The 104,944-nt window shown below is 32.6% G+C and overlaps 5 protein-coding genes and 2 pseudogenes across 9 annotated transcripts; 1 reads left to right on the top strand and 6 right to left on the bottom strand.

Annotated features, from left to right (window-relative positions):
* Window positions 1-2,717: 2,717 nt before the first annotated feature.
* Window positions 2,718-37,683, top strand: LOC128187796 (trichohyalin-like). Its single transcript, XM_052858395.1, has 24 exons — window positions 2,718-2,952; window positions 3,374-3,583; window positions 8,191-8,301; window positions 9,441-9,555; window positions 10,587-10,702; window positions 13,311-13,386; window positions 17,649-17,753; window positions 18,693-18,749; window positions 18,937-19,035; window positions 19,524-19,585; window positions 21,791-21,813; window positions 23,497-23,528; window positions 23,836-23,856; window positions 26,948-27,009; window positions 28,115-28,449; window positions 29,432-29,489; window positions 30,539-30,650; window positions 31,407-31,437; window positions 31,661-31,752; window positions 32,627-32,687; window positions 32,792-32,942; window positions 33,367-33,649; window positions 34,463-34,642; window positions 37,431-37,683. Exons 1-24 carry the CDS (start codon window positions 2,873-2,875, stop codon window positions 37,596-37,598), a joined length of 2,640 nt encoding a protein of 879 aa, XP_052714355.1. The 5' UTR covers window positions 2,718-2,872; the 3' UTR covers window positions 37,599-37,683.
* Window positions 21,259-26,372, bottom strand: LOC128187795 (probable tRNA N6-adenosine threonylcarbamoyltransferase). Its single transcript, XM_052858394.1, has 12 exons — window positions 26,122-26,372; window positions 25,298-25,417; window positions 25,013-25,114; window positions 24,744-24,817; window positions 24,512-24,607; window positions 24,342-24,391; window positions 23,883-23,961; window positions 23,095-23,194; window positions 22,613-22,669; window positions 22,186-22,261; window positions 21,892-21,990; window positions 21,259-21,664 (listed from the first exon to the last, which is right to left on the bottom strand). The coding sequence occupies exons 1-12, from the start codon at window positions 26,234-26,236 to the stop codon at window positions 21,625-21,627; spliced, it is 1,008 nt and encodes a 335-aa protein (XP_052714354.1). The 5' UTR covers window positions 26,237-26,372; the 3' UTR covers window positions 21,259-21,624.
* Window positions 37,684-37,802: 119 nt separating the features above from the next.
* On the bottom strand, window positions 37,803-43,003 carry LOC128187794 (heat shock 70 kDa protein 12B-like). 4 transcript variants are annotated; one of them, XM_052858389.1, is made up of 6 exons: window positions 42,975-43,003; window positions 42,734-42,786; window positions 40,451-40,775; window positions 39,839-40,057; window positions 39,599-39,749; window positions 37,803-39,354 (listed from the first exon to the last, which is right to left on the bottom strand). In XM_052858389.1, the coding sequence occupies exons 3-6, from the start codon at window positions 40,751-40,753 to the stop codon at window positions 38,297-38,299; spliced, it is 1,731 nt and encodes a 576-aa protein (XP_052714349.1). In that variant the 5' UTR covers window positions 40,754-40,775; window positions 42,734-42,786; window positions 42,975-43,003; the 3' UTR covers window positions 37,803-38,296. The 4 variants fall into 4 exon arrangements, with proteins under 4 accessions (XP_052714349.1, XP_052714350.1, XP_052714351.1 ...); XM_052858390.1 differs by lacking the exon at window positions 42,975-43,003 and adding an exon at window positions 42,086-42,445 and having other exon boundaries at window positions 42,734-42,965; XM_052858391.1 differs by lacking the exon at window positions 42,734-42,786 and having other exon boundaries at window positions 42,975-42,993.
* A 3,426-nt stretch (window positions 43,004-46,429) lies between these two features.
* On the bottom strand, window positions 46,430-55,501 carry LOC128189616 (uncharacterized). 2 transcript variants are annotated; one of them, XM_052861286.1, is made up of 3 exons: window positions 55,402-55,501; window positions 55,253-55,289; window positions 46,430-48,450 (listed from the first exon to the last, which is right to left on the bottom strand). In XM_052861286.1, the coding sequence occupies exon 3, from the start codon at window positions 48,275-48,277 to the stop codon at window positions 47,183-47,185; it is 1,095 nt and encodes a 364-aa protein (XP_052717246.1). In that variant the 5' UTR covers window positions 48,278-48,450; window positions 55,253-55,289; window positions 55,402-55,501; the 3' UTR covers window positions 46,430-47,182. The 2 variants fall into 2 exon arrangements, with proteins under 2 accessions (XP_052717246.1, XP_052717247.1); XM_052861287.1 differs by lacking the exons at window positions 55,253-55,289; window positions 55,402-55,501 and adding an exon at window positions 49,703-50,168.
* A 7,745-nt stretch (window positions 55,502-63,246) lies between these two features.
* Window positions 63,247-65,781, bottom strand: LOC128186692 (phosphatidylinositol transfer protein 3-like; annotated as a pseudogene).
* Window positions 65,782-73,090: 7,309 nt separating this feature from the next.
* On the bottom strand, window positions 73,091-77,616 carry LOC128189595 (uncharacterized). Its single transcript, XM_052861255.1, has 3 exons — window positions 77,526-77,616; window positions 77,285-77,321; window positions 73,091-75,100 (listed from the first exon to the last, which is right to left on the bottom strand). Exon 3 carries the CDS (start codon window positions 74,891-74,893, stop codon window positions 73,799-73,801), a length of 1,095 nt encoding a protein of 364 aa, XP_052717215.1. The 5' UTR covers window positions 74,894-75,100; window positions 77,285-77,321; window positions 77,526-77,616; the 3' UTR covers window positions 73,091-73,798.
* Window positions 77,617-90,701: 13,085 nt separating this feature from the next.
* On the bottom strand, window positions 90,702-102,266 carry LOC128187546 (uncharacterized; annotated as a pseudogene).
* Window positions 102,267-104,944: the final 2,678 nt, after the last annotated feature.

Genomic DNA, 104,944 nt, shown 5'->3' with positions numbered 1-104,944 from the left:
AATGTGTTAGTTTTTATTTCTAATAACACTTGTTTCATTGTTCGAAAAAATAATATGGTACACAAGAAACTCCTTATTGCAAAAATGTGTCATAAATAGTATGATAAGATTTTTATTTAAGTGAATCTTATATCTTGTTTTATATGGCATCCTTTTTTAAAATTGTATATTATTTATAAATCACGTTGCAAAATAAAAAGCGGAAAAATAAGCACGCAGTGAATGATATTATATACAAAAGGCTAGTTCAGACTCTATTTCACATTTTCCAAAGTAACCAGCAAAGATACCTACTTTGTTCTGGTTGTGAAGCCATTTCATTTTTTGTTTTTAATTTTTACATCATAAAACCTCGCGTTTCGTTAAAATGTATATACATAGATGATAATAATGGGAAAGTTAGAGTTCCAAACCGGCGTATTTTTACTCAAATGTTTTCTGATGTGTTCTGTAAAAAATGTCAATGTCATAACGCCGAAGTCAAAGCTGTAGATAAGCATCGATTATAGACGAGAAAGATTCGAGGTATTCCGAAATCCGTGTAAAAGGTGTTCCAAAAAGGTGAAAAAAATGGTGATGACACAGGAATGTTTTGAAGGCGCTTGCCTTTGTTCATATCAGGGGTTAAAAAAAACCATGTAATTCATTCTATGTATTAATAAATGCCATAATTATCTTTTATCAATAGAAATTCATATCATATCAGTTATAATTGCAAATTATTGCCGCAAATGGTCAGCCATAAACATGACCGGAATCTAAAAAAAAAAGGGAAAATCTACTATATATAGTAGGTTTTCCGTGGTTTTCTGTGGGGGTGATCTGGCTATATAAAGGGGGAAAACCCACTATATAGCCAGATTTCCGTGGGGGAAAACTGCTATGTAGCTATTTTTACGGGGGGAAAACTGCTATAAAGCCATTTTTCCGGGGGGAAACATGGCTAGGGGGAAAAGGCACTATATAACACCGATATGAAAGTAACGACATTACAGAATACACACATAACCAGCATTTTGTAAATCTTGATCCTTTGCATGATTAACAGTTGTCATATAATCCAATTTGTGTTATTTAAAAAATAAAATGCTTTCTTTGGAGATTCATGGGGGATATGAGGGTGGCGACATTGCAAAAAATAAATAAATAAATAAATAATAATTTAAAACAAAATACTTAAACTGCGTTAGCGGATAACGCGGATTATGTATTTTTTCCCGCAATGATCGCTACCTGCATATTTAACCGGCATGAATCATTAAAAAAAATGCATTTTATTATTGATATTTACATCTTCCTTTTAACAAATTAATAAATGGATCGTAAAATGTCAGAAAATTAACTTAATTATTGTACGTTATACTGTACATCAGTACCTTAGCAAAAAGTATTCTAAACAGTCAAATATCGTCTCCTATGGGAATCTGAGTCTGACATTATCTTGATTATTTCACCCAGTCTGTCATTTTTCTGAGGTTGCTGAAGGTTTCAACCAATCGATAAACGGGGCGTATATATTGCAGATTGTCATTTTCTACAGAGCTATGAATAACGATATATTTCCGTAAGAAATAGAGGAATGCTACTTTCTGAGTATAATAGAATGATTCGTGGTCATACCATACAGTAAAGGCAGCGCAGATTACGTATTTCCCGTGCACCCCCACGGTCAAAATTACAAAGCGGTTTAAGACAGGTGTCTCAGGTAAAACCGCGTACTCCCGCGGTACCCAGAGTCGTCCAGCAAGTCAACAACGCGGTCTTGAAAAGGTGAACAAGGTATCGGACTGAAACGCGAGTTACCTCTCTCGACCAATAAATTGACAGCTACACGTAACTACATGTATATATCATTTTATTTAATGGAACTATCTAAAATAACATACGATATATTTTTAAAATGTGAAATTCATAGCGTGTGTTTAAATTCGTTCATCATTGCTATTTTATTTAGTTTTCTACAATCCATTCATATTGACGTAGCCTTTTCAAAAATTGGTTAAAGTACATGTATATTTAAAAGGCCGCACTTGTCTAAAGTGTGTTTTTAAAAAAAGAGTTATAGCCATGGATTTAGTACTTTTTCTTTATCAAAAAGTATGCGTACATTCATATATAACAATGTTCACGCTAATTAAATTTAGACCTTCGAACACTGGCAAAGAGCACGATGATAGGTATATTAGATTGGACAGTATTGTAATCTTACCCAGCGCTTAATTGTTTTCGTCGTTAGTAATAATTACATTGGTCCAAAGTGAAAACGTCCTATGAGTGAAAAATATACAAAGGAAACCGTCCAGTTTCATCCTACTCCAATGAATTAGGAGGGCTGGGTCGAGACCATTTTAAGGCTATATTTATTTCCTCCTAAAGAAGAACTCAATTAATGCTCAAATTTTAAAGGTAAAATGTTTGGATTTTCAGTTTGTTGGACAAAAACATAACAACAAAGTATAGTATACAGATCGTTAATTTGTTAACCACCGTATTTCTCTAACAGTGTACGGTGAAAATGTACAGTCACACCGTCACGGATCGGATTATTTACGGGATATATACATTGTCTAAGGTGTAGGCATGCGTAATGTAGTTTCGCTGGTGCTCACCAGTTGTGGGTTGGATTTTAAACTTTATCAGACCACTTTATTTTAAGCAATTGCAACCTACATTTTATATAGCTGATATACCTGAGACCACGTCACTATGTCTTATCTAATCAGTGTGACCAATGCAATATAATCGCGCCATATAACTGTTTAAACGAACAGGAAAATTACGAATTAAAAAAAATTTGCGCATATATTTTCCGGATAAAAGCACTCCAAAGTACTTCATTTTGTTCTTTATAGACTACTTTCATTTTTTGGCAATGTCCACAAATTACGGACATAAAAATGTTGTTGATGAGTCTGCGAGGAAACTGGTCGCAGTGATCACTGGTGGTAACTCGTAAGTATTAAAAAAAACCTTAAATTATGTTCCTTTAACATGGGGGAAAGTTTTGAATGTTATATCTGTGAACATCTGACCAAAGCGTATCAATGTAAACAATAACATGACACGAGCCATGATTTTCATGTTTACAAGAATATCTCGCTAATTATTTGACATGTTCTGGCATTCAAATTTTAATTGAGCATTAATGATTGCAAAAAAAAGTTATCAACAATATTAGCTGCAGGTCTGTAGCTCCCGGTCTGAAAAAAATTGGATGGACGATTCAAATTTTTTTCAGACCGGGAGGTACAAACCTGCAGCTACAACAGTAGAAGATTTTTATTTAAAGAAGATGTTAATTTTATTTATAATTATGTTATAGACATTGTTTATTTTCATGTGGAATTACAATGTAAAGCATCTTTATTTACAGGGGCGTTGGGCTAACGGCAGCAGAGAGGCTTCTAAGCTTGAACAATGGTGAAGGAATAGAAATCTGTTTGGTCTGTAGAAATAAGCAACGGGCAGAGGTTGCTAGATCTTCTCTTCTGAAATCTCATCCTAATGCTACAGTGGACATTGTCTTAATAGACACAAGTAGCATTGCATCTGTGATAAAAGGAGCCAAAGAACTTCGCATAAAGTAAGCACTTAACAGGTATCAAACAATTCTAATTTATACTATGCATTATATATACCTTTTGAATCAATGTTAATAGTGAGTGCATGTACATGCAGTCTTTGGATTTATTTGTTTAAGTTTTGGAAATTAAGATATGAAGTGGAGTTAGGAAGATAGATGAGGACTATATGTATATTTTTTGTCCCGCTATTTATAAATTTTCAAATTAAAAATGATATTCCCCCAAACCCCTTCTCCACACCTTATTTTCAGAATTTGATTAGCAAAGAAAAATATGGATCTTTATGAAACAAAAAACATTTTACAGTACTTATTTAACCCACTTTGGGACTCACAGAGAAATACAAATATAACACCCCCCCCCCCCCCCCAAAAAAACCCCTCATCACCCCCCCCCCCCCCCCCCCAAAAAAAAAAGACAACAACAAAAAAACAAAAAAACCCAGAAAAACAAAACAAAAACAACAACAACAAAAACCCCAAGAACCTGTTCTTCAATTTCTATAAATAATTTGAAAAAGAACTTGTATTGGATTCTTTAATACCAAAATCGTAGATTCCTATCCAGGAAAAGAGCATGTTAGGCAATCTCACAGCTTATAAAACCAGAAATCTTAATCAAGAGAAAGCTCTTGGATCGTGAGAGGGCCTTTTGAAAGCAATGCATATATTGATTGAATTTTCTTGGTTGCTTAGCTTCTCAGGTATTTGTTTGACACTAAGATCAAGGTCATGCCCACTCAGTCTGGCCTAGTGTATGGTTGACAAATTTATTATTTATTTGTTTTAAAAAAGAATTTGCAAAATACATGCAACACAATCTTATCACATAGATTCAAGGTACAACAACACTACACTTTTAAGATATTAAGGATATGAAAAAAGTATTTATTCACGTCTTAATTGTAGTAAAGAATTGATAAGCAATTTAACTGCTTTGACAGCATTTAATTAGGAGGCTTGTCATAAAATGGGAAAGACAGCAAGGGAAGACATTGAGAACAGAATATGTGAATGCAAGTTTTTTTTCAGAAATACCTGAATTCATACCAATATACATGTACACATATATAATACTGGTACAATTATAAAAGTATTTTTTAGTGTTGTACATGTATACATAAGAATTTGAAGTTCACAATTATTGATTTCAAAGGGTGCAGATTATCATCAATCATGTATAAATACCAGCATTATTTTGCTTCTAATTTGCCGTATATAATTCATTTGTAAATATAAAGGATGACAGTCAAAATTTCCACAATAGAGATTTTTGATGAATATAATGAATTAGTTTTGTTAATGTAACAAAAACCAATTACCCCGGTACATGCATAGGAAAGAAGAATCAAGATAAGACCTTTTTTTTTTTAAAGTTAACTATTCTTATGTGTACATTTTCTGTAGAATGGAATTAAATTCTTTTTATTCATATACACGTGGTTCTAAAATCTAAACAGAGGGACCGTACAAAAAATTTCACAGTAATTTGACTTTCAAATAGCAGTGACTAGAATTTCGTTAAAAAGTTATCAAGAATGGAGAGAAAAATTATGTAAATGCTTGCCATGGCTTCCTTAACTGAAAATAATCTAAAGATGAGAAATAAGAAATTAATGAAAAAAATGTTTTCAGTCTGTTCATTTGCAAGGTGTTAAAAATATAGGAGTAATAAGATGCATCTAATTGACGATAGTTTTGTGCTTGCTCAAGGTCATTGGACGTAGGCAGTACCCTAGGCGATTTGACAGATTACCAGGAATGATCTTGTGAAGTCTTAGACTAGAAAATTTATTCTGGAATACTTTTTTGTGAAATTCCAAGGGTTTATCTATTATTCCAAGGGAATAAGAATAAATAAATAAATGATTAATTTCTGAACAATCCTTGTACATATACATGCAGTTACAATGCACTTTATTTAGCGGAAACTGTTTTCTATAATGAAAAAAAAACTTGCTAAATGAAACACAGCCAATTTATGTCATACGTTCACAATAATTCACTACTGTATGCAGAGTAATTTTCGCCTAATGTAATTTTTGCCCTTCTACACTTGCAAACAGTTTCGCCCAGTTTTGAATTTGCCTAGACACAGACTTTATATATATGATATTTTAGATCCATGTTCATCTCAGACAAACTTTACCGTACAGTAAATGTTGGGTGCTGTAGAATGAATACATGTATCTTTCAATGTGTTTATAAATATCAAACTTTTGGGATCTGTATATAAGGAAAATAATCACTCTCATTTTACCTTCGCCCCTGATGTAAGAGGACAAATTAAAGACGGTGAAATTATTAATTTTCATGCCCCTCCATAAAATGGCTGGGGCATAACGGATCATTCCATCCTTTCATCCATCATTCCATCATGATTAAATTTTCTTTCATTATCTTGACAACAGACGAGCACATTCATCTCAAATTAGATTGATGGATATGTCATAGAATTACGCAGTTCAAGTTTAATCTTGTTTCAGGTATGATGATTTTGGACAGAGTTATGCTTCTTTGAATAAGAAAAAAAAAAGAAATTTTTAGTTTTTGATACTTAAATTTTTGAAGGAATGTATGCATTATATAAAGTTAAGATTGCATGTATAGTTATTTCACCAGAAAATACAGGTAAAGTTCAAATTTGGTCCAGGTTTGATGATTTTAAACAGAGTTGTAACCTTGGAATTTAGAAAAAAATAAGAAAATTTTAGTTTCTGCTCTCTAACTTTTGAAGGGATGTAAACAGTATATATTAAGTTAAAATTGTATATACAAATATTTATCAGAAAATACAGGTCAAGTTTGAATTTGGTCCAGGTCCAATTTTTGACTGAGTTATGCCCCTTAAAAAAAGAAATTAAAAAAAATTCCGTTTCCACTCTCTTACTTTGAAGGAATGTGTATACATGTAAAGTTGATATTGTTTATACAAACATTTAACAAGAAATTGGAAGTCAATTTCAAAATGGTCAAGGTCCAAACTAAGCTGTACGTGTCTGGCAATATTCAAGATGGGAAGAAAATGCAAAGTGTATAGAAGAGCAAAAAACATGGGGGGAAAATAACCATGTATACATTATATTGGAGAAAGTGCCCTGTTTACTACATTAATTACAATATATAAATTCAGTAAGTTTATTCACATGTTTACATGTACTTTAATATTTGCCTGACAAATGTATAACTCAATGTGTGGGTGTTGAAAGTGAATGTCGTAATTGTGTTCGAGTTCATCACCTTTAAAACCACAATGGTTGCATGTAGATTGCACATAGAAAACAGAAATGTAGGCGGCTCGGTCTGTTTGTTGGTCATAGTAATTCAGTTCATGTCGGTGCTTGGCTTGAATTAATTGGCGTAACTTCAGAATCCGCCAGTGTAATCATTATGTAATTATTGTAATGAAGTTAAATGACATAAAACCACAGATAGGACTCTGCTTTATGGGTTTGTCGTGTTCATTAGCATCAGTTCTGATGTTTCTTCAGGGTTCATTATTTTATTTTTAATCCACAAAGAAATCAATGCATGACTCTCTATGTCTCTCTCTCTATCTTGCTTCAGTAAGCATAACTTGTTTACCGCAAGTCTGTTGTGTGTTGTATTTAGTACATGTTCTCGTTAGTTCAGTGAACTACTCGCTTGGCAAAAATGTTATTGGTTAGAAATTAATTAAATGGATTCAAAATTTTATATTGATCTTAAAATGATTTTTTAAAAATAAATTTAAAGGTTAAAGTTGCTACTGTATCTAAAGTTGATCTTTACTGTGAATGTATTTTATGTATGTAGAACTTCAAGTACTCATCAGAGGTTTGGTTTTGTATGTTATTGAAATGATAATATTTTCAAATATACATATGTTTAAGGCCACCCAAAGTTAATTCTACATTTATAATGTCACTTCTAAATACCAAACCTATGAGGGAGGGCAATAAAAATAAAACAAAACAAAATTTTCAAACAAATGATTTCTTTTCTCTTACATGAATACAAATACAGTAAGTATTCAAACCACATGTTGGTTGCTTCTTTAGTAATGGCCTTTCTTTTAAGAGATTTTTTTCTGATAATACCATTGAGTATCAGATTTATACCCCATAATGTACTCTAAACATTTCAAATATCTATAGATTTCAGTATTTTAATAAAATCAAATTGGAATTAAAATAAAGGTTTGTTTGGTTGTTTTAAAACTCAATTTCTCCTCATCGATAACCTGCATGCACTGGGTATGTTAAACATAAAATTAACTTTGGACAGCCTTATGTAGAAAATAATTGTAAGTGTAGTCAATTAAATGAAAATTAAATGAAACATTTAACAAAATCATGCAGACACAATTTTTATTGAGTACAGAGTATTGAAAAGAGAAAGTCGTTTTTACTTCTTACATGAACCACAGTAGCAAAATTTTGACAGGTAAATTTCTAGTGGTAGGTGGCAACCTACATTTCTAAAGATTGCCAATACGCAAACATTAATTTCACTTGTACATGTATGGTGTACGTTTTTCACTAAGGATCCTTGAAATGCTAAGTTTATTTTACTTTGCCTAAGTTATGCAGATGTACTGGTACATGAAATCTAAATTCAATTTTCAGATATCAGCATGTGGACTTTCTCTACCTCAATGCTGGCGCCTTTTTGGTCAGACGCGGCATCAACTGGTCACACATGATGAAGGAAATCTTTGACAGTGATAGTCCAGGACAGTATGTATCATAAAAGAAAAATATGTTAAGTGACATTTAGTGACATTCAGCACTGAAAGATTGAGATGAAGGCAAAACTCATTAAGAAAGCACCACCTATCAAACATTTCTTCTTTGTATAGGATTTGAACTTTGAAAACCATTTCTTGTATATATTTGAATTTTGATAACATAAACACAAGTATTTGGTATTCTGTGGATATGTTGAAATGCGATTAGATGAGGCCACTTGTTTGGCTTTCTTTTTTCTAACCCTTAGTTACATCTCAAAACCCCAGATATCTGAGTTTTCACGTACTCTGTCCATGGGAGTTGCTAACTTATTGAAACAAGCATTCTGAGAGCATTGCATAAGCAATACACGTTCCCTACCAGTTTTTTTTATTCTATGAAAGCTTCGAAGCATACATCTATTTCAAAAGTATTATAAACAAGATGTTGTGCTTTAATCAGAGATAAAAGAACAGAGGAAATTCAAGCTACATAGTTGGTATAGAAATTAAATTAAAAATGGATAAAATAATACTCTTCATTATATCTCCAGTAATTTCGCCAAGTCCATTAAGTATTTGCTGGAAGAAATTTGTAAAAACATTGCACGATTATAACAAATCCGATTGTAACAATACAAAAAACCCTGTTGATTAAATTAACAACACAATGCTTGACACTATTTTACAGAACTTATTTGTTTGTTAGAAACAAGAAAAGGAATGGTACAAGTAATGCACGATATTACTACTGACTATACATATCCTCGTTTTCTCAATACACTCAGAACCCGATAATGAACCCAAACATTAAAAAAATGGAATATAAAAAATTGATTTTCTCACAAATATGTCAACCAGATGCTACAAAAGTGTAAACTTGATCTGTAGTTTGACATGTTCAGCAAGTTTCATATTATTCCTCAAACGCATAAAGAAAAAAAGTGTGGGAAACTGAAGTGGGACGGACAGACAGATGGACAGACAGACTGACGGATGCAGAAGAAAGCTACATATATTGTCCCCTCCGGTGAAACATGGGGGGGGACTAATAATGAGGTTCAAATGTTAATTGGCTGGTAAAGTAATGACTACATGCACTTTTTTTTGCATTTTGTGCTTGTGTTCAATGCTGGTTCTTGCTTACAGGAAGATTTTACACATGTTCAGCACTGGTGATGGTTTGCTACTGCAGAGGGATAGCTTAACCAATGAAGGACTCCAACAGGTGTTTGCCACCAATTTATTCGGCCATTATGTTTTAGTAAGCATCACATTGTCTGCTGTGGTTTCATCAATTATGGACATTGATTTTTTGAATCAAGTTAAATTTTCAGTTTTGAAGATATGTGATTTTGAAACAAAAGTCTCATCAATAAAATCATTTTGTGTATAGACTCGGCTAAGATATCCATGAAAATTGATGTACAATGAACCTTGATGAAACCACAGTATCTGAATTTGGAAAAATTGTTTCAAATTTTATACAGTAAAACACGGTTATAGCGAATACGATTATAATGAATTGACGCTTACAGCGAAGTGACTTTCATTCCCTGTAACTAAATAACATGTTGTAAACTTGACTGATATAACGAATTACGCTTATTACGAAGCAAAATCGCCCGTCCCTGGCACTTCGTTATAACCGTGTTTTACTGTACTTATATACATACCTAATTAGTATGTCTGAATATACACAAGGTTCATCACACTGGATGACAATAAGTTATTATATAAATTATTTAATGGCACAACTATAATTAGAATTTTTTATGCCTGACATTCCTTGTCTGGAGCTAAAGTTCACTCCCCTTGGCACAATCTGGCTCATATTTCACCCACAGTGTGCTTAGGGGTGAAGGATGTGAAGTGACATTGAACCATATATCTATACAAAGGTAAAGGTAAAATAACAAGAAGAACTAAGTGTTAAATGCTTGTCCAGACCAAATATTATTTTAGAGTACCATTTGGTAAAGGATTTGTCAAGACCTTTTTGACCATATACTGTAGATTCCTTATTTTTTGGTGAATTTTTATCCTTATCTCTTATAGCTAGTTTTCAACTCTCAGAAAATGAAAGAAAGATTCTAAAAGATTTTATCCTTATCTCTTATAGCTAGTTTTAAACTCTCAGAAAATGAAAGAAAGATTCGAAAATCTGCAAGGGGTGCTTCTCTGGATTTTGTGCATATATTAATACCTCACGTTAAATTTGAAATCTATAGTATTACATACGTCACCCTAGACCAATCTTGTTTTTTATGTACCAGAACCTAATTTTTCTTTTAGGTGAGAGAGCTAGAGCCTCTTCTTGGGAAGGAATCCCCATCCCAAGTTATATGGACATCATCGAGGGCCAGCATAAAGTCTTCCTTTAATGTAAATGATATTCAGCACAAGAATGGGTAAGTTTATGGTTAACACAGGTATATACCAATGTGCTGTGGGTAAGAACAACATTGTAATTATTTTTAGAGTTCTTGACCAAGCAGAAGTTATACCCATGCAAACAGAAAATCCGAAAAATCTTATCACATTCAAATTCATTCACATCAACAGTATTAAGAAAGTAAAACAGAATCTCCAAATTAATTAGCTAATTTCAGTAAACTTACTTTCTTACTCAGGAAAATTGATTGATTTTCGTTTATAATTAACTGAAATTCATTTATGACATTTAATTTTCTTTCTGTCTGAAAAAAAAAACTTGATCAAAGCAGAGTCTTCAGGAAATTCTGTTTCTACTCTGTATGTGGTTTCAGCCCCTAAGCTTATCAATTGTTTAGTTTTAATTAATGTATTTGTATAACCACAACATTTTTAGCTCTTCTGAGCCAAAGACTCAAGTGAGCTTTTCTGATTAAAATCTGTCTGTTGTTGCTGCTGTCTTCATTGTTGTCAACATCATAACTTATCACTTTTTCATCTTCTTCTCCGGAACCACTTTGCCAATATCAACCAAACTTGACACAAAGCACCCAAAGCATTCTTTTCAAAGGGGAGATAATTTAAAAAAGAGTGAAGATTTTAAAATCTTCTCCAGAACCAAATTGCCTATAATAATCAAACTTTACATTAGCTTCATGATATATAGTTGATTTAAATTTGCTCAAATCATGACCCCAACTTTTTTTCCTATTGAATCTTTCAAAAAGTTTAAATTCAGAATTTGATCTCTTCTTCTTATCAATTTTGTATGAATAAAAATGTACGTCAAACTCCTGTTTCGTCGCTGAAGAGTAGATGAATTGCTGCTCACATTATTGCCTGGCTTAATGCTCAGAGTTTTTAGCTATTCATCTGAACATTCAAACCCAAGCAAAACTGTGAACAAAATGATCATATGAGCAGCTACAAGAAAAATAGACATATCAGTGTGAAAAGGAAAAAAAAAGGAAAATCTTTTTATTCGTTTTTGTGAAGTACCTTGTATTAATTTGTTAAAGTACAACATGCATCTTACCTACCAGGTAAGTGTAATGTCAGATATTATCAATTTGAAAAGAAGTGAAAAATTGGATAGTTTTATTATCCATTTTTAGTTTTTATGATACAAACTTAAATTCCTATTTAGTAAAGCTTATTCATATTTTTGAGGTCTAATTTCCTAATTAATTCATTTTTAGGCAATAAAAGTTATACGTAGAAACCGTCCCCTCCACTTTTTTGGGAAAGACTTTTAATTGAATTAATTTCAATGATCTTGAAAGTGTGTATTGTAAACATCTAACTGTTGATTATTAAAGGTTTGATTATTCTGAAATTGTTTTTCCTCTGAAAAATACTGAAACTCATAAGTAGTTAATAGAATTATAATAGCTGAGATCTCAATACCAACTTAGCACCAATGTTTAGGTGTCCCAGAGATAAAAAAAAAAGCTAGAAAACGGTATTGTATGAATCAAGGAAAAATATGTTGACTGGGAGTATTTCTTAAAATAAAAGTTATTACTTGTCTTATCTTCACCAAACTTGCATGGATGATGCATCTAGACCTACTTATGGACTTAAAAGACTTGGATGCTGAATCTGGGCCATGAATTTATGATGCTGGAGGAGGTTAAGGTTTTTGGAGCAGCCCGAGGTTAAGGTTTTTGGTGCAGGTGCCCTTTGATAGCAATATCTAAGTTACTACTGGTCCTAACTTCACCAAACTTGCATGGATGATGCATCTTATACTTATGCACTTGAGAGGCTTGAATGCTGAATCTGAGCCATAGGTTTCGGATGGTGGATGAGGATAAGAATTTTGAAGCTTGCTAAAGTTTTTTGGAGCAGGTGCCCTTTGACGACTACCGGGTATATCTTTCTTACTATTTGTCTTTACTTCGCCAAACTTGCATTGCTGATGCGTCTTATGATACACCATCATGATGAGCAGAAGTAAGTTTTTTAAGTTGTTTGACTTTTGGGAAAAAAACTCTCCTCTATTACTTTCATGGATCAGATAACATGTTTGTTGTTAAATGATATAACATTATACCTATGATATAGTACTATATGATATGATACATTATTGTGTCATTTGACACAAAATTTTATCATAAATATTATATTGAAAAATATTATATAATATGATATGAAATTGTTTCAATGTTTTGTATATCATATGATATTATATCATAAGATATAATAATATATGATATTGTATCTTATATGATATTGTATAATGTGATTTACAATTGGTTTTATTATCGTTTCAACATAATTCCTTTTTAATGTTACGATACATTTCCTGAAAACTATGGAATGGAATGCAGGTAATGACATCAAAGTTGATTTTGATTTCATATCGTATGAAGTTCAGAGAAGTGACTTTCTTTGCATCACTGTGAAATCATTCGGGAAGACTAAACATGCTCGCATAAGTCAATTTTAGATTGCCCCTATTCAACCAATCCAATCTTACCTCAACTCTAAAAACAGGTTGATTTTCTTCGTGATCTAACCAACTCTTATCTGTAGAATTTTTTATGTATACAACATGATGATTGTAGAATTCTTGTTTTCTAGGCAAGATCCATATGGTTCTTCAAAGTTTGGGATTGATGTTATGAGTGTGGCTTTAAATGAAAGATTGAACAAACAGGTATAGTATGCCAATGAATCATGTCAGACAAAGAAATCTCTCTCTCTCTCTCTCTCTCTCTCCCCCCCCCCCAAAAAAAAAAACAACAAAACTCACAGTCACATAGTTCTTCACAAGTTCTTAGAATGTTGTTTACTTAGGGTTTAAGTTGTCAAATTTGGATTGTTATAAAGTAAAATCATGAGTAAAAATTGTTCTAAACACAAAAAATACTTTAAAAATTTATTATTATTGACATAGCTAGAATTCGATGTTTTAACTTTATAATGGAATTTAGATCAAATGAAAATATGAACTTATAGCAAAACAGATGATTTTTGGTCATTGACCTACTTTTCTGAAAGTGAAAAATCACACTACAATCAAAGGTCTATAACATACAATTGAGGATTTTTTTTTCATTATTGTCAGTGGAATTTTTTTTCATTCTGAGTAAACATCATCCTTAAGGTTGGTCGCAGGTTAAAATTTTGCAACCTCTGCGCAGGGTATTGCGCATTACTGTTGTAAAGCGCATATGCAAACTTAAGTAAATGTTCACATATACAGTTTATCATGTAAATTTTTATTTAAACTAAATACCTATCATAAAAATTATTTTTAGTGAAATAAATCGTAAGAACAATGTTCAGAAGTATTTTAATCATTTTGCTGCTACTTCAAAATCAATGTTATTATTAATAAAGTCGGTATCAATACCTTACGATGATGTCAGTTAAGACTTTGACGCAACAATTGATAATAATAAACGTTGTGCATTTTTTATTGCAGCGTCAATAATTAATAAAAATATAATTTGCAAAATGAAAACATATGCGCGATACTCTCATGTTCTGTGTGAGTGGAAATTAGGTATTTTTTTTGTCTATTACATATTAAATTTTTGATTCGTAAACATCCTTTTATTCCATACAATTCTATAGGTACATTTGTAAAATGGCTGGCACGACACGTTTATAGGACCAAACTATGAGGGCGGATAGCATAAAAACTATTTGGTCAAATTTGTTTCAATTTGGCATAAAGATAACTTATATGTTATCCTTCCATTGCTGAAAATTAAAAGAAAATCATATGTTTTTAATTTTTTACATACGAAATTGAAAATGAAAACCCCCTTTTTCCTATTTAATCCTAGATAAAATGTCAGGAATGATTTGGACATTAGACCAAAATTGGAGGGCAGCTAACAGATAAACTATCCGGTCAATTTACCTTATATTTTGCAGATAGTTTACTCAGAAGCTGATCTTTCACTGTAAAAAAAATTAAAGGGAATGTGTGAAAAAATCTCCCCCGAGACTCCTTAAACAAGAGTATGTGAAGATTTTAAAATTCACGCAATATAAAAATACTGGTTTTAATTAGAGATACTCCTTATAAATTTTTTTTCAAAGTATTGCATTGAATGAAAGAACTTGCTTTATGTACTTTTGTAAAAAAAATATGTGGAAGTCTAATTAATCATACTCACAAAAAAATGTCCATGCTAAGACAGACCCAGGGAACAATGTTCTGGGCTTGTTTTTTGAATGAGATTCTTTATTTTTTCAATTCAAAAATAGATTTCAGAAAATTTAATCAATTTTGTGTCTTGGAAGATTACTGGTATTAACTGTTGATTATCATGCAAACACACCATGAATAGACCAAAGGAGCACAAAATTAAAACCATCGTTTGTTATGTTCGGAGAAAATCTAGGAATAGTTTTCTGGAAGATTATGATTATGGTAATCTCAATGACGCAGTAGCCTAGTTAGTTTTAATAGGGCATGTTTAATACAGGTTAAACGTTTTTGTGACATCACTGATATGGAGGAATTTTTTATTCCTGAAGTGATTTTGCAAACTACACTGTAGTTATTTTTTTATCAGCATACAATTTTATGAAGTACCATATCTTAAAACACTGTATGGATATGCAATCATTAAATGGTAAAAATATTAACAGAATAATGAAATCAATAATTTAGTCTTCTGAGCTTCTGATTTTTGATATTCTACATAGTCATAGCTAAATCTGTTTTAAAGTAAATAAATGTAAACAAATCGTATTATTTTGTATTATGAGGAATGTCTAAGAAATGCTGAAGGAGCAAAATTTTTCATTTTTTCTGATACTAAAGGGTTCTCTGGGGATTTGATGTTGTTTTTCAGAATTATGTGAATCATACAGCTAGGTTAAAATTTAATTTTATTTGAATTCAATTTTATTGATCAATAATAGCAATAAAGAACAAGATAAAGTATATCACATAAGACAGTAGAAATATTCAGATCATTACATGCTTTTAACATTGACACAAATTTCTTATGACCAAAAAAAAGGAGAAACTTTATCACATGTACATATATATTAAATGAAGTTGTAAAAACAATGAAATCTTGAATACAATGGATATGTTGAAGTGATTTGTAAGTCCCAACCACTTATTTTGTCTAGTATTTTATCTTGGATATCTCGAATACTCGGATATCTAGAAGATTATAAACAGTCCCATTAAGTTTGAGTTAAGGAAGTTTGACTATATTAGACTACTACGCTTTTTTATCATCGAGTCCAAATTCTTTGAAATAAACAATTATAGGTACCATATTTAAGAAGTTACCTGACCTTGCTTAAAAGTGGATTTTATGAAGAGAGAATAATACAAGCTGATGTAGGAGTAAAATTATACTGCCTTCATCAACATCCAGGTTAAAACAAACCCCAACACAATTAATTCCAAATTACATGCTTTCAAATACTGCCATGATTTGGACTCCAATTTAAAACATAAGTTAACAGTTGCAACACATTCAAATTCTTTTTATCTATTTGTATTGAAAATGTTGAACAAATTTCTAACTACTTCAAAATACATGTACATTACATTAAAAGGAAATATGAAAAATCTTACCACAGTGAAATTCTCTCTCGATCATCTCTGAATATCTAAGCCGCAAAATTGAATTGAACAATTTTTTCCCCTGAAATTCATGATATACCTTGAAATTTTTTTTTTTTACCATTTTCCTTCCAATTTTTTTTATTATTATTATTATTTGGAACTGGTATAAATTAGCACAGGAAAATCTGCCGAGGATAGTTAACAAAGACGTAATGACAAGCCTCCCCACTCATTACACCTGCATGGTTGAAATTAATCACGCAGCCGGGAGCCCAATTTGTTGGTCGGATTCCATGATTGTTGAGTAACTCTGATTTATTTTGTCTTGTTAGGAACAAAATCATGCAGCCTCTCCAATCAGCAAAGATGCCTAGCTGTCCTTGTGTTTTTGTTATTTTTTGTTTAGTTTGGAATTACATTGTTTTTTTTTTAATTAAAATGTTGTCAACTGTATTTTTTGTGTGTATGTGGTTAGACAATCAAAGTCTGTAGCAATGTTCTTTTTATGGTTCTGTTAAACCTATTAATAAAGTTTTTTTACTTATACATATACAAATGATTTGACTTCTCATTAGCCAAAAAAATATAGCTTTTAACAAGTGTCTGTATGAATTAATAGTTGTCAATCATGAATAAGATTACATGTAATGATGTTCATTAATTTCCGTGAAGTTCATGTACTGCAGTAATTACACTGTCATATCTTAGATAATTTTTTTCAGTGCAATAATATTTTTACTAATGAATCGTCATTATATGTTAATCAATTTTAACGTGATAGGGTTTTCATTTTAATCAGGACCAGTATAATTAAAATGAAGGGGAGACGCTTGAATCTTACTTGCATGAATATTGATTTGATAGAGAGCATTACTCCTGCAAATATGTCCATACAAGTTTAAAATCTTCAACAATAAAATTATGATTAAAAGTAAGGGAGCTAGGAAAGATTTCAACAGTCAAACATATTAGCATCAATTTCATTGAATGAACATAGTTAGAATTGTTTGAGAAAAAAAGATTAATTTCATAAAATTATTGCAATACTGGTACAAGAACTCATGAATTCATGTTTACGAAGGACCCTTCTTTCACATGGAGTGAAAGTGTTAAATGATCGTTGTATCGCTGTATGTTTACAGCATTTAATGAGCTGTAAATGTATTATATTTGGCGTGTACGATATTTGGCAGACATTAGTTTTTGAACAAGTTGGCATGAATTTGAATTAGCGTGTTCCTCAATGTGACTATACTGATATGGCATTTAGCGATGAACTTGATTTAGTGGAAGCCGCATTCCGCCAAAAGCGCTAAATAGATACACAGCCAAATGTAGTACGTTGACAGTAATCTATTGTTACTTTACAGAACATCTACTCCCACACATGTTGTCCAGGCCTAGTGCTCACAAACTTGACCAGTGCTATTTTCCCCATGTGGATCTGGTATATACTGCTGCCTTTCTTTCTACTTGTAAGTTATAAGCATACACCAAATCAAGAATCAATCCAATTCTTTTTAAATGCTTTTTATACATGCTTTAAATCATTTACATGTAGGTGCATGTATTTTGATCTTGTCAGCAGCCATCTTGTGAAGCTGCATATTCTTCATAGTTAAAGCAGAAACTTAATATGAAAATAATGAAAATTGATAAAATTCTTCATTATTATGAGAGTGGGATAGTGAAATTTCACCTGGGGACAACTAATTATTATGGTCTCAGATGTGACTGTGCAAGGTCCTAGATTAAGAATCTTGGCCTCGATTGTTCAAAATATATAAAACGTCAATAGGAAATAGTTTTAAAAAATTCATCTCAAGTTTTTTCATTGTTACTGTTTCTGTTGTAATTTTGATGTGTTATTTTTGACAATATTCATTTTCTTGTCAAAATTTCTGTTTTTCAATTCTCTTATTATTTACATCACAAAAATGAGGGTCAATAAACAATAAAAAACCCAAAAAAAACAACCAAAGAAAATGTGGCTGTCTATCATATATTTTTCATATAAATTAATATAACTAACAAATTCATTTATGCACCAACTTTTATTTTATTGATATGTGAAGTTTCTTTCCATTTAATGAAAAGGTATTTTTGTTACTTGATTTTAAAAACAACATGGTTTGTCACCAATGAGCACGGTAATGTTCAAAACATGACATCAAGATGATGGAAGCACAGTTCATAGTTATACCTTATCTTTATATTACGCTTAGTCTCTTGTGCCTTTCACCATACGATTTTGAAATATTGAAACAAAAAAATGTTTTTTGGTTGTTTAGTGTTGAAAATGATCTCTTTGAGTGAAAGCATAAATCTTTGAAGTATAGATATAACAGTAATACTGTGATTTGGGTGACTGTATTGGTTTTCTTGGAGTTTTCATGTGATTATTAATATTTCAGATGAGAATTCTCATTTCCAATTTCAACATGACACCTTACAATGGCTCAGAATCACTAGTAAGTTTATCACAGATTTTGATATAGTAACAGTTGTTTTTTTTTAAGTTCCTTATGAAACCATTAGCATGGTTAGTTACAACTTAATTGGCAGATTTTTTTTCATGTATTTTACAGTGTAAATGTTCACATTGAGAGCATCGGTTTACATTAAAATCATAAAAAATATGTGAAATTTTTTATGCAGGTTTGGTTATCCCAACAAAATCCGAAAAAACTAGATCCAATGGCCAGATATGAAAGCAACACTTCCTTTCTTTGGAAAAGATATGTATCATCCAGAAAGGTTTGTATACACACTTAAGAAAGATGTCTGTTTCCTTAAGGGTCTTCCACACCCTGGGACTTATGCTTTTTATAACAGTATGTCATTGATAAATTTAATTGCTTTGGGAAATTGTTTACACCAATAGATTTGTCAGACTTTGTAGTGCAGTGTAAACATCAGTAGGCTACTGTCCTTCAGATCCTGTGTTTGAATCCTGGAGGGATTTATGTTAACATGTACTAGTATGCAGCATTTTTTTGAAAATTGTGTCCTTTTCCTCCACTCCCCTCAAATAAAAAATTCTATTTGTTTCTGACCTTTCAGACTTTTTGACCTGTTAGAGTATCTTTTCTTTTAAAAAATTTCAAGTTTTTGCATGTTTAAGAAACTTTTATCAAAGGTGTGGAGGACCATTAAATGAAAACCTTTGAAGGAAAATAAAAAAAAATCCAGTGCATTAGCTAATTATGGTATATTGATAAGATGTATAAATGAATTGTTTTCAGCTTCCTGTGGACAAGGACACTTGTGATCAACTGTTCAAGGAATGTGACTCTCTGTATCAGATGTTTAAGAGAGGAGAAACTATAGATAATATAGATAAATAGCAGACCTGTACAAGAACCTCAGTCTTTCATGTTTGAATTGAACCTCAGTCAATGTGGACAAGAACCATGGTTAAACCGGTTCATTGTACATGCATATACCGTGTACATGTACAATGATTTCAGAGATCCAATGAATTTGCTCAGAATTTATTGTATTACTTTTGTTTATACTTTTTCTATATATATTTTTTTTATGTACGGGTAGTACCTACATAAGTATATGCAAACAAATCCTTTTCCAGTTAACTTAGGGCAAGGTGTATTTTTAAGTTGTACCAGTTATTTATAATTTGAATTTATTCTATCTCCGGGTAATGGTTAATTTATTTTTTAAGGTGCTGTCTGTAAATAACAACAAATATGCTGTGATTATATTGTAGACTGAGACAATATATTACTTTACATGTAACTAGTTCATGTTATGTAAATTTCAGTGTTTTTTACAATATTTTACAATATGAATAAACTATTTTTTTGACATTAGCTATCTTTTTCTTGTAAACAAATTCTATCAGTGGGTTTTCCCAGTTTAGTGCCTGAGTGCTTAAATAACTATGGTATTAATATTTAAAATGAATAAAGAGGAAAGGGCATTAAGTAAGGAGTTGACGTTCCTCTAAAATAAAATAGTTACTTTTCGAGAAATAGTGCAGCAGTGTGGTTGAAAATGTAAACATTATGTTGCTTGATAAAATCATAGCCACGTTTAATGCTTTTGACGTGCAATGCCATGCATTTAAAAAAAAGATTGGGTGTCTGTTTTGTATAAAACAGACACCCATAAAAACTTAGTATACCTATCACTATTAATGCTATTACATGTACTAGGCTGGGTGGATCAAATATTAATCCTTAGAGGGGATCGCTACTAAGCATGTTAATAATTGCAACAGCAGGAAAACCCTTATATTTTTATTGTCATATTTATTTCTAGAACTCATTTTATCTGCCAATTAATCAATATAAACTTTAAAATCAATAAACATCTAGATTTTATATTTGACTAAAAGTACATATAGATTTTAGGAAAAAAACTATAAACATGCAGCATGATTTTTACTGTGAAACTAAAAGGTTAAAATAAAACCATATGGTCAAAATGACAATAACATTCACAGGGGTGTATTTAGTGCTTCTAATGATGACTTTTCATGCATTATTGAACTTTGAACAAAAGCTATTGTGGCAGATTAGGTCCGAAGTAAAACAAAGTTCTAGGTATTCTGTATAATCAAAGTACTGATAGTACTGAAAAGTGCTAACCTAGCTTGGTTCTAAAGATAATTCACTTTGTGCAAACTTATTTGGAAAGAATCGATTTGATTTTTCTACATTTCAGCTTCTATATTAATTTCCTCATTAATGCGTTGCACCAACTGCAATGATGTACATAAGCCCTGCACATTAGATTCACAATATCCCGTGCAATTATGTGCGTAAACCCCTGAAACGGTTCCCTAACCTGTTTAAATGATGTATATTTCTGCTCATAGGGGCGGTTATTCGATGCACCGGAAGTAGAAATCTAACAACAATAAAGCGCTGAGCTATGCTTAGAGCATTAATAAAATGCTGTTCTAGGCTGGGATTCATAAAATAAAACAGAATAAAAAGAACTACACGAGTATTTACCATTGTTAGGTTTATTCAAATATTCATCTCAGAATACACAAAAAAACAAGATATATGTCTGCTTCAGACATAAACATTTGTATGACATGTCCCCCATTTTCAAGTATCCTACTTCTTGACTTTTTTTCTGTTTTTGTACACAAGTAACAGAAAGATATCAACCAGATATTGGACAATACACATGCATGCTCTTCATATCAGAATCTGGAGTGTCTTTTTCTGTGTGTCACTATTTTTGCAAGTCCAATGGATTTGGTTCCTAAATATGTTACACATATATGTATGCTGCCAGATACATGGATAATCCAATTTGGAGTGGTTCAAGAAATGATTTCTGTTAAGTTATTACCCATCACAAATTTTTTAGCTAGCTTCGCCATGTAATGTCTACTTCATCTGTACGAAATCTGGAAAGTAAATATATGTCTATATGAAACTTGAAACAAATACCCAACATATTCAATTCCATTCAGACCACATGGGTATCACTTCTGAAGATGATTTGTGATACAGGAATGAAAAACACAACACAGTATACTACCTTACAATAATGAATGTTGTTCATTGATAAAATGTTTTTAAAATCATGAAATTAAAATAGTCATTAATTTTTAACCGCGTTATCTTACATTACCTTTGTGTGCAGGTCGTATCTTTGAGCGGAGTTGTCTGCCCTGAACGGAACATTTCCCAGCCTGCTTGAGCAATCATGGCTCCGTTATCAATACAGAACCTTTTCAAAAGAAAACAGATATTACAAAACATGTTCACAGCAATGTCCTTAAAGTAAAGAGACATATTGAATTACATTTACTCAACAATGTTTTAGATGATAAATTATACAAGTGCACAGATCCTGATACATATACACAGAGTGAATGCTGGTTTCAATAAGATTGTAATCCAGATAAGTGTTAATTACATATACCTTTCATCTGTAGCATACAGCTTGGCCCCTCTCTCCTTGGCCATTGTTTCCATCATCTCCTGTAGTCGTTTATTACCTATTGAAAAATACAATGTTTTTTGAATATATACAAATTTACGTAAATAACAGGCAGGGTTGTCTATAAAATTTGAAGTAAAGGAAGAAATAAAAAAGTAGAAGGGGGTCTGTGGGTCTAGCTTATAGCTAGATTGTGTTTGAAATGCAAAACTAGCCAGGTAATAGCGTCACTTTAGGCGGGTGAATTCCCTGCCCTCGGATCATAGAGACAACCCTGAACAGGCATATACCCAATTAGAATGCACTTTAAACAAATATATTGTAAAACTGTTCAACTTAAACCTTTTGTATCTAATATTATACATGTTTAGAATAAATTAGATAAATTAACGCAAATAATCAAACTCACAGCCAACGCCTCCAACAATGAGAACTTCTTGAGATCCACAGTGAGCCATGGCACGCTCTGAAAATAACAGATTTGTCATAAAGTAAATTATCTAATACATATCTCTCTAAAGTACAGCTCATCATAATTTTTTCTTCTCGATAATGTAGAGCAGATTGTACAATACAAAAGAGCAATTATTAAAGTATATCTTTGTGTCTTTTAATCCTTAAAAGATGATGTTTGAGCTTTTGAGATAACATGCTGGACAGTGATGTACATATACTACCGGTATAGTAAATACTGTGAAATTATTTAAATTTTAGAGAGAGAGACCATTTTCTTAAGATTTCCAATTTTTAAAGGTTTATGAGGAGATTAGGCTTGTTTTTAAATAAAGACAGTGCTTCATAATTTGTTGGTAATTTGAATTCATTGGTAATAAACTCCTCACAAACTGAGCCACCACAAATCTACTATTCTACAGTGCCCACTAAATATACCTGTGATTTCTATCAACATGGCAAACACGGTCTCTTGGAGGGAGAAGCAGAGATCTTCTGGTGTGTATTCACCCTTCTGAAGAAGCTGTGGTGCTTTTTCCTATGTAATTAAATGATTTATGTACATGTAATTCCAAATGAAGTTAAGGTAAGTTTACTAAATAAGTAACCTTTTGAAATTAAGGTAATTCATTTTAAATAAGATGAAATTGTACCATACATTGATATCCTTTCTTAAAACTTTAGACAAATTCTGGATTACACTTGGTAAAACAGCACTGCTGAAAATTACCGGTATGTATTTAGGGGAAAATAACTAAATAAAATTTACAGGTATTAGTTGTCATAAAAAAGGGGTATGTTCTTAATTTTTGAACAAGCATTCTGAGAGTATTGCATAAGCAATACACGTCCCCTACCGGTTTGTGGAAATTGTGAAAACAATGCACTGTTATGCAGAATATCGAACCCGAACATTAAAAAATTGGAATATAAAAAATTAACTTTCTCTAAAATATGTCAACCAGACGCTACAAAAGTGTAAACTTGATCTGTAGTTCGACATTTTGAAGCTGTTCAGCAAATTTCATATTATTCCTCAAACGCATAAAGAAAAAAAGTGTGGAAAACTGAAGTGGGGCAGACAGACAGACGGACGGACAGACAGATGGACAGACGGACGGACAGATGGACTGACGGACGCAGAGAAAAGCTATAGTCCCCTCCGGTGAAAACCAGTAGGGGACTAAAAATAAGATGCAAGTGGTGCATGAAAATGATTGCCATACCTCTATAAATGAGAGTAAACCCGAGAAAGATACATCCATTCCCTTCACAACATAAGGTAGTTCCAAAAACTTATTACCCCTGGAAAACAATTTTCTTGGTATTACATGTAATTGAAATTTGGTCGACTTACTGTGGTTTCATTAATATTCAAAGCTATCAATTTTCGTGGATAAAGTGAAAATCACAGTTTCAAGGATACCTTTATTCGTGGCCAATGACCCTATCAATACAAAGTATTAGTAGAAGTTGCAGTTCAATGAATATTAAACTTCAAGGATAAACTTAACAACGAAATCAACAAAAATTGGTATTCAACGAATATTAATGAAACCACAGTAATACATTTTAGGTTTGCAATGACTAAACAACAGTTGTTAATGTAGAGGAGTTATGCTACATGCATTGAATACACATTTCTAGTTTTTATTGTAAATTTGAAATCACTATGTATAACATACTTTTTGGCCAGTTGTTCAATATTGTATCCAGGACTTGGATCGTTAGACAACTGAAATTAAAAAAAAAAAGTTATGTTTTGTATTCAGTCTTTATTTTATTCAACATGAATATTATTGAATTATATACATGTACATAGAGCTGAGAGTAACAGTAAGACATACTTTCTTACTTTTAAAACTCTGGCAAATCTATCAAGACAATTTCCCACTGCAATATCTATCGTCTCTCCAAATATTCGATATCTTCTCTGGGAATAGGCTATCACCTGATAAAAATAAAGTCAATAAATGACCATTTAGTATGCTATAAATGGACTATAACATGCAAAGGCATCAAACTGACCAGCCAATCTAATTAAATTGACTGACCAGCATACTAAAAAGTTCTTTTACAGTACTTGCCTGAGTATTTCCTCCACTGACATATAGTACGATAGGATTTTCAGCCCCTGTAACCAGACGCCCCATTTCTATGTCTGAACAATATCCTTAAGGATTCCACAACTTTTTAAATAATATTTGTCCATTTTAACTTGTCAACAACATACATGTAACCATAGGTGTAGCAAGAACTAGATGTTAATATGTACTAAAAAATTTCTAAAGATAAACCAAAATAGGCTTTTAAGATGTTAAAATCAGCGATATAATTGAACTGTGTTTTTGGATACGTCCAATACAATGGTTGACTGCAATCATGGGTTTACCCCACAACTGTGCGACAGTCCTAGCAACAATGGCAGTGGAAACCAATGGTGCACCCATTCCTGGACCTGGTAGAACCATATAAAAAGAACAATGATTTTGTAGTTCACTCAAATAGGTATTTTGCTTTATTTGCAAATAGATTATAGCTTTTTTAACACTCTGACATGACAGCTCAGGAGAAAAATCCTCTGATTTGAGCCCAAGTGATTATTGAACTATATTATTTGCATCTCTATATCAAATCATACCTTTTGTGTAACAAACAACATCTATATCCTTTGGAGAGATCTTCGCTTCATCTAAAGCTTTTTGCAGAACTTCAAGAGCATGCTCCCTGTGATGTTGCGCTGTGTTCTTTGGTAAAAATCCTAAGAAGGACAATAATTGGTTAAACATCAGAAATTGTCTAGAAATTTTTTCATAGAAAGCTTCATTTTTTTTCTCTGGATTTCAAGCTACAAAATCTGCTCTACAAAATACTTTATTAACAGTTTTTGTTAAGATTAATGCAATATTAAAGTGGTGAAAAGTCAAGTCTCAATCTTGACTCGAACCCAGGGCCTCTTACCACTGAGCTATTGAGATCCGATAAATTGACTGACTGTCACACACCTGTCAACCTGATGACATGCTCCCCCTCTTTCAGAAATTAGTACCCAAATTCTGAGATTACAGGAAATGCTCAGAAGCATATTACTGGGGAATGACATTTGGATTTATACATTGGGCGCCAAATGTAACAGGTGGTGAAAAGTCAAGTCTCATCTGGGACTCAAACCCAGGGCCTCTGGTGTACCATGACAGCGCTCTAACCACCGAGTTATTGAGACCCAATATATTGACTGGCAGTCACACACCAGTCAACCCGGCGACATGAGTATAATTGTTTCCCTCAAACTTTGAGATAAAAACCACCTTTGTCAGTTTCAATTTTAAAAAAGCCTGATGTGCTTTGTCTCTCATTATGTGGGCTTTGATTACTTAAGTGACTGCAATATATTGTGCTTTACTCGACGGTAACACACGTGCAATATACTAGTATATGCACTTAAAAATCTATCATATTGTTTACCTTGTCCTGGTGGGGTGATGTATGTATGACGTGGGTTAGACAACACAACCCCATCTTTCACAATTCCTACACCAAGTTTATTGGCACTGCCTTCAAATCCAATCGCGACAACCATTGTTTTTTAAGAATAGAAGAATTTAAAATAATAATAACATTATTTTGAATAATGTTTTTCTTTTAAAATAAATTTATAGCAAAATATTGCAGAAACACAAAAGAAAGAAGAAGACCATGCATGCAGTATTTTTAACCGGAAATAAGTTGATAAGTGTAAATTTAAAACCAATTTAGTTAACGATTGTTCTGCAAAGTATTCGGGGATTTGCTATAAATGTATTGTTAATATATATAGATACATTAAACATGTTTTTTTTTTTAAAATTCTAATCTCTAATATTTGAACATTCCTTGAAAAAAAATCTAGTGGAAAGAAATAAGCAATTTTAAAAAGACACAACCGAAAAACCTTTGAACGACATAATATGAAACTTATGTGTTCCGGAAAAGTTATGTACACAAACTATGTTCAGCTGAATTAACTAATTTACAGAATAACCATAATGGCAGGTTCCCAAATAAGATGGGTAAGATTTTTGTCGTAGTATACAAACGAAATTAAAATTTAAAAAATCATTGTTATGATATCAGGGTTGGAGATAAATCAAGTAAAGTGCAGCCTTTTTTAAAGGAGAAAGGGAACAGGTGCCTGGGTCTCCATATACACTGTACATACATGTAATAGGTATCATGCACATATATATCTGTATATGGAGACCCAAACATCTGTGAGATATTCATTTTATATCTTGGCATGTTTATTTTCAAGGACCATGAAGATCCAATGAGGAATTATATTGAAGAGAAGAAAAAGAAAGAGAAGAAAGAAAGGTACATGTATATTATGAAATTCAAGAACTTTTGCTTTGTAATTATGCTATTTTGTAGCTGTAGGTCTGTAACTCCCGGTCTGAAAAAAATTTGATGGACAACCTGGGAGCTACAGTGCCTCCCATTGAAAAAATTGTATTTTTATTGTGCACAAAAATGTGTTTTAGACTAAATAGCCTTACTTATACACAAATTCTGTGAAAACAATTAGTACCATTAAATTCTTCATGCAATTTACTCCTGATATTGTCTCTTTACTTGCCTCTGATAGTCTTTTAAACACCATAATTAGCCCCGTAAATTGAAGTGGTGCAGTTTGTTTACATGTAAAAATCAATCTCGATGTTAAGGTATCCGATCCATATTAGGACCAAATTTTTCCAACCTTGAATATTCATCATGTATTTAATACTTTGATATTTAAATAAAGCATTTAGGAGTAAAAAAAGATTTACCGAGAGAAATTTTCAAAAATATTATTAACTAAGCAGTAATTAATTAACAAAGATTGCATTGAGGTCTATGGAGACAAGGACATTTTTTAAAATAAAAAAGTAATTACTAGGAATATCAAAAAATGCTTTGGTGGAAAGATGTATTTTATCATTAGGAATATAAACACAAATAAAGATAAATTTTATACCATGTACATTTTTTTAGAATTAATTTTTATAGAATGAAAGCAAAGGGGGACAACTCTTGAAAAAAAAAAGGCAAAGGTCATTAATTAGCACACATTCTACTCTTACATATTAATACTTAATTAGGAAAATTATGTCAAAGTATACTGAGTATTAAGCCCATACATATCTGTTATGCACCCAGATTCAATGAATCTGAGGCTATTATGGATCGGATACCTTAAATTGACATACCGGTACTTGATTTTTGAGGTCAGTAGTGTTTTCCAGAAAAAGTCTGAGGCTAGTAAAGAGACGATATCAGTAGCTAGTCTAGCTCTTGTTGGAAAATAAAATTGGTAACTGTAATATTCTCTCTCTCTCTCTCTCTCTCTCTCTCTCTCTGTATTTGCAAAGTGAAATGATCTATCAACTGTTACATGAATAAATCTACAATATAACATAATCTTTTTGTTCTTTCTCAGAATAGAACAGTTGAAAGCTCTTGTCTTTGACTCGGACACAACATCATCATCTTCTTCAGAGGATTCTGGTTATCACAGAAAACGCAAGAGAAGAAGATCTGAAACAAGGTCAAAATCCGAGAGGAAAAAATCAAATTCAAGGTCTGACTCAAGGGAATCTAACCAGGGCAAGAGCAGCAGGAAACATAGGAAAAAGAAAAAGAGAAAGAAGAAAATAGAAGAGGGTGATTATGAAATTTCATTCAAACCAAAGAAAAAGAAAAACTCAAAAAGAAGTGATTCTCACAGAACTGATGTTGAGGATGAAAGGAGTGTTTGGTTGGAGAGAACAGTCAGTGACAGTGATGTTAATAAAAAGCAAACCGAACATGATACAAATTCAAAAACTAGAAGTCATAAGCATAAAAAGCGTAAACATAAGCTCAAGCATAAGAAAAAAAAGTAATTAAAATGCTGCAACAAATGATTGTCTCTTCTTGGTCTTTGCTATAACACACAAATATATGCATAATAATGAAATCATCATGTGCAGATCAAGAGGGTGGGTCTTTTTTTTCTAGCTTGACATTTCCTATAAGCAAAGGGTGATGATCCACTTTGTTTCTCTTTTCTGAATAAGAAAACACAAGTGGATCCTCACCCACTGGAAAATTAAAACTTGTTAATTTCTCATGAATTATTAGTAAAGTTCACGAAAATAGGTTAAATTAAGGCCTTGAGCCCCCTACACCCAAACAAAATTATCACTCGGAAAAGCCTTTCCCTACATGGTCCCTATGAAAAACTTAGATCTGCACATTCATTTAATTAGTAATCGCAGGGTTTTGACAGTCTGTGCGAAAAAAAACCAACACATTTTATTTCTAGTTGAAACGCCTCATTTGATTGGCTAATTAAATTCATATATATCATATAACATAACTTTTCTACATCACTATATGCAGAACATACATGTAATAATCCACTTGACACAATTTTTAAATAATTGTCCTTAACTTCTGATCGATTTTAGTTGTAGAAAATTATATTATAAAGAAATAAATTTTGTGGCGTAAATTTCCCCAATATGTTATATCAAATAACATGGGTAGAAATAAAATTCCTTAAATAATTAAAATAGAAAAAATGTTAAAATAAAATGAAAAAAATCGGAAGTTGCAGTCTTTTTTTTTGGGGGGGGGGGGGGGTGTCCACATTATGACATATTAAAAACCTGTGCAGAAATAAACAGCGTTTTAGTATCTGAGCCAGAATGCCTGTGGATGATCAACAGTTAAAAAAAATTATTTTACTACATTTATGTTTTTAAAGTCAAAGAACAAAAAGCAACAAATCATTCTGAAAAAGAGGATCCGTCTATTCGGTTTCGTAATTAGCGAGCGGTTTTAGTTTCCTGCAAAAATCGAGCATTACTTTCTTCATCCAAAATGGATTTAAAACACATTCAGAGGCTGGAGGAAGAGCAGAACTTCGCGTTAATAGAAACAAACAGAAAACTTGAACAGTGGTAAGGTAGTTTGTGATCATGAACGAAGCGACACTTGATCATTAACCGTGTACGTTAAATGTTAAATGTTCACATAGACTGCATGTGTATCGGGACAAGCCTGTAGGACAATAAAGGGTTCCACTTATTCAATAGCTGTACTGAATTATAAAATTTTAGCATATATGAACTAAACATTACTTGTTGGTAATTATTTAAATACTGCATGCGTAGAATTTGTCAAACTATCATAAAAGTCTGTGCGAGAGAAAATAGTTTTTTGTGTGCATTTAACCAGAGACATAAATAACATTGTTATTTATGTCTCTGATTTAACTGAAAAGTGAAAATAGAGCATTTTTGAGTTTCAAGTTTATAGACCTCCTAATAAATGGAAATGACAATGTTGAATATCTCAATTTCTAATTCAAACTCCTCTTTTTCCAACTACTTCAATTGTGGCAATTTTCCATAATCAATTTGGCAATGGGAAGGAAATATAGAAGGGAATATATTTGGATTAGCAACTACAAGACCTGTTATAAATGATCCTTTGTTTATTGAATAGACAGGTTAAGCCAATAACGAAACACCAGAAACCCAAAATTTCAGTGTTTCAAAGTTTAAACATTGCCCATTAATGCTCCCAAATGTCTTAAATTTTGACAATCAATTTTAAAAGAGCTCAGCATCAAAAATTGGTATGTAAAAATATCACAAATATGTCAAATGCTTTATTTTCTGATGATAAATTGTTAATATCCAGAGATATATGTGTTTTACATTCTGCCTTTAATATGCTATCATGCTTAATTATTATTTTTTCTGCAAAACTCTTTATGTGCCTCAATGGCAAAAATTGTATGCTTCTATTTTAAAACCATCAGTCAAAAAACATGCTACTCATATGATGCATACTGTTGCAATCTTGAAAATAGTATTAGCAAATGTGCCTGTGTAATATTTTTCAGGGAAACATTCAGGTCTGACTATGAAGCACTCAGAGAACGACTGACTACATTGCCAGATAAAACAACACATGATGTCATGGTAACGGGTTTCCATTCAAAAATTACATCTATGCTGCATATATTTTTAAAGAAGTTAACAATACAGGAACTTAACATCATTTTTAAAGTGGAGAGGCCAGACAAAAAAAGGAGATTCCAATTGGCTAGCACATTTACTTTTTATAGATTAAGAAAAACATGATAAAATTGATAAAAGAAAATTTTGATTTAAAGGGGTATGTTTTTGCAAGGTTATAAGCAAGATACAGAGCTGTGGCTTGTTCCATGTTTTTGTTTACCTTGGTTCAATATACCTGTAAAACTTTTATTTTAAGCTAATTTTTCTATCTGCTAATTCATTTTGAACATAAATACTGTTCCTAGTGTTTGTCCATTCATTTTAGGTATAAACTTGAAGTTTCCTTTTCAACATTAGAAATGTAAACAGAAACATGACCTGAGCTTTGTTTACATAACAAAGAATTGTAAGCACTGTATCTCCCTATAATTCTTCGACTGACACTCAAATTTTGGTTGACTATTAAAAATGCCTTACCGAATATGCTGAAGTGTTCATGATTGTACATGGAAACACTAAAACGGAAAAATATGTTTTGATCAAAATCATGACCATGTCTCTATAAAAAAAATACCAGAGAAGCAGATTCTTCTTGTTGCTCTGTGCATGCAATAATCCTTGAAGATGCTAATGAAAATCTGTTTATTCTACATAATGAACTGTAATTTTACATGTATTTGTCATACATGATTTTAGCTCAGATCTTTAATTTCACAGGTTCCCTTTGGATCTCTAGCTTTCATGCCAGGTAAACTTGTCCACACAAATGAGATACTTGTCCTGCTAGGAGACAACTGGTTTGTTGAGAGGTCTGCCAAACAAGCAACAGTAATCATAGGGAGAAGAATAAAAAGTACCAATATTTTTCTTTATTTATATAAGTTCATCTTCATAATATTCCTCTTAAATCAACAGTGCAGACAACATGGACCCTGTATTTACTATTAAACAACTATTTTTGTTTTGCCCAGCTGTTGAACAACAAATCAAAGAACTACAGGCTCAGAAACATCTTCTTGAACCAAGACTGGAGTTCACTAAGAATCTCCCTGGAGGATCAAGGGTAAGTAAAGCAGTACCAGGTATATTGTAATATGTGAAGACAGATATAGGTACAGAAAAAAATTAATGTAAAAAGTGATCACTTATTCAAAACCAAATGTTACAACTTTACCTCTTAATCGAGTTAGAACCATTTTAACAAGACCTCGGACTTTCAGTAGGATGTACTTTCTAGTTAAAAATGACATGGTTTCAAGCGAAATATGCACCAATTGCGTAGTCTTAGCTCAAAAGCCAGACAAATCTTGTTGATTTCAAAGAGACACGACTGAGTGGCTGACAATGAAATAGACAGGCCTACATCACATTTCTGTTTGACACAACTACCCAAAGTCCAAGCTCTTGTTAAAATGGTTCTATTACAATGTAGTATTTAGGATTGTAGTGTCTTAACTATATGATAATGAATTAAAATGGAGGAGAGGGTTTGTGTTGACCTTTGGAAAGTAACTGCAATATTAATCATTAGCAGGTCAAGTCGACATACCAATAGTTTGGTGAAAAATGTTTAACAGCAGTTGTTCGATCACTGTCATCTAATTATCTTAAATCTACCAAGCAGAACTTTGCCAGACTACATTAATATGCAAAAATGCAGTGTTACAGTTTCTTGTGAAAGAGTTTAAAAGATTTGCTTGCAATTGCCTGTTTGTTTTAAAAAGATGATTGAATAAAATTGCTTAAAGTAACAGTGTGTTTTTATCAATATATGACACTACATATGTAAGACCTGTAGTCAAATATACTATTGATTAGATTTTAAGTACAATGTTCATGTAGTACATTGTAAAGATTGATTTTTACCAGAATTTTTTTTTTCAAGTAACATACTGGTACATTTATAATATTTAAAAGCCAGCATATTTTATCTTTAGAATGAGGACTATTTTGAAATTGCTGAAGAATTTGATCCAGAAAAAGAGAAGTTATGGAGAGGTTGGTATATAATTAAACCAATGTTAATAAAGTAATACAAAAGTGAATTGAAAAAATCGATCGTTTTCACGATTTATTGAACACTTAATTTAAAATTTTATCAGAGGAACACAGAAAAAGTGTACAAAGACAGAGGAAGAAGGAGAAACTTGAAAGGAAAGCCGAGGAGAAAAACAGAACTTTAACAGATGAGGACATCTGGAAGCGACTGGATGATTTAGAGAGACAAGAGGCAGAAGGTCGAGAACTTCAAAGGTTAATGAAAGCTTCTACTCCTCTTTACATTGAAAGCAAACTTTGAAAAGTTTGTATATAAATGTTAAACAAAATTCATAACATCCTGGACAAAATATTGTGTTTGTGTACAGTACATGTGATCACATATGAACATATACTGTAAAATCATAATTATAGGACTATAACAGTGTATGATATGGGTCTCAAAAGATTCTCTAAAGTAAACATGAAATATAACATTGTATCTTTTACCTTTTTCAACCACTTTTGTGAAAATGAAGCATTATGAAAATGCTTATTTTGTAGCAGATTTCCTTTATTTATTTTTTCATTACAATCATATTGATTTATTGAGTGCCTGAACAGTTTTTTAAAGGGAAATATTAAGTTATAAACTATTTGGACATGATCTAAAATATTATTAAATGAATTATCTTTACAGAATTCAAGAATTAGATGCACCTGGTGACTTTGAATTGGTAGAAAGATCACAAGAAAAAACACTGATATCATCAACAGAAGAAAGAACCAGAAAAGTTCACTTTAAGGATGACCAGCCAGACTCATCATCCATGGAGGAATCGGATGATGACAGTGAGGTTGAGGACAGTGATGATTTCACTAGTGGAAGCTGTGAGGAGAATGAGGAGGACAGACAGGAAAGTAAAACACAGGTCATAAACTTCAAACACTCCCAAGCTGAAGAGAGGCTTCAACCGCAAGAGGTGTGTGTTTTGCATTCAATAATACATGTACAGTCAAACTTCATTATGTCGAACTAGATAAGATTGTTTAAAAGCTTGGAGATATCTGAGTACTCAAGATATCGAGGGTAAAATACTTAAAAAATAAGTGGTTGGGACCTACAAATCACTTCAAGATATCCATTGTATTCGAGATACATGTATCAGTGTTCAAGATATCGAAGTTCAACTGTATGTACATTTACATGTAACACTTTGACGAGCTATCTGCAAATAATTTGGATTGTAAGTATTACTATCAAAACCATGGCATGTTAGTATTCAGACAGTACCATTAACAGTTTGCTGGTGGTTGTCCCATTCTGTGTGTCAAGGGTTTAAAAAAGAAAGTTTTCTTTTAATTCACTGTTTGCTCAGTTATAAAAGAACTTAATTAGCACTGGATGAGGGATGCAGTGTGATGGGTAAAACTGGCTGTCCTTGGGGAACATAGGAATAATAGTCTTTCATCTGTTGAGAAGGGTAAACACTATAGAAATTAGAGGTCCTTTTTATAATAGACCAATAATAGACCATGGAAAAAAATTTAATGTAAATATCTTGGCTCCTGATATGTATATTCTATTTATTGTTTTTGGTAGAAAGCATTTTCTCCCTAATTAAGTACATGTTCATCTCTAAATATACATGTTTATATATAACTGGTGTGCCAAGTTTAGGCTAACCTGTTGAAAAGCCAATATCCCCCAAATTCATTATGCAAGCAAAATATAATACATCTATACAAACCTATGTTGATATCACCACATAATCAGCTCACTTCTTTTTTCCCAGATGGCAGACTCAGAAGAGGCCTTAAGTGATGTAAAAAGCCCGAGAGATGTTTACAGACTGTACAAACCAGGGACTAAGTCAATTCTTAAAACCAGCAATGGCGCAAGGAAAATGAAAGTAAAGAAGAAGTCGGATACTCAGCGACCATCAGTTCAGAGTCCACTCTCTTCTGTACAAGCAGTGAGTATAGCAATCAAGGTTTTTTTCAAATAGAAAGATAATTAACTAATTTGTTTGATTTAATCAAAATGAAATTTTGAGAAAAAACATATTTTTATCTTATTTGTAGTTTAAACTTTTTATGTTAACTGTTAAGTGTCAGTCATCATACATGTACTCTGGTTTCATTCATTTTCAAGGGCATCAATTTTCGTGGATAAAGTGAAAATCACAGTTTCAAGGATACATAAATTCGTGGCCAATGACCCTATCAATACAAAATGTTAATAAAAAATGCACTTCAATGAATATTTAATTTCGTGGATCAACTAAACAACGAAATCCACGAAAATTGGTATTCAACGAAAATTGATGAAAACACAGTATGTCATTTATGTAATCACCCAGTCTGATTAAAATAAAACCTTCCACTATCTCCTTTATTTTGATGATTGCAACTATCAAATAAAGGAGGTAGTGGAAGATTTAATTTTAATCACATCGTTAATTTCTTAAAATTAATTTGATTCCATCAAAAACACACAAAAGTCAAGTTCATTTATATGTATGTAGTTCTTATTACTAAACATGTCAAAGTTAAATTGTCAAAACCTACAATCATACATTTGTACTTACCTTTGGGATACAAATTTAAAATGTTTCAAACTCTCTGTTTATAATACATGTATGTGTAAAGTGTTTGATACCAGTACCAATTCAACATGCAGAAAGTAACCGTCACAATAGCAATATCATATAATCATTTAATATGTAATTGACAAAATTAAAGGTCATATGAAACGATACCCTGACCATATTGAGTTATATACGGGAATGAGTTCATAAGTGCCTATTTAATAAGACTGACATTGTTTTTTGGATATTTTATGCAAAATGTGAGCGCCACAGTCGATCAAAATTACTAAATCGGGAAAAGGAACATTGACTTACGCGGCTTACCTCCCTTGCTTATGACGTCAGTAAGACCCAATCGCCTTATGAAGCTATGTTGTGAATACAAATATCCATGTCATTTTGCAGCATTTTAAAAGAAAAAAAATACTATTTTATATAAAAACTTGTATAATTATACAATAATCAACCACGTCAGTATTTTTTCTCTCAAGAAATGAAATCGTGTGCGTTTTTATTTACATGTAATAGCGTGTACATAATGATATTCAGTTTCGAGACTGCAGGGAGAATAAATGATTTTCTTCATAGATCCACATGCAAGTATAATATAATTTTAATATAAGCATATTGATATGTTTTATTTTATCTTTTTAATGAAATTGACAAATTCAAAAATAAGTCTGATCGTTTTTTCCCATTTGCACGTTCATGCAATTCATTAAGATTTTTTTTCTAAACAACTTGTAGGCCTCATTGTGCCCCATTCGCTTCACGATTATATTGTTTGTTTCACTTTCAAATTCACAAATATGTTACCATTTAATTATTTTTAGTCTAAGAGAAATTTCTTCAAATGTTTTGTTTTTGAAACGTGTACTTGAATGTGCGGTGTTTTGATTTTAAAACGTGTATGTGCGGTGTTAACTCACAGATCCCTTTTATCTCACTTTCTTCCGCAATGTTTTTTTTTCTTCGGTTTTTTCTTTTTTATCATTATTGATGCTTGTTCTTAATAAAATCTGTTGATTATCTTCACATTCGTTCACAACTATTTTTATCAAACAACCGATTTATTTTACCGATACATTTCTAAATCCTTAAATGTCATATTTCCGCGATCTAATTTGCAAATTGTGTACACAAAGTATTTTCTAAAGATATTGCTACATGTATATATCAATAAGTCAGAAATTTATATTATTTCGAAATAAAATTTAAGAATAATTTTGCGGCATTTTATAGCAGCTCTTAAATACAAACTATGTACACAATGCCTCAAACATTTTCATTGGCCTGCCTTATATACTTTTTTATGTGACAAAATAAATCTGCTTTAATTCCCTTTAAATGTAGCTCAATCATTATACGTACCGAAGAAGAAAATGATGTTTCTATTTCAAAAGGATAAGGATAATTCATTAATCAGCTGTAAATGTTGGAGCATTTCTTTCGTTAAATTTCCACTCCAGTAAGGGATTTTCATCATGATTTTACTTTTGTGAGTATTCTCTTTTGAGAAGTGGACAGGCATAGCCTACATCCATGTAGGCTATGCCTGTCCACTTCTCAAAAGAGAATACTTTTGTGAGAAGCTGATATTAGATTTATTCATTAACGACCAATTAAAACTAAGTCATATGTAGGCTACTACGAAATCAAATGATCTCATTTGAAAAGAAAGACACGTTCATATATGCAAAAATTACTAAAATTTAATTGATAAACTACTGTAAAATTACACTAGTTTTAATGCATTGTTTACATCGGTGGGTTTTTGTGACGTCATAAATCCACAAAATCAAGAACGATAAGCGGGCAAGAATTTTTTCAGGTGCTCAGTTTTCACGGTTATTTCTCAGTAATGCAAAGGCAAAAAAATCTTACATCATGTATTTTAACATTTGTTTATACCAAGCTTTATATTCATGAAAGAAAATCATAGTGTTAAAAATCGTTTCATATGACCTTAAAATAACGGAGCTTGAATTTTTAACTAATGTTATCCCAATATCCCAATGCAAAGGCAAAAAAATCTTACATCATGTATTTTAACATTTGTTTATACCAAGCTTTATATTCATGAAAGAAAATCATAGTGTTAAAAATCGTTTCATATGACCTTAAAATAACGGAGCTTGAATTTTTAACTAATGTTATCCCAATATCCCAACAGGCCTTTTCTGGGGTAGTTGTGGAAAAGAAGGTATTAGATCCATTACCTTCCTTATCGACGGAGCAGAAATCACCAGAAAAGAGACAAGAATCAACACCAGAGGAAATTCAGAAGCCAGCACGTGTCTCAAAGTTTAAAGCCAAAAGACAAAACCTGTCAAAATCTTAATATCTTTTATTGCAAGGTACTATCATGTAAATGTACTCCTTTGTTGTGTTAATGTTTGATGTCTTAAATAAAAGAAGAAAGAGAATGCTATTATAGTAATTATTTTTATCTGGACTAGATTGCGCCTCATATTTTGTCAGAATCAATTAAAAATCTAGTTTTTAAACATTACCTGAATCTAAGGAACTGGTACCATGTAACAAATACTTTTTGAAACAATTTTTAATATATAAATTTATCTCCAATTAAAATTGCCCGCCAATATGTGTCCTCCTTTTCCTAGATCTAGATATTGTTGGACAATTCATTTTGATATCGGAAATCGAAGTAGATATTTATTATTCGCAGTCCATGCACCAATGAGAGAACAACATTCTATAGATTTTAGAGATACGAAAACAAAAGTCATGTTATGAAATCTTGCGATTGGGGAGGTTTTCCTCACAAAAGTGTGAAGGAACCAATAAGAAATAGGGCATAAATTATTCTTGAAAACGAGGAATATATCCACGAGTTGTTCCACGGTCAGTCGTACCATGGGTTTCGGCAATACCGGCTATCAAACAAATAAGTCCAGGATATTGATTGGACGACATTTTTAAAATAATAATATGCCCTTTTCTTCTAGAGGATGATGGAACATAAGATCAGAACGACACCAAAATTTACTGGAAGGTAAATTCTTTTTCAGGTCACCCTTAACACACTCCCGAAATGGAGGTTCCACAAGACGTCCCTGTCTCCATGTCAACGGCCTTTACTTTCAGTTCCGTATCGCCAAAAATGTACATAACTTTCACTTTCCTAGGGTTTTTGCTCGGATTTGGAAGAGTTACGTCCATTTTACCTAGATTACGTACACGCTTCTCGTCAATGTATTTTGGATTCTCGTCTATCGAATAGAACAAGTCAAGTGGAACAGTTTTCTGAAACGGTTCATTAGTTTGATACTTTTTCTCAACTTCGTGATTAATTTCTGCTGGGGTGCCCGACTTCATGAAGGAACTGAACACATTCTTACATCGGTCTACGCCGTCTATGGTACATCGCTTTTTGGGGTCATGAACCATCGGGTCGAACACGGGTGTAGTTTTCACTCCGTATGAATACTTAATGATTCGGCTTTTGATACTTGTTGGTCTATGACCAAACAAAACCGCGCCTTTTACAACAGCTAAACCCGCATCCTGAGGAATGATCAGCCGTTTTCCAGGAAAATTTGTTCTGATGGCATGCTGCACCATTGGACTCTCAGAAAAACCTCCAACCAACAGGAACCGATTCACGCTTTCCACTTCTGGGTGCTGTAAGATGACCCTTATGTACTCGACAATCTGATTCGTAATGGACGTAAAAAGCTGCCTTGCAAAGTCAGCACTGAAACGAAGTTTGTCCGCAGTGAGAGAGATGTGCTTGCAGATAGAAGATTCCGCAAAGAGGTCCTTGAAATGCTTATTTCGCATTTTGAGACAGATTTCGTCAAGGGATACATAAGGTATAACCATGTTAATTTTCCCGTCGCTTTCAGGCTTAATGTTTCTTTTGAAGACCTCGATTTCCCTAAGTAGATCCATGTATCCCTCTACATATCTCCTCTTAAACTCACTGAAAACTTCATTTCCCACGATTTCCTCCAACACACCCAGTACTTTCGAGTCCATAGCTGTTCCGCCACACGCCCCACCGCTTGCCTTGTAGAGCTCTTTCAGCAGACCTTCATCTAGCTTTTCGTGGACAGTTATGTCGGCAGTGCCGCCTAAAAAAATCAATATATTTTTTTTGGCATACCTGTGTCTACCAATCGCGAAACATTCTAATAATTTCATGATTTGGTAGATTACAGATCAGTATAAAAAAGACATAGAATGTTCGTATTTTAAATATTTTTATTAATAATTTTTCATGTTTTTAACACAAATGCGTTCTAATGTGAATAAAATTAACAACATCAAAATGATGTAATTTCTTTTAGCAATGCTCGCAAATCAAAATCTGCATACCTCCAAGATCTATCACCATATATCTGGTACCTACAGCAGATACCCCGAACCCTCGCTGTTCTGTTGACCGATCCACGTGTATGTGCTGGCAATATATAGAGGCCGCTTCTGGCTCCAAAGCCAACTTCAGACGATCATCTCCTATACCAGCCTTATGTTACAAAGAAATAAATGTATACCAAACTTATTCAGAACAAATCTATGAGAGAAATTTATGATAAAAATGTTCCAAAAAATTACTTTGAGAGCTGCCTTCCTCATAAAGAATTTGGCGGAGTCTGTCCAGATGGCGGGAACAGTCAGAACCCACAACACCTCCTCAGCTCGCAGAGTTGTGCCCCTTGTATCGAGCATGTCTAGCAAATGATCCTTGAGAGCTTTGATTGACAGAGTGAACACTGCAATGGCTGGTAGAGTCTTCCCACCTGCTTCTTTTAATTCCATGGTCTCAAGTGATTCCTAAAAACCAGGACCGGGTTGCTCAAAACATTGGTCAACTTAACCACTGGTTAAAGTGAGTATCCACTGGTTAACTTAACCACTGGTTAAAGTTGTGTTGATCAAATAGAATTTAGCCAATGGTTAACTTTTGAGCAAAACGAGGTTTAACAACTGGTCAAAATTTGACCACTGGAAAAGGGATTTAACTAGTGGTTAAAGTTAACCAGTGTTCTGAGCAACACAGTCCACATGCCTTATTCATTAGACTAACTCTAGGCCTAAGCATTATGTTGAAAGTTTTCAAAAATTTAATGTGGGGAAAAATAACCTCTTCTTGTTCACACTCAAGATTTCACGTTTTTTAAAATTCTAACCTAGTACTTAGAATTTGTTGATGTAGAATAGCGTTACCTCGTTTTCATGAAGGTTCATTTTAAATCTGTAGAAGTAATAGTAGTTCTCTGTTTCCTCGTCCATCATTATGTTATTGTAATGGTTCTCCGCCTCATACCCAAACGACTTAAACTGCTGATTTTCATCTAACAGGAGACATGTGGGGGTTTTGAGGGAAAGTAAATTCTTCTGTCCTGACACCCAGGCTTGGTTGGCGTGGATTTTCATTGGATCATTTTCCAAGTCCCCGACCATTCCGAAGGCATACCCGGAATAGGTGGTGCCAAAATCTATGGCGGCAACCAGGAGGCAATCACTCATGTTGAAGTTCACAGGTTACTCACTGTAAAACAGTGTCAACTTTAATAGATCTTCATAAACTACAACCTTAAACTAGTACGCATCTTTTCTAAGTGACATACTACGAGTACTGTTAGAATTCTCAGTACCATGGAATATGCATAACTTTTATCGTTGACAAAGTATTGATGCAGACACAAATGGACTTTAAAATTAGATATTTGCTTACATGCAGATGATGATCGAAGAACGAACAACAAACTTTTAAATGTACGAAACAGTTGTTGGAAGGCCTGTTAGAGTGAAGTTTCAATGAAATATTTCTCTCTGAGTTTGATATATATACAAAATAGATTGTTTCTACGACCTCAATTGTGATATCTTTGTAATTTCACTTTCAAGTTAAGATTTTGCGGACGCTTCCATATTAACATTTATTTTGAACTCGTACATCGCATCACCATAGCTCTTTGCTCTTAAATAATTAGGTTACATAAATTTATAGTCATTTTGTGATACTTATTTTAACATTTTCGATAATGATAGATGGAAATGCTCGTAGATAGATGAATTAAAGACTAGGAAGGATTAAACCACAATGTATTAAAATATTAAAAGAATTTAAAGACTATTAAAGACTTTAAAAAGAATATCAACAGTCTGGACGGGACTCCCAAAACGGAGTCTTTGGCTCCATCATGCATTGCGGTAAAATGGCGTTTCTAATGTAAACAACGTGTGAGTTATGCCCCTTAGTTCTAAATAAATCTCTAAAATTGGCCAAAAACACGACAAAAATTAATTCTAAATTTTCCAAAATATTTCTTAACGTTTATGGGTCATATTAATGTCATAAATTCATAACCATTTACTTGTATTACGTAAAATTAATTTTTAAAATGAAAAATTCACCCAAAACTTCTATCACGCACAACTATAACTGTTTTGAAATAAATTAAACGCTTGGATATGTTTATTTATCATTGTTTGTTAAAAGTATAGTCTCATTTTAATCATTTTCATGCTAAATTATTCAATTATCTTGAATAAATATGTATTTAACATGGTTTCCTAACATCGCAAATGCCGCGAGCGATTATTATTGTTTTGATGATAATTATCAGTTCAATTTAAAGAGTTATTGTGTCTAGAGTGACAATTTGTTTAATTTTCTAGGCTTTTAAACAATCAATCCTATTTTTAAAATACAAATAAGACGTTTTTAATCATCGATAGAGCAGCCAGTATTTGTTTGTAATAGAAGCTTTTTTCGTTTACGCACTTATCAATTTGTATGTTTGGTGATTTTAAATTGTAACCCAATATGAAAAAGTAAAATTTAATGCAATTTACCTTTTATTAACGATAAAATTCCATGAAAAACACAGAAATATCACTTTTTAAGCATCGTCCAAACGTCCAACTTCGAAGAGAAATAACTTTCTTAAGTGCAAATAAACCCCTATTTCGTGCAAATACGATCGATAGTAAATTATATCCTGGGTCTTTTAAAACATGTTAGAAGGCTGCCAACACATGCAGCTCTTTGCAAGACGATTTCTTGTTGACCCCATGTTTTCATCGAAAAATCGCCATATTTTGTACCAGTGCGCATGCGTAGACTCCCAAAACGGAGTCCAAAATGCCTGCAGAAATTCACTTCCGTTGACTCCGTTTGGGAGTCCGTCTAGACTGATCAAAGACTTTCTGAGACTAGAATAAGAAATAGATATTTATATGAATCACTACATTACAAACTTGTTTTCAATACAAAAACAATTCTTGAGAGTTGAAGTTTAAAATGTTTCGAAAATACCATACAAGTGAATCTATATTGTTTCATCATGGAAAAGAAAGTAATTAAAACGAAAGGAAATTTTAAGAACCTACAATATAGCCTGTTTGGAACTTAGAAAAAGTGACTTGTACAAGAAACTGTTTGTAGCAGAAGTATAATTGGTATTAAGCCCTTCAGTTATTCAAAACGTATCTAAATCATACCTTACAAACTGTGATATTCGAGGCCTTGCACCCTCACCCTGGCCTGCTAACCACTTTCAGGTTGGAATTTGTACAAATAATAAATAAACAAGTACAATACCATATTTGCGTATCATTTAACCTAGCGGTGCAATTATTGATAGCATTCTTGAAAATCACATGTCAAAATAATTATTATGTTGGTAAAATTTTCAGTATGTCGGCATTATTTGTATTAAGACACCATGTTTTGTTCACCTACCTTTTAAATATCGTACTTTCGTTTTAAACGAAATAACGTGTATAACAAACAAGTTATTTTAAGACGGGATTTCCAGATTTTATGGCCTTATATTTACATTTTCAAGTGTCTTTGCCTGTGAGGACACTACGTATCGATTTTGTACTATATAACCCATAACTTCAATTGACGCCGAATTGAGGCCCCAGCAGCCCCAGTTGGGTTTACTTATTTAATATATTTAAATATTTAATCGTACGATGGCTTAATATTATATAAATATAAGTAATAAGGAATCAATTTTTTTAATCACGAGGTTATAATTTCGGTCGGTAGCTCAATCATTCTGAGTATTTAAAGTTATAATTTCGGTCGGGGCGTGATCAAATCTATCATAAAGCACTTCGGGCTTTATTAGATTTGATCACGCCCCGACAAAATTTATCACTTCTTAATATCGATATTTCTGACATGCGGGCCCATTCGACCATTTATGGTGGTCAGCCATTTTTAGAGAGGTCAAGATGAAACATTTCACATGTAATACATTTTTGATTAAGGTAATGAATACATTTTTTTCAGTCCGTAATAGCCTTTATGCACTACTCTTGATGATAACGTCAAATCGCTCATGTCGATACTTTTGCCTTATACAGGGTATAGATATCTTCGGTATATCGCTATTTAGAATATGCTACATTTTTAAAAATGTAATAAATGATAAATAATATAATAAGTAATATATTAATTAATGATATAAAATATTTGAAATATGTAAGGACATAAATCAAACGGCATCCATACATTCTGAAAAGACCATTGTGATTGTTGTGACATGGACCCATTTTTTATTCTGGCGATCATTTCATTTGATGAAATTAAATACAATTTAAATTGTATGCACCATTTTTACTTATTATAACTTGGCCTAGATACAAATGGGGTTTTAACTAAATTGTTAATGTACTAGTATCTTAATTCCCTGCCTTATCATAGAGCATGTGGTTGACGGAGTTAGGTTCATAAGATATAATAGGCACGGGTGATAAACGTCGTATTCAGAGAGCTTATTTGAATAAAAATAAAAATATTTTTGTTAATAATTTTATAAATTATATTGTTTCAGATTATATTCAGTGATTGCAAATGATAAAAACCACAAAAAATAATTTACAGAGAAATGCGGGAGGTTTTCTGCTTATAGTGACGGAGTTTGGGTACTCGGGGATACTCAGAGAATGATTCCTTATTCCTTAAATACTTACATTTACTGAGTATGTTACGAAAACTTATGATTAATTCATAGCTCAATATAAACAGCCAGTCTGAAAGTTTATCGATTGGTCGAAATCTACAGCGACCACAGATACATCACGGACTGCACGAAATAATCATGACGATGTCAGACTCAAAGTTTTGGATGATTCTTTTAGCTAAGGTACTAGTGTACATTGAGTCACAGGCACCTAGCATCGTGTTTGAAGGTGGAGGGGGGGGGGGGGGGGGGGGAGGAGGGCAGACTCATAAAAAAAAGGAAAATTTAAAGTTTCCCATAATCTTCAAATACCTAATCCGGGGGGGGGGGGGGGGGGGGGGGGGGGGGGGGGGGGGGGAGTGCTGGCGTAGTATATAACTTCAATTTCACTCCTCATTTCCTTATTTTCATATCAATTTTTTACATACCCTGCCCCCCCCCCCCCCCCCCCCCCCTCCAATGCTACGTGCCTGGAATGACAGTAATTTAGAGAATTAATTTTACTTACTTTTTACAATCAGTTTATTGATTTGTTAAAGAAAGAAAAGATGTAAATATTAACAATAAAATGCTTTCTTTGATGATTCATGCGGGTTATAAAGGTAGCGATCATTGCAGATTTTTTTACATAATCCGCTAACGCGGGTTGTGTATTTTTTTCTGCAATGTCGCCACCTTCATATCCTGAATCACCAAAGAAAGCATTTTATTGTTTAGTGACCTAGCTCTCTTTTAAAGTGTGTACCTGCTGAACATTTTAGGAATCTCAGACACCCGACAGCGGACTTCGGACATTTTAGTTAACTGAACATGTCAAAAATATGAAATTTGAAAAATTAACTCGCGCTACTTGTTTTCTTTATTGAAAATTTATTAAAATTGATTTGTTCTTATATGTATAAACATCTTCATGTATCTTCATACGATTTTCTTTCAGTATTTTATTTCGATAATTACTCTGATTTATTTCATACAGCTTAAGGTAGTCTCGATTTATTTTTTCCTATTTTCTATGTAATTTCAAGATAGCGGTACCTTACGATATAAGGGAGAGTCATTGATTGAATTGCTGTTTGATAAAGTTATGGGGAAACCCCCGAAAATTGTTTATATAAATTCCAATTTTGCATTTCAGTAAGTGAACTGTGTAAATTACCATATAAATCGAATATTGATAGGCCTGTATCATTATATAAATCCCTTATTTAGCGCATAATTTTTGAATTTAACAAAATCGAATTTTTTCAACAACAAAAAACCTACAAACTTTGAGTATTACTAGTATATACGACACCCAAGAAGAAAGTTGTCATTTGTTATATACATAATGAAGGAATTCTTGCTTCGAGTCATTGCCATCTTTAACTTAAAGCCATGAATTAAAAACAAAAACTAAAAATACCCTCAAAATATAGCACATTTATACAATTTTTAATGAAAATAAAAATAACTGTGAAAGAAGGAGAAAATTCATTGTTTGGTTTATATGACAAATATAATGTATCTCGCCAATAACTACGTCGTATAAAACATTGCTTTATTCGATAATCTTGTTATGTATGTTCAATATCTTGTGAAACAGTTTCCGCTAAAACCATACATTTTCAGAAAAGAAGATGTCTCCATTTCAAAAATTAACATATGTTGCTGATTTTTTAAAAATTCAATTAAGGAATGAATTCAATATTTTTTTAGTTTTATACGATATAAAATGGTTTGGGGCAGTTTACGCTTTATAAACCGCGAAGCGGTTTATAAAAAAGCGTAAACTGTTCCAAACCATTTTATATCGTATAAAACTAATAAATATTAAATTCATTCCTTATAATTTAATTTATTTGCGATCAATTGTTGATAAAAACGGTCATTTGATCTATAATATGACATCAAATTGTACAAAATTCAAACGTAACGTCAGGCGGATTGATACGTTTTTGACGTTTGTCATACTATGACGTAGGCAACATTCTTTATACGATATAAAATAAATTTTTCAACCAATCAGAAAGCGTGTTACAACCAGAATTAAATTATTTTCCTGTGAGGCACATCTTAACTGGTTCCATTCCGTTCCACTAATCCAAAAAAAGCCCAGTGTAGTAAAAAAAAGTTTATATATTTAGTGCCTGACATTACTCTTATCTTCCATATGAACTGAATGCATAATCTTAAACAGGCACGTTATTTCGAAAGAACAGAAAATCAAACATTGTCATGGGTTTATTATTTATTTCTTTGATACAATTGAGCCACCACGAAATCTAATGATTCCACAGTATCTATCCACCCATACATCCATCTATGAAGAATAATGAAGATTACTACTACTTCTAATTTGAAGTTTAATAATAATTTAATTACACTAACATAAAGACAACAAAAGACCTAAGTTGAGTGTCAAATTAAAAGATTGTCTACCACATGGACTTCACAATATTAACCACCGTTGTGATATGTAACGGATCGCCAGTGTCGATGCAAAATTTCTACCGCTGAAATTGATTGACATCTTTCCAGTGATATTTTCAGGGTAAATTCACAAACCAGAAATGTTATAACAGTACTTTGGTGAATTGTCCCAAGTCATTTTATAATGGTGTAACATGGCGAACTTTTTTAGTTAATTCCTCATTGTTTACGATTCAACCAAATCATGATCATTTATTCTGGTGAATGACATCATGACGTACAGAATGTTATTGTGACGTTGCAGTGATTACCATCTTTTTCAAGCACATTATGCAAGTACCTATGTAATACATTTGTACCACTTCTTCCATTGTGAATTTTAAAAAAAACCTCGCTTTATAGCTCACCTGAGCTGAAAGTTTGATTGTTGGTAAATATATGTATAAAAATCGGCAGATTTTTGTACTAAGTTGTCAAGATATATTTTAATTTTGATACTGTAATGCTGATTTGAGTTAAGGCTATTGTTGTTCAGGTGAGCGATGTGGCCCCTAGGCCTCTTGAATTAATTCGGAGCCACTTCTTTCCTCCACTTTTTGCAAAAAATAAGATTCTTGAGTTCAGATTTTACTTTACGACTTAGGTTTGCATAAATAAGAAAATCAATTAGTTTACCGATGGCAAATGTTTGGTAAATATATACTACAAGAATCGAATGCGATTTTTGAAAATTGGGAGTATCTTGATTGTAAAGTGCAGAAATAACAGCGAAATAAATCGGAATCTCTTGCACGAAAAATGAAACGGCTAAATAAATGTGCGCCTTGATTAAAACAAGGTATGTCACTTTTTGGGCAATTTTTGTCCTACCAATAGGAGTTAAAAAGGAAAGTTTTGTAATTTGTTTTCTAACCATGACGATAAGAACGACTGTACATATGATTTGAATACAAAATGGCAACAAAGCGAAATATATGATATGGACGAAATAACGAAACCACCTTATAATGATGTATGTGATTCCACTAAAGAACTTGTCATCATTTCCTAGGATACACGCATCGATGATTTTCAATGGCATCTGCGGAACGTATTCTTGGATGGTGGTAATTTTTTTTATCGGAATAGTATTTGTTGAGATACAGTACAATACAATTATTAGCAAATGGAAGAACGCAAAAGGAACAAGAAATGGTTTTACATTAAAATATCTTAATCTAAAGGGAAAAAGGAACATAAAACTTCGATGAATAAGCATAAGAGATTTGATCCAAAGCGAGGTGCCGTAAATGCTGATTTGAATATGAATGAAATTTAGCACGAAACTACAAATCCTATATTCAATAAAGCCATAGTTCCATTTCAACAAATTGAAAATTGCGTCTTTGAGGCCGACTAATATGACGAAGAAAACGTCAACAGCCATGACTGAAATCAGACATTTCTGCATTGGTCCAAACAAACGAAGTCTCTTAAAAGTAACTATTAGAAAAATTGCTACAGTGAGCGGAACCACCCACAAATATGGAGTAACATAGCGGACAAATACCATTCCCCATTCCCCATAGTAGTCAACGTATCTTAGAGCGTATTCAAACTCAAGTTGTGCCATAATCAGTTTCCTGTAAAAATTGTTAGCTTTGGTAAAATTTCGTGTCATTCTTGTTTTTTTTTTGGCTTTTTTTTGGCTTTTTTTTTGGTCTTCTTCTTCTTCTTCTTCTTCTTCTTCTTCTTCTTCTTCTTCTTCTTCTGTGATTTTCTTAGTATTATTTATTTGAATCTCTTTTGAGCAACAGTTTGCTAATCGAAAATAATTATATGTCCTTGAACCCACTACAAAAAAAATATATACAGCTATAGCATTTCAAATTTTCAGTTACACAAGTTTAAAACATAAATTACATTTTCAAAAACAATGACACTTAGCCGTAATGCTGGACAATACCAAAAGTTAGAAAGCTTAACATGCTTTCTGGTTATTTTCATATACTTTTACATTTATTTAATATTTGATTAAGTAATTTAAATTACTTCGAATTCAAATAAAATGAACATGTTATGGGCATTTTAGCCATTTATCGAAAAACATTTCAAATACTGGTAGTTTTTAAAATGATTAACTTTTGTTTTATCAGCTTGTATATAAATTGTGAAATTTTAGGTATCAAAATAATAAGATTATCAAATTTTTCAAATTCTATAATAATTTGCATATTCACAATATCTGTAAATCAAACATATCACATAATCAATTCTACATAGACAACACTATCACCTGATTGGACATCAAATCTACACAACTAAACTATCATCCCATCGGTCATCAACTCTACAAAGACTATACTATCATCCAATCGGTCATCGACCCTACACAGACTGAACTATCACCTACACTATCACCTCATTGGTATTAATTCTTCACAGACTTCACTATCACCCCATTGGTCATCAACTCTACACAGACTACACTATCACCCAATTGGTCGTCCATTCTTCACTAACTTACACTATCACCTACATTATAACAACATTGGTCATCAACCCTACAGAGACTGAAGTATTACCTACACTATCACCTCATTGGTAATCAACTCTAATCAGATACACTATCAACTACATTATCACCCAATTGATCATCAACTCTACACAGACTACACTATTACCCCATTGGTCATCAACTCTACACAGACTACACTATTACCCCATTGGTCATCAACTCTACAAAGACTACACTATCACCTACACTATCACCCCATTGGTCATCAACTCTACACAGACTACATTATCACCTACAATATAACAACATTGGTCAATAACTCTACACAGACTACACTATCACCCCATTGGTCATCAACTCTACAAAGACTACATTATCACCAACACTATCACCCCATCGGTCATCACCTCTACACAGACTACATTATCACCTCATTGGTAATCAATTCGTCACCTACACTATCACCTACATTATAACACCATTGGTCATCAACTCTACACAGACTACACTATCACCTACCACACCGTACAGCCGCTTTGAATCATTTCATTTAAGTGCCGTGTGATACATTCAAAATTGTTTGCTTACCTGGACAGCAGACGTTCACTGAGGAAAGAAATGTTCTTTATTATCAATCTTAAAGCTGCTTGGTCCGATTTTTTTTGTAATTACATTATCAATTTTTTTTCATACAAATCATTTATCTTAAAAAGTTATCTACTTTCTCCTATTTACACCAGCAGAATCAGTCTCCTTTCAAAGTTAGAAATATTCAAAGTAAATAAAAATAATTTCTCTTTGGGCAAACAAAAAAACAAACCAAAATGCATCACGAGAATGTTTAGAAATGGAAACCGCATGGTTTCGTCCGCCGAATGATTGGGGTTATTCAACCCGCATGCTATGCATCGATTGTAAAGAAAGCAGACTTTAAATATTGGCTAACAAAACGTACACATGTTTATTTGTAATTTGTCTGATCATTTCGACCTTTATTTAAAGCGATGTCAAATTCGTAATACAACCATACCCGTCTCGTCGTCAGGGGTGAAATTTAACATGAGGCGGTACCTTTTAATGTCGTTTGTTTTGTTAGCAAATTTTGTACGTATTTTTATTCATTGAAATTTGGCATAATTGACGGGTAAAACTATTGCAAGTCTATTATTATACATATACTAAACATAGCCATCGTTTAAAAGCGTGCATAAAATTTGATATAAAATCGGACCAAGCACCTTTAAACAAACATTAATCTCATAATATTTGGTTAAAAGTTGAGTTATATAGTTGCTCTTTTATGACCAGTCATTTTTTTAAAAAAAGCATTGCAACATGAACAGTTTTGAGCCATTTTCTAATTCACAAATTGGGGCAAAAATGTAAACTTTGATAGACACTTAACAAACTAAAACAGCGTGTGCTATCGAAATGATACAATATCAGAAAATTAGCCTATTATCTAAGTTTTAAATTGATATTCGCAAAAATTTCTTTAATTCATTCCTGTGGCTGCTATTTAAATTTTAGCAACAAACCCTTGAAGAAAAATGATACGTTCAAAGTCCGTTGTCCTTGCTACAATGATCCATTCAAAAGTTGTATGATAATACATTTAAAAGCTGTTATGACGAAACGCTCAATGAAATAGTTCTGTTTTACAGAGATAAATATTAATTTTTGGTGTTTTTGACAAATTGCACAAAAACACTATAGCGTTTCAAAAGAAAATTAAACGTTTCATACACCTTTAATCACCGTATTAATTGAACGACAAGTTTATATTTAAACAATAAAATGCTTTTGTTGGTGATTCATCGGGGATATGAAGGTAGTGACATTGCAGAAAATATATTTTTGGTTTATTCCCACGTAGCTAAAATTCTGAAATTCTTATTCCCACCTAGCTAAACTTGTGATTTTCACACCTGATCATGAGTGAGCATCGAGTATAGTCTGTTTTAGGTGTGAAGTACCTGTATAGAAATCACCTGTGATATCAATCCACCCCAGGATATTTGTACTAATGATATTCAAAATAAGTGATAACTACTAAACCATTCAGCTAAAATAAGACACCCATAAAAAATTCAGAATTTTAGCTAAGTGGGAAGACACCTTTTTTTCTGCGACAATCGCCACCTTCATAAATCATTAAAGAAAGCATTCTATTGTTAACATTTACATCATCCTTTTAAAAAATTAATAAATTGATCGTAAACAGTAAGTAAAATTAACTAGAATAGTGTTTATGTGCATCAGTGTTTTAGAGAAAAGAAACAACCAAATGTCTTCTATAGGAATTTAAATCAGACATCAGCATAATTATCTCGTGCAGTCAGTGATGCTGAAGGTTTCAACCAATTGCAATCGATAAATGTGGCGTGTAGATTTCATTCCTGTCAATTTTTACAGAACTACATGCATGAGTATACAATCAATTTCCGTAAGAAAGAGAGGAAATCATACTTGGTGGATGTAAAATATTATACAATAAAACGTGACATAAATACTTCTCAATAACCTGATAAATGTATGCATTCTTTCTTTAGTTAACAAAGCTATAAACGTACTGAGTACAATGAACGGGTGTATTGTTTACTTGTTTAATTGATTTATAACACACCCCGATAAAGTCACTCAAATTAACAGTGAAATATTTGATTATTAAAGAGATAATGATAGATAAACTGTACATAATGTCAAACAAGCAAAACATTTGCAGTTTGGGGAATAAAAAACGAATATCTTAAAAAAATTCAAATAAGTAAGCAACAGCATAAGCCCCTGCGTGGTTTTAACTCGGGATGTAGGGATCAAATGCCCGAAACTTTAACAAAACGAAAACATGTCAAATATTATAATATTTTTATTAAAAGAAGTCTACTGTACGTCATTCCTTACGAAAGGGTAGGTATTGAAATTTAAAAATCAAACACATTAATGCCCTCTTTTAAACTTTATCTACAGCTAAACAAATTACCCTAGGGCTGTTTCTGGGCCCCTCTATGACAGTCAAGTTAAGGTTGTAGGAGACATTTGTCGATATTCAATGTGGATTGAAGTATATTGTAATCAAAATACTTTCACCGAATCAAAATTTGCAAATTTTACTATGTTTAGCAAAAAAAAAAAAAAACCCATTGTTTAGAAAGGTACAAATATAAAAATTCCCGAGGGATTCAAACTCATGACATACAGATTTGTAGTGAATACTCACTGCGCTATGCTGTTTGGTGACAAAACTGTGAAAGAAACTATTCATAAATTTTTTTTCTAAATTTTATTGTTTATTTTGATTAATGAAACGTCCCAACATGGAAGTGTCCCATAACAACTTAATCCATTGTTGTGTGACTGACCTATATACATAGAGGCTTGCATTAAAACTCACCTTTTAAAATAAAAAAAAAAACCCACATTTTTCTTTGTTCACTTTTTGCACTGTCTTTCTGCCGTCCACGCTTTCCAGTACCCATACCTATTTACTTTCTAAATTCATCGTGTGAGGTCAGGTTTCATTAAGATTTTAACAAAGAATGTTTATTAACAGAGAATAAAAGAAGTAAATAATTATTAAATACTCTTTCATTAGTTTTTAACTAAATATAATGTTGTTATATATTTATTTTTCAAATGCTTCCTATTCCTATTACAATGTATCATTTGATGCGAAAAAACACTGTTATTTTGGCTGATTTTAACTAAACAAACACAGCAAATGAGTGTTTCATTACTGGTTTAAAACATATTTTGAATGTACATGTATCATCCAACGGACGTTGAACGTGTCATTTTTCTTCGAGGGTTTGTTGCTAAAATTAAAATAGCAGCTACAAGAACGAACTATAGAAACTTTTACGTATATCAATTTAAAGCTTAGATAATAGGCTAATATCCTGATATTGTATTATTTTGATATCACACGCCGTTTTAGTTTGATAATTGTCCAAACCTCAAAGTTTGCATTTTTGCCGCAAAATTGCATTAGAAAATGGCTCAAATTTGTTCATGTTGCAATGCTTTTTATAAAAATTGACTGGTCATAAAAGAGCAACTATATAACTCTACTTAAAGCCAAAAATTATAACATTAATATTTGTTTAAGATTGATAATAAAGAACATTCCCTTCCTCAGTGAACGTCTGCTGTCAAGGTAAACAAACATTTTTGAATGTATCACACGGCACTTGAATGGAATGATTCAAAGCGGTTGTACGGTGTGCCTACACTATCACCTCATCGGTCATCAACTTTAATCAGACTACACTATCACCTCATCGGTCATCAACTCTACACAGACCACACTATCACCTACATTATAACAACATTGGTCATTAAGTCTACACAGACTACACTATCACCCTTTTGGTCATCAACTCTACACAGACTACACTATCACCTACACTATCACCTCACTGGTATCAACTCTACACAGACTACACTATCACCTCATTGGTCATCAACTTTAATCAGACTACACTATCACCTCATCGGTCATCACCTCTACACAGACTACACTATCACCTACACTATCATTCTATCGGCCATTAACTCTACAAAGACTACACTATCACCCCATTGGTCATCAACTATACACAGACTACATTATCACCTACAATATAACAACACTGGTCAATAACACTACACAGACTACACTATCACCCCTTTGGTCTTCAACTCTACAAAGACTACATTATCACCAACACTATCACCTCATTAGTCATCACCTATACACAGACTACATTATCACCCTATTGGTCATCAACCCTACACAAACTACATTTTCACCTACATTATAACGACATTTTTCAATAACTCTACACAGCCTACACTATCACCCCATTGATCATCAACTCTACAAAAACTACATCATCAGCAACACTAACACCTCATAGGTCATTACCTTTACACAGACTAATTTATCACCTCATTACACTATTCCTCACTGGTCATTTTGCAATATTCCATGAGTGGACCATTTCCGTATCTGTCGGTAGTTAGGAGCAAGTACATGTTTTACAATTATAGAAAAACAAACATTTTAGAAATTCAAAGCTTGTTACGTAACATATCAAATGTTTGATATACGAAGGAAAGTCATTTTAATGGAGAAATGTGTAATTTTCTGAAAGTTTATACATTAATGAGTTGTAAAAAAAAATACTGAACTCGATCGAAAAAAAATTTCAAGTCGGTTATTTTAATAAGATACTGCACTGTCTCTTTAAAGGAGTAATTTTTTACACAAGCAATTCTTTTAAAGGAACGATCAGCATGTGATATGAGTTGTCAACATGAAATGTTTTTATGCTACGCCAAAAGTAAATAGGATGAATCGCGCTGTTTCTCTCATGTTGTAAGTTTTGAAAATACTGGTTGGGTGTAAATACAAAATTTACTACATGTCTAAATTTTAAGCGGTGCGGTTCATGTGACATTTTGATAATACAAATCTCAATAAACTCTTGAGCTGTTATTCTTTATGTGTAAGTTGTTATTCTAAAGTCTTTTCATGGTGGAACTGCTATTCAGGATAGGTAAAATACTCTAGGTTCTCTGTTTAATGACTTATAGAGCGAAACTAGTTTAAGACAATTATCTATGATAGTCATATTTGAATTTATTAATAATTTCGAATGAAACTTGCACATTTTTTTTCAAAGTGTGTTAATATCGACCACATTCAAAGGGCATTAGAATTTTTTTTTCAAAGTGCGTAATTTTTAAGTGATAAATATTTTTAATTTCTTACTTTTGATTTTGTCTTATCATATTGCTATGTCGCTGATGTTTTAAAATGCTGCAGATCTCGCGCTTTATACCACAGTAAAATTCTACAACATACTATAAAAATAAATGTTTGATAGGATAAGGAATACAAAACTGATTTACGTTTCGTACAGCGTTCGAAAAAAAGGTGTCGGTCTACGAGTATATTGCACATAGACATTTTATAACCAAATTTTCTCAAAAGAAAAACTTTATAGTTTAGTTAAATAATGAAAGAAGTATTGACCATGTACATGAAAAAAAAATAAAGGCTTTGAATACCAAAACTGACTTAAATACTTTTGATGAGAAAATATCCACATACTCAAATTTTCAATAACATTTCTACTATGAAATAAAACTTACATGTAGAGAACAGACCACTCCAGTCAAATCCACCGGACTGCAATTTAAATATTTTATTTTAGAAAAAACGAAAAAGAAATCAAGTTACATAAACAAATTTTTGTTTAAATTATTTCCTAAAATATTGACAATGATTTTCTCAAACTTACATTTAAATCCCAGTCTTAAGGTACATTCAGGCGTTTGGCTTTAGTACTAAGTTATATATACTATAAAATAGCGAGATAAATTTGTCTCTTTTAGTTTGCGGCCAATAACCGTAGAATGTTTAGCCCACCTTTTTATATTAAGCTTAACATACTTAATATAAATTGACTTTTTCGACCAATGACTTTCGGGCGAAGCACCACGGCACAGTATAAAGGATGCAAGTCTACAACAAATTAAGTCAATGATGCTTCTTTTTATGTTTTGCAAAAAATACTTATCTCTATAAGAATGTACTAAAATAAATACAAGTACGAATATACCGTACACAGTTGTCACATTAAGACGCTTAACACAAACGCATACAGATGTATGAAAACTTTTCGAGAGCCGAATGCAAACGAAAATTTTACACATAGTCATAAGTTAGTTGTCACGGGGCAACTTGTAAGTAATGCATAGTTCAGGCACCTTGCATCAAATGATCTGCATGTGTTAACACAAAGCGTCATGTCAGCGAGAAACTGAAAAGAAAGCGTAGGTACATGTATATGTATAACTGTTTTTTTTCTTCTTACGTAACAGCATTGGCACCGTACATTCAACTCGCTGTAACTGTAGAATACGTAACGTCGTTTTGGCATTGTTTCGTTGTCGTTTTTCTTTAAACCACCCACATGACATGTAACTTGTATATGAAAATAATAAAATATATGCAACAAATTTTCATATATACACATGTTTGACTTCTTTGCGTTGTTTTCTTTGATGTAATTCTGCTGATACGACGGCGTGAAATCAACGATAAAAAATCAACGTTGAAACAATTTTGAACAACGTTGCGCAGCTGCTAGGGACGTAATTGCGCTGCAGAAGCACGGTCACTGAATCAGTGGTTATGAGTAAAGGTGTCATTTATTTCTTAGAATTTGAACTAAAGTTATTTTTTTTTATCTGTCTTTGGTAATTGTGTCTTCCATATTAAATTTTCTGACCAGATATCAATTTGCGTGTTCTGACACCATTGGTATATTATTATTAATGACTGTATAGTATTGCTTTTCAGATCGCCTTAAAGTACAATCGTGATAATTTGTGGATTAAAATTCATTGAAACTTAATCAATTTTGCAAAGAATAATTTTCTATCCAAAATAAATTAGGATCGGAAAAAAGATCAGTAAATTTTGACATTGTTGTACAGACTCGACAGAATCAATGTTTTCCTGTGGCAACAAGCTTTGCTTTAATTAATTTAATTCAGATTAACAAAAAAGTAATACGAGCGAAACAATCATTTTACGCAAAGGTGCTATGTAGTTGAGTTTTTACTCTAATTTTATCGGATTACTTTATTGATAATGCATTCGCACATTTTGCGATGATTCAGTCAATAATCCAATCTGTGAGTTATAACGGTACAAAAAAGAACTCGAAGATCACAATTCCACTTGACCTAGTCTGGTTTCAATCTACCCATAATGCTCAGTAGGCCCTACTGTGCGGAGCACTACCACCAGATGATCTCTTATATAAAGCGAATAAACTTATTCGTACGTCAGGGGAAGACGTTTCCTTAAATATGCATGTCATAGCGGTAAAGCGACTGGCAAGTAAACTCACTAATCACGCCCCGGTCTCGTCAAAATTAGCTTCAGAAATAAAGATAAAAAATTACTAATTACTTGTAATAATTACTAATCCTTACTACTTGAGAGGATGCACGAACCATAGTGAGAAACTTACTGCAAGCTGATTCACTCCGTGGCGACGCTAACGGTATTATCTGACCAAACATGGACCATCATTCGCAATCATCAACCAACTTATAGAAACAAAAACTTAAAAAATTAAATTTAAAATATACACAATGTGAAATAAAAGCAGTACTACCGTCTGTCCCAAGATATATATGCAGTACGTTTGGACGACTTTTAGTCTAATAAAAATACACATACCTGCGAAAGAAGTACAATTGAAATAGATGAAAGGGAAAATTTCCAAGCTAATTTCATTCACACATTATCATTTTTCACTCGCAAAAATTCACAGGAACGAAAACCGATTTCTTAGGGAGATTTCTTATGGAGAATATTACGTAACATCTTTTCACGTTATCATCCGGACTCGCGGAAATAAAAATCCCCGTAGACATCACATATTTTAGCCTTGTATTGAAATCAGATAAGCTAACAGGGGCTTTTCAACTGAGAGATCTTCTTTAAAATATGGCGATTACCTAACAACAAGGTGTTTTATAATTGCTTAAAACTTCCTAAAAATGTTTTAACATGGAATCCCGAAAAACATTTTAGCCACTGGAATGGTAATTTTTTAATTTTTCTAGTACGTTATTTTTTCATTTGATATCAGTTTAATTTTAATCGGATGTGGCTCAATATTGAAAATCAGCGATATTTCTTAATTTTTTAATTCTTTTCAATATTGTAATGCTAATTAAGAGGGTTTCTTTGGTTGATATATTTTGATAAAAATTATCCGTATGCCCAGAATATAACAAATGGTTATGATCGAGTTAACTTTGTTGAACAAAATGGCGGCTTATATGGTGGCGCCCATGAGCTGTAAGGAAATTTGTACAACAGATTCGATTTACATTCATGTTCTTATATATATATATATATATATATATATATATATATATATATATATATATATATATATATATATATATATATATATATATATATATATACGTGTAAGCATTTCGCTTCGCTTCGCGAGGCCGGCACTGTCCGCCATTGGCCATCGGTGTAATTATCACCAACCATTATTTTATCGTACAAGCCAGTTTGCTCCTATACTTTTTTTTTGGCCCTTCACTTTGAAAAACGATGCAACCTGCCTGGCATATGTCTGATTCCCATTGTCAGTGGCGAATAATGTCAATTGGATCTTCATGTTTGCATTTCTTTCGCATTGGCGATGTTGTGACGTCAAATCCTAATTATTGCCATGCATGTTATTTTGGACAGAACGAAAAACTAAAGAGAAAGATATGTTAAATGAAAATCGATAGATTTAAATGGACGCAAGAATAGTATTATGTTTATCAATTCTACTTAGAAAGGTTTTCCTAGCGATTACCTTAAAAATGCTATTAAAAGTGCTATTGTTAAACTTTCAATGGAACTAATATAAATCGTATTTTAAGAGAATATGAGACACGTTGTAAACGTTTCCATATGTCCAGATACATTTTTGTCCCTTTTATGAAAAAAGAATGAATTTTTCATTGGAGTTTTTTCTTCCTGCCTTTAGTCTTTATTTGTACAATAAGAAAAGAGACACTAATTCTATGAAGTCAAGATTAAGTATACAAGCTGTCTTAACTTGACTTAATTTGGGGGGGGGGGGGCAATTACTTAAAATAGAAAAGCCGACCTTAACAAATATGTCGAAGTTACAATAGTTTAGAAATCGTGCAGTATATGGGAAGATTCAGAGTAAGGGACAAATGTACATTTTGGCTGACCCATCCAATGATTGAAGATTAATCAGCTGCTTTATGTAAAACATTTACTTAGCCCCCAAAAACCCACTCTAATAATATAAAAACAAATATACGCTGTTTGTTCACCCCTTAGAGTTCCAAAGATTTTAAAACATCTTGGTGGACCATTATCTTAGAATGCTAAACTCCCCGGCGGCTTCCCGGCTACGATTGAACTAGTTGTGAACTACTTGCAAATGACCCGTATGTTTATACATTATATCTCTATTCATTTACAGAGATCAGAGAGTAGAAGTTCTCAAAACGTAACAAAGCTGAAGGATACCGTATGTCCGATAATTTTTGCGATGATCTAATTTTCGTTTTTTCGCGATCTCCTTTAAATCGCAAAAAATTGAATATACAGAAATTATATTATTTTCTTAGGAAACTTTTAAAATCGCAAAATGACTGACGCAAATCAAATATGCTACACATTTTCCCTATTTTCGCAAATTTTGTGATTCGCGAAAGAAACAAGTTATTCGGTATTTTGTGAAAATTTTGGAGATAAAACGGTAAGTTTAGTACTATACATGCACATTTCATGTTTGTTTGCATTTCAAATTTAGTGTTTCAGGTGAAAACAATATTACAACTAATTTGCCCCCACTACTTCAAAGTAATTAAATTTAAGGTTTTCCAATCCTCATTTGCTTCCGTGGTTTTATAGTATTGTTACCTTAAAAAAAAGTTTATTAAAGGTTATACAAAGAAGATGGGTGGATAAGGTGTGTAAAATGTCCACACACCATCCGACAAGCTACTGAAAAATGAAAATATCAATTAATCTGATATAATTTTAAAAAATCATTCAAAACAATATATATTTAACATATCATTGATTTGTAACCTAAAAATATGTTCAATACTTGGAATATGGTGGCCCAAACAGGCGTATACGTATCAAAACCTGCAAATAGTGTCATTTTTTAGAAGGCATTTTCTTTCACAGAGTGGGTCTGTGCTCCATATTTTTCTCATAATCTAAATAAAGTCTAATGGAAAACAAACCGATTTCAGTCAACAAAAATGTGGAGAGATGACCCACTATATATTAAAAATATCATTTTGTGTCCCAACAATTGAACGTTTTGAAAAAATAATGCAAGTCCGTAAATTCGAGGCCATAGTCACACATAGCATTTAAGGAGCGCACTTTATTGTGTCTGAAATGGCTCAGTGGTTAGAGCACCTGACATTGACTAACCTTATATATCTAGGGTTTTTATGTTATGGGTTCGATACCACCAAAATTTAATGCAATATCTTTTTATCGTTTGTCAAATATTTTAAAAACTGAATATAGTTAGAAATTATGCTTTTGCAAACTTGTATTATAATATATTTCATTGGATTTAAGGTAGCTCCATACTCGTAAAATTCTCTGAGGAAAGTTGAAAAACCGAACTGATTTCGACTTAATAGACTTAAATGTCATCAATTGTTAGAAAAAATATACATGTCATCACACTTTTTGAGATGCCAGATAAACACAAACTAAAGCATATTTAAGCATTAGAAAAATGTATTTTTTTCTGTTAAAAGTAAAATCTTGTAGGCAGAAATTTGTTTTTCTTGTTTAACTTTAATGTCAGCTTTATCAGAAAACTAAAATTACAAAAATATTTTAAAATTAATCGTTGGAATAAGAAAAACTATAGCATTTAGACATACAACTGAGAGAAAAGTCAGAAAAAGAGTTATTTCCCCTTTGCATAGATAAAATATATAAAAATTTGGAAATTAAGTATAAAATTAAGTGCGAAAATATCTTTAACCTACCAATAATTCTAATTACATCCATGTGATTATATTCACATAAAATAAATAAAACTATCTTGCACAATTTTTAAAGAATTCAAAGTTTTACAAAAAAGTGTGACGTCACAGAACACTGGATCTACTTTAATTGTGGAAAAATAAATTCAAAATTGCATTTCATGACTAAACCGAATGGGCATTTGCGCTATCTTATCCCCCATCTTCTTTTTTTTTTTCTTTTTTTTTTATAAAATTCAAAGTATGCAGATGTTTTATGAAATTAATCATGTTAACTTGAATTTAAATTTGTTAAAGAAAACATGTAAGATATGGAGGTTTGTGCAATACTTAAAACTACTACACATTTTAATATGCATTAAAGCCATGTACATGTATATGATACATAAACAAAGGATCCATTGCGAATAACAATTGAACTGACTTATAGGGGAGACGGATTTCCCGGAAAAAAAATGCTAAAACAGCATTTGCTCGGTAAAATGGTATATTTCTGCATGGATTTTGGCTATATATCCTTCAGGACAGGCCTGCTTCTAAAAAATCTAAAATATTTTGATGGGGTTTGTTCGAAGGAATAAATTAGATTTATTTTTAGGGACATCTTGGCCCTGGGGTCGAGTTTTGAAAAAAAAAAACCGTCAAAAATTTCGGAAACTGATTTCTATCATAGTGGTTTATATTTACACAAAGCGTGTTTACAAGTTCTGGATAGCTCAATAGGTTAAACCGCTAGTTATGTCACACTTGACATTCTTTGTGCCCTGGTTCGATTCCATCTGTGGGCATACTTTTTGTTTGTTTTTTTATTAACGACATTTATAAATATGCAGAATTGTGCATTTTGTATATGTAACTTCGATGTTCTTCCTTAAATGCACATTTGCTCTTTGAATTAAAAATATCGATTGTAAAAGTGTATACTTCACTACATGTAGAAGCAATCAACCAGAACTATACCTTAGTGAGAGCACGCTTTACTTGAGGACTAAAATCATTCATTCTGTTACTCAAAATAGGTTCCACGTAAGATATCATGCCGAGCAAAAACTGTTGCGATTGCTTTTCCAGAACATTTATAGGAAATGGTACAATTGTGAGAGAAGTACTGCAAAGAAGATGCAGTTCGTTCGTACAAACATCATTCTTCCTAGTTTAATTTCTGCTGGAAAAACTAAGGCAACATGCATTATTTGTACATTGTAGCAAAGAGTCAAAGGGTTTGCAACCTTTGAAATCGTGCGGGTCACGCGAGACTTTTGATATTTGCTATTATGTTCCTGCTGCTTATAAACGCATATTAAGAACATGTTTCGTATCATAGAAAGTAAACTGAAAATAAAATTTAAAGATAATCAAGTTAAAAAGTGACCATAACGCATACTGCTCGGACAACGACTGTGAACTTTTTTTTCAACCACTATACATTATAAGAACTCGATCCTAAGAGTTTACCGTGTATGGCCTAAAATCAAAAAGTGGAATGTAAATCGATATATTTTTTGTACAGACAGAAACCAATACCGTTCATATAGGTCAATTCAATTGTTATTCGCAATAGATTCTTTAAGAGTTATCGAACATTGCTAAGATATAAAATAGTGAAGGACGAAAATTATGACAAGTATAATTTATTCTGTTTTATCTGACAGTGTATTTACACAAACAAGATCCCCAAGGACCACATCGCTCACCTGAACATCTTTCCAAAATCAAAATAAATGAGAAAAAAAACCTAAGATATATACGCCAATTCATGAGTAATTTCTTCATATTCCTACACACTGATCAAATGTGAAAAAAGACATAAATTCTGCAGAGTATTATTTACTATAAATTACAATGGCTGAACTTAGACCTCAATGAGTCTTTCATCTCGTATCAATCCCGGGTAATGTTTGAAAAACAAAGGACATGTAATTCTTAATGCTTAGAATAATGAAAAAAAACATTTTTTTTTATTTGAGTAAGTGCTGTAGGCATTTAATTAAAACTAAAATCAAAGCTGAATATTGATACAATATAAGGAAAATTAAACTCATTAAAGATACACATGTATATCGATACAATAAAAGAAATTGGATGGGAAAATTCCTGGTTTTTCTTGTATCCAATATATGACTTTAACGAAGTTTCAAATGAGCAACTCTAATTGTAAAAGCTTCAATATTGGTTATTCAGAATGTTGTATTTACACTTTTCATTTAAAAAAGTTTAAAACAAATGCACGTAAAATCTCCCACAGTGTGCTTCCTTTCTAGTACCCACACGGGTTGCGGTTATGATATTTTCAAACTAAAAGTTTTCTATACAAGCTATATTGCATGACAATTTCATAAAAGTTCTTGAGAGGAGTTTTTGCAAGTTTCATTCTATTTATTCTTTTATAATTATATAGCCTTGAAGAAGGCCTGGGCCATACTTGTAACACACACTTAAAAGTCCATGCTTTGCGCTAAATTTGGTTAAAATTGGCCCAGGAGTTCTGGAGAAAAAGTTAAAAGAAAGTAAAAAAAATCTTTTGCAGACAATGACAGACGGACGAACGCCGGACAAACTGTACTCAGAAAAGCTCACATGAGTTCATATGGGCTGAAACGGTAGATACTATGTATTGATTTATTAAAATATTTTAAATAAATACATTTCGTAAACACGAATAACGAGAAAACACTAACTATTACTCTTTGAATAACACTTGCAACAACCAGGGACTAAATTGCATTGAAAGGCACCAAGATAAATCCAGATTTAATTATTAACAAAGATTATGACACACTGATTTGTTTTACAGCACTGTTGTCAATTTTGAACTCGTCTATGTCGTCTGCTTTATCAGAATCTACATGTAGTTCACAGTCACTACTGGTTCCGCTGACTTCACTCAAAGAAGCCTCGTCCCTTGAAGAATTAGACTGAACCTTACAACATTTACCAGACAAACTGTCAATCATGGTTGTGAAAGGTCTGTGAACGCGCTGATTGGACGTTTCTTTCTTTTCCAAATAGTTATCCACGTATTCGGCCACATAAGACGGCACCCACGAGGATCATGGGAGCCATTTTTGGCAGCTCGTTCCCAGAATCTTTGCTGGCTATCGCAAAGTGGTCCTTTTTTGTTTAGTTTTATCTCATCGAGTAACCAATTTGTTAATTCGTCAGAAAAATATTCGTGGAAAAACTCTTTCACTTTCGCTAACAAACTAAGTTCACCTTCGATGCGGTGTTGCGATGAACGAATACTTTGATGGTTTTCCATACTGCGTGAAACACTGCGTTGTGATTCAAGGGAAAAGCCTACCAATTATTTTCCCATAGAACTCCATGCAAATGTTATGACCTCTCAGTACTTTACTATAATAGTTTCAGTCAAATCTTTGGTATCATTTGAAACTTCGATTCAAGACCTTTCAGGAAATGACAAAAAAATTATAGGGTCCCGTGGCATTTATAGGTCAAATTTGCAGTTGTTTACAACTTACAGCGATCGGCAGTAAATGTCACTCTACATAAAATATCAACCCCCAACTCTACAATTTTTCCTAGTGTTGCTATATTCTTTAAAATATCCCCCCATTCCATCATTTATTTTGAAAGCTAATATTTTTACTACGAAATGAGAATTGTCACATACCTGAATTCAGCCAATCGCGTAACGCCTACTCATTCATTCCTTATTACACATTCTATAACTTTTCTCTGATGTAAACATCCCGGGGTTTGTTACTCTCATTCCTCAAACAAATCACCATTCCGAGTCTTTCTGGTTAATGTTCAGCCAGGGTCTGTGTGACGCCATAGCCGAGTTTGGGATTGCATAGAGGAATCGACATACCTAGAAACCAAATTTATGATACTCTCTTCCTTGGAATATATTTCAAATAATAAAACATACTTTATATATATATATATATATATATATATATATATATATATATATATATATATATCCCCACATATAATGAAGGAAATAAACTGTTTATTTTGTGTGTGTGTGTGTGTGTGTGTGTGTGTGTGTGTGTGTGTGTGTGTGTGTGTGTGTGTGTGTGTGTGTGTGTGTGTGTGTGTGTGTGTGTGTGTGTGTGTGTGTGTGTGTGTGTGTGTACATGTGTGTATGTCATTCTGTCTCAAGACATATGTTTGTCAAGTGCGTGTAAATAAACTCTTGATTTAAAAAAAAAACCCAAATTTATTGTTTATATACAACAACTAATTACAAAAGTCACCAAATATAATTTTTAAAATTCATTTTAAAGCATACCACCGAATCATTACCTGAACAATCCACCACAAATACCCAGGTACTGATGCCGGGTTTCATGGTCAGTTTGGCGTTTTCGATGATGTAGGACATGTGGGTGATGGAGTCCTCGGCGCTGTATCGGTGAGTCACCGCTTGTCTAAAATTGGAATAAATCACAGGCCGCCCGCTTTCAACATACCCAACTTGCCGGTAAAAGAAGATAACATTACATCAATCGCAACAAACATCATCGAATGTATTAAAAGTTTGGGAATCCATAATCCCCCTTTTTAATAAAACTAATCAATGCAATGCATTATCTGTTGAAATATGAGCTAAAATTCAATGATACACCTTTAAAATACACCACAGGAGAAACATTCAATAATTTTTGAAAAGCGACTCCATTTTGTATAAAACATCCGGGGACGTTATCTAATACATTCAAGGTCTGTCGGGAAGATCCGACAGGTTGGATTGCAATAAACACAAGCCATTGGAGGAAGTACATTTTGCATTGCAAGAGAAAGGATGTGTGTGTTGGGGGTATTCACGCACGTCTACTCGAGCACGTACAAATGTACAATGGTATGGAAGCCCGGTCGTTCGTGGCACCAGCGACAGACGATGTCTATGACGTTGGTTCTTCACCTAAACTCTATCGTATTCCGAAGCATCTTCTCGGCTTCATCCACATTCCAGTCACGTGATTTCAGATACCTCACGATGCTGAGAGAGAGGGAGAAAGTATGTAAATGGTATACCATATTATGATTGAACTTCCTCCTTTTTGCATCGGTTTATACTTAACTTTTTGTATTAATCGAAGTCCGAACCAAGGTACCTGCCCGCGATGCATGATGAACTCGTCCTACACTTTTCGTTAATTAGTCAATCCGCGTTCTTGGTTACCCCGTTCTGGAAAGTTCTATCCCATTCTTTCATTAGAGGCCGTGCTTCGCAAGCGAATGAATATCGAAACCAAAATCGCCCACAAAAGAAAAGAATTGACTTATTTCATTTATTCAACCTTAAAAAGATTAAAATGTTTGAAAATTGAAGTCATAGGTATACACCCCCCCCCCCGAATTTCATGATTTGGGGTGTGTCACTCTATACGTAATCATTCAATATTACATTGCAAGTGTATATTTATAGACTATCGTGTCAACCATCTAACTCTCATTTTTAGACGGGGTCACGACCCCGTCTATTGGTTTACTGTCAGCCGAAGTCTCAAACCGGAAGGCACGCATAGAACACATGAATTGAGTCTACGCGTAAGAAAGTAGTGCAGAAAGTTTTGATGCATTTCAGTAAATATGTATTATAAAAACATGCATTAAATCTTTTTAAGTCCTCGGTGTATAAACAAATTCTATTTAGAAAATAAACAAATAGTTTTATTGATCAAAATATTCTTGCTCGGGTTCAAATGTGGAATGAGTTAGGTAACTGAATGCACAACGCCGTTGAAGATGCAGTTGGTGTACGAGCTCATTAATCAATAGAAGAGGTTGATAGTGGAATCGAAATTAAAGTTCCCAAACGCAATGTGCCATTTTTGAAAAGTTGTGAATTTTATTTTGACAATCTTTCACCTTAATACTACCAAACTTCATGCGCAATTGCAAGCCGAACTTAAAATCGGGACGGGTTATACACAGATGTTTTACAAATAAAATAGATGTTTTATTGGCTTTCAGTCTACTTGCGGTATGACTGCTGTTCGTCTCTAATGGAATTTTGTACAAAGAAAATTAAAAACAAGTCTGAATTTGCCTTCTCGTTCGTTGGCTCTTTAGATCATTAAATTGAATTTAAATTTTAAACAATGCATTGTAAGCAAAATCTATAATTATAGATTATACATTTTGAAAGACTTTAACATCATGTAATATATACAATCTTATCGATTGAAGAACCGAGTTAAATGTTAATGTTCATGTTTTCAGGCTTAGTTGAAATCAGGTTTGAGGTGAATAACATAGTAAAGTAATGCATTACATTACCATTACTTCATGAATTAGGGCATTAAATTACCATTACCATTACTTAATTTTCTTGAAGTAATGCATGTTATTACCATTGCATTACCATTACTTTGTGAAAAGTCAATAAGTTTTAAAAAAGTAATTTTAAAAACTAAATTAAGAGTTTTTGTAAGTATTTCATAAATAAAACATGCTTAAACATATTTACAGGTTCATGTTCATGTTCACAATCAGGTTCAAATTTAATGACTTATACAAGATTGCTGTTGCTATCGTAGTTCTCAAAGTAAGGTTTGTCCCGTAACATTTACACGCTAATGGCGGAGTTGCCAATCTTTGTTACTTATGTCTCTGATTATGAGTATGATTTTTAATGAAAGGAACGGTTGTATCGTAATTCGTGTATGTGATGCACGAGTTTACACAAAAAGTAATAAGTGGCAAATGGATTTATTTTCACTTATTAATTTTGCATGAATCGCAAATGAAGAAAATCATGTCAGATAAGTAGGTCTTAAAAATCAAAATGGCGACCGTGACAAATCTTTTTATTGTTAAAGTTCTTGGACTCTTATTGTAAAAAAATATTTCTAACTTCAGGTGCCTGTGTATGTTATCGGTATACAAATGTTCACTTTGTTTGTTAATTCAGCAGTTTTAGAGTTTTCGGGGTTTTCATAAAAATTTTTATTCCGGATACCGTCCGACTTGTGGATTTTCCCTTGGATCACAAAATTGAATAAATCTAATGATTAAAATAATCTACTTTTATATAGTTGTTTGATTTTCCCGGTTTGTAGTAATTTTTAAATTTTTTCCTTGGGGTCTTTTTTTTACATAAAATACCGTCAAGTCAATTTTCTACAATTATGAAGGCCGGGATTGAGTAAAATTTAGAAAAAATTTCAGACAATTGCAAAAAAGCCAAATTAACATAGATTGTAACAACTAATTCAAACTGATAATTTTTGGAAGCATATTCGAGGAAATCAAGGACAATTACAAATTCATACTTTCAAGACCCCGTCTTTCAGTACTCTCAGTACTTTGATTGCTATTTCGGGCTTGTTTATCAAAAATAAAAGTAGGTTTTTGATAAATTTCACAATAATAAATTATCAGTTAAAATTCAATTATATACGGACAACATCTCACATGTGTTGAAATACCAAAGGTGTCAACCCCTGTCACACCGGAGCTGCGTCCTCACGGCGATCCCAAGGTAAACGCAGTAGAGTCTCCAACAGCGCCATAACAACGCAACGGCATCTTCGTCCGTCGCGGTCGAATCGCCATGAACATTTCAGAACGTCATGCGACGGCGCGCACTTTGAACATGCACAAAGTACGCGCAGTGGCTTTGCGTTCTGATAAACACGCCGTAGAAGAGTAGTGAGGTCGCCGTGACAGCGCCGTAAGATCTCCAACAGCACCACGAGAACTCCGTCGGCGCGCTCAAGGAACGCAGTTAATCGTAGTGTAGACGCAATGATAAGTTAACTGCGCTTGCACGGAGACCTCACGTAGTCCTTTGGGATCTCATTGTGTCTCTGTCGCGCTCACACTGCGCTCTCACTGCGCATCCACAGAGTTTGAACAAGTTGTTTTTCATTTGGCTGCGTTCACACAGCGACCCAAAAGAGCTGTTGCTGCGTTCATCGCGCTCTTGTGACGTTCCTTCTGCGTTTATACCCGCTCCCCCGGCGTTTCTAGAGCGTTGTCATCAAGACCACGAAAACTCGAACAATGGTTGTTGTACAATAGCAAGCGATGTAATAATCATCAAACTGGATGTAGATGGCTATGTAAAAAGTAGCATTTGCTAATATTCCAAGACCTATCAATGGACGCAGATGGAATTCATGCCATTTGGTTCTGAAGTTTTCACATCTTTTCTCTGTTTTCTGACAACTAATAACGGATTTTTTTTGTAGACCTGACTACTAAGAGTTTTGTCCTAGTCCTTCACAAATTGTTTAGAAGTAGTTATGTTTTAATTACAATGTACCTTTTCAGAAAATCAAAACAATTTTTAATCATTTATTTACTTGTTGTAAATTCTTATTTGTTTCCCATACAATTCTACAAATGAATATTAACCTACCAAGAGGTAAAGAACGTCTTGTGCACACAGTCAGCGTGCAGAGCCGTCGTGGACGCGCGGTAAAAACTCCTAGCACGTCATGAGCGCTCGGCGGAGACTCAGCGAGAGCGCAGTTAATCGCCAAGTAGAACTCCGTGGAAACGCAGTTACACGCCGTGGGAGCTCCGTAAGAACGCCTCGGTCGCCGTCAGGACGCCGTGACATCTCCACCTATAAAATTTTCAAATAAAGTTGTACATTTTTTCTGAATTTTCCATGCGATCCTACGCCGATTCCATGAATTTTACAACGCCGTGAACACGCCTTGGGGGACGCAGCTTGGTGTGACAGGGCCTTAAGCAAGTACTCTGGTGCAGGCATTTTTTAGTTATTTGCAAAATGCCTTAAAGGGACTTCGGCACGATTTTAGATCAAACTTTTATTTTTTTATTTTTGGGAGTTGATTTTAATCAACTGTCCTATGCAGATACTCTGGCAAATCGAAGCTGAAACAGTGTTTGGACCTAAGCACAAATCATCACCGCTGACAAGACTTGAGTTCTTGAAAATAATAGAAAAATTCGATGTAACGAATGCTGAAGCATTGTTTTTCAAGGAGACCTATCTACAAACACTTTAAAATTAGTCAGATTTTATAATACGAACAATTTAGATATTTTTGTAGTCTCATGTGTTCTTACGCCAAAGTGTAATAAAGTCTCGTTCAACCAGACGTTCGGCTGTCTCCGTAAATCTCCGACAAGCAGGGAGGCTCTCTTGCTTGTCGGAGATTAACGGAGACAACCGAGCGTCTGGTTGAACGAAACTAGAGTTCGATATCAATAGTGCTTGGATCCATACGATTTTTAGAATTGTTTCGATTCGAATACATAGTTTGAAATCTATCTTTAAATATTACACAACTGATTCATATGGGGTTTCTCGAATTCTTGTTGGAAAAGTCTAAAAATTGATATGATAAAAAAGTGCTTAATTCAAATACAGACTAGAAACTAATTGCCATGCAAGATAAGTTGATTTTAAAATAAATGATAATAGATAAAATCAACTCCCCTCAGTACTTCAGTACTTTGATTTTAGATATAAAATGGCTTACTTGCACAGTTTAAATGATTGACCAAAATTTTAATGCTATAATTTAAGTTATAAGAGAGATACACATGTAAGAATTCATTGTTATGTAAACAAAGCTCGAGTCTTATATTTGTTTACAAATAATGTAAAGTATCGACAAACCTGTAGGTCATGAGTTCGATTCCCGTTGAGAACAATAAATTTTTTAACTTTCCAAAATTTTCTAAAACGTATTTTTTGGTTGAATACTGTGAAAGAAAATTCTAAACCAGTGAAAGTATTTCAATTATGAAATACTTAAATGCACATTAATATCAACAGATGTTCCTTATCACCATAAGGGATGGGAGGGTTGCTTTGAATTTCTCTCAGGTTGGGATACATAAATCCTATTAGCCTAGTCAATTTTCCCCTTAATTTATTTGACTTAGTTTTGCATTAAAGCAAATATATTCACTTATACTGGCCTATAATGAAATACGTATGTATTTATCATTCCAACATTATATTTAGGAAATTTTCTTCAACTCAGAAATGAAAAGTCCCCAAGGTGTTTGGGCCTTGGGACTTAGGAACGATAACCCTTACCTGAGGAACTTTCACACACCAAATGAAAATATTTTTTCTGTTTATTTGCAATGATTTTCATTCAATTTTTTTATGTCACAGTTATTAAAATACATTTTCTTATAACATTTAGCAACTTTATAAGATGATTTGTCAACAGAGTAAAAAGATATGAAAAATTATGTTTTTGGGAAATGCTAAAAAAAAATTGCAATAATAACATGTTTGAATGTTAAGAAGTGTTATATTTTTTTATCTGTCCGAAGAAAATTACCATCATATGACAAAAAAATTTCTCTCAATTTGTCAATAGGTATCATTTTAACAAATATTTTACAAAAAAACGAAAACAATATTTCAAAAAATTCTTTAAAATACCTATAGTATCCCTATCATCATTTTAATATTTGATAAGTATATATTTTGTGGTCCTCTATTGAAAATTGAAACTGTGGGTGTATAGAGCCACCTTAAAATTTTCAAATTTTATTTTTCCATTTTCATTGTTAATACTGATAGATATAGAAGTTTATAATGTTATGTCAAAATTTGAAGGTAAAATATCACGTTATAAGAAAGATACAGAGTTCATAATTCATTATTTCGTAAACAAAGCTCCATCTTCGCTAGCCAAGGGTTTCCGATACACTACGCTTCTCATAAACTCTCCAATGAAAATTGACCGGCAATTAACAATACATATCGGCCAAGGGTTTATGAGAAGCGTAGTGTATCGGAAACCCTTGGCTAGCGAAGATGACAAAGCTCGAATATTGCCATTTTTTACATATGTGTTGCATTGGTGTAAGTTTCAATCAAATGTATCTTTCCTTTGTTGATAATATATCTATGAAGATATTTAATGAGTTTAAATTGTCTTTTACATGTCATTTTCACCCCTGGGAATGTGTTCAGAATGTTTTCTTTATCGTTGCTAAGTATGTAATAAATCCAGAGGTGCTCGAATGAAAGTTCACGAGACTTCACTGAGATTTGTTCAGTTCCTGTGAAATTTCGAGCGGAAGTGTAAGTGTTCGGATAATATTCTCAAAATACGTAAGTACTGGTCGAATTTCATATCATATCCTACTTGGATTTATGTTAAAGCATGACAACCTTTTAAGATGTATGTCTTATTTCACCATCTAGGAGTTATTTACATTAAACGAAAATATTCAGAACAGAGTTATCGTTCGTGTTCAACCATGTTTAGAGTGGTTGAAAATATAAACATTGGGTTGCTAAATAAAACCATAGCCATGTTTGATGCTTGTGGTGTGCAATACCATGTTTTTAGAAAAATAACGGGTGTCTGTTTTGCATAAAAACTTAGTATATTGAGCCATTTTCAAGGAACATTCTGCATAAAATAGTACAGTCTGTTTCACTATTGATGCTTTTACTAGGGCAGGCGCGGATCGAAAATTAATCCTCAGGGGGGATCTCTACAAGTATGTTAAGTGTTGCAACAGCAGACAAAAACTAATCTTTTGTATTGACGCATTTATTTCTAGAACACATTTTATCCACCAATTAATGAAGATAAAGTTTAAAATCAATAAACTTCTAGATCTTATATTTGACTATAAGTACCTAGATTCTATGAAATAGACTATCAACAAGAGGCATGATTTTCCTGCGAAACTGAAAGGGTCAAATAAAATCACGTGGTCTAAAATTTAAATGGCAATAACATTCGCAGGGGTGATTTTGTCCAAGAAATGGTAATTCTCTACATTACATTTTTGTAAACAACTATAAGACTCGAGCGTTTTTGACATAACAACAAATTTTTACCCCTGTATCTCATTTGTATCTTGACTTTAACATTCAATATCTTGGTCAATCACTTAAAATGCACCAGTCAACCATTTTACGCATAAAGAATAAAAATAGAATTTTTTATCTCAAATCGTGTCCAAGTCCCTTTAAAGGAGATTAAAATAGTATTAAAAGGGCAAGAACCATCAAGCCATATGAATGAGAAATTGTACACATCAAAAATGAAAAAAAAAATGGATAAAATTTTCAGCTTAAATCGTGCCGCGTCCCTTTTAACTTTCCTGCATTATTGAAATTGCATGTGAGGAATAGTTTATGTCATTCTGCATTTGTCAAAGTGTACCCCATAATGGAAACAGTTGCCCTAAAAACAGATATTTTCAGAAAAGAAGATGACTCTATTTCAAGAATTAATATATGTTACTGATTTTTTAAAAATTCAATTTCCTGTGGGGCACAGTAATACAGGACTACACTAATCACAAAAAGCCGTAGTAAAAAGTTTATATATTTAGACATGATGAAATGATGTTCCTGACATTACCCTCTTATCCTCCCTATGAACTGAATGCATAGTCTTAAACAGGCACGTTATTTCGAAAGAACAAAGGAATCAAACATTGTCATGGGTTTATTATTTATTTCTTTGATACAATTATCTATCCATCCATCTATAAAGACTAATGAAGATTACTACTATTTCTGGTTTGAAGTATAATAATAATTAAACTACACTGACATTACGACAACAAAAGACATAAGTTGAGTGTCAAATTAAAAGATTGTCCAACACATGGACTTCCCCATATTAACCACCGTTCTGATATGTAACGGATCGGCAGTTGTCGATGCAAAATTTCTTCCGCTGAAATTGATTGGCAGTTTTCCAATGTTTCTTTCCAGTGATATTCTCAGGGTAAATTCACAAAGCAGAAATGTTATAACAATACTTTGATAAATTGTCCCAAGTCATTTTAAAATGGTGTAACATGGCGAACTTTTTTAGTTTATTCTTCATTGTTTACGATTTAACCAAATCAAGATCATTTACTCTGGTGAATGACATCATGACGTACAGAATGTTATTGTGGCGTTGCAGTGTTAACCATTTTTGCAAGCACATTATGCATAACAAGTACCTGTGTTATACATTTGTACCACTACTGCCATTGTGAATCTAAAAAAAAAAACCTGGCTTTTTAGCTAACCTGAGCTAATAGTTTGATTGTTGATAAATATGTGTAAAAAAATCGGCAGATTTTTGTACTTAGTTGTCAAGATATTTTGATTTTGATACCGTAATGCTGATTTGAGCGATATGGCCCCTAGGCCTCTTGATTTTATTTCGGAGCCACTTCCTTCTTCCCTTTTTTGCAAAAAATGAGATTCTTGAGTTCAGATTTTACTTTACGACTTAGGCTTGCATAAATAAGAAAATCAATTAGTTTACCGATGGCAAATGTTTGGTAAATATATAGTACAATTATCGAATTGATTTTTTGAAAATTGGAAGTATCTTGATTGTAAAGTGCAGAAATAACAGCGAAATAAATCGGAATCTCTTGCACGAAAAACGAAACGGCTAAATAAATGTGTGCCCTGATTAAAACAAGGTATGCCACTTTTTGGGCAATTTTTGACCTACCAATAGGAGTTAAAAAGGAAAGTTTTGTAATTTGTTTTCTAATCATGAAAATAAGAACGACTGTACATAGGCTTTGAATACACAATGGCAACAAAGCGAAATATATGACATGGACGAAATAACGAAACCACCTTATAATGATGTATGTGATTCCACTATAGAACTTGTCATCATTTCCTAGGATACACGCATCAATGATTTTCAATGGCATCTGCGGAACGTATTCTTGGATGGTGGTAATTTTTTTTATCGGAATAGTATTTGTTGAGATACAGTACAATACAATTATTAGCAAATGGAAGAATGCAAAAGGAACAAGAAATAGTTTTACTTTAAAATATCTTACTCTAAAGGGAAAAAGGAACATAAAACTTCGATGAATAAGCATAAGAGATTTGATCCAAAGCGAGGTGCCGTAAATGCTGATTTGAATATGAATGAAATTTAGCACGAAACTACAAATCTTATATTCAATAAAGCCATAGTTCCATTTCAACAAATTGAAAATTGCGTCTTTGAGGCCGACGAAAATGATGAAGAAGACGTCAACAGCCATGACTGAAATCAGACATTTCTGCATTGGTCCAAACAAACGAAGTCTCTTAAAAGCAACTATTAGAAAAATTGCTACAGTGAGCGGGGCCACCCACAAATATGGAGTAACATAGCGGACAAAAACCATTCCCCATTCCCCATAGTAGTCAACGTATCTTAGAGCGTGGTCAAACTCAAGTTGTGCCATGATGAGTTTCCTGTAAAAACTGTTAGCTTTGGTAAAATTTCGTGTCATTATTGTTTTTTGGATTTTTGTTTGTCTGTTTGTTTTTTTTTTTTTGTTTTTGGTATTCTTCTTCTTCTTCTTCTTCTTCTTCTTCTTCTTCTTCTTCTTCTTCTTCTTCTTCTTCTTCTTCTGCTGTGATTTTCTTAGTATTATTTATTTGAATCTCTTTTGAGCAACAGTTTGCTAATCGAAAAAAATTATATGTCCTTGAACCAACTACAAGAAAAAAATATAAATAGCTATAGCATTTCAAATTTTCAGTTGCACAAGTTTATAACATGAACAACATTTTCAAAAACAATGACACTTAGCCGTAATGATAGACAAAACCAAAAGTTAAAAAGCTTAACATGCTTTCTGGTTATTTTCATATACTTTTATATTTATTTAGTAATTGATGAAGTAATTTAAATTACATCGAATTCAAATTAAATGAACATGTTATAGGCATTTTAGCCATTTATCGAAAAACATTTCAAATACTGGTAGTTTTTAAAATGATTTACTTTTGTTTTATCAGCTTGTATATAAATTGTGATATTTTAGGTATCAAAATAATAAGATTATCAAATTTTTCAAATTCTATAATAATTTGCGTATTCACAATATCTGTAAAGCAAACATATCACATAATCAATTCTACACAGACAACACTATCACCTCATTGGACATCAATTCTAAACCGACTACACTATCACCCCATCGGTCATCAACTCTACAAAGACTACACTATCACCCCATTGGTCATCAACTTTAATCAGACTACACTATCACCTATACTATCACCCTATTGGTCAATAACTCTACACAGACTACACTAACACCCCATTGGTCATCAACTTAAATTAGACTACACTATCACCTATACTATCACCCCATTGGTCATCAACTCTACAAAGACTACACTATCACCTACGCTATCACCCTATTGGTCTTCAACACTACACAGACTGAACTATCGCCTACACTATCATCCTATCGGCCATTAACTCTACAAAGACTACACTATCACCCCATTGGTCATCACCTTTACAAACTACACTATCACCTATACTATAACCCCATTGGTCATCACCTCTACACAAACTACACTATTGCCTCATTGGTCATTACCTTTACACAGACTAATTTATCACCTCATTATACTATTCCTCACTGTTCATTTTGCAATTTTCAATAAGCGGACCATTACCATATCTGTCGGTACATAGGAGCAAGTACATGTTTTACAATTATTATAGAAAAACAAACATTTAAGAAGGTGAATTGTTGATAAAAAAATGAAAAGTCAATTTAAAAGCTTGTTACGTAACATATCAAATGGTTGATAAGTCATTTAATGGAGAAATGTGTAATTTTCTGAAAGTTAATAAATTAATGAGTTGTAAAAAATACCGAACATGATCGAAAAAAATTTTCAAGTCGTGTTTTTATAAGATACCGCACTGTCTCTTTAAAAGAGTAATTATTTACACAAGCAATTCTTTTTAAGGAACGATCAGCATGTGATATGAGTTGTCAACATGGAATGTTTTTATGTTACACCAAAAGTAAATGGATGAATCGCGTTGTTTCTGTCATGTTGTAAGTTTTGAAATTCTGGTTGGTTGTTAATACAAAATTTACAACATGTCTAAATTTTAAGCGGTGCGGTTCATGTGACATTTTGATAATACAAATCTCAATAAACTCTTGAGCTGTTGTTCATTATGTGTAAATTAATATTCTAAAAGATCTTCTGGACAAGTCTTTTCATGGCGGAACTGCTATTCGGGATAGCTAAAATACTTTAGGTTCTCTGTTTAATGACTTATAGAGCGAAACTAGGTTAAGACAATTATCTATGATAGACATATTTGAATTTATTAATAATTTCGAATGAAACTTGCACATTTTTTTCAAAGTGTGTTAATATCGACCACATTCAAAGTGCATTAACAATTTCCCAAATTTAACGCACTTAAAATTCTTTTTTCAAAGTAAGTAATTTTAAAATGATAGATATTTTTAATTTCTTACTTCTGATTTTGTCTTATCATATTGCTATGTCGCTGATGTTTTGATATGCTACGGATCTCGCGCTTTATGCCACAGTAAAGTTCTACAACATGCTATAAAAATAAATGTTTGATAGGATAAGGAATACAAAACTAATTTACGTTTAGTACAGCGTTCGAAAAAAAGGGGTCTGTCTACGAGTATATTGCACATAGACATTTAATAACCAAATTTTCTGAAAGGAAAAACTTTATAGTTTAGTTAAATAATGATAGAAGTATTGACCATGTTCATGGAAAAAATAGAGGCTTTGAATACCAAAACTGACTTAAATACTTTTATTGAGAAAATATCCACATACTTTAGGTTTCAATAAAATTTCTACTAGAAAATAAAACTTACACGTATAGAACAGACCATTCAAGTGAAATCCACCGGACTGCAATTAAAATTTTTTTTTTTTTAAGAAAAAACGAAAAAGAAATCAAATTACATATCAAAATTAAAAATCCTACACAACATCCATGCGTTGCAAAAGATTTAAAAAAAAGAAAAGAATTTAATCTATAAATTATGTGTTCTGTCATTTTTGTTAATATTAAATTATTTCCTAAAATATTGACAATGATTTTCCCAAACTTACATTTAGATCTCAGTCTTGGGGTACATTCAGGCGGGTGGCTTGAGTACTAGGTTATTTATACTATGAAATAGCCAGATTAATTTGTCTCTTTTAGTTTGCGGCCAATAACTGTAGAATGTTTAGCCCACCTTTTTATATTAAGACCGCCTTAAAACACAATCATGATGATATGAGGATTAAAATTTATTGAAACTTAATTAATTTCACAAAGATTAAATTTCTATTCAAAATATATTAGGATCGGAAAAAAAGATCAGTAAATTTTGCCAATGTTGTGCAGACTCGACAGAATTCACGTTTTTCTGTGGCGACAAGCTTTGCTTTAATTATGTTTATCAAAAAAGTAATGTGAGAGATGCAATCATTTTATGGAAAGGTGCTATATAGTTGAGTTTTTACTCTAATTTTATCGGATTACTTTTTTCATTATGCATTCGCACATTTTGCAATGATTCAGTCAATAATCCAATATGTGAGTGATAACGGTACAAAATGAACTCGAAGATCACGAATCCACTTGACCTAGCCTGGTTCCGGCCTACCCATAATACTCCGCACAGTAGGCCCTACTGCAGAGCATTATGGGTACGCCGGAACCAGGCTACAACTTGACCCAAAAAACTTTACACTTATGGCTAGCGGTATTCCGATACCGGAAGACGATGATCTCTTTAATAACGCAAATGAACTTATTCGTGTGTTAGGCGAAGACGCTTCCTCAATTAAATGTGCATGTCATAGCGGTAATGCGACTGGCAAGTAAACTCATGTTATGTAAATAGATTTGATTATTCGATTTCACACTTCTGATAAAGGGATGTTTTCTCAGACGTCCACATTAAAAGGATATATATTAAGCGTCGCATCACCAACACAAAAGATCAGAGAGGTCCTGACTTCAGAAGCAAATACGTGTTGCTTAGGGTTAGTATCCTGGTAAATTCCCATAAGATAACGTGGAACTTTTTGAATCTCGTGGGGTGTGCCGAGCATACTACACTTTCTTTGCTACACAGAGATTGAGTAATTGAGTACGCATTGGTTGAGCACTCACATCGTTTGGTCGAGAACTCATTTGTTGAGTACTCATTGAATTTGGTTTACTCATTCGTTGATTACGCATTCCTTGGTGTTGGTTGTTATTCCGATGATTTGTTGAATACTGATTGATACTCATTAGTTGAGTATAGATGTTTTAAGTTATTTTTACAGTTCCTAAGTTAAGTTAGAATTTTAGTTTTGTAGTTTTTATAGTTTTCATATCATAAGTGATTTTTTTAGTGAGTTTTGTCACTCAAACGAATCAGGAAACAATGGATCAAAACCACAGATCTTGTTCAGGCGGAATTATGATTTTTGCGTACTTAAATTTTTTGTAGTAGTTCGTAATTAAATTCTTTTATTAATATCTCAAACTCAGTTTAGTAACTGAGGGATCCCGCAAAACTCGGCGTTTAGGTGAACACGTTACACTCACTAATCACATCCTGGTCTCGTCAAAATTAGCTTCAGAAAACTATACTTACTTTTCCTTACTTCTTGAAAGGAATGCACGGACCTTAGTGAGAAACCTACTGCAAGGTGATTCACTCCGTAGCGACGCTAACGGTATTATCAGACCAAAGCCGTCCCATCATTCGCTATCATCAACCAATTTATAGAAACAAAAATTTAAAATATTAATTACAAATACACACAATATCGAAATAAACACAATACCAATATATTCATGCGGTACGTTTGGACGATTTTTAATAAAAAAAAAAAAATACACACACCTGTGAAAGAAGTACAATTAAAATAGATGAAAGGGGTAATTTCCAAGATAACTTCATTCAGACATTATCATTTTTCACTCGAACGAAAACCGATTTCTTAGGGAGATATATAATGGGTAATATTATCATCTTTTTCCAATCGGAAGTCACTCGGAATACCTCGCACAATTTTTCAACGTTATCATCCGGGCTTGTGACAATACAAATCTCCGTAGACTTCAAATATTTTAGCCGTGTATTGAAACCTGATAAGCTAACAAGGACGTTTCAACTGAGAAGTCTTGGAATTTGTTCATCCACAAATATGAAAAATGTCCATTATATCTGTCTTGAAACGCCCCCTCGGCCGCTTCAGGTTTCAATACACATCCAAAAATTGAGTCTACGGAGATTTTGCATTGCATCAGCCATTAAGAAGCCCGGATGATAACGTTGACAAAATGCGCGATGTATCCCGAGTACTTCCGAATGGAGAAAAGATGTAAATATTTCCCATTATAAATCTCCGTAAGAAATTAGTTTTCGTTCCTGTGAACTTTTATGAGTGAAAAATGATAAATGTTCAATGAAGATAGATTGTACATATTCCCTTTCATCAATTTCACTTGGATACTATTTCTTTCGCAGGTATGTGTATTTTCATTAAACATTATCAAAAAGTGATGGAAGCAATAACTTGGGACAGACTATAATAGGTTTTTCATTGATATATTTAAGTTTAAGTTATCCGTATGCCTAGAATATTGCAAAAGGTTATGATGGCGCCAATGAGCTTAAAAGAAAAGAAATGTACCCCGATTCGATTTTCTTTCATGCTTTTATATTTACATCTACAAAGTATTATTCCCTCTATTTCTTACGGAAACCTAAGTTAATTCATAGCTCTATAGAAACAGCCAGACTGAAATCTACACGCCCCGTTTATTGATCGGTCGAAATCTACAACTACCTAAGAAAAATCACAGACTGCACGAAATAACCATGATGATGTCAGACTCAAAGTCTCACTGGAGACTGTTTCATTTAGCTAACGTAATTATGTACATTAACAGTAATTTAGTTAATCTTACTTATTTTTACGCTCAATTTATTGATTAGTTAAAAAAAGATGTTAATAAAAACAATAAAATGCTTTCTTTAATGATTCATGCGGGTTATGAAGGTAGCGATCATTGCAGAAAACATTTGCATGACCCGTTAAGTAAATGCGGGTTATGTATATTTCTGCAATATCGCTACCTTCATATCCCCAATGAATCCAATGAATCCATCTGTGGGCATACTTCCCCCCCCCCTTTTTTATTAACGAAATTTATAAATATGCAGAATTGTGCATTTTGTATATTTAACTTGGATCTTTTTCCTTAAAGGGGCATGGTCACGATTTTGGTCTAATCTTATTTTTCTGTTTTCATTATTTACCATGCTTTAGGAATGCAGTTCTAATGATCAAATGAAATTTGGGTGCCAGTCGTTGAGTTTTAAGCAAGATAAAGGCTCACAATTATTCGTCATGTAAACAAGGCTCGTGCCCTGTTTTTGTTTACATAGGTTCAATATACCAGTAAAAATCTTTTTTAAAGCTGGTTTGTCTATCTTATTAATCATTTAAGGGATAAATAAATAGTTCCTAACGATTAACACATTTATTTTAGGTCTAAAACTGGAATTTTCACTTCAACATTCGAAAAGTAAACAAACGCTTCGTTTACATAGCGAAGAATTGTAAGCTCTGTACTCGCTTATAACTCATCAAATGACACTCAAATTTCGGTTGCCTATTAAAAATGCCTTACTAAAGCATTGTAAACATTCAAATCGAAAAAATGATTTTTGACCAAAATCGTGACCATGCCCCTTTAAACGCACATTTGCTCTTTGAATTAAAGATATCGATGGTTCACTATATGTACAAGCAATCAACAGGAACTAAACCTTTAGTTAGTGTTAGCACGCTTTGTTTGGGGACAAGAATCATTCACTCTTGCCGAGCAAAAACTGTTGCGTTTGCTTCCAAAGCATCTTAATAGGAAATGGTACAATTTTGAGAGAAGTACTGCAAAGAAGATGTAGTTCTTTTTCTTGCAAAGAATGTGTGCATTGGTGACATTTTATGCCAAAAATGCAGGAGGATGGTTTTTATAGATTAGAAAAAATGGGGGTGGGTCAGTTAGAGTTTGAAATCCGTCCCCTTGTTATCCCGGCATCAGGTAAGTTCCTTTATTTTGGTCAAAAATTATTTTTCCTATTTTAATATTTACAATGCTTCAGAAAAGCATTTTTAATAGGCAACCGAAATTTGATTGTCAATTGTTGAGTTTTAAGCGAGTTACAGAACTTGCAATTCTTCCGCTATATGAACAAAGCGTTTGTTTACATTTTGAACGTTAAAATAAAATTTTCAGTTTTAAACCTAAAACGAATGTTTTAAATGCCAGGAACTGTTTATCTATGTTTAAATAAAAAAGATAAACAAATAAGCTGGAAAAAGATTTTTGACTGGTAAATTGAACCTTTGTAAACAAAGCCTTGTTTACATGACAAAGAATTGTGAGCCCTGTATCTTGCTTATTACTCTATGAATGACTCTCAAATTTTATTTGATTATTAGAGCTGCATTTCTAAAGCATTGTAAATAATGAAAACATAAAAATAGAATATGACCAAAATCGTGACCATGCCCCTTTAACTGTTTAAAGGATGCATCTGGTAATACGGAAAAGAGTTAATTGAATGTACGGTGAATGATGATAGTGTTCGAACGCCTCGTAAAATCCTTCTACATCTACAAACTTCATTCTTCTTAGTTTTATTTCTGCTGAAATAAACTAGGGCAACGTGCATTATTTGTCGAAAAGGGTCAAAGGGTTTGCAACCTTTGAAATCGTGCGCGTCACACGAGAATTTTGATAGTTGCTTATATGTCCCTGTTGTAAATAAACGCATATATATTTATATGGAACATGTTTAGTATCATAGAAAGTAAACTGAAAATAAAATTTAAAGATAATCAAGTTAAAAAGTGACCATAACTCATACTGCTCGGATAACGACTGTGAACTTTTTTTTTTTCAATCACTATACATTATAAGAACTCGAACCTAAGATTTTACTGTGTTTGGCCTAAAATCAAAAAGTGGAACGTAAATCGATATATTTTTTGTACAGACAGAAGCCAATACCGTTCATATAGGTCCAGTCAATTGTTATTTGCAATAGATTCTTTAAGAGTTATCGAACATTGCTAAGAGATAAAATAGTAAAGGACGAAAATTATGACAAGTATAATTTATTCTGTTTTATCTGACAGTGTATTTACACAAACAAGACCCCAAAGGACCCTACGCTCACCTGAACAACAAGTATCTTTCCAAAATCAAATTAAATGAGAAAAAAACCCTTAGATATATACGCCAATTCACAAGTAATTTCTTCATATTCCTATACATACTGATCAAATATGAAAAAAGACATAAATTCTGCAGAGTATTATTTACTATCAATAACAATGGATGAACTTGGACCTCAATGAGTCTTTCATCTCGTATCGCTCCCGGGTAATGTTTGAAAAACAAATGACATGTAATTCTTAATGCTTAGAATAAAGAATAAAAACATTTTTTATTGCGTAAGTGCTGTAGGCATTTAATTAAAACTAAGAAAAGCTCACATGAGTTCATATGGGATGAAACGGTAGAAAATATTTATTGATTTATAAAAATATTTTAAATAAATACATTTCGTAAACACAAATAACGAGAAAACACTAACTATTACTCTTTGAATAACACTTGCAACAACCAGGGACTAAATTGCATTGAAAGGCATAAAGATAAATCCAGATTTAAATAATAAGAAAGATTATGACACACTTTGTTTTACAGCACTGTTGTCAATTTTGAACTCGTCTGGAATTTCTATGTCGTCTGCTTTATCAGAATTTAGTTCACAGTCACTACTGGTTCCGCTGACGTCACTCAAAGAAGCCTCGTCCCTTGAAGAATTAGACTGAACCTTACAACATTTACCAGACAAACTGTCAATCATAGTTGGGAAAGGTCTGTGAACGCGCTGATTGGACGTTTCTTTCTTTTCCATATAGTTATCCACGTATTCGGCCACATAAGACGGACACCCATGAGGATCATGGGAGCCTTTTTGGCAGGTCGTTCCCAGAATCTTTGCTGGCTATCGCAAAGTGGTCCTTTCTTGTTTAGTTTTATCTCATCGAGTAACCAATTTGTTAATTCGTCAGAAAAAATATTCGTGGAAAAGCTCTTTCACTTTAGACATCGAACGAATTAAGTTCACCTTCGATGCGGTGTTTCGATGAACGAATACTTTGATGGCTTTCCATACTGCGTGGAACACCGTGTTGTGATTCAAACAAATCACCATCCCGAGTCTTTCTGGGTCACCCCTGCGAATGTTATTGTCATTTAAATTTTAAATCACGTGGTTTTATTTGACCCTTTCAGTTTTGCAGTAACAATCGTGCCTCGTGTTTATAGTCTATTTCAGAGAATATAGGTACTTGTAGTCAAATATAAATTCTAGAGGTTTATTGATTTTTAAACTTTATCTTCATTAATTGGTGGGTAAAATGTGTCCTAGAAATAAATGTGACAACACAAAAATAGTTTTTTCAGCTGTTGCGACAATTAATATGCGTAGTAGACATCCCCCCTAAGAATTAATTTTCGATCCGCGCCTGACCTAGTAATAACACTAATAGTGAAACAGACTGTACTATTTTATGCAGAATGTTCCTTGAAAATGGCTCGATATACTAAGTTTTAATGCAAAACATTCGCCCATTATTTTTTTAAAAACATGGTATTGCACATCACAAGCATCAAACATGGCTATGAATTTATTAAGCAACCACTCTACACGTGGTTGAACACGAACGATAACTCCGTTTCGAGTATCATCGTTTAATTTAAAAAACCGCTAGATAATGAAATAAGACATACATCTTAAAAGATGTTGATGTTTTAACATAAATCAAAGTAGGATATGATATGAAAATCGACCAGTACTTACGTATTTTGAGAATATTATCCGAACACTTATACTTCCGCTCGAAATTTCACAGGAACTGAACAAATCTCGGTGAAGTCTCGTGAACTTTCATTCGAGCACCTCTGGATTTATTACATGCTTAGCAACGATAAAGGAAACATTCTTCTTTCTATGTTTTCTAACAACTTATAACGGATTTTTTTGCTGACCTGAGTACTTAGAGTTTTGTCCTAGTCCTTCACAAATTGTTTTAAAGTAGTTATGTTTTAATTACAATGTACCTTTTCATAAAATCAAAACAATTTTTAATCATTTATTTACTTGTTGTAAATTCTTATTTGTTTCCCATACAATTCTACAAATTAATATTAACCTACCAAGAGGTCAGCGCAGAGCACGCCGTGGACGCGCGGTAAAAACTCCTAGCACGTCATGAGCGCTCGGCGGAGACTCAGCGAGAGCGCAGTTAATCGCCAAGTAGAACTCCGTGGGAACGCAGTTACACGCCGTGGGAGCTCCGTAAGAACGCCTCGGTCGCCGTCAAGACGCCTTGACACATCTCCTCTTGTAAAATTTTCAAATAAAACTGTACATTTTTTCTGAATTTTCCATGCGATTATACGGCGATTCCATGAGTTTTACAACGCTATGAATACGCCTTGGGGACGCAGCTTGGTGTGACAAGGCCTTATGCAAGTACTCTGGTGCAGGCATTTTTTAGTTATTTGCAAAATGCCTTAAAGGGACTTGGACACGATTTTAGACCAAACTTTTATTTTTTTATTTTTTGGGAGTTGATTTTAATCAAATCTCCTATGCAGTTACTCTGGCAAATCGAAAGTGAAACAGTGTTTGGACCTAAGCACAAATCATCGCCGCTGACAAGACTTAGTTCTTGAAAATAATAGAAAAATTCGATGTAACGAATGCTGAAGCATTGTTTTTCAAGGAAACTTATCTATAAACACTTTAAAACTAGTCAGATTTTATAATACGAACAATTTAGATATTTTTGTAGTCTCAGGTGTTCCTACACCAGTGTGTAATAAAGTCTCGTTCAACCAGACGTTCGACTGTCTCCGTAAATCACCAACAAGCAGGGAGGCTCTTTTGCTTGTCGGAGATTAACGGAGACAACCGAGCGTCTGGTTGAACGAAACTAGAGTTCGATATCAATAGTGCTTGGATCCATACGATTTTTAGAATTGTTTCGATTCGAATACATAGTTTGAAATCTATCTTTAAATATAAGACAACATGGTTCACATGGGGTTACTCGAAATTCTTGTTGGAAAAGTCTAAAAATTGATATAATAAAAAAGTGCGTAATTCAAATACAGACTGGAAACTAATTGCCATGCAAGATAAGTTGATTTTAAAATAAATGATAATCGATAAAATCAACTCCCCTCAGTATTTCAGAACTTTAATTTTAGATATAAAATGGCTTACTTGCACAGTTTAAATGATTGACCAAAATTTTAATGCTATAATTTAAGTTATAAGAGAGATACACATGTAAGAATTCATTGTTATGTAAACAAAGCTCGGGTCTTATATTTGTTTACAAATAATGTAAAGTATGGAATTACCATTTCTTTGGCTAAACAACTTGTAATAAACAAGGCAAACTTGTTCAATGTGTATATAAGATATATTATAGATAGAAGAAAGCAACATTTAATTGAAACTGATAACAATAAAACACATATGTAAACAATAACAACGCTCAAGTTTGCTTACAAAACAAAGAATTGCAAACGCTGTATCTTGCTTATAACTCAATATCCGACTTTGAAATTTTGATAAAACATTAAAAATACCCATATTACCCATTCTAAACATTAAAAATGGAGATATAAAATTTGAAATTTTGAGCTTAAATCGTGTCCAAGTCCCTTTAATTCATAAGTATTATTTTTGGCCCTGACTTATTATTTATTAAAGAAAAAAATACATGTCAACATTTCATTAAAAACTTTAAGGGACTTGGACACGATTTGACTTAAGGTGGCTCTATACACCACTTTTTGATGACGCAGTACGCAAAAAAAGTAAATCTGGAAGCATGCAATTCCGGTGCTGGCTGATTTAAACTGAGGCGAATTGTATGGGGACCGCTCTTTTGAAAACTTTGTTAAATGAATAGATTTTATTTGATAATTGGGAAATTCATCACTTACAAGTAATGTGGTATGCGACACCTTCACGTTGTGTGGTATTTTTTTATCAAAATAAACATTAAAATAATTTTTTTTTTTCTAAAAAAGTTTCTTTCCCATCATCGATATGTAACACCTTAGCTCAGTGGGTTAGTGGGTTCACTACAAACCTGTAGGTCATGAGTTCGATTCCCGTTGAAAACAATAAATTTTTTAACTTTCCAAAATTTTCTAAAACGTATTTTTTGGTTGAATACTGTGAAAGAAAATTCTAAACCAGTGTAAGTATTTCAATTATAATATACTTTAATGCACATTAATATCGACAGATGTTCCTTATCACCTTAAGAGGATGGGAGGGTTGCTTTGAATTTCTCTCAGGTTGGGATACATAAATCCTATTAGCCTAGTCAATTTTCCTCTTAATTTATTTGACTTAGTTTTGCATTAAAGCGAATATATTCACTTATACAGGCCTATAATGAAATACGTATGTATTTATCATTCCAACATTATATTTAGGAAAATTTCTTCAACTCAGAAATGAAAAGTCCTCAAGGTGTTTGGGCCTTGGGACTTAGGAACGATAACCATTATCTGAGGAACTTTCACACCAAATGAAAATATTTTTTTCTGTTTATTTGCAATGATTTTCATTCATTTTTTTTTATGTCACAGTTATTAAAATACATTTTCTTATAACATCAAGTAACTTTTTCAGATGATTTGTCAACAGAGTAAGAAAATATGAAAAATTATGTTTTTGGGAAATGCTTAAAAAAAATGCAATAATAACATTTTTGAATGTTAAGAAGTGTTATATTTTTTTATGTGTCCGAAGAAAATAACCATCATATGACAAAAAAGTTTCTCTTAATTTGTTAATAGGTATCTTTTTAAAAAATATTTTACAAAAAACCGAAAAAACATTTAAAAATTCTTTAAAAAGACCTATAGTATCCCTATCATCATTTTAATATTTGATAAGTATATGTTTTGTGGTCTTCTACTGAAAATTGGAATAAACTGTGGGTGTATAGAGCCACCTTAAAATTTTCAAATTTTATTTTTTGAATATAGAAGTTTATAATGTTATGTCAAATTTTGAAAGTAAAATATCTCGTTGTAAGAAAGATACAGAGTTCATAATTCATTATTTCGTAAACAAAGCTCGAATATTGTCATTTTTTACACATGTGTTGTATTGGTGTAAGTTTCCTTTGTATTTTTCCTTTGTTGATAATGGTATCTATGAAGATATTTAATGAGTTTAAATTGTCTTTTACATGTCATTTTGTCCAAGAAATGGTAATTCTTTACATTACATTTTTGTAAACAACTATAAGACTCGAGCATTTTTGACATAACAACAAATTTTTACCCCTGTATCTCATTTGTATCTTGACTTTAACATTCAATATCTTGGTCAATCATTTAAAATGCACCAGTCAACCATTTTTACACATGAGAAATAAAAATAAAATTTTTGATCTCAAATCGTGTTCAAGTCCCTTTAAAGGAAATTAAAATAGTATTAAAAGGGCAAGAACCATCAAGCCATATGAATGAGAAATTGTACACATCAAAAATGAAAAAAAAAATGGATAAAATTTTCAGTTTAAATCGTACCGCGTCCCTTTTAACTTTCCTGCATTATTGAAATTGCATGTGAGGAATAGTTTGTGTCACTCTGCATTTGTCAAAGTGTACCCCATAATGGAAACAGTTGCCCTAAAACATACTTTTTCAGAAAAGAAGATGACTCTATTTCAAGAATTAATATATGTTACTGATTTTTAAAAAATTCAATTTCCTGTGGGGCACATCTGAACTGATTCTATTCCGTTCCACTTATCACAAAAAGCAGTAGTAAAAAGTTGATATATTTAGACATGATGAAATGATGTTCCTGACATTACCCTCTTATCCTCCCTATGAAATGAATGCATAGTCTTAAACAGGCACGTTATTTCGAAAGAACAAAGGAATCAAACATTGTCATGGGTTTATTATTTATTTCTTTGATACAATTATCTATCCATCCATCTATAAAGACTAATGAAGATTACTACTATTTCTGGTTTGAAGTATAATAATAATTAAACTACACTGACATTACGACAGCAAAAGACATAAGTTGAGTGTCATATTAAAAGATTGTCCAACACATGCACTTCCCCATATTAACCACCGTTGTGATATGTAACGGATCGGCAGTTGTCGATGCAAAATTTCTTCCGCTGAAATTGATTGACAGTTTTCCAGTGTTTCTTTCCAGTGATATTTTCATGGTAAATTCACAAACCAGAAATGTTATAACAATACTTTGATAAATTGTCCCAAGTCATTTTATAATGGTGTAACATGGTGAACTTTTTTAGTTTATTCCTCATTGTTGACGATTTAACCAAATCATGATCTTTTATTCTGGTGAATGACATCCTGAAGTACAGAATGTTATTGTGACGTTGCAGTGATTACCATTTTTTGCAAGCACATTATGCATAACAAGTACCTGTGTTATACATTTATATTACTACTTCCATTGTGAATTTAAAAAAAACCTCGCTTTTAAGCTCACCTGAGCTGAAAGTTTGAGTACGAAAGACGAAAAGGGGCCACGTAAAAAAAAATTTTTATCTCGTAATAACGAGAAAAGATCTTGTTATTACGAGTTAGTTATCTCGTAATAACGAGAAAAGATCTCGTTATTACGAGTCAATTATCTCGTTATAACGAGATAATTATCTCGTAATTACGAGAAAAGATCTCGTTATTACGAGAAAATATCTCGTAATAACGAGTTAATTATCTCGTAATTACGAGAAAAGATCTCATTATTACGAGTTAATTTTCTCGTTATTACGTGAAAAGATCTCGTCATTACGAGAAAAGATTCATATTAAATGGTGCGTTTCTGAAAAGAATTCGACTGGATCGCCCTTTCAGTCTATCTTTTTCATTCCAGAAACATTAAATAATTTTGATTAATATTTAAAAACAACAACGATCATTATTCATTAATTTCTACAGATCAAAATGATTGGATTTGACATTTTTTCTTACATGAATAAAAGGAAAGAACTTCATGTAATTTTACTATTCAACTTATATATATTATAATCCCACTCCGAAGTAAATACCAGGTAGTTCTATAGTCGTAAAACACAATTCTATTAGTTTCAGATAACTATAATGACTATATATAGCTTCCGTCATAGATATGGATATACAGGATTTACCCAAATTGTGTTTCATATGTTCATACACAACCTACATGTTTATTGAAAATAATTGATTTTGTATATATACATATTGAAGTCAGAAAACAAATAACACGTATTCTTCTTAATTTTTGATAAATGGTTCAATGAATTTACAAATCAATCTGCTTTGTTACTTATTCTGAAATTTCTTTAAAGCTTCTTGGTCCGATTTTATATCAAATTATGCGTACGCCTTTAAACGATGATTTTGCTAAGTATGTGTATATTAATGGATATTGCAGTAGTTCATACACTTTACATAAAAAGAATAGAATAATGAAACTTGCCATTTTAAATAGATCTTTTGTAACAAGATAATTAACTCGTGATAACGAGATCTTTTCTCGTAATAACGAGAAAATCATCTCGAAATAACGAGATCTTTTCTCGTAATAACGAGATCTTTTCTCGTAATCACGAGATCTTTTCTTGTAATAACGAGATAGTTAACACGTAAAAATGAGATCTTTTCTCGTAATTACGAGATCTTTTCTCGTAGTAACGAAATTATTAACTCGTAATAACGAGATCTGTTCTCGTAATAACGGGATCTTTTCTCGTAATCACGAGATCTTTTCTTGAAATAACGAGATAGTTAACTCGTAATGATGAGATCTTTTCTCGTAATTACGAGATCTTTTCTCGTAATAACGAGATTATTAACTCGTAATAACGAGATCTGTTCTCGTAATTACGAGATCTTTTCTCGTAATAATGAGATAATTTACTCGTAATAACGAGGTCTTTTCTCGTAATTACGAGATAAAAATATTTTCTTAATGGCCCTATTCGTCTTTCGAATTTGATTGTTGGTAAATATATTTATAAAAATCGGCAGATTTTTGTACTTAGTTGTCAAGATATTTTAATTTTGATACTGTAATGCTGATTTGAGTTAAGGCTATTGTTGTTCAGGTGAGCGACGTGGCCCCTAGGCCTTTTGAATTATTTCGGAGCCACTTCTTTCCTCCACTTTTTGCAAAAAATAAGATTTTTGAGTTCAGATTTTACTTTACGACTTAGGTTAGCATAAATAAGAAAATCAATTAGTTTACCGATGGAAAATGTGTGGTAAATATATACTACACGAATCGAATGCGATTTTTGAAAATTGGGAGTATCTTGATTGTAAAGTGCAGAAATAACAGCGAAATAAATTGGAATCTCTTGCACGAAAAATGAAACGGCTAAATAAATGTGCGCCTTGATTAAAACAAGGTATGTCACTTTTTGGGCAATTTTTGTCCTACCAATAGGAGTTAAAAAGGAAAGTTTTGTAATTTATTTTCTAACCATGAAAATAAGAACGACTGTACATATGCTTTGAATACAAAATGGCAACAAAGCGAAATATATGATATGGACGAAATAACGAAACCACCTTATAATGATGTATGTGGTTCCACTAAAGAACTTCCTAGGATACACGCATCGATGATTTTCAATGGCATCTGCGGAACGTATTCTTGGATGGTGGTAATTTTTTTTATCGGAATAGTATTTGTTGAGATTCAGTACAATACAATTATTAGCAAATGGAAGAACGCAAAAGGAACAAGAAATGGTTTTACATTAAAATATCTTAATCTAAAGGGAAAAAGGAACATAAAACTTCGATGAATAAGCATAAGGGATTTGATCCAAAGCGAGGTGCCGTAAATGCTGATTTGAATATGAATGAAATTTAGCACGAAACTACAAATCTTAAATTCAATAAAGCCATAGTTCCACTTCAACAAATTGAAAATTGCGTCTTTGAGGCCGACAAATATGACGAAGAAAACGTCAACAGCCATGACTGAAATCAGACATTTCTGCATTGGTCCAAACAAACGAAGTCTCTTAAAAGCAACTATTAGAAAAATTGCTACAGTGAGCGGAACCACCCACAAATATGGAGTAACATAGCGGACTAAAACCATTCCCCATTCCCCATAGTAGTCAACGTATCTTAGAGCGTGTTCAAACTCAAGTTGTGCCATAATCAGTTTCCTGTAAAAACTGTTAGCTTTGGTAAAATTTCGTTTTTTTGGGGGTTTTTTGGGGGGCTTTTTTTGGCTTTTTTCTTTTTGGTTTTCTTCTTCTTCTTCTTCTTCTTCTTCTTCTTCTTCTTCTTCTTCTGTGATTTTCTTAGTATTATTTATTTGAATTTCTTTTGAGCAACAGTTTGCTAATCGAATATAATTATATGTCCTTGAACCCACTACAAAAAAAATATATACAGCTATAGCATTTCAAATTGTAAGTTGCACAAGTTTAAAACATAAATTACATTTTCAAAAATAATGACACTTAGCCGTAATGATAGACAATACCACAAGTTAGAAAGCTTAACATGCTTTCTGGTCATTTTCGTAAACTTTTACATTTATTTAGTATTTGATTAAGTAATTTAAATTACTTCGAATTCGAATTAAATGAACATGTTATGGGCATTTTTGCTATTTATCGAAAAACATTTCAAATACTGGTATTAAATGATTAACTTTTGTTTTATCAGCTTGTATATAAATTGTGATATTTAAGGTATCAAAATAATAAGATTATCAAATTTTTCAAATTCTATAATAATTTACACATTCACAATATCTGTAAATCAAACATATCACATAATCATTTCTAAACCGACTACACTATCACCCCATCGGTCATCAACTCTACACAACTGCACTATCACCTCATTGGTATCAACTCTACACAGAGTACATTATCACTTCATTGGTATCAACTCATCACAGACTACACTATCACCTCGTTGGTCATTAACTCTACAAAGTCATTGGTCATCAACTCTACACAGACTACACTATCACCCCATTGGTCATTAATTCTTCACTTACACTATCACCTACATTATAACAACATTGGTCATCAACTCTACAGAGACTGAACTATTTCCTACACTATCACCTCATCAGCTATCAACTCTAATCAGACTACACTATCAACTACATTATCACAGAATTGGTCATCAACTATACACAGTCTACACTATCACCGCATTGGTCATTAACTCAACAAAGACTTCACTATCATCTACACTACCACCCAATTGGTCATCAACTCTACAAAGACTACATTATCACCAACACTATCACCCCATCGGTCATCACCTCTACACAGACTACATTATCACCCTATTGGTCATCAATTCTTCACCTACACTATCACCTACATTATAACAACATTGGTCATCAACTCTACACAGACTGAACTATCACTTACACTATCATCCTATCGGCCATCATCTCTGCACAGACTACACTATCACCTACCACACCGTACAACCGCTTTGAATCATTTCATTTAAGTGCCGTGTGATACATTCAAAATTGTTTGCTTACCTGGACAGCAGACGTTCACTCAGGAAAGAAATGTTCTTTATTATCAATCTTAAAGCTGCTTGGTCCGATTTTTTGTCATTACATTATCAAAATTTTTTTCATACAAATCATTTATCTTAAAAAGTTATGGACTATCTCCAGTCTCCTTTCAAAGTTAGAAATATTCACAGTAAATAAAAATAATTTCTATTTGGGCAAACGAAAAAACAAACCAAAATGCATCAAGGGAATGTTTAGAAATGGAAACCGCATAGTTTCGTCCCCCGAATGATTGGGGTTATTCAACCCGCATGCTATGCATCGATTGTAAAGAAAGCAGACTTTAAATATTGCCTAGCAAAACGTACACATGTTTATTTGTAATTTGTCTGATCATTTCGACCTCTATTTAAAGCGATGTCAAATTTGTAATACAACCATACCCGTCTCGTCGTCAGGGGTGAAATTTAACATGAGGCGAAATAACGCGGTACCTTTTAATGTCGTTTGTTTTGTTAGCAAATTTTGTACGTATTTTTATTCATTGAAATTTGGCATAATTGACGGGTAAAACTATTGCAATGTTTATTATTATACATATACTAAGCATAGCCATCGTTTAAAAGCGTGCATAAAATTTGATATAAAAATATGACCAAGCAGCTTTAAACACATATTAATCTCATAATATTTGGTTAAAAGTAGAGTCATATAGTTGCTCTTTTATGACCAGTCATTTTTTAAAAAAAGCATTGAAACATGAACAGTTTTGAGTCATTTTCTAATTCACATTTGGGGCAAAAATGCAATCTTTGAGGTTTAGACACTTAACAAACTAAAACAGCGTGTGCTATTGAAATAATACAATATCAGAAAATTAGCCTATTATCTAAGCTTTAAATTGATATTCGCAAAAATTTCTATAATTCATTCCTGTGGCTGGTATTTAAATTTTAGCAACAAACCCTTGAAGAAAAATGATACGTTCAAAGTCCGTTGTCCTTGCTGCAATGATCCATTCAAAAGTTGTATGATATTACATTCAAAAGTTGTTATGACGAAACGCTTAATGAAATAGTTCTGTTTTACAGAGATAAATATTAATTTTCGGTGTTTTTGACAAATTACACAAAAACACTATAGCGTTTCAAAAGAAAATTAAACGTTTCCACACCTTTAATCACCGTATTAATTGAACGACAAGTTTATATCTAAACAATGAAATGCTTTTGTTGGTGATTCATCGGGGATATGAAGGTAGTGACATAGCAGAAAATATATTTTTGGTTTATTCCCACGTAGCTAAAATTCTGAAATTCTTATTCCCACCTAGCTAAACTTGTGATTTTCACACCTGATAATGAGTGAGCATCGAGTATAGTCTGTTTTAGGTGTGAACTACCTGTATAGAAATCACCTGTGATATCAATCCACCCCAGGATATTTGCACTAAAAAGTAAATTATATCAAACTAACATGCTAAAATATTTATGTACATGTACATCATATTCAAAATAAGTGATAACTACTAAACCACTCAGCTAAAATAAGTCACCCATAAAAAATTCAGAATTTTAGCTAAGTGGGAAGACACCTTTTTTTCTGCGATAATCGTCACCTTCATAAATCATTAAAGAGAGCATTCTATTGTTAACATTTACATCATTCTTTTTAAAAAATAATAAATTGATCGTAAACAGTAAGTAAAATTAGCTAGAATAGTGTTTATGTGCATCAGTGTTTTAGAGAAAAGAAACAACCAAATGTCTTCTATAGGAATTTTAATCAGACATCAGCATAATTATCTCGTGCAGTCAGTGATGCTGAAGGTTTCAACCAATTGCAATCGATAAATGTGGCGTGTAGATTTCATTCCTGTCAATTTTTACAGAACTACATGTATGAGTGTACAATCAATTTCCGTAAGAAAGAGAGGAAATCATACTTAGTGGATGTAAAATATTATACAATAAAACGTGACATAAATACTTCTCAATAACCTGATAAATGTATGCATTCTTTCTTTAGTTAACAAAGCTATAAACGTACTGAGTACAATGAACGGGTGTATTGTTTACTTGTTTAATTGATTTCTAATAAAGGTGGAATAACACACCCCGATAAAGTCACTCAAATTAACAGTGAATTATTTGATGATTAAAGAAATGAAGATAGATAAACTGTACATATGTCAAATAAGCAAAACATTTGCAGTTTGGGGAATAAACGAATATCTTAAAAATTTAAATAAGTAAACAACAACATAAGCCCCTGCGGGGTTTTAACTTGGGATGTACGGATCAAAAGCCCGAAACTTTAACAAAACGAAAACATGTCAAATACTATAATATTTTTATTAAAAGAAGTCTACTGTACAGCATTCCTTACGAAAGGGTAGGTATTGAAATTTAAAAATCAAACACATTAATGCCCTCTTTTAAACTTTATCTACAGCTAAATAAATTACCCTAGCGCTGTTTCTGGGCCCCTCTATGACAGTCAAGTTAAGGTTGTAGGGGACATCTGTCGATATTAATGTGGACTGAAGTATATTGTAATCAAAATACTTTCACCGAATTAATATTAGCAAATTTTACTATGTTTAGAAAAAAAAATTTGTTTGGAAAGGTACAAATATAAAAATTCCCGAGGGATTCGAACTCATGACATACATAGTGAATCCTCTGACCCACTGCATGAAGATTTTAACAAAGAATGTTTATTAACAGACAATAAAAGAAATAAACATTTATTGAATACTCTTTCATTAGTTTTTAACTAAATATAATGTTGTTGTCTATTTATTTTTCAAATGCTTCCTATTCCAATTACAATGCATCATTTAAGGCGAAAAAACACTGTTATTTGGGCTGATTTTAACTAAACAAACACAGCAAATGAGAGTTTCATTACTGGTTTAAAAACATATTTTGAATGTATCAATCAAGGGACGCTGAACGTATCATTTTTCTTCGAGGGTTTGTCGCTAAAATTTAAATAGCAGCTACTAGAATGAATTATAGAAACTTTTGCGTATATCAATTTAAAGTTTAGATATTAGGCTAATATCCTGATATTGTATTATTTTGAAATCACAGGCCGTTTTAGTTTGTTAAGTGTCCAAACCTCAAAGTTTGCATTTTTGCCGAATAATTGCATTAGAAAATGGCTCAAAATTGTTCATGGTGCAATGCTTTTTTTTTTAAATTACTGGTCATAAAAGAACAACTATAAAACTCTACTTTTAACCAAATATTATAAGATTAATATTTGTTTAAGATTGATAATGATGAACATTTCTTTCCTCAGTGAACGTCTGCTGTCCAGGTAAACAAACAATTTTGAATGACTTGTATCACACGGCGCTTAAATGAAATGATTCAAAGCGGTTGTACGGTGTGCCTACACTATCACTTCATCGGTCATCAACTTTAATCAGACTACACTATTACCCCATTGGTCATAAACACTACACCGATTACATTATCACCTGCATTAAAACAACATTGATCATCACATATTATCACCCCTTTGGTCATCAACTCTACACAGACTACATTATCACCTAAACTATCACCTCATCGGTATCAACTCTACACAGACTACATTATCACCCCATTGGTCATTAACTCTTCACAACTACACTAACACCTCATTAGTCATCACCTATACACATATTACATTATCACCCCATTGGTCATCAACTCTACACAGACTACATTATCACCTACATTATAACAACATTGGTCATAAACTCTACAAAGACTACATTATCACCAACACTATCACCTCATTGGTCATCACCTCTACACAAACTGCACTATTGCCTCATTGGTCATTACCTTTACACAGACTAATTTATCACCTCATTACACTATTCCTCACTGGTCATAACAGACTGTTAGATTGGTCGAAAACAAACGATCTAATTACGGATGCCCAGTTTGGATTCAAACCTAATTGTGGTACACGAGATGCAATATTTGCTCTCCATTCTATTATAACAAATACGTTGTGCAAACGGAAACGATTGTATTGTGCATTTATCGACTTCAAGAAAGCTTTTGACTCAATTGATAGATCCAAACTATGGTTAAAGTTATCTAAAGTGGGCATCCAGGGTAAACTGTTAAATGTTATTAAAGCTTTATATAATGATGTTAAATCTTGTGTTGTCGTGAATGGGCGCTTAAGCGATTATTTTTGTAACAATGTCGGTCTTATGCAAGGTGAGATGCTATCTCCTATTTTGTTTAATCTATATGTAAATGATTTTGAAATGAATCTCTTAAAATCTGGATGCATACAGCACGAATTATTATCATTAAATTTGTTTTTACTAGTGTATGCAGATGACATGGTACTTTTCTCTGAATCGGTTGAAGGTCTACAACGACTTTTAAATGAATTGTCACACTACTGCAAAACTTGGAGCTTGTGTATTAATGTTGAAAAATAAAAAAATTTAGTTTTTAGAAATAAGGGCAAAATTAAATGTAACGAAAACTGGTTTATTAGCTATGACGTTTTAGAAATTGTGGAACAATTTACTTATTTGGGAATAATATTCCAGTACAATACTAAATTTACAAAAGCTGAAAAGCAATTGTCTGACCAGGGTAGAAAGGCGGTGTTTGCGCTTAGGAGAAATATTAGAGGCATGATACTTAATCATGAAACATTATTATCGCTTTTTGATTGTTATGTCGGTGGCATTATTAATTATGCTTCAGAAATTTGGGGCTCTCATAAAGGTAAAAATGTTGAAAAACTGCACCTTGATTTTTGTATGCAAACCCTGGGTGTAAAAAGGTCTTCATTGAATGCTGCTGTGTATGCAGAGTTAGGTAGATTACCTCTTATTACAAAAAGGTTTTGTTCAATTTTAAAATTTTGGAAGGATGTGTTATTAAGTTATAATTGTATTATCCAAATGTGTTACGAAGAAATGTACATTAACTGCGAATTACATTGACATAAAAACTGGGCTTCTGATGTAAAGAAAATTTTAAAATGAAATTGGCTTCAATGAAGTTTGGAATAAACAAACAATTGATTTACTTACTCTAAAAGTCATAAATCAACGAATCACAGACCTGGCTAAACAATATATTTTTGGTAAAATAGAAAATTCGCAGAAATGTCATTTTTAAAGCGCTAAGCATAGCTCAGCGCTTTATTGTCGTTAGACTTCTATTTCCGGTGCAAGGAATAACTGCCCTCTATGAGCAGAAATATACATCATTTAAACTGGTAAGAGGTATAGGGAACCAGTTATCTGGGTGACGGAAATGGCCGAGTAGATACGATTGGTTTGCGGGGCTTACGTACATCAGCACGGGATGCTACGCAGTGATGAAAAAATATAGTGCGTATTCAGAAGCTAAAATATAGAAAAAAAAAATCGATTCTTTGCAAGAAAATGTCAAAAACTGTGATAATTACTGTTCAAAAGGTATAATTTGTGATTTTAACATATCTTTTTTCAGGCAAGTATCCATATACAAGTCGTGTTCAGCTTTAATTCACATCATCTTCAGAAAGTAACATATATTTAAAGAAATCTGGCCTTCGATACTTTAAATTGATATTCATTAAACATAAACCAAAATTACGATAAGGCTCATTTCCGCCTACGCTTGCACACAGTAAATTTTCTTAGAACCAAGCTAGGTTAGCGCTTTTCAGTACTTTCAGTACTTTGATTATAAATATTAAGTGGATGGATTTTATCTTCAATATTACCTTAGAAAGTCAATTCATGTAAAATTTCAACAGTGTATATCAAAATTAAGATTGTTCTCTCATCGTTTAGCTATCAAAACTGGAAGGTACAATAATACACACAGAGCCCAAAGGAACTGCTTTTCATGTAAAAATTATGTTGAAGATGAATTCCATTTTATTTTAGTGTGTCCAGTATATATTGAATACCGTCAAAAATATATTAAAAAGTATTTTTATGAGAAACCATCGATGTTCAAGCTGTTGCAATTGCTTAATAACGAAAATTTTAAAGATAAGTGTAACCTCGGCAAGTACATTTACTATTGTATGAAATTAAGAAACGATATATGTAGTTAACTTTAGATTGTTGTTCTTTTGATTCTTTTCGCCTTTACTTGTGTCAATTTGTCATATTTATGTATGTACAATGTAATAGCTCTCCTGTAAAATACCCACTTCTATACTTTACTATGTTTAATTTGTATAATCTGATGAGCTGCAAAGCTTAAAGAAATAAAGAATGAATGAATGAATTTTGCAATTTTCCATAAGAGGACCATTTCCGTATCTGTCGGTACTTAGGAGCAAGTACCTTTGTACAAGTAATGTTTTACAATTATTAAAGAAAAACAAACATTTAAGAAAGTGACAGCTTGTTACGTAACATATCAAATGGTTGATATACGAAGGAAAGTCATTTTAATGGAGAAATGTGTAATTTTCTGAAAGGTTATACATTAATGAGTTGTAAAAAAAAAATACTGAACTCGATGGAAAAAAATTTTAAAGTCTTTTTTTTTTAATAAGATACCACACTGTCTCTTTAAAGGAGTAATTTTTTACACAAGCAATTCTTTTAAAGGAACGATCAGCATGTTATATGAGTTGTCAACATGAAATGTTTTTATGTTATGCCAAAAGTAAATAGGATGAATCGCGTTGTTTCTGTCATGTTGTAAGTTTTGAAAATACTGGTTGGGTGTAAATACAAAATTTACTACATGTCTAAATTTTAATCGGTGCGGTTCATGTGATATTTTGATAATACAAATCTCAATAAATTCTTGAGCTGTTGTTCTTTATGTGTAAATTGTTATTCCAAAAGATCTTCTGGACAAGTCTTTTCATGGCGGAACTGCTATTCGGGATAGCTAAAATACTCTAGGTTCTCTGTTTAATGACTTATAAAGCGAAACTAGGTTAAGACAATTATCTATGATAGTCATATTTGAATTTATAAATAATTTCGAATGAAACGTGCACATTTTTTTCAAAGTGGTTTAATATCGACCACATTCAAAGTGCGTTAGAATTTTTTTTTTAAAGTGCGTAATTTTTAAGTGATAAATATTTTTAATTTCTTAGTTCTGATTTTGTCTTATCATATTGCTATGTCGCTCATGTTTTGAAATGCTAGGGATCTCGCGCTTTATACCACAGTAAAATTCTACAACATACTATAAAAATAAATGTTTTGTAGGATAAGGAATACATAACTGATTAACGTTTCGTACAGCGTTCGAAAAAAGGTCTCTGTCAACGAGTATATTGCACATAGACATTTTATAACCAAATTTTCTGAAAAGAAAAACTTTATAGTTTAGTTAAATAATGATAGAAGTTTTGACCATGTACATGAAAAAATAAAGGCTTTGAATACCAAAACTGACTTAAATACTTTTGATGAGAAAATATCCACATACTTAAGTTTTCAATAACATTTCTACTATAAAATAAAACTTACATGTACAGAACAGACCACTCAAGTCAAATCCACCGGACTGCAATTAAAATATTTTATTTTAGAAAAAACGAAAAAGAAATTAAATTACATAACAAAATTTTCGTTAATATTAAATTATTTCCTAAAATATTGAAAATGATTTTCTCAAACTTACATTTAGATCCCAGTCTTAGGGTACATTCAGGCGTTTGGCTTTAGTACTAAGTTATATGTACTATAAAATAGCGAGATTAATTTGTCTCTTTTAGTATGCTGCCAATAACTGTAGAATGTTTAGCGCACCTTTTTATATTAAGCTTAATATACTTGATATTAATTGACTTTTTTGACCAATGACTTTCGGGCGAAGCACCACGACACAGTATGAAGTATGCAAGTCTACAACAAATTAAGTCAATGATGCTTCTTTTTATGTTTTGCAAAAAATACTTATCTCTATAAGAATGTACTAAAATAATTACATGTAGGAATATACCTTATACTTTATACCTCACACTAAGACGCTTTACACAAACGCATGCCGATGTATGAAAACTTTTCGAGAGCCGAGTGCAAACGAAAATTTTACACATAGTCATAAGTTAGTTGTCATGGGGCAACATGTAAGTAATGAACAGTTTCAAGTACCTTTTAAGGTGATGATCTGCATGTGATAACACAAAGCGATATGTCAGCGAGAAACTGAAAAGCGTAGGTACATGTTTAATTGTTTTTCTTTCTTAGCTAACAGCATTGGCAACGTACATTCAACTAGCTGTAACTGTAGATTTTGGCATTGTTTCGTCGTCGTTTTTTTTAAACCACCCACATGGCATGTAACTTGTATTTGAAAATAATAAAATAAATGCGAAATTATTTTATATATACACATATTTGACTTCTTTGCGTTGTTTTCTTTGTTGTAATTCTGTTGATACGACGGCGTGAAATCAACGTTGAAACAATATTGAACAACGTTGCGCAGCTGCTAGGGACGTAATTGCGCTGCAGAAGCACGGCCACTAAACAAGGGGTTATGAGTAAAGGTGTCATTTATTTCTTAAAATTTGAACTTAAGTTATTTTTTTACCTGTCTTTGGTTATTCTTGTGCCTTCCATATTAAATTTTCTGACCAGGTATCAATTTGCGTGTTCTGACACCACTGGTATATTATTATTAATGACTGTATAGTATTGCTTTTCAGATCGCCTTAAAGTACAATCGTGATAATTTGTGGATTAAAATTCATTGAAACTTAATTAATTTTACAAAAAATAATTTTCTATCCAAAATAAATTAAGATCGGAAAAAAAGGTCAGTAAATTTTGACATTGTTGTACAGACTCGACAGAATTCATGTTTTCCTGTTGCAACAAGCTTAGCTTTAATTAATTTAATTCAGATTATCAAAAAAGTAATATGAGAGAAACAATCAATTTACGGAAAGGTGCTATGTAGTTGAGTTTTTACTCTAATTTTATCGGATTACTTTATTCATGATGCATTCGCACATTTTGCGATGATTCAGTCAATAATCCAATCTGTGAGTTATAACGGTACAAAAAAGAACTCCAAGATCACGATTCCACTTTACCTAGCCTGGTTCCAATCTTCCCATAATGCTCCGCACAGTAGGCCCTACTGTGCGGAGCACTACCACCAGATGATCTCTTATATAAAGCGAATAAACTTTTTCGTACGTCAGGGGAAGACGTTTTCTTAGATGTACATGTCATAGCGGTAAAGCGACTGGCAAGTAAACTCACTAATCATGTCCCGGTCTTGTCAAAATTAGCTTCAGAAATAAAGATGAAAAATTACTAATTACTAGTATTAATTACTAATCCTTACTACTTGAGAGGATGCACGAACCATAGTGAGAAACCTACTGCAAGCTGATTCACTCCGTGGCGACGCTAACGGTATTATCTGACCAAACATGGACCATCATTCGCAATCATCAACCATCTTATAGAAATAAAAACTGAAAAAATTAAATTTAAGATATACACAATGTGAAATAAAAGCAGTACTACCGTCTGTCCCAAGATATTTATGCAGTACGTTTGGACGATTTTTAGTCTAATAAAAATACACATACCTGCGAAAGAAGTACAATTGAAATAGATGAAAGGGAAAATTTCCAAGCTAATTTCATTCACACATTATCATTTTTCACTCGAACGAAAACCGATTTCTTAGGAAGACTTATAAAGGAGAATATTACGTAACATCTTTCACGTTATCATCCGGACTTGCGGAAATAAAAATCCCCGTAGGCATCACATATTTTAGCCGTGTATTGAAACCAGATAAGCTAACAGGGGCGTTTCAACTGAGAGATCTTCTTTAAAATATGGCGATTACCTAACAACAAGGTGTTTTATAATTGCTTAAAACTTCCTTAAAATGGTTTAATATGGAATCCCGTAAAACATTTTAGCCACTGGAATGGTTATTTTTTAATTTTTCTACTACGTTATTTTTTCATTTGAGATCAGTTTAATTTTGATTGGATGTGGCTCAATTTTGAAAATCAGCGATATTTCTTAATTTTTTAATTTTTTTTAAATATTGTAATGCCTATTAAGAGGTGTTTCTTTGGTTGATATATTTTGATAAAAATTATCCGTATGCCCAGAATATAACAAAAGGTTATGATCGAGTTAACTTTGTTGAACAAAATGGCGGCTTATATGGTGGCGCCCATGAGCTGTAAGAAAATTTGTACAACAGATTCGATTTTCATGTTCTGACTTATATATATATATACATGTACGTGTAAGCATTTCGCTTCGCTTCGCGAGGTCGGCACTGTCCGCCATTGGCCATCGGTGTAATTATCACCAACCATTATTTTATCGTACAAGCCAGTTTGCTCCTATACTTTTTTTGGCCCTTCACTTTGAAAAACGATGCAACCTGCCTGGCATATGTCTGATTTCCATTGTCAGTGGCGAATAATGTCAACTGGATCTTCATGTTTGCATTTCTTTCGCATTGGCGATGTTGTGACGTCAAATCCTAATTATTGCCATGCATGTTATTTTGGACAGAATGAAAAACTAAAGAGAAAGATATGTTAAATGAAAATCGATAGATTTAAATGGACTGCAAGAATAGTATTATGTTTATCAATTCTACTTAGAAAGGTTTTCCTAACGATTACCTTAAAAATGATATTAAAAGTGCTATTGTTAAACTTCCATTGGAACTAATATAAATCGTATTTTTGAGAGAATATGAGACACGTTGTAAACGTTACCATATGTCGAGATACATGTTTGTCCCTTTTATGAAAAAAGAATGTATTTTTCATTGGATTTTTTCTTCCTACCTTTAGTCTTTATTTGTACAATAAGAAAAGAGACGCTAATTCTATGAAGTCAAGATTAAGTATACAAGCTGTCTTAACTTGACTTAATTTGGGAGGGGGGGGGGGGCAATTACTTAAAATAGAAAAAGCCGACCTTAACAAATGTGTCGAAGTTCCAATAGTTTAGAAATCGTGCAGTATATGGGGAAATTCAAAGTAAGGTAAGTAAAGTACACATGTACATTTTGGCCGACCCATCCAATGATTGAAGATTAATCAGCTGCTTTATGTATGACATTTACTTAGCCAAAAAAAATACTCTATTAATATAAGAATAAATATACGCTCTTTGTTCACCCCTTAAGTTCGAAAGATTTTAAAACATCTTGATGGACCATTATCTTAAAATGTTATACTCCCCAGCGGCTCCCCGGCTACGGTTGAACCAGTTGTGAACTACTTGCAAATGACCCGTATGTTGACCCGTATGTTTAATATACATTGTATCTCTATTCATTTATAGAGATCAGATAGTAGAAGTTCTCAAAACGTAACAAAGCTGAAGGATACCGTATATCCGATAGTTTTTGCGATGATCTAATTTTAGGTTTTTTTTCGCGATCTCCTTCATATCGCAAAACATTGAATCGCAGAAATTATATCCTGTATTATTTTCTTAGGAAACTTTTAAAATCGCAAAATGACTGACGCAAATCTAATATGCTACATGTTTTCCCCATTTTTCGCAAATTTTGTGATACGCGAAAAAAAAGACCGGTTTTACGGTATTTTGTGAAAATTTTGGAGATTTTAGTACTACACATGCACATTTCATGTTTGTTTGCATATCAAATTCAGTGTTTCAGGTGAAAACAATATTACAACTAATTTGCCCCCACTACTTGAAAGTAAATTTAAGGTTTTCCAATCCTCATTTGTTTTCTGAGTTTTATAGTATTGTTACCTTAAAAATAAGTTAATTAAAGGTTATACAAAGAAGATGGGTGGATAAGGCGTGTAAAATGCCCATACACTATCCGACAAGCTACTGAAAAATGAAAAAATCAATAAATCTGATATAATTTTAAAAAAATCATT

This window comes from Crassostrea angulata, chromosome 6, assembly GCF_025612915.1.
Source record: "Crassostrea angulata isolate pt1a10 chromosome 6, ASM2561291v2, whole genome shotgun sequence".
NCBI lineage: Eukaryota > Metazoa > Mollusca > Bivalvia > Ostreida > Ostreidae > Magallana > Magallana angulata.
The sequence above is the reverse complement of the archived record's forward strand: the minus strand, read 5'-3'. Positions and strand labels throughout refer to the sequence as shown.

What these genes read in the sequence shown, in the direction of transcription:
- LOC128187796 (XM_052858395.1), top strand. Translation starts at nt 2,873, where the DNA reads ATGTCCACAAATTACGGACATAAAAATGTTGTTGATGAGTCTGCGAGG. An exon ending in AAACAACACATGATGTCATG is followed by an intron (nt 30,651 to 31,406) that starts GTAACGGGTTTC and finishes TTAATTTCACAG; the next exon opens with GTTCCCTTTGGATCTCTAGC. An exon ending in ATCTCTAGCTTTCATGCCAG is followed by an intron (nt 31,438 to 31,660) that starts GTAAACTTGTCC and finishes TGTTTTGCCCAG; the next exon opens with CTGTTGAACAACAAATCAAA.
- LOC128187795 (XM_052858394.1), bottom strand. Translation starts at nt 26,236, where the DNA reads ATGGTTGTCGCGATTGGATTTGAAGGCAGTGCCAATAAACTTGGTGTA. An exon ending in AGTCAACCATTGTATTGGAC is followed by an intron (nt 24,818 to 25,012) that starts GTATCCAAAAAC and finishes GATATTGTTCAG; the next exon opens with ACATAGAAATGGGGCGTCTG. An exon ending in CATGTTGATAGAAATCACAG is followed by an intron (nt 22,670 to 23,094) that starts GTATATTTAGTG and finishes TGTTATTTTCAG; the next exon opens with AGCGTGCCATGGCTCACTGT.
- LOC128187794 (XM_052858389.1), bottom strand. Translation starts at nt 40,753, where the DNA reads ATGAGTGATTGCCTCCTGGTTGCCGCCATAGATTTTGGCACCACCTAT. An exon ending in TGAACCTTCATGAAAACGAG is followed by an intron (nt 40,058 to 40,450) that starts GTAACGCTATTC and finishes CCTGGTTTTTAG; the next exon opens with GAATCACTTGAGACCATGGA. An exon ending in TGAGGAAGGCAGCTCTCAAA is followed by an intron (nt 39,750 to 39,838) that starts GTAATTTTTTGG and finishes TTGTAACATAAG; the next exon opens with GCTGGTATAGGAGATGATCG.
- LOC128189616 (XM_052861286.1), bottom strand. Translation starts at nt 48,277, where the DNA reads ATGACACGAAATTTTACCAAAGCTAACAATTTTTACAGGAAACTGATT.
- LOC128189595 (XM_052861255.1), bottom strand. Translation starts at nt 74,893, where the DNA reads ATGACACGAAATTTTACCAAAGCTAACAGTTTTTACAGGAAACTCATC.